At 46.0% G+C, this 144,179-nt stretch overlaps 4 protein-coding genes across 6 annotated transcripts; all 4 read left to right on the top strand.

The window, feature by feature from the left end:
* The first annotated feature begins 54,306 nt into the window (after positions 1 to 54,306).
* Positions 54,307 to 61,589, top strand: LOC142572291 (lysine-specific histone demethylase 1A-like). The gene has a single exon (XM_075681283.1). It carries the CDS (start codon positions 54,782 to 54,784, stop codon positions 57,182 to 57,184), a length of 2,403 nt encoding a protein of 800 aa, XP_075537398.1. The 5' UTR covers positions 54,307 to 54,781; the 3' UTR covers positions 57,185 to 61,589.
* Positions 61,590 to 64,098: 2,509 nt separating this feature from the next.
* Positions 64,099 to 97,838, top strand: LOC142572295 (carbonyl reductase [NADPH] 1-like). 2 transcript variants are annotated; one of them, XM_075681287.1, is made up of 8 exons: positions 64,099 to 64,251; positions 77,135 to 77,216; positions 80,376 to 80,554; positions 81,173 to 81,285; positions 88,779 to 88,904; positions 89,060 to 89,201; positions 94,225 to 94,288; positions 97,515 to 97,838. In XM_075681287.1, the coding sequence occupies exons 1-8, from the start codon at positions 64,159 to 64,161 to the stop codon at positions 97,616 to 97,618; spliced, it is 903 nt and encodes a 300-aa protein (XP_075537402.1). In that variant the 5' UTR covers positions 64,099 to 64,158; the 3' UTR covers positions 97,619 to 97,838. The 2 variants fall into 2 exon arrangements, with proteins under 2 accessions (XP_075537402.1, XP_075537401.1); XM_075681286.1 differs by lacking the exon at positions 64,099 to 64,251 and adding an exon at positions 74,476 to 74,851.
* On the top strand, positions 64,258 to 70,354 carry rod (kinetochore component rough deal; the record flags this gene model as incomplete). The annotated part of the gene is made up of 1 exon (XM_075681285.1): positions 64,258 to 70,354. A coding segment is annotated over one exon (5,973 nt), but the record flags the coding sequence as incomplete, so codon positions are not given.
* An 11,852-nt stretch (positions 97,839 to 109,690) lies between the features above and the next one.
* On the top strand, positions 109,691 to 143,900 carry LOC142572290 (carbonyl reductase [NADPH] 1-like). Of its 2 annotated transcripts, none has more exons than XM_075681281.1 (8): positions 109,691 to 109,842; positions 128,121 to 128,202; positions 131,516 to 131,694; positions 132,306 to 132,418; positions 139,333 to 139,458; positions 139,614 to 139,755; positions 142,113 to 142,176; positions 143,577 to 143,900. In XM_075681281.1, the coding sequence occupies exons 1-8, from the start codon at positions 109,819 to 109,821 to the stop codon at positions 143,678 to 143,680; spliced, it is 834 nt and encodes a 277-aa protein (XP_075537396.1). In that variant the 5' UTR covers positions 109,691 to 109,818; the 3' UTR covers positions 143,681 to 143,900. The 2 variants fall into 2 exon arrangements, with proteins under 2 accessions (XP_075537396.1, XP_075537397.1); XM_075681282.1 differs by lacking the exon at positions 109,691 to 109,842 and adding an exon at positions 124,792 to 124,948.
* Positions 143,901 to 144,179: the final 279 nt, after the last annotated feature.

Below are 144,179 nucleotides of genomic sequence, written 5' to 3'. Positions count from 1 at the left end.
TTGTTTCTTTAGAAGCCATGCTACAGCCACCACATTGTCTGAGGAGCAACCAGTCAACGAAGATGCCGGCGTACGTTGTGAGAGCCTGCTGCTCTCGCGCGGTATTTGCAGCGCACCGCCGCCGAAAGGAACGATGAAGTCCTCTTCTCTCGCTCTCTTTTCTTTTAACAGGTGTCGATAACTAACGCGCCCGGGGTTAGATGACGTTCCTGCTTGCGCATATACTAAAATAATAGACCAGATACATGCTGAAGCCCAGCACTGTGCTGCATTCAGAACGAAGCGGTCGTTCGTCTACTCTTTCCTCTGTGTGCCACGCCTACTGCATCTGTACTATAGGTGTTTACGAGTTTCCTTGCGCATTCAAACTTGTAATTCTGCGTTTATGTGTTCGCGTGCTTTCTGGCTAGAACAACAGTTCCACACTTCCACGCGGATTCCTATAGATTCCTGGAAGTATGGTGTTTGTTTCTTGTTTACCGTCTTCGTGCTAAAAAATCTCTCTCTCTCTCTCTCTCTCTCTCTTCTTTTTCTTTTTTTCTTTCTTTGCTTTTTTTTTACAGGACTAGACGCAAAGCTCGAAAAGCACAGAAAGATCACCGTTCCGTCCGGTTAACTCTAACCATTCAAAAGAAAGAAATACAGTAAGTGAGCCCGCAGGCGTGTCTGCGTCAGCAGGCGTTTGGTGTGTGCGACACCACGTAACCCGAGCACACGAGACTTGGACCCTCCCCCGGGTAGCCGTGCGCGGCTTAGCCGCCCGGGGAAACGGGGATCCTAGGTGGTTCCCTCGGCGGCGGCAACACGCCTCTTTGGCCTCGGCTTCGACTGACCCATCCGGGGGTAATCGGTAGTTGCCTTTTCCTATACTCCTTTCCAATCTTTGTCGTTCTCTCTCACTTGAAATCTGTCCTGTCTCCTTCTCTCTTTTATTTATTTCCGACTTTCCAGGCAGCAAGGGTTAACCTTGTGTCGGTGGCCAACATTGGGTTATATATATTCCATATATATACATATATACAACATATTCGGTTATAGTAGCACCGTACAACTGGCGAGGGCTGATCTTGCTCCGTCTTCAGGTTGGGCTCGGTGGTGTGCGGTTGACGCTGCTGCAGAGCTCATGATCCCCTATATGTTATGGCTTCCCGTACCTCGCTTTCTCTTGATCGCCCTCTGAGGAGAGGGCGCGCCGAAGCTACCTTTCAATTCTGTTTGAAAAACAATGCAAACACCTTCCCTAAGTACCATGTGATTCACAGTGAAGGCAACAAGAGTGTGCGGAAATTCTCCCCTTTCTTGGTGCCGAATTGACTCGTGAACACAATCGGGCCTGGCTACGAAGCCACAAAGATGACCAATGAAGACCTGTATGCGTTCCTTGAACTAAAGGACAAAATCCAATTCTAGGAAATTAATGATTTGAAATGCATTGGCGATGTAGCACCTACTGTGTCGGTACATCGAATCGTGAACACGAGCAGTGGAGTGATCTCAGAAGACGACTTGTGGGACCTTAGTGAGGACGAGCTGCCCGAAGGTGTTCAAGACCAAAATTTCATCAAAGTAGAAAGAATCCTAGTCCGCAGAAATGATGAACAATTCCGAACAAAGCACACTGTGCTAATCTTTGGTGCTAGTCTGCTCCCTAGTACATTACATGCAGGCTACATCGAAGTTCGTGTGAGGCTGTACATCCAAAATCCTCGACGGTGCTTCAAAAGCCAGATATATGGGCACGGATCTCAGACATGCCGAGGAAGGCAGACTTGCGACTCATCTCCGCATTGTATGAACTGTGGTGGAAGCCATCCAACCTACTCCAGGAAATACCCTAAATGGAAGAAAGAAAAAATGAAATCATTGCACTAAAGGTAAAAGAAAACAACATTTCAGGAAGCAAGGAAACACCTTTCATACTTAACACCAGCATTTCCGAGGTGGCGCGACGGAGGGGTAGCGCCACAAATGCCCCTGGAGTCTACCGCGGTCACTAACAGTGTGCCGCTAACCACTCCGCCCAGCCCCACGATGGCAGCAGTTAGTGCTGCTCCATCATTATCGAAGGCGGGCCTGCATGCAGACCTCGGTTATTCCGGAGGTACAAAAGCTAAACCGAACTGCAAGGCCCGAGACGCGAGTCTCAGCACCTAGTTCTTGATGTTCCAGCGCCTCAGAGAAGGCTATGGATATCGATGCAAGAACGCCAGCGTCGTCGACGCCAAAAGATCAGCGCTCTCTGCGGAGCGCGCTAAGAAGGATAAGAAAGGGACCGGTAACCTACACAGTTATCATCCTTGTATGCATAGTTACATATCCTTATTATGTTCTTTTGAACACAGACAACAAAACTCTTCCTCAATATGTCTACACAAATAATTCAGGGGAATGCCAGCGGCCTAATTCACAATCTAGATGATGTCAAAAGGTAACTAAACGAATATCAGCCAAAACTGTTCTGTGTTTAAGAAACACGCTTAAAGTCAACACACAAGAAATTTTTAAAGCAATGCATAGTTTTTCGCAAAGATAGAAATAACGGTAATTCCTCTACAGGCGGCGTGGCATTTACAGCCCAAAAATCACACACACACACACACACACACACACACACACACACACACACACACACACACACACACACACACACACACACACACACACACACACACACACACACACACACACACACACACACACACACACACACACACACACACACACACACACACACATACATATATATATATATATATATATATATATATATATATATATATATATATATATATATATATATATATATAGAAATCGGAAATTTTAATGCTCACAGAACATTCTGGGACGACTCAAGATGTGGCGCGAGAGGTCGAGCAATAGAAAAATTTCTTCTGTCATCTTTTACAGTGCCACAAACAACACGTATTCATGTATAGGTTTATCCATAGGGTCAGCGTCACTCCTTTCATAACTATAGAGAATGGAGGATTATTAATAATCCGTATGGGGGCGATCATTTCCCAACGCTTCAAGAAACAACAAAATGGCACGATGGATCGGCTTACCCCCCAAAAATGGAGGCTTCATAGCGCAAACTGGTCGAAATTTAGAAAGCTGTGTACACTGTGTCTGGAAGATGTGAACCATGTAGGCGAGGAGGAAATGGCCAGCTATATCACTGCTAACTCTGCTATGCTCAAAACTGCATACCCGAGTCATGCACAAACAAGATCAATACAAAACCGTCGTGGAACAAAAAAGTGTGAAATTGCAAAGAAATGCCAGAACGAGGCATGGATCATTTTTTACTCGCTACTCAAGAGCAGAAAATCGAATGTTTTAAACGGTGCAAAGCAAATGGCCGGCGTATCCACCGAATATCCAAATAGAAAGCTGAAGGCGTTACGTATCTTCAATAAACTCCTGCGTGGATGCGAGAAGTATATAATAGGCATACGTAAACGAAGAGGACAACGCCCAATTTTTTTCCCTCTTGTCACTGTCTCTTGTGATACAATAGATGATCACGCGAACAATCTTGGTGAGCACTTTGAGAGTGTATCAAGCTCAGAACATTATGCTGAAGGATCCACCCCCCCCCCCCCCCCCCCACGCCATAATAGGATAGCTGAAAAAATACCTCTGCGTCCAAACAAGTGTTCATCAGATGGATACAACCAACCACTAACATTCCATGAACTCAAGCTTGCCTTATAAGCTCTTGTGGCAGCTCGGCCCCAGGTTCTGACAATGTAACATGAAATAATAAAGAATCTGCCCGATGAGACCCTAAACTGCCTTTTAGGCCTTTACAGTAAGATTTTTACAACTGGCCACATACCTTCAGCTTGGAAAGAGGCAATAATCCCACAAATACTCTAACACGGCAAATACCCTTCCTTTGTTACCCGTTACAGACCTATTGCACTCACTTGCTGTTTACTTAAGGTCCTTGCAAAAATGATTAACCGTCGCCTTATCTATGTTTTGGAGTATAACGGTATATTGGAGCCACGCCAGCCTGGCTTCCGAAGAGCGAGGTCTACAACCGATAACCTTGTCCTCTTCGAGTCATATATACATGACGCATTTGTACACAGCCAATACTGTCTATCTGTATTCTTTGACCTTGAGAAGGCATATGATACCGCATGGCTATACGGCATTCTGCAAGACCTGTCGTCGTATGGAATTTGTGGTGGCGTGCTGAACATTTTGCAAAATTATTTATCTGAAAGGAAGTTCGGCGCATGAATTGCCAGTGTATTATCGGGTACTTTTGTCCAAGAAAACTGTGTACCACAAGGAGGAGTGCTCAAGGTGCACACTTTTCATAAAAATGATCTCTCGTCGTTCTGTTGTACCACCTACGGTATCTTATTCTGTCTATGTGAACGACATCCAAATCAGCTTCAAATCTTGCGACCTCTCTATACGTGAATGCTAGATACAGTTAAGTGTTAATCGGCTCGCCAAATGGGCAGAGGAAAACGGGTTCAGATTCGATCAACGCAGAAAATACTACTTGCCAGTTGTTTTCCAGACGAAGAGGGGTTCATGTCCTGACTCTTGCATCGCGATGAGTGGGAAAAGCCTGGCAATTACGAAAGTACACATTTTTTTTGGTTGCAACCATCGATGCTAAGCTAACATTCATCCATCATATAAACCAGTTAAAACTGAAATGTCTTAAAACCATGAAGCTTTCAAAGATTCTATCTCACCAATTGGGAACAGATCGGTATTTTCTCCTGTATTTGTTTAAAAGCCTTGTGTTGTGACGCATGGTTGTATAGTTTACCAGTCAGCTTGAAAGAAAACACTTAAGCTACTTGATCATGTCTGCCACTTACGTATCCGCCTTGCACTTGGTGCCTTTCATACCAGCCATGTTGCAAGCCTTTATGCAGAATTAGATCAGTGGCCACTGGATCACCAGCGTACATATCTTGGAGTCACATGTGCGATAGCGATAAGAGCTATATCCCTAAAGAACGATCCATGTAAATCAATTATAAATGATCTGTCCACAAATCCTCCGTACTTAAACCGGCCGTCACACGCCTCGCCGTTCCCGTTATGAGTAGAATCGGTTGCGGAAAATTTTGGAATAGTATTCACAGACCTGCAGGTCTCATCCCACCTTGGGAGCAACGTCCAGTCGCTTGTGATTTGTCCTTTAAGGAACATAAGAAAAAGAGTTGTCCAAGTGCCCTGATTCAGCAACATTTCTTGGCCCTTGAAGACAAGTATGCATCTATGGCCTTTTTCACTGATGCTTCAAATTCTGCAACTTCGGTATCATACGCAGCCCATGGCCCAAACTTTCCCAACTCTAAAACCGTGCATAGCCATAGCAGTACCTTTATAGCGGAAGCGTACGGTATCCTGATCACTGTTGAGCACATAGTGGAATACAAAATACAAAAGGCTATAGCATACACTGATTCTCTAAGCGCTATCACGCCCCTGTCCTGTGACAAAGCTAGCAGAAATCATGTTTTCATCAAGCTCCTGAAATAGATTCATGCAGCATATAAGCTGAACCTTGCTCCATTTGTATTCTGGGTGCCAGGCCACTCTGGGATCGCAGGCAATGAAATGGTGGGCGAAAATGCTGGAGAAGGGACTCATCGGGACACCATTGATGTAAGCTGGGTACCTGGTGTGGACATGAAACCTATTGTACGCAAGGCGCTCCGTAATCACTGGCAAACTGAATGGAACAAGGCAGTTCAAAATAAGCTGCATCTGCTTATACCGCAACTAACCAAATCTTTCCCACTGAAGCTTGATAGACTCATCCTGGCACGGCTCAGAATAGGACACACTTTTGGGACGCATGAATACCTCTTGACTGCAACTGATCCACCAACGTGCGCAAACTACGCAAGGAGCCTAACCGTTCTCCATGTCCTCATTGAACGTCCTGAACTTCACCGAGAACGAGTGGCTCACTTTAAGGAACTTTACTCACATCATATACGCCCCCCCTCTCCCATCCCTCGTTGTTCTTATCAGAGGATCCACTTTCTAACTTTAAAGGAGTGCTTAATTGTTTTGCGCAAGTTAATTTCTTGAAGTTGTGTCATTCCATCCCAACCGTTAGGTTCTACCTCACAGGTGAAGTACGATCTGATGCTAAAAGTACCTCTGAGCCCACGCACTTCTCGCGCAAGCAAGAATTGTACAGTGAGGGACTCCGACTATCCACAATAATTTAATATCTATGCATGTAGCCAATCTACTTAAGGGCCTACCTTTATTTTAGTATTTATCTTATACTCGATGCATCAATAAACATAGATCTATTTTACGCGTAGGCCTCTGTACAGCCTCTATTTTAAACCATTGTTTTAAGCTCACAATTCTGCAAAACCAGAACACTGGTCCTGGCGCTCTTTGTATTTACACGCCCCTACACCAATAAAATGCAATCATCATCATCATCATCACCATCACCACCACTACCACCGCCGCCGCCACCACCACTACCACCAGGAAAGTAGGTAAAAAAGAAAGAAACAAAGAATTATTGAGCTGCATATTTACGTCTCACGCCTCCCGACAAAGCAAACAGCGACGATAGCGACTTCACAAGTTCAGCTTCCTGCCTCAGTGGAAACCAGCGGAAAGCGACAGTGCGTGATAACGACGTTACTAAAGCGAGCGCTCTCGTCACATCGTCCGGTGCACGAGAATAGCCCGTGCCCGCATGCGACATATGAACACGCTGCGAAGCTTATCTCATATCCTGACTTTTCCAACCGCTTCGCCTCGTAAACACGCAAACATCCGTTAAAAATTACCTTATCCGCAAACGAAGTGACGATCGCCCCTTTCTTCACATTGGCAGCCCACAGAGCACTCGCTGCTTCCCTTCATCGTGGCTGGTTGTACTTTTCTGTTTAAAGCTGAGGTTCTCAGCTACTATATATATATATATATATATATATATATATATATATATATATATATATATATATATATATATATATATATATATATATAGAGAGAGAGAGAGAGAGAGAGAGAGAGAGAGAGAATGCAGAAAAGTAGGAAAGTGGCCTTCTTTAGGGTAACCTATCCGAAAATCACAAATATACTATACTACTTGAGTAAAGGCGACAAAGAAAGCGAGAATAAAACATCAACAGGCACTATACGCACACAAGAACACAAGTCACAAGCGCACAAGTAGAGTCACTTTACAGGCACCAGCAACAGGAGCACGGTCCAGTATATAGGTGAAGGCGTCACATGCACTCTTCCTATAGGGCCAGTCCACACACATGTCCCTTCAGGTATACATAATTGCAGCGTTCATATTTGCACATAGACTTAGCCGCGTAAAACACAACGCGGCCGCGACATAAAGACGTGCAAAAAAGAAAGTAAAAAGAAAGAGAAGGAAGGCACGTCTTCTTCTTATTAGGGCACGACCAACGGCCCACACTGTCGCAGCTGTACGTAGCAACAACAAAGAAGACGACCGGCGCAGCTTGTGTTGAGGCAATAACAACAACAACAACGAGGAGGAGGGACGGTTTCTTACAAGTGATCTTTTCAGTGGGTATACTCTCGGTACATATACCAGGCGGAGGCCATGAGTAACCCCCTTACAACACTTGAAGCGCGTGTCAAAAGCGGCAAACCCTCGTTTTCCACGGCTGATACACACCGCAACGCGTGTTTCTTTCATACAATTGTGCGCTCGATCGCTTCCGCAACGCCCTCATGTTACCACCTTTCGATCGTCACGCACTGGTGACATCAGATGGCGCATGTGGCCCGAACATTCTCGCCGTTTCTAGTCGAAAAGGGTTCGTTTATATCACAAGGCAAAACGCTTACGCTCCGAGATGTTTGTGGCATGTTCTTGGAACGAACTTGATCGCCAGCGGTGCCACGAACGCGACATGAAGACGTATACACTAACTGAAAGAAGAGAAGCGGTCTCGGCGAAACGTTCGAGTGCGCTACATAGAGGGTACACAGTGCACACCAGGCGCTTCTCGGAAACCATCGGCCTTCTATCGGCAGCAGAATTTGGCCGTTCTGCGGTAACAACTATTTCTCGGAGAACACGCGGCCCAGTTCCTCGTATCGGCGGTGTATAGGTTTGCATCGATCGCCGCAAAATCGATGAAGCCACGTCTTCGCCGAAATCCGCGAGCTGAGCGTCGCCTAAAGCGTTCTTATAAGAACCTCATCGATTCCGTGTTATGTGGGTGACAATGAAGGTCGAGACATGTCGTTTCTATATCACAATGGGCTATCTTGATACAGCCAGTTCGACGGTGGCGCGCGCATACCTTAAAGTCAGTGTATAGGGCAGCTCCAGCGCAACGCGCACATGCAAGGATTAGTCACAGATGCGCTGAAAACACCGCCTTGTTTTGCGCACGTTATTATAATTCTGACACGCGGTGTGCTTTTGTATGCTGCTGCTTCGTAGCCGCACCTTCGAAACAATCGCTCTCTGCCTTGAATATTCTGATTGCTGATGTGTCACTGGGTCGCGTCGTCCTTTGAAAGAAAGAAAAAAGAAACAGGCTTGCTGCGACGCTTTTACGTGCGGGAAGCCTAAGGAAACAAAACTTTCAAACTTGGAGGCACGTTCGTATATAAAGGTCGCGTTTCGTTTATTTTTATAGGCAGAGGTCACAAGCCACGCAAGCTCAACATTTGCATAGCGTATATACTCTCTGAAGGTACAAGCATCGCGTGACGTGTTGATCTAAAATGCAGCAGAGCGACTATAGCAAGGACAACATATTACAGATTCCACAGAGCCAAGATATAGCACGATCTTCGACGCCTTGATCACCTCGAAGATTTACGGCTAATTGGCTTATTTAGATTGATTAACATCTAATCCGTGGAGTGATCACCTTGCAGACTCAAACGCGCATTAAAGGCGTTTGATGCCTGGCATTCTGATGACGAGCATCAAGTCGAGCCGCCATGAAAGTTCCCTGTCATGGCGGCTATATTCCCACGAGGGAGCTGTATGCGGTGCTTTTTTCACAGTGCTTAGATAACTGTTAACAAGAACATCAATGCCTTTGGCTGAAAATTTTGAGGTAACTAGGGCTAACTGCTGAACTTCTTCTAAATATATATAGATGTAACAATATTTATAGATGTGAATGAGGCAGAAGACAGGAGGAAGAGGACAGCCCACGCACAAGCAGCATCGCCAATGCAGTGCGCGAGATAAGCGATCGACCTGAAGTAGCGCTCTTCACTGCAGACTTTTTTAATCTACAGCCCTCGTAACCGTCAGCCCCTTTCACAACACCACTTCCGTCGGCGTTCTGTTTGTTCGTTTTCTTTTTTTTATATATAATACAGATTTACTTCCGGAACAGACTCACGATGCCGTCCAATTATCTATTTTATCGAAACAAAATAACTCGAAATCAAGGCCCTTCCACCCTGCGAAGGATGACCGGCGGAGCTCTAAACATCCTGGTGAGAGAACTTGTAGTAAAGACTTTATTGTATCACTCATTGTCACTTAGTAACGACGGTCACAATGGCTTTGTGGTCGCTATGATATACACTGATCGGCATACTAGCAACTGCAAACATGTTCTTTGATAACGTCAAAAAGATGCACTTGCGCCGCTGGATGGTCGGTTGGGCCGGATCGGCGAGTCATCGCAAGCAGTATGTCTGCAACACGAAACGCGTTAACCAGTCCCTTTTCGGTCCCGACACATCCACAATGACATCACCGACAACGACCACAGGGGTCGTGTCATCGCAACTAACCCGCGCAAAGTGAGTAGCCATGAGCATTATACCGGGCTATGAACCATTGTATGCCATTGCTCACGGGGGTGTGAGCCATTGTTGATGACAGTTTTCGACATGCTGTTCCGTATGTCGTATGCGTGATTCGAAAGAATGTAACGCTGTTCGCTTCACTTTTCCGAGTGCTTGTAGCCGCTGTAGTAAAGTAATTTGTTGTATACATAGTTGTGCTTTGTTTCTTTCTGTCTTTCTTACCTGCCGCGTTAGCTCAGTGGTTACGGCGTTGCGCTGAGCACGAGGTCGCAGGTTCGATCCCGGCCGCTGTGGCTGCATTCTAATGAGGGCGGAATGCAAAAACGCTCGTGCATGTGTGCATTGGGCGCCCGTTAAAGAACTCCAGGTAGTCACAGCGAATATGGCGTTCCCCACTACGACGTGCCGCATAATCAAATCGTGATCTTGGCACCTATAACACCAGAAAAATTAACTTTCTTTCTTTCGTTTTCTTTCTTTCTTCAGTACATCCCATCCTACATATGATACCTTCCTTTTATTTCTCTCTGCCACAGGATTCTACATCTCTGGTGTGCCCCATCCCCTGAAGATGTCATTGCTTCCGTTCCTTCACGCGTGGTTCGAAAATGTCTCTACTTCCTGTGGCATGACACCCGCACGCTCCTCCGGAAACGGTCGACATTCGCGAACCGGATTTCCGGGCAAGTATAAAGCGGCGGTCTGGAAGCGTTCGCGAGTATGCGACAACTTTCCTTCCGCGCTTACGGTGTCATTTCCGTTAATGGAGTTGATCCGCCGTCCCTTCCAGATACAGACACGTCCGAAAAAAGAACAGAAAAAAAAAAAACGAGAGAGAAAAGAATTTAAACATATAATATCACATGAGCCTATGCGGTCGTATAAGGAGGGCGATACACTCTCCGATTTCACGTCCAAAGGTTTCTGGGGGCCTTCACCTTTCGCGTCTTGTCCGAGTGTTCTCGGGAGAAGCAAAAATCCGCGGATTTCACATATTTCTGACATGCTGACGTGTACAGGCGCGCTACGCGTCACTTTGTGACACACTCCTTTCTTCCCTTCACGTGACCATTCTCTCTCCGAAACAATATTAAGGGTGCCGACAGATACAGTACAGCACACTGTGGTACAGAAGTTATATAAACAGAAATAAAGTGCCTCAGAAGGCTGGTCAACCTTTCGACGGGTGGACCTATCTTCTGTCTTCGACAAAGATATGTCCACTTATAGGAACGTCGGCCAGCCTTCCGAGGCACTTTATCCCTGTTTAAATTTATGTAACTTTTATCTCTCAGAAGCCATAAGAGATGTGTGAAAGGTACAGAAGATATCGCCTCGGCCAGCTAGGTTACTTTGGACTGTACCACTGCTGATTTACTATGTACCTTTCATCGCTTCTTACATGCCGTCCTATTCTTGTCTGTTTCAGTCCGGATGCTGGTGTACTGCACAGAAGCAGGCGCACGCTGGAAATTAACTTCGAAGCTCGTTCGGCGGAGATGTAGTACGTTGTGGAACAGGTTAGATGGAACACGTTTTTCGCTATATCGAGATTTTGCTACTCGAGCATGCCGGGCTCCCAAAGCAACGGGTAATATAAAACGAATAGAAAAAAGGAGTAGACAGTACAAAAAAAAAGAAGAAAAGAAAAAAAAAAGCAGTAAGTTACAAAGCACCCTAGTGACAGCGGTGCTTTAAATACGACGCGATTTCACTTAAGAGGATGGCAGGGATATTGCTAGAGTATATATATATATATATATATATATATATATATATATATATATATATATATATATATATATATATACATATATATATATATATATATATATATATATATATATATATATATATATATATATATATATATATGTGTGTGTGTGTGTGTGTGTGTGTGTGTGTGTGTGTGTGTGTGTGTGTGTGTGTGTGTGTGTGTGTGTGTAAAGAAGGAAAAAGCGGAAGAAGGATGCGTTGAAATCTCAAGCAGTAAAAGCGACAAAAAAGAAAAAAAAAAGAAAAAGAAAACGCAACCAAACGGAAGGGGAAGCGCGCACGGCACCGCGACAAAGATAAGGAACGTTTAATTAAAATTGTCCACCGCTCCGTCGGACGCTCCGAGGCGGTTCGTGCCGCTCGTCCAGATTGGAAAGGAGAGAGAGAGCGAGAGAGAGAGGGGGGGGAGAGAGGTGGTACACGTAAAGAAAGAGGACGCTGCCTTATTTGTCGCGCATACGTGCTCGCGCACGCACCGCGACCACATCCCATAAAGCGCACCGCGCCCGCTGTGCGCGCGCTTGTGGGCGTTTGCGTGCGTGCACGGAGAGAGGAAGCAACGAGCTGCGAGCCTGATTAAACACTCGAGGTGCGTGCGCGAGCGATTGACTCCATAGCGTCCTTATCTCTCACGCACCCGCTGGCGGGTGCGTGTTATACATGGCGCATACGCTGTCGCTTTTCCTCACATTGTCGCCTATATTACATACAACACACTGCGGAGAAGGAGAGGGCGGAGGGAATTCGCGACGGGAGCGGTAATGTAATGTCGCTTTATCAGGCGCGTGCCCTCCAACAAAGGGGAGTAAGGCTCGGCGTATTACGAGGACGAAAAAAAAAAAAAAGTGAGACAGAGAGAAAGAGATTGAAAAAGAAAAGAAAGAAAGCCTCTTAGCGCCCTCTCGCGTACTCGTTTAAGTACTTGGAGGCGACGAGTCAACCAACCGTGCAAGCACGGCGTGTTTTGAGTGCATGTACATGAGCGTCGCGCTATACAGAGCGTGATTTAGTGCGCGTTATACGTCTCTCTCTCTCTCTCTCTCTCTCTCTATATATATATATATATATATATATATATATATATATATATATATATATATATATATATATATATATATATATATATATATATATATATATGTCGCGCTTTTGTACGCTGCTTCCGGATCCAATTACAGCCGCGGCGCGAGGGTGTTACCCGTTCAGAGCGCGTCTCGTCGAGACGCGGTGCATGGGGCACGCGCGCTGGGTGCGCACGCGTTATAAAAAAAAGAGGAAGCGGAGAGATGAGCGAGTGCGAAGACGAAGGACAAGCTTTCGTTTTGTCCTTTCTCTCTCTCTCCCTCCTCGCACGTGGGCGCGTGTGCACACGTGTAGCGGGCCCACGCGGTTCCTGGGTGCACCCTATTTGCAACGTGCATGCATGTTCGCCGTGCCTATAGCTTTCAGAGTGTAGAGAGAGAGAGAAGGAGATTCTTGAATATGGGAAGGAAAGGTTGGGGTAAAGTGCAGCGCAGTAACTGTCTCTCAGCAGAGGACACCTCAACCGCGCTGCACAGGGGGTAGGGAATGAAAGTAGAGGGAGAGAAGGAGCACCAGAAAGAGTGTAGAAGGTACCGGCGACCGGGGAGTGACGTGCAGTGAGAGTGCGTGAAAAAGAGCGCTCCTGGCAGTTTACGGTGACAGTTACCTTGACTTCACAGAGGCTCTGGCGCTGCGCTTGGCAGGTCTCCAAAAGTGTGTGGGAGAAGCGAAAGCGCAGGTATATCGCGAAAGTAGGTGTATACTGCATGGTAAACGTGTGTGCATAGGGTCGTCCACTATTACAAACAAGAAAGAAAGAGAAAAAAAAGCCTCAACGATTTCTTTTTTAACCATACATAGCCTCTTCATTTATTGTATTTTACTGTAACAAAGTGTCAGCAAATTTCAGCGGTTTCTCCGGCTCTAAACGCACTTACTTGGACAGCAGTATGTTTTCTCAACGGACTTCATTTAAAGAACAACTTTTTTTTTTTTTTGCGATGCGCACGATGTAGTCTAAGCGCGCCACACTGTGGCATTTTCGTGGCCATCGAAATATGTGTACAGAGGCTGCCTATCAAAGTCTGCGTTGTCGCACAAAATACAAACTGGCAAGCCCTATAACGCTGCAAGCTGGCCCAGCGCGGCCGTGGTTTCCAACTGCATATCTCAGCAAGTGCACGAGATTCAATCCCCAGTAGCAGTGGTGGTCAAACTGTTGTTTTAGTGCGCTAGCGCTAGTGCTTCCAAACCGGCGAAAAGCCGTTGTGTGTCTGCCCGTGCGCTACGCGACCATGAATAGTCAAAAGCATGCAGCGCGGTGGAGAGGAGGCAAGGAGTAGGCACGTCACGCGTTGTAGGAGAGTAACCACCTGCAGCCAATCAGAGCGGGCGCGCCACGACAGTTGCAGCCAATAGGAAAACACGCTCGGTTCTCGTCTCACAGTCGTAAATAGTTTAGCGCCGCGTCTGAACAAGTCGTTCTGCAGTTCTTCAGAGATGGGCCATGGATGAGGCGGGGGGACCATCTGGGTTAGTCGACGCTGTAAGAGCTGGAGTCGGGCATGTCAAAAGGGACAGCTGGCCCATGTCGTCGTACGACTCATCTACGCTAAGGACGTTGGTGAAGGGAGGGACATGTTCTCATCAAGAACGAGGAGTACTGAGTTTATTTACATTATCTACATGAAGAGTGAAGGAAGTTAAGTCTCATCAATCCAGCATGACTGAATTGAAGCACACTGAGGAGCCGAAAAACGTTCGTTGAAACCCGCTCTGTCCTCCCTAGATCCCTAGGTCAGGGAAATCTGCCGCCCCACCTTAGCCCAACTGTACCGTCCGAATTCGTCGAAGGACTCGCGTTGAGGGCGAGGTTCACACAATCATTCCCGCACCTTTGTTCACTGAACACGCAGAAAAGAGGAGAGCTTCGTAGACAGGGATTGTCACGCTTGACTCAAGCTGACGAGTCTTGGTTCCTGGAACCAACAGTTAGATGGAGCGTCTGTCAAACCATCATGGCAGTTACCGGAGTCCGTGAGGAAACGCCGTATAACACCCTTTTCCACGAGTTTCTTACTCCTATAATCCGTGTGACAGCGACAGTGAACCAACAAACAACACTCGGTCCGCCAAACGTGTCTCACGAAGCGATTCGTCGCAGTGGTGCAGGAGAGGATAGAAGGTCACTAACCCCACTGGCCCATCGTAACAACGCGGAGCGCCGGGCTCGACGGAACGCACAACTACGGCTGAAACGACAATGTGTCTTCGACTGATCCGGACATCGTAGCTAAACGAGAAGTTGGAAGCCGACGGGTTGAGGAAATGTCTTGAACGTGCAAATGAAACTCCTGCACAGCGGGAACGCCGTTTCGACGCTGATGCCGAAGCCACCAGAAACGCGCGGGCTAACGTAACTCCCGAACGTTACGTAGACGCCGACGCTCAAGCTATATTTGAGGACTCGACGGGCGAAGGAGACTACCGAAGAGTGTGCCGCGCGCTTTGTCAAATACGTTCATTGAAGAGCGGCACACGCCTACTGGCACATACCCCATAACCCAAGTTGGAATCAAAAAGGTTCATTCGAGTTCATTCAGGTTCAGACCGAGTAGCACATACCCATAATAAGCCAGGACAAATTATGCAAAACAAGGGCTAACTGTGCTAGCGCACAATAGTTGATGCTTAGCCAGAGCTACACCGTTAGACATTTTTTTTTTCTTCTTGGTCGTAGGGTAAAAGTAAAGCTGTAAATGAAAAAGAAGCCTGACCACGTCCGAACAATAAAGATGACGGCAGCATGATGGCATGATAGAGACGACGGCGTAATGGGAAGGATGGGAGTGTTGAACGGATGCAATGGACCATGTAGTTTCCTAGCCTTCAAGTGCTCTTATACGTAAAGCACACAACAGGAATGTCTATGACTGAAAGACAACTCCTCCAGTCGCCGTTCTAAATTGAAGCTGCTATAAGCGCTTGGATATATAAAGCCCTGTTCTCATCGTCACAGCCTCGTTTTCTCCTGTTCTCCATTTTTTTTTCTTGCCCGTATAGCAAACATTCGGTTAGCACCCCCGGTCGAGCTCACTGCTTTTCTTCTGTAAAACTTCTCCCTTTTTTCCTTCCGCGAGAACATACCTGATTGCATTTCTCGCGTGTTTCAATCCATCGCCATCTTTCCGCTTTGTAACGATGCGTCAGGATCTTACTCCTGCATCACGGAGAAATGAAACACCCCATTGGTTGGTTTCCATGTCCACATGAGAGGGGAGAACTTTCACGGGCGCCACTGCATCTACCTAAGCAGGCATACTTGACTATATTCTGCCCTTTGTACACGATCTCTTTTTATTTTTACTTTGAGGCCGAACCTACAGATATCCCATATGCAAGTGTCGATTACGAGGCCCAAACCATGACTCCGTAGACTATATGTGCATGGAGAGTATGTTGATAAACATGTCTACAGAAGTTCTCAATAAATTGCTTAGAGACCGTAGACAAATGTCTGCGGACTTTTCATCGAACCTGACGATAGAAATAATCGAAAGGACGGCGTACGAATATAGATGAGAAAGTTGCGACGCGATTCACGGCCTCCAAGATCGGAAGCCATGCGTGGTTGCACGTCTTTCGTCGTACGCCGCGTGGAGGTCGCAAGTGGCGCATCGTGTGCAAGATTAAAGGGCGCGCTTGCATACGATAGCTTCAGAGACAAAGAAATTGATGCTTCGACGAGAGGAGCCCTTTCAGGCCCTTTCAATAATGGGGCTCTGCTCAAACTGCTGTCACACATTGTCCACAATTTACTCCGTTTCAGCCCTCGGCAATATCACCGCGAGTACATTGTTTTACTCTTTGCCGGTGGCCGCATGTTTTTTTTTTTTTGTTTTTTTGCCGGATTATCGCTGTTATCGAGTTGACACTCGGCCGAAGACAGACCTACTGTATCCAAGATTTCTTTAACGTTGTCGACAACTTTATGGCCAAATTGTAATGTCTAACCAGAGTGAGCGCGCGACGCGTATAGTGTTGTGAAATTCTGGAATGCACGAGAGTACCAGCGATTACTCTGGAATGTATAGGTGAGTACACGTGTGCGTGGCGGACAGACTTAGCCCGTGAGGTAAGATTCAACCACCGTGATCACCGCTATTGACGTAACTTGAGCGTTCCTTTCCTTTCTGATCGCGAGTTCGCGCAATAAAAGAAGTTATATTCCGAACTCACACTTGCGGCAGTGTTTGCTTCCTCGCCGTCGCTATACACAGCGTGACAACATCTCGTTCCTCTTACTCCGTCGCAGAAGTTGCTCTACTGTCCCTGAATGAAACACGCTCAATGGCTTGCCGACGACAGCGCCGTTACTTCGCGATGGTGATTAGCCGAGTATCCCCTTGCACCGCGTAATATATATATATATATATATATATACATATATATATATATATATATATATATATATATAATGTATTCTTCTGCGTCTGGGGCCGTTCGCACACACTCTGGCTGAGATCTAGCCAACTTCTTCCTTTAAATCCGCTTTTTCTGCGCTGTAGCCAAGTAATGCAAGAAAGTCTAGCTCCGCACGTGCAAGTTTAGTACACTGTCGTTGGGCTGTTGGCAAGCAGTTTGCGTGCGCGAACGAAAGAAATGAATAAAGAGAAATGAACGCTTTAAATGCGCCTATTCAGAGAAAAAAGTCATAGTTTCGCCATAAGTGCGTAGCAATTAATGCGATAACAAGATAACAAGATGTAATTGCTATCGCAATGAAAATAAATATAAGACAAGAAACTGCGCAGAACCACAAGACACACAAAGGCAGGCGCAGGGCTTTGTTCTGCGTTATGTCCACTAATTGAAGGGTTAAATCAAATGTGGCACGGATAGTTTTAGTACGCTCTAGCTTGCGCATCGTTTTATGCACATGCTGATGTTCGTATTCGCAGTTTTTCACGACTTACAAGGAACGCCGGTGCGCGCGAATATAATCAGTGTCCGTTTTAGGGCACTTTTTCCTAAGAGAAAGCACAACACAGTACACAACACAGCACAACATAGTATATTTCTTGAAGTGACTTTCCCCTCATGTACGGTTGCTACAATGTAAAGACACCTCTCTAAGCTGCTTACAGCACATGTAAGCCCTGAGGGTAAATAAATAAATAAATAAATAAATAGTTCATTCTAGCTCGTGCGCGCCTGATCCATGCTGCGATTTATTCATGATTATGTAAGCCTAATACACCAATATGCTGGCGCCAGCAGCATCGCTGAGAGAGTTGGCGATGTACGCGTCTTATGACCCAATGCACACACACAAAAAAAAACAACAACAAAAGGGACCAATGCCACAGCAGTGCAATAACATGCATGTGAACGGGAATTTTCACGCCCCGCGCGGCACGATTGAAGTAGAACACCCAGATACCACGAGAAGGTCGCGACAACATAAAAAAAAAGAAAGAAAAGTGATGTGGATAAGGTTGCCACTTGGGAATATTCGCACTTTCCCAAACGCGAGAAGAGCGTACACTTGCTGCGGCTGTGCGCATCAGACGTCGCGGGACGAACAGGCAAAGACGGCTTCGCTGAACACAACACAAATAAAACGTTGAGCCGCCTGCATCCCCCCTCCTTTTGTCTGGTTCTTTTTCTCTCTCTCTCTCTCTTTCCGCCCTTCGCGGTCGGGAATCCCCATGGGCCGCTTTGCCCTTTCCACGGAGAAAGCTCAGACATGAACTTTTTTTTCTCGTTTTTTTTTTCTCATTCTTTCTTTCCTTCGTTCGGGACGGGATCAGTGAGTGTACGTATGAATGCGCGCGCACAGCAATAAAACCGCACAAGCGCGCTGCTCGCCGCCATTTATTCCCTTCTGTGGCGCCCTCTTCCCGTGGGAAAGGAGAGTGCCTCGTTTTCCCGGTCGATGCGCAATGCGTCTTCCGCCTTCTCGAGGGGTTCGCGGCTGGGGGGGGGGGGTGGGGTGTACACGCAGAGCGCGCAAGGTGCGCCGTACGGGCATAGTGGTGCGAGGCAAGACCCCGAAACAAGAATCGACTGCCGTATAAGGAAGAACCCGCTCGATCCCCCCGACCTATACCGCGCGCCCGTCGCTACCATTATTTCTGGTCTTACTCTGTATGGCTGTGTTGTGGAGTGCGCTCCGATTTTCAATGGTGGCACAGCTCAGCGCGTGACCTCGAGCTCCGCACCACAACGAAGCGACGAGTCGTCCCCACGTTCATACGACGTTCTCGCTGCCGGCTGTGAATGGCTGCTTGCTTCAGCTTCCCCATGACAGACTCTCAGAGCTGCACGCACTGCACGCTATTAAGCGGGCTAGGGTGCGAGTTCTCGCTCCCTCGTGCCCTGTTTATACCAGGTTCGCATCGATGGCTTCTTAATTAATTCGGCGCACGGCGCTCGGATCTGCGCTGAGAAGGAACTGGGCGTGGGACAAGGTGGGCCATCCTTCTACAACGACAAGAGAGGCTTCCTGGTAGTTCATTACTGTTTTTCTACAGCGCGATGGCTTAATTCAAATATCCGCTTACGGTTTTGCTTTACGCGGGGACTAGTGCACCAAAACTCACCTACATTACTTTTCCTTCCTCCATGGCACACAGTGTAGAAACATTGCCTCGTGAGGCGTTACTTCGATCGACCATGCGTTCTGGTGGCGCAGATGGTTTGAGGGCCATATCGCCGGCTCAGTGCCTGCTGAGGCGACATCTACAAACATTGTTCTACATTGGGAGCTCTACAAGGACGTTCCTTTAAACGCTACCGCCGCAAACGAAAAAGAAAGAAAAAGAGCAAGCCGGTTACAAGTGCAGGCTACTATACAGGCGAACGTTGGCCATTGCGAAAGTGCAATTCTGCAATGCAGTTTTACTCATATTTTTTTTGGCGTCGCACTTAGGAAAATAACGATAATACTAAAAAAAATTAGCAGTTCCACCACAAAAGGCGAAGCACCGATTGCGATAGCAAATTAGTATGTAGCTGTACAAAGTAAGGATAATAGTTTTACCAGCCGTATAAACTTGTAGTAAACATTCGCTTACTAAATAAATTAACAATGATAGGATGTGTAAGCTTGACTCAACCAGGACGTAGAAAGCAACAGACACACAGAGTCTCTGCTTTCTACGTCCTTGTTCAGTCGTGCTTACACATTCTATTATGGATTCGAACAAACTAGCCCGTGAACGTGTTTAACTAAATTAACCAGCGCGGTGTCACGCACGCACAGGTAAACATCTCTCTCGATGAGCGTGGAAACGCTGTGAAAATTCTGTAGTCAGGAGTCGCGGCAGCAGCAAGCGAATTGACCTGCTACCGGCACTACGCGCACTGTGCAAACATCGCAGATCACTTTGAAGATGAGGCCTTTAGCCTTTGAAGATGAGGCAATTTAGCCACGTCGCACATCGCTTTCAAGACATACAAGCGCCGGCAACGCGCTCGTATGGCGTCCGCCAAAGCGTTTACTACGGCGTCCGCAATTCGCGTGGCGAACGCCGTAGTAGACGCCGTGGTTGCCTCCACTCTGTACGGAGCGGCGGGTGAGAACATCGAGACACCCTAGCCGCCGCCGGAGAAGAACGCCCCTCCTCCCTCGCCTCACCCCCCTGCCTCGCGCGCCATAGGAGAGGGCGCGCATACGGGCCGCGCTTCCTCGCTCGCGCACGCCAGATTGAACCGCGTTCGCCCGCTCACCCTCACAAGATTTCACTCATACGGAACCTCATGGCGACGGCGACGGCAGAAATGCGCCTGGAGTGTCCATACAATTGCCATTGCAATTAAAGAAGTGCAGCTTTGCGTGCTGTCAGAGACAACCGAGTTTCTCCCGGCGTATGCACTGGAAGACGCAAGAAGCGGGCTAGCGTCGGAACAGCCTGGACAATGTTGGCCGCGTGCTGGTTCGCGGACCGGCCGGAAGGCCCCCGGGTGCAGGCCCCTCACGTCGAGCCACAAATGCTGTCGCATGCGCCGCAGTGAGTGTCCCCCCATTGCGATCGCCGTTCAAGCGTCAACGTGGACACACCACGTTCAGCGAGGACCGATCACAGTAAAAGGGAAGAGGAAGGGACGAGCGAAAGTGAACAGCGAGCTGCGTTTCTATCGGGTAAAAGTTGGCCTAGTTCCACCTACATAGTAGATTACTTGTGTCATTCTATCCAAAAACCTGCAATAATACAATTAATAACGGGATTTTACGTGCCAAAACCACGATCTGATTATGAGGCACGCCACCTGGGGTTCTTTTCCGTGCACCTAACTCTACGTACATGGGTGCTAGCTGTCGCATTTCGCCCCCATCGAAATGCGGCCGCCGTGGCCGGGATTAGACCCCGCGACCTCGTGCTTAGCAACCCAACACCATAGCCACTGAGCAACCACGGTGGGTAACAATATACAGAACAGGGAGATAATAATACACCGAGGGTTATATTGTAAACAATGCAACAACAACATATAGATTAATAAAGGGGGGATGTGCAAACATTGCGAAAGTCAGTAGTAACACTTCAAGCTGCGCTTCCCTATGAACAGTTCACGTTCGCATACGTAGCTGCCTACTTACCCGGCTCCTTATTTTCGTGCCCAAATTGTCGTGCCCAAATGTCGACACAAGTGCGTAGTCGCATAGTTCAAGATTCTCTGTTCATTCGGCTCGTTTCTATGCGTGAAATTCGCTCAACGCTTGCACGTCCAATCCTCGCTTACATTCAAACACAGCGTGACCTTTCTCTGTGGATAAGCGATTATCCAGCCCTAAATAGACGCCGTCGAAATACCCGACGTACGTCACAGTGGAATCCGTGCGGAACATACTGAGGTGGCGCTGCTATGTCCATCTTGTGCATAATTTCCGACATACCAAGCCTCGTACCACTCGCACTTATGCGTTATCTCTTGGCACTATACACAAGTTTAATCTACATACTAACCTGTATTAATACGTCGCCTTAAGCGCACCTTTAAATGATCGCGACTTTTCGTACTACGCGACACTTCGTTAACATGCTCAGCTGCACAAGTGTCGACAGACCTCCGCCTGGACAGCTGTCTTTGCGACGGTGCATCGTCGCTTTGCACCCACCTGGCGTAGAGGGGAACGGACGGCGCCGAATGGCGTATGTACGCTCCCCACCTGCCGTGCTGCAACCTTGTAGCAACGCGCGCACGTGCGTAAAACGTACAGCGACCCTGCACCAAGAATGAAATCGGAAAGAAAGGCACGTCGATCGCCCGCCGCGACATTTCGGTCATTATTCCCCCTTGCATTTTTTTTTATTCTTCTCACGGGCGTGAGTAACGTTGAGAGAAGGCTCCATGCGCGTGCACGTATAGCTATATACGCACAGGGCCACCTGAACTCCCACACATTCCAGTGGAAACGCGAGCGAGAAAAGAACTTACACAAATGAAGCCGTGCACTAACACACTTATGCGAATGGCGCTGTGGGGAGCATTCACCGATGAGGGGCACTCTCGTTGCTATGCTGCTGAATATACATTCGACGCTCAGTATACAACAGGGAAGGGCAGGTGCAATAAGAAAACGAAAAAAAAAAAAAGAGCCGCCTGTAAAGCACTCCCCGCTGGGCGAGAGCATCCAGCCCCGACCCTCCCTCTCCCCCGCCCCCCTAACACGCACACACACACAAAATATCGCGAAAGCATCCCACATGCCTCTTTCAGGAGCATTTCACTTCTGCATCTGCCATCCGCCACCATAGCGTTCAATGATTTAGACCGTTCTCTCTATATTTTTGCCTGTTTCGTGGCGATCCGCATTTCTCTGCTTTATTTCTGTATTTCTATTTTAATCCGAAAGAACACCATACGCAAAGCCCCACTCGGCAGATGCATCAAGAGCGGCCCCCATAAAGCCAACTACGGAAAGGAGAAGCAAATTCGGGGACGATAGTAGGCTCCATGGGCTCCCCGAGTTCCGACGTTTCGTGCAGAGGTGAGTGCGTTACTAAGCTGTTTGTTCGATTATTTTGTCGCCTCGCTTATTCTTGCTTTCGCTTTCTTTTTTTTCATCTTACAGCGTTACACCAGTGATGAAGAGGACGAGGAAAAAAAGAAAGAGCACACCGGAGTGTATACGAAGGGCATCCCGTTTGAATCGTCAGGCCAAACTCAACCTGCCAACTAATTCCTCTCCTGCGCTCGCTCCTCTTCGTACCCTCTCCCACCAAACATACGTTTTGCCCTTTTGCTGCTCTTCTTGTTTACAAAGCCCCGAGAAGGCAGTCAACACTTGAAAGGTGCGTCTTTGTCAGTATTCAATCGACTCGGCGCGCAACCGACAGCCGTCTCTCTCTCTCTCGCTCTCTCTCTCTCTCTCTCTAAACACGTCCCCTACATTTAAAAAAAAAAAGGAGAAAGAGGACGGTGCGCTGGAGAGTAATAGAAAAAAAAATGTGAGGGTTCAATCTCTCCTTTTGGTGCACGGCGTGGCAGATGTTCGAGGTTCGATAGCACGGATAGACTGAGTGCAGCTGCCGCTTGTTGCCACGACCTCCCCCCCCCCCCGCTAACCGAAGCAAAGGGGGATTCCCCTTCATCGCGCCTCGGACTCGTGCCCAAAGCAACACATATGGAGTCATGTAAAGCCGATACAAAAACATTACAGAAGTGCAAAAAGCACGGTTGTTGTCGCGCCGACGAAACAAGCACGGGACATTCGTTGCTGGGAGTTCAGACGACGGAGTTACGTGCTGAACACAGCGTCCCAGTTGACAGCCGTTCGATCGAGGTAACTTAACCAATATTGCCCAGCGCAATATGAGCGAGTTATCAAAGAACTTTAGGAGCAGCGGATCCAAAGTTAGCCGCCGGTAAGCTATATCGGTCCTGCGTACCACGGAACCCATGATAATTTTGGTTTCTGCGCATGAGCTGGTGCGGGCGAGGCTATTTTTTCTTTAATACGCTATAATGTCTCTCTAACGTACGCGTCCGCAGTTTTTAAAGCTGTCTATTGAATTCGCTAAAGGCACTATAAAATGTCGACCCGTACAATATGTTCGGAAGTTCTCGCAGCCCACTTTTTTTTTCGCTTCAAATACAATCTCCGTTTTACGTCTGAATATAGTGGAGTACCGTAGTCTGCCTGTGATGTCTAAGGGCCAAGAAGAGGCGCATATGTCACCACTGGCACTCTTTGGCCGCCATTGGCCCTTGCGCCATAAAACCCTATATACAGTCATCACCATCATCATCATCATTCTCCACCGTTTTCATTGAGCTGAATGTGCCGTCGCATAACGGCCACCGCGAAATTAAGCGGTCGCTCGGCCAACAGTGGCCCGGCAGCTGCGGCGGCTGTCGTTCCTTCACCGTCGCACCCCACCGATGACGAAGAGCAGGATTAACGCGGGCCTCAGTTTTTTAGAAAACTTCTGCAGGCGGAAGATGCACAGAACAACTTGGAGCACGGGAAATTGAATAAAAGAATAACTACATGGTAGAGAATAGCCCTGTGGCCTTGATTTCAGCGCAAGTGCTGTCGATATCGCGCGCAACAAGAAAACGGCTCCCCTCGACGAGCTTCGCGCAGACGCATAGTGCGTTTCGCTTAAATCGCAACTCGGAACTTAGAATTTATATGCTTCCAGAGAACAGCTGCCTACGAACGATGGCGCTTTAATTTTGATAAACAGTGAAAGAAGCAACGGGCTTTGCTAGTATACTAAGAAACGTGAAGAGACCATGTACTTGCTCCAGGACAACTGCACAATTTGTGTTGATCGATTGATGCGTGGAGTTCAACGTCTCAAAGCAGCGTTTGAGGCTACAACAGACGCCGCGGTTAAGCGATCCGGATTCATTATACGACCGCCTGCCGTTCTTTACCGCGCTCCGATATCTATACAGGTACGAGGCTGCTCTTTAAACCTCCCCCCCATTTGACTGTGGCGGTCATGGCCGGGAACCGAAGCCGCGAACTCGTGCCCAGCGGCAGAACGTCATATCACCGACCCGCTGGGCCGGGTTGACGTTCAACTGCCTATAGTTCATAAATAATGGCAACTGTGTATCAGCGCAATTGGTGGTCTTCTTTCTTTTAATGCGGTTATAGCATTCTTAGGATATCCCACGTGTACTTTCCGGAATGTTTGTCTGTGTACATGTTAGGTTGTATTTACGTCTGTAACCGCATTTGCGTCAATTTGGGTCTCTGGGTATCTGCGAAATTCCTTTACATTTGTATATGTGTGTGTGTGTGTGTGTGTGTGTGTGTGTGTGTGTGTGTGTGTGTGTGTGTGTGTGTGTGTATGTGTGTGTGTGTGTGCGTGCGTGCGTGCGTACGTACGTGTGTGTGTGTGTGTGTGTGTGTGTGTGTGTGTGTGTGTGTGTGTGTGTGTGTGTGTGTGTGTGTGTGTGTGTGTGTGTGTGTGTGCGCGCGTGCGTACGTGTGTGTGTGTGTGTGTGTGTGTGTGTGTGTGTGTGTGTGTGTGTGTGTGTGTGTGTGTGTGTGTGTGTGTGTGTGTGTGTGTGTGTGTGTGTGTGTGTGTGTGTGTGTGTGTGTGTGTGGTGATAGAGAGAAAGAGAGAGAGAATATCTGCAGACATGTGCTACGCGCTTGCCTCGCTACATGGCTCAGCGTATCCGGAGGGACTAACCTGGGCGGCTTGCACGAGAATTTAATAACGAAAATAATGACGAATTTTAAAACGCGTTCTTAAATTTGTTATTATTTTCGTTATTAAATTTTCGTGCAAGCCGCTCCTGGTTATATTCAAGCAGGCTCTAGGTGACCTTGTGTCACCGCCCCGTTTCAAAGGGCATGCCAATAATAATAATAATAATAATAATAATAATAATAATAATAATAATAATAATAATAATAATGATGATGATGATGATGATGATGATGATGATGATGATGATGATGATGATGATCTTCATCGACGCCCGAGACAGGAGCCCGGTTGCATACACGCCTGGGACATGACGCGTTTCAGCGGTGGCGCAGTACGGCATTTGCTTGTACATTGCTTCAATGCTAATTGCATTAACTTCGACATTCATCGTGAGATGGGTTCTGCCGGAATCTTTTTTTTTTCTTTCTCCCCCTCTCTCTCGCTCTCTGGAGGAGAATGGGACTTTATCGGACGTTGAGAAACGGGCACGAGAAACTAATTGTCAAGTGCTGTCTCTGAACTGTGTGAGTCTCTTGGCACACACAGAAGTAGCTCCGCAAGAGGTCAAAACGGCGATGCATACGACAACCATGACTTACAAGAGAGCGCAGATCAGAATGCCTTAGTAAATAACCAGCGCGTGGACAGTCGTGACCGCGAATGCTGAGTGACAATGACGAACATTCCCACGAACTGTCTCACCTTGTTGATACATAACGGGGTTCGGATAACGCAAGAACCGAGCACCTTTGTGAAATTTCCATCACGAGCTCGAAACAACGCACTTCTATACAGCCTTATAATGGTAGCTCACGGCCCCGAAAGGGCGAGTGCGATAAACACGCACCACTCAGGTAAACAAAGGCAGTTGCAGCGTTTATTTACTTACGCGCCGCTTCAAGTAGTGTGTGCACTCTTGTTTCTTCCTTCGCGATAAACAGGCGGCGGTATATTTGCAGCGCGCGCATTCCGAGCGCTCGAGCACTTTGTTGTTAAGTTCGATACGGCGCTTTAATCGCTTAGAAACGGCATTCTGAAGTACAAGCGCGAGTACACACTAAACATTTTAACGCCCTCAAGGCTGTAAATCAATTCGTCGCCATACGAGCACGACTAGGGTGTTAACACAAATACAAGCATCCTTATTTGATTAGCGCCCTTAAGAAAGGGTGTTTGGCTGAAGTAAAACCAAAATGCCGCCCTTAGCACATCTTACGAGTCGTTTATTAGAATTACTACGTAAACAAAGGACAATAAATTCATAGTTAAACAAGCTACGGAATGAATGCAGGCAGGTGTATACGAACGCAGAAACTTCACGTGCAAGAAGGGCAATTAACCTATCCACTGCGTCACAAAGGACTCATGCTTCAGCTTTTTAAATATTGGTATAAGTTGATATTCGCCTCGATGTCATCGAGGGAAACTTGAAGTTGTTACGGATGTCGCGAAGCCACATCGCAGTACAGCAAGGCTGTACGTGACACTGATTTCAAATGCATAAATGTTTATTAAGGTGGAATATCATACATAGCGATAGCATGGAAACTATCTACAAAGACATCTAGAGACTACGAGTTACAGTGATGTTACAATATTGGTCTTGTTCCAATCTTAACCGAACCTCCGCCGAATCCCTTTCCAACGGCCCTGCACGCGCATACCTAAAATGGCTACCCCTACGTCACCCTCGCCCCATCGTTCGTCCAATCACAGTGCGGTGCGCGCAGTGCGTGCACAACGGGGATTCAGGGTAACACAATCCGGAGTTCCGTTGTCTCGAGGTCATTGCCACAAACCCTTGCTGTGCCTTGGGCCTCTTGTCTCGCCACCTCGCAAGACAAAGACCCCGTAGGAAAAGACTTTCACGCTCGTTGTGGCACATGCCCCGTTTGCGGAATGTTTCCGCAGGGGCGCGGTCAAGAGGCAGAGGGTCGACTTCAAAGCAACGGCCCCTCAAACGACACGCCGAAGCTCCGCGGTATCTCTGTGTATAAATTCTAGAGAAACTCCAACTGGTACCATTCTACAAGAAACATTTGCCAAGGTCACATCTTGCATCGCAGAAAATGTGTTCGTTACGGTTGAAACCCAACATTTTCTACAGCTGCAACGGCAGCTTTCAATGGTAGCGAACACGCTACAGAAGGTGTACGGACAACTTTAGTCTAGGGTGTTCATCTTTATTGTGTTTTGATTTTCTCGCAAACATCCTTACACTCTTAAAAAAAAAAGTTTGCACCTTTTGGGGCTTATTTTCTCCCACATCAACTGCCATGCTCGCGTTTCCTTTTTTTGGAGACCCTACGCTTTTTACTGTGCTGTCGAGAACGATATGTCAGACTGAAAATTAACGCGCATGCCGTTCGTGACCTGGAACTATACTGGGTGCACAGCGTTAAAGAAAGGAAATGCGGGGCAGATAGATGACGATTATCGTAGTGGGACAAGATAAACCACAAAGGGTGCAAACTTTACGAGTGTACTATATAGGGTGCCTTGAGTAAAATTTGCGCTAATGGGTCTTGTGTAAGGTGCGAAACTGAACTACATCATTTTTAACACCCTTAGAAGCGTTAAAAATGTTTAATGTGTGTGTATGCAGCTATAGAGACGAACCCGTAAACAAAAGTACGCGACTCGCGTATAGACCATTTTAAGTGCTTTGTGCAGCGGTCGCTCTTCTAGAATTCCAGGAACTGAAGAGAAGCGACGTGCAGTCAGGATTATGCTCCCACAGAAAGAAACTGTTGCAGAAACCATCGGAGATTACTGTCAGTGTAAGCGAATATCTGATGTGTACCGAAGAAATCAAATGTGTACACACTAGCAAAACTTTCGAAGTATACTGCTAACGTCGATAACGGCGTTTGACGATAGCGGCACGGATCATCGTTTAAGTTGTTTTAGTAGACGGCGTGACAGCGTGACGACGCCGCGATGACTATGGTGTGACGAACGAAGTTAGAGTGAAGACAACGGTGACGATGACGGTGACGACGGCACGACAACGGCTGGGCGTCCGCGCTTGACTTTTCGGTTGTCTTACACTGCGGGAAGCCTGACGCTCCTCCGACTGGCCATTCGCTTTAGAACCGTGCAGATTTCACGCACGTCGTGAGATGGTTTAAGCGAAGCTGCATGTGATAAGTCGGCAAGATGAAACGGCGAATCTCGACAAGGAACGCTGCGGTGCCCAGCAAGGGTGCATCCCATGGCGGCGGAGAAACGCGACACAGCTAGAATGTACTAGACTCTAACAGAGCGCCATCACAACAGTCAAGCCTTCAGACGTCACAAAGCTCTTGCGCACAACTTTCCGTGCTAATGATGGAAAATCGACGGAGGCGAAGCGCGGCGCAAGAGTAAGCCACTCTCCTCCATCACCATGAATACAACAATGCCTGTCTTGTGTAACTTTCGGTTCTCCTTGTATTGTCATTTAAAAGGCGCGTGGTGAAAAGGAAATCATTGCCAATTTGCATTTTCCAAACATTTTCCAAAGAAACATTTTGTCACAGATGGCTAAAGCAGCTTGAGTAAGAACTACGGTTGTGCAAGATGGAATGCAGTGAAGCGGACATAAGATAATCATGCGATGAAAACTTTGAAGTATAGGCTTGCTCAACTCATTCGGGAACAACAGCTGAGCTACTACTTAACAGCATTTTGACACTTAGATTTGATGTGACAAGGGGAGTGCGGCAGGGCTGTCCTTTGTCACCTATATTGTTTGTGCTTGCGATTGACCCGTTGTTAAGGCGGTTTAGCGAGAGCCCGCTCGTAAGAGGTCTTCCTATGCCGGAAACCGGGTGCGTAAAAGTATCAGCGTATGCGGATGACGTCACTTTATTTTTACGGGATGGGGACAGTCTTGTAGAGGTATTTCGTATTTATAATCAATATGCTTCAATGTCAGGGGGCAAAATGAATATGAGGAAATGCGAAACATTAAATTTAGGTCGCGCCGAGATAACACTACCAGGGGACATTAAACAGACCAAGCATATGCAAATACAAGGCATCAAATTTTGTACAAGTGGTGTTTCACCTCACACGTGGCGAGACATTGTCAGCTCCATTAAAGAACAGTCGGAAGCAGTGACTGCGTCGCCACTACCGCTGGCAGAAAGGGCATTCTTTATTAAGAACGTATTGTGCAGTAAACTGTGGTTTGCTGCAAGGGTAGCCCTCCCGCCGTCACCAACAGTACGCGTAGTAAACTCACTTATTTTCTCGTGGTTCTGGTTAAACAAGTCGCAATACGTAGCGCAGCAATTTTTGCGTCTGCCGAAATCCAGCGGAGGATGGAGCTTGCTGTGCATAGTTACATTTGGTAGGCTGTTGTGCACTAAAAGTACATGTTATCTACTTGATGATGATGAGTATCCACCGCTGGTCTACGCGGTACCTAACCGTCTCCCAAGGCAAAGTCTTTCTACAGCCAGAATAATGCTCAATTCTGTTTGCCTGAGTTGAGACTTTGTATTTGTATGTGCCCCGGGTGTGTTTCGTAAATTCGAGGCTGACAATAATGCTTTTGCATGGACGCTGAAATGATGTTTTGTTATTGTTGTTGTTGTTGTTGTGTGGCAAAGCCAGTGTCAAGCAGACACCATTTATTATTTAATTTGCTAATCTATTTTGTTTACATCAAGTATGATGTATTACGTGTGCTATACCTTATATTGTACTCTTAAGTTCATACCACAGTTGTAAGCGTGTCTACGGATGAATAAATTTCCTTGTCAACTCATGTCATTGGATGCTCGAACGAGGGAGGACGCATCGTCACGTATTCTCTAAACGTTCTAATGACGAGTAAGTTGCACGAGACATCGAGCATGTTCTGGACCTCGCGTGAAAATTTGAATGGCGCCGTAGATGTCATGTGCTTCCAACCAGAGAACACCTTGCACATTGGCGTGTTCTACCGGACGTCATTTCCATAGCCATACTGAATCGACTGTAGACTACTTAAAACACGGAGAGACAAGCCCTTCAGGACCGTGCCTTATAGCGCAAGTCTTGTAGATGCTAACATATACCGCATGTTTCAAGTGCCTGTGGATATTATACTCACAAAAGAAAACCTCCCTTGTTCGGAAGACTCGTCCTTGTAGCTGGCATGCATGCGTTATGGCAACAGCGATACTTAGCCAAAGTGCGCGCGAAATCTCAGCGTACAATGTAGCCATTGCTGAAAAAGAATTCGTAATCTGAACAAACCAGTGCAATATGAATTGATGGCCCACAGCGCGAGGACAACTTCCTGTGCCAGTGGTCTTCAAAATTGTGAACAGTTAGTAATGAGAACGTTTGCCTACAACTTTTATTATACTTATATTCCCTTTCTTTCTTTCTTTTTTCCTCACCGCTTTACACAGTGCTGTAAGACGTTCTTCCAAGCGCCCTCATCTGCTGTATAAGTCGTTCGGTTCAGAAAGTTCCACGTCTGTTGCAGTTGGCGACAGTCATGCGATTCTCTTTGTTTACTGGTTATTCGGCTAACTTGTTTTTCAGTGTCACAACGATGTTTGCAAGCTCTGTAAATATGCAATAAATTCTCTTATTGCCTGTTTTCCTTTGTGGACGACGATCCTTAAGCTATTACTTGTGCCCGCAGCATTTGTGTGTTTGTGTGTGCGCGCGTGCGCGTGCGTGCGTGCGTGTGTGTGCGTGCGTGCGTGCGTGCGTGTGTGTGTGTGTGTGTGTGTGTGTGTGTGTGTGTGTGTGTGTGTGCGTGCGTGCGTGCGTGCGTGCGTGCGTGCGCGTGCGTGCGTGCGTGTGTGTGTGTGTGTGTGTGTGTGTGTGTGTGTGTGTGTGTGTGTGTGTGTGTGTGTGTGTGTGTGTGTGTGTGTGTGTGTGTGTGTGTGTGTGTGTGTGTGTGTGTGTGTGTGTGTGTGTGTGTGTGTGTGTGTGTGTGTTATTAGATGTATTAAGAACTTATCCCATCCAGTCACAGTGAACACATTTACGTTCGCAACTTGCTTTTGCTAGTTCTGTTCAGTATATAGCGGCATGAAGCACAAAAAAAAATCCTGAACATTGAGCAGCAGGAAAATTGATCCCTCTGCTCATCAAAAGTAGTTTGATTTTACACTCATGTGCCAAGATTTGCTAAACATGTCTAGTTTACTAAAAAGCGCGAACATGTCTCACGAGATGATTCGACGTGCCGCTTTCCATCAGCAATGGGGAAGGCATCGTTCTCCCTTTCCTGAAATGCCTGCAGGCGATAATAAAGTTGTGCACGCGCTTCGAGGTAACAGTTTAATTGCTAAGAAAAACAAAAACGCGACGCGACTGACCCTACACTAATTAAAGATTTAAGTACTCCGTAATTACGACGACTCACTAGAAAGCACACATATAATCATTCTAACACCTTAACCTTATTTTAATGGAACCCGCAGTACCTCGGAATTGAAATATGTAACCTTGACGAATTTATTGACGATTCATCATAATTGCATGACTGAAGGGGGGCAAAATCCCATGGACTAGAACATTTTTTTTGGACTGACGTCAACCGAGTACATAGTGCGCATTTATTAGTATCGTGTCGTCCTGGCGGTGCACGCATCGTCTTCGTGCCTCACATAATTGGTACGGTCAATCCTTGAAATAAAACTGTTGTCGCGAAAGCGTCAAACGACCCGTTGAACTAAACAGCCGGCGGCGTCTCTAGCGGCGAAACTTCCCGTTGGCTGCGACGCCACGTCACGCACCCCCGTGACGCTGGCTCGCTCCCCATGGTGGCTCGGGCCTCCGCGGAGCAGAGCGAGCGAAAGGGAACGCCTGCTGCCGCGATACCGCGCGAGGGGAGAGGGCATCGCCGCGACGCCACGTCATCTCCGCTCTCGGAGGCCTGTGCCATTCGGTTATCCGCGCGTTCCTTGTACGCGCAAGCTTTTACCTTCGTTCTAACTGCGCCTCGGTACTATAGGCCAAATCAAAACGTGCCAAGCGCCTCAACGTGTTCGCTTGCCGGCGAGGAGCTAGACCAAAAAGCGAAAGGCCGGCCACACGGCGGCGTTCAATTGGACATTAATGCTTTCGCATTTACAACTCATAAGAGGGATTTAGGTGTCCTCGGATTTTTTTTTTTTTCTAAACAGTCTGTTGGGCGCACGCAATGTGTGCAGTTTGTGCGTACGTTCTATGGATGCAGTTCATTGAGAAACGTGCAAGTTGTGTGAAAAAGCTGGTCGATTAAGTCTAAAACACGCGTATTTGTCGTTTATGAAATTTGGCTGTCACACAGTAAGAGTGGCGGATAATTTCTTCTTGGTCGCCAGACCAGTGATTCCGCACGTCAGTCGTACAGCAGCTGCGTTGCGACCGCCTGCAGCGCAAGTACTTTTTTCTTTTTTTTTTTTTGCGCGCGCGCTGCCAGAAAACACGAAGCGCGGTAGTTACTACGGCGGAAGAAGGAGCGCGAGCTGTTGCCTATGTATATCAAGACAAACTAGCTGTTGTGCTAAGTGCATGCGTGTCCGGTGAAAATAACAGTCGGAGCAGTCGTGGCGTCCAAGAAAAGTAACAATGATACTAAGAGATGTAAATAGTGGCATACCCGACGAGGGCCATTCGAGAAATGAGAAAAAAAAAAAGAACGCGTCGGCAAAATGAGCGCCCGTGCTAGTGAGCATGGGCACGACGAAAGGCAGAGCAAAGAGGCATGGTTGGCACACATGCTGGCGTCGCAAATTGACGTGTCGGACAGAAATAACACGCCGAGCTTTACGGAAAGGACGAAAGCAAGCGCTAATGTGTCAGGCAAAGAAGAAAAAAAAGTAGAGGGGTGGGGGAGTGGCTTCAGCGAGAAACAACAGAACTATTACCGCTCCAGCTGACTTACAGGAAGTCAATTGCACCCCTTCTTTATCCGGCTACAGCACGCTCTCGGGTGTCTCTCCTCTTGTGGAGCCTTAGTTTCGAGACATGTTACATGTCGCACGCATACCACTAACATTGACATTCCTCACCAAATATTGGAAATAATTACGCAAGGTAAACGCAGCGAGAGTCTGTTTATAGACCGTTTTTTCGTAGTCGCCGCCTATGAGCAGCGCCATACTGGCTTGGGTGAAAGCGGTCTTTTGCATGGCAGGTATATGCTTGGCGGCAGTTTCTGGCGTTTGTTTTCGCGGTCGTGCGGTCTGTTTAGTATGACGTGCGTCTTCTACGTAGTAAACGGTTCTGTGAGACGTGCTGAAGTGGTTTAAGGCGTCATGGCCGGAATTTCTGCTGGCGTTGACGTGGACAGAACACGCAGCACGATGTGTGCGCGCATATTCATGTCTACAATCAGCCTCGGAGATGAATTGTGTATTTCAGAATGTTCCAGTCACTAATGTGACCTTATTGCAGTATTATCCTCTATTTCTAAGCTGCGGAAACATACGCGACGATCATAACAGCGTGATCGTGGGTACCGTTCTGCTACGATAGGAGCTGTGATGTTATACTTTGGCAAGCGTTCAAACTGTTCGCTGCAGGTTACATTGCGTGACTACTTGGTTCGAAGGGTGAGGTTTCCGCACCTGAATAAAATAGTTTTGGCAAGTGATAGCAGCATACCTTACAGTCTGAATTACGCTTGTCCAGCAAAGGGACTGTTTACGAACTGCGCGAGCGTCCTAAGCAGTGGTAAGTGCTGGATTACATATATCTTTGTTCTGTATACCGCATGGTCCAAGCATACCGCATCAGCGGTTATATATTTATAAACGTTGTGCGGCGTGACTATGCGAGGCCCTATTGCGGCGTTAGCCCGTTTTCTCTTGCTTTTTCGAGAATGAGGATGATAACGGAATTTCTTTTTCGGCTGTGTTTGTTCCGTTCACTACGACGCACTCACACGCATTGCGGAAATTTTGTCCTCAAAAATAGGCATTGCATTCTTTTTATGCGATCCTTCATATATTATGGTTGTATGCAGGCAAAAAAGGCAATGCCGAAGCGCACAGCTTACATATGTACCGTGCTGGTTCACAAACCGCAGTCATCGCTGTGTTGAGCAGCGCCATCGGCCTCATGCAGGAAGGCTAGCGTAGACATATGGTAATTTGAAGCCTACTAGACTTGAAATGCGCGAGAACGATGCCGGTGCATCACAAATATTTGAGTGCGGCTGCCGCTTAGATGTTTTGTGGTTGCCTTAGGCTGGCCGTGCACGAGCATGCGCTCTTATGTTTATGCTTTGCTCCCTACGCCAAGCGATCAGATATTGAGCAGATTTACCATTTCATGCTGCTAATACAGAGACACCGGGTTTCTTTGTTGAATTAAAACCGATATAAGTAAAATAGTTCACAACACATACACACACCGCGACTGATAATGTGCGTACACCGCGGCTTATAAAACGCGTCACATTTCTGCGCTCCCAAAAGATATTTCAGCCTACTGTAGTTACCGATGCACCGAAAGGCTTCCCTGACGACCTTATATGAACGGACACGGTGTAAATTTCACAAAATACCATCTAAAACATCTCAAAATCGTTCCGCAGCACGCGACAGCAATACTTTCAAGCAGCGCCGCGCCGGATCGCCCAAGCCAGAGAGGAGGAAAGGCTCTCCGCGCGCCCTATCCTCCTCGCCCGATGAAACGGTCTATACTCAATGCATACAGTTCCCCCCGTTCGCGAACGCACTGTTTTCAGCACCTACTAACAGAATTTGGTAGGTTTGGACGGGTTTGTGTGGTGGCCGGCGACTTTAACACTCCGCATACTGCATGGGGTTACGTTAAATCGCAGGCTAAAGGGACCCGCTGATGGAATGCCATCTGTAACATGAGATACACACTGCTTACCGACCCAAAGCATCCCACTCGGATGGGCAACAGTGTATCTAGTGACACCTGCCCTGACCTTACCTTCGTGCGCAATACTGGCACAGTCGTTGTGCACGGGCCTTTAGAGGAGCACCTTGGTAGTGACCACTGCATTGTAGCGACCACCTCGTCATTACGGGGTGCGCGCAGGCGCGAGCGAAATGTGCGTATAACGGATTGGGCGAAATTCAGGGAACGTCGCCAGGACCCACCTGAGCGCCAAGGGTACGAACGCTGGCTTGACTCTCTCGCACAAGATCTAGAGGCCACCACGAGCACACTGCGCACCACAACCGAGACACCAGACATAGACCCGCATTTACTTCATCTTTGGAACGCCCGCAGAGGGTTGACACGACGATGGAAACGACAACGCCTCAACCGCAAACTTAGGAAACGTATAGATCATATTACACGGGAATCCGAGGAGTATGCAGAGATCCTTACGAGGAATAACTGGCGAGGATTTTGCGATCGCCTCTCAGGCACATTGAGCACAGCAAAAACGTGGTCGATTCTTCGCTCACTTGCAGATCCCACCACAACAAAGGGAAAAACACTTCAACAGCTGCGCATCCTAATGCACGAGTACAGGGACGATGTCTCGACACTCCTCAGAGAGCTAGAGAAGCATTTCATACCCAGAGGCCCGCCGCCGCAGTACCCTGACTATCCTTATGTAGGCGAGGCGAACGAATTGCTCGATGCAGACATCACATCTGACGAGGTGCGGGTGGTCCTACAAGACCTACGCCGCAACACGGCACCGGGAGCCGACCACATCCGATTCGCCACCCTTCGTAACCTTAGTGACGCGGATATTAACCACCTCACCCATATCTTCAATGATTGCTGGCGCAAGGGCATGCTTCACCAAGCATGGCGACACGCCGACATCACACTGATCCCCAAACCGGGCAAGCCTGTTAAGGTTGAAAACTTACGACCCATCTCCCTAACATCCTGCATTGGTAAGCTCATGGAGCATGTACTCTTGCGGCGTCTGCAGCCCTTCCTCGAAGAAAAATCATTCTTTTCTAACTCTCAATTCGGATATCGGGCTCATCTGTCTGCCAAAGATGTGCTTTTACGATTGCGGGAGGAAGTCATATAGGACCTCCGTCGTCCGCCCAAACGAGAGCACTCATCGCCTTAGACCTAAAAGGGGCATTCGATAATGTTGAACATGACCTCATCCTTCGCAATGTTGCACATTCACACTGTGGAATTCGTATGTACAACTATATCCGCGCATTTCTTCGAGATCGCACAGCCACCGTAGGAATGGGACCGCATCGATCCGGTACGATTCGCCTTGTAGGACGTGGGACACCCCAGGGCTCAGTTCTTTCCCCTACTCTATTCAATATCGCGCTCACAGGGCTCCCCCGGCTACTCGACCAGATCCCTGATGTCGCCCACGCTATTTATGCGGACGACATTACTATCTGGTCGACACGGGGTTCCGACGGAGCCATCCAGGACCGACTGCAGCAAGCAGTCAATACAGTTTCCGAGTACGCGAGAAAATGCGGCTTAAGATGTGCTCCGGAAAAGTCGGAGCTCATAATCATTCGCCCCCGGAGCCGTTCCTCTACTCCCCTTATCACTGTGCACGTGTATGCCACACCGATACCACAGGTTAATCGTGCTCGTATCCTCGGCCTACACGTCCAAGCGGATGGCAGGTCAAACTACACTGTTTCCCTTCTATCCAGACAGATTGAGCAATTTCTGGCCATGATCCGGAGGGTCTCTAACAGGCGCTCGGGCCTTCGAGAAGAGGACCTGCTGCGCTTGGTGGAGGCATGCGTGATCAGCCGTCTTACATACCATCTCCCATTTCAGCGGTTGACCCAAGTGCAACAACTTCGCATAGACGCAATGATTCGCAAAGCGACGAAGCTGGCCCATGGCCTCCCGAACTATACTTCCACACACCGTCTCCTTAACTTAGGGACACATAACACACTAGGCGAGTTGCTAGAGGCACATTGGGTCAGCCATCGCCAGCGCCTCCTACTCACTCCTACTGGCCGCCATCTTCTCACACGGCTAGGATACTCTGTCCCACCCCTTGAGTCTGAAACCCGTCAAACGATCCTGTCATCAGCGATACGCCAAGCACTAAGTATTCATCCATTGCCACGTAATATGCACCCCGAACATGCACCCCCGCAAAGCCCGTGTACGATACATTGGCCGCATGCTTGCAAACATTCCGGAAACACATACTTTATACACGGACACATCACGCACTCAAGAGGGCTATACCTCGGTAGTTTTGGATGGCACCGAATCCCTGAGAGACTCTGCTGCAATGCCCGGTACAAATGCCACTTACGGCGCAATTCTCGGTGTTGCTCTTGCAATTCGATACGCCATCCGTGTTCCTGAGGAAGTGTATATATTGACGGACTCGCAACAGGCATGCCGGGCGTTCCTATCAGGACATGGCATCCCGAGAGTGGCGCACCAAATTCTCAAACAGATCCCGCAAAATACACCAACCACACCTCCCCGCATCCACTTACTCTGGACCCCTGGTCATACCTCGCTGCCGGGTAACGAATGCGCACATACGGTTGCCCGAGAAATTTCCCTCCGGGCGACTCGGCGTGGTGAGGCGACTAGTTCAGAGTGGGGGGATGCCTCGCTCCGTTACAAAGACATACTCCGTCATTATACACGCATTCTTCGCACCCACGCCGCACCACTGCCGTCCTTCTCGCGGGAGGAAGCAGTGGCATTACGCCAGTTACAAACCGCAACTTTTCCAAATCTTGTCTCTCTCAATAAATTCTACCCACACTGTTATGTAGATCGTTGCCATGGCTGTGGCAGCTCGCCCACAATCTTCCACGTCACGATTGAGTGCACTGCAAACCTCTTTCCTCCCTTGCCAACTCTCCTTTACCCCCTACGCAACAAAGAGCTGTGGGACGATGCCCTCCGCGACGGACCTCCCGAGGTCCTCCGAGCTGTGATACAACGGGCTCGAAACATCGCCGGAATCAACTTAGGGACCCTGGACTGAGGGTTCCTCCCACACTGCTCTCGCCATTCAAATATTATTAATAAAGATGTTTTACTCTCACAGCTAAATCTAAAGCTAGCGCGGAAGCTACGCAGACGCGGAAGGCATTACAGCTTTGCTACATTTTCATACTCTACCGCGGGTTTAACAAACAGTTTCTCGTACACGCACCAATAGGTCTCTCCCTCTTTCAAACAGCGTGACGTTACCATGAGTGCCCCTCCCACATGCCTCACCTCCGAAGTGCGCGCTGGTTGGAAAAAAAGAAAAGAAAAAAAGACGTTCAGCTACCGGTTCTTGAATAGAAGCGCATGCTTGTATCTAAACTGCTACGATCGCAATTTTATGCGTACTGTTTTTTTTTTTTTAATGACAGCACCTACGAACTTTGCTGAGAAAGTAATCATCCTCGTTTTACTGGCACAATAACGTAGCGTTACTGCCAAGAGCGTGGCATCGCCAAAAATGCCTCTTCCGAAGATCATGAACAGCCACAAAAATTATACGTCTTTTGTAAAGCGCATATTTTACCACAGACGACGAACATTTATCGGGTACCGAACGACACTTTTCCTAAAGGACTGGTCTTGCTAACAAAAATTGAATTAGGGAAGTTAAACACCATATTTTAATTATTTCGCTTATTACTCATCGCTGTACTAATGCACGAAGCGTATATAACTAACACACAATTCTTGCGATGGCCTTCATCACGCAGACCACCAGGAACCACCACATTGTTCACTCCCTCAAGAAGAAAAGCCAGCGTAGCCAGCTGTCCATCACGTTTTTTACCAGATACCGACGTTCTCCGACACACAGTACTGCTGATCTGCCTTACAAGATGATTTTGGAGGTTCACGAAAAAGTAAAGAAAAGAAAACACGTTCACGTGGCGCACACGTGCATCAAGCATTGCGCGACTACGCCCCACTGAGAGCTGGCGGAGCGGCGTTTTGCCAACCAGAGCCAGCGCACGTGTGCTGGTGAGGTCACGCTATGACGTCGCAGGCGCTGTGTGACCTATTTGGGGAGAGGTCTATGTATGCCTGTGCATGCACAACGTCCGTATACTATTGAGGCCACAAACAGTACGACACAGGGGGCAGCACGTACGTGAACGACCGCTGCAGATCTATGGTGATGATAACGCTTAACGGGCACCAAACCAACTTTTAGGCTTTGGGAGACGCCCTGTAGAGTTTCGCACGCACAAAAAAAAAAAAGAAAAAGTACGAGAAGGAACTCTGGCGCTGCGATAGCCTACAGCTATCATGAGGATGATTGTTAGTACACTTTTACTTGCTTATCTAATCGTCGTGCTCGTGCCTTCAAATGTTCTTGTGACGTTATTTAATACTATTTATTTATTACATATTCATTAAAGATTTCTAAGTCCACATAGTTTTCTAAACAGAGAAATCCAAGTTATCTCCGCGAATATGCGTAATCAGTGAAGATTCTTGCACTTATAACGCCATATTTTGATTAAAATCATTAATCTGCAATATGGCAATGCGCCGCTTAAAACCATAAGGACGAAGTTTACGCAAATTCACGCACAACCCTTCCTTTCGACGCTGGCTAAACCGCCGTCTGAGACTTGCAGCTTCCGCGAACACGGGATAACGCCAGAGTTTCATCTAGTAATTTAACTCTATGCAGACGCCGCAGTGGCAGCTCTGAGTTATCTTAAACCACATGGGGTTCTTGAATGCGCATCCAAAGAACACCAGAATTTGCGCATTCCGCCACAGAAAACCAGAACGAAGCAGAAGAGCACCGCGAAGAATCGTGGGAGGCTTCGCTCGCAGCCTCGGACCTGGAAGATCGGCGCAAACTGGTTAAACGCAGTAGCAGTGATCGCCAACGGCTTTCCGGACCAATGAAGCCGCCCGCCCTGTGCGAAGAAATGCCTTTCACGCCGATTCAAGAAATAAATGTCTACTTTCTCTAACTCTCTCTCTATTACCGTAAAGCAGCCACCAGGCTAGGGAATCGAATCTGACAAGTCATAGAGAGCCACCGCGACGGTTGACGCGGCGAAAAACAGTCGACCACGGAAAACTACATTTACAACACGTGAAAACGCTCAGTAAAGTTTTCACTGCTGACGTGACATAAAATTTATTTTGATTGTGTTAGTTTGAACTATCTTACTGACACGTATCCTACCGGAGTTCCTACCGTATCCAACACCACTACGCAACATTGACTCATTTATCAACCAAAATAACTAATATTTCATTACGTAGTTTATAAGCAGCGTCCACATCAATGCGACGCTGGCTCGCCGCGTTTCCAACGCATTATCATGATGCGATGAGCCAGAGTTTAAGTGACGCGCGTCAAGCCTCGTGCAGCATCGTCCGAAACAACCTTTCGCTTGCAAAATTTTAGCAAGCGCGTCCTGTCTGCGAGAGGAGGAGGAGAGTCTCGCTTTCTTTCTCTCCCTCTCGACGCGATGCGCTAGCCGTTTATGTGAAGGCGCTAGAGGCGACTTCGACTCCTCAAGCTAACAACGGCTGGCCGATTCAAGTTATGCGCCTGTCTGGCTGGCACATAATCACCGTTTGCGTGGATATGGTGCTGAAAAATGATTATGCTATCAGGTGCTGTCGAATTCATTCAAACGTGGCTGCTGATTCACGTGGCTTGTGTGAGGAAGTGTATCGTCGACACGTATTTCTGTTACGCCCTCGCTGCAGTTAGCGTGACATTCAACCTGCGAGGTTATATGATGACGTTGATTTAAACATGAGGGGGTGGGTGGTCTTCTTCGCGAAATTTATTTTAATAAATTGTGCGTGCTAATAATTATTTCGCTATTGTTCCCGTTTGCACACCCTTGTCAATACAAAAAAAGAAAATAATATATTAGGAACCTCGTCGCTATCCAGATGTCCGCACGTGTAATCGCGCGCTCGTCAGAGCTGGCTTCCCTACAGTAAGTGTTCTTCGGTGGCGAAGCCCACTTCTGCGATGCCATTCGCTTTAAGCAAGCGTTTTGTAGTTATTTATCTGAGCTTCTAATCTAAAATGTCACCATGGAAAGCATATATGTCGTCGGAATGAATAACTGGTGAGCAAATGTGCACAAGGCTCGGGTTGATGCCTGGGTTCTCTCAGTGCTAAGGCCGGTAATAACACGATTGGGCTATCGGCTCGACATCGAGCACTTGCGTGCGTTTGAAATGATCTAACAGAGAGCGATGCATCGTGCGGTGTTGTGTGCTCACTACCGATAACTATTTCAGTATCTGGTAACCATTAGCAGTGTGACAGAATGTCCGGGACGTCAATGGCTATGGCGTCGCGCTGGTTAGCTGGAGGTCGCGCGTTCGATCGCAGTCGCGGCGGCCGCATTTCGATGGGAGAGAAGTGCAAAAAAAGAAAAAAAAAAACGCCCGTATACTTAAATTTACGTGCACGTTAAGGAACCCCAGGTGGTCAAAATTATCCGGAGTCCCCCACTACGGAGCGGATCATAGCCAGAGCTTGGCTTTGGAAGGTAAATTCGAAAAAAGATCAAGAACAGAAAACACGCGCGCACACACACACACACACACACACACACACACACACACACACACACACACACACACACACACACACACACACACACACACACACACACACACACACACACACACACACACACACACACACACACACACACACACACACACACACACACACACACACACACACACACACACACACACACACACACACACACACACACACACACACACACACACACATAAGTATACTGTTGGTTTAGGTGACAAGGCAGCTCGACTCCAGCGATATCAGAAGGGCGACATATGACCCAAGAAAAATCGTAAGCAAGCAGGCGGTTGTCGAATTGAGGCGTCAAAGAGTAAGCGAACCTAAGTGCATGGCTCGCGGTCAGCCCAGTGAGAACCACATTGAACGCATTCCTGGCGTTAAATCGCGGCCGTATTTCGACAGGAGGGGCGGGGGGGGGGGGCGAAATGCGAAGAGGTCTGTGTTGGGTGCATTGGGTGCGCGTTAAAGAGCCCCAGGTGGACTAAATTATACCGGAATCGCCCACTAAAGCGTGCCGCACAATTATACATCGTGGTTATGGCACCTAAAACCTCAGAATTTTAATTAATTTCATTCCAGGTGGGGCGCGTCCATCTCACGCTTCGCGACAATAAAGTTCTCATCATGGTCGAAATCCGCACCACCGAGTATCCTCTATAAGCGTTAATCACGCGGAAAACGTTCCGGCCGGAACGACGGCACAGTAATCGTGCAGTGTATAAAAGTGAATGCACCGACGACGGCACGGCGAAACTATGCCGTTAAGACTTTCCTTAGGGTTGTGATTTTAAATAATTCGTCAGCCACAACCGAGAAACGTCACGCTGAATGCTGGCATGACGCAACGCTTTCCACCGCATGCCAGGTACAGAGAGAGAGAGAGAGAGAGAGAGCCACGGACGACGTTTTATTCGAAGCCACACGACCGATCGCCGCAATCGGGATGGCGCAACGCAAACCGGAAATCGCCTCCCGAAGGACTGCGACTGCAGCCGCATGTCAACGCGAATTCCGTCACGCGCAGCAGACTCGAACATGGGGAGCGGCGCAGCGTTCTTCTGGCGCGCCTGCAGTGGTACAGCCGGCTGCTGCGGTCTTGCGTGGCGGACTGCACTACACACAGGGAGACCCGTTCCCCGGACGCGACGACTGGAGAATGTTATGAGGCGGTGCGCGCCCCATCAATCAGGGATTCGCGCAGCAGTCATCTGCGGCCGCCGACACCGAGGCCTGCCGCATGCGAGCAGCGCAGACGCCGCAGCAGGATGCTGTCGGTGGTAGGGCGAGAGAGAGAAAGAGAGAGGGCTCGGTCGGTCGCATTACGCAACGGGGGAATTCCCCTCCCGTCACTCCGTCCGACCCGAGCGACGCAGACACAAAGGTCACTTGTTCGCGCTACCTGGAATGCGGCCCTTTTCTTTACGGCCACCCAGTGTCCTCCTCCTCCTTTCTCTTTCCCAGAGGCATGCGCTCGCAAGCCCCGGTAGCGTGACCCCCGGAAATTCCATGCAACACGACGCGGAGCCGCCGGCGCGAAAGACGTTTCGCGAGTTGTCGCCTGTATTGTCGAAATGTCACGCTGGCGCCATCAGCCACAGTTGCCTCGAATGTCGCGCTGTCATTTGTATAACGGATTGTGCCGCGCTGTGACTGTAAGGCTTATTTTACGCGCTCTCGTCTTTGTTTCATTGTCTTTGTAAGCAATGAATCAATGGGAGTGCGTAATTATTGCTTTGAATTGCTAACTGCGCCCTCGTAGGTACAGGTGCTGCAACAGAAAATGTCGATGCTGTTTAGCCCGACTCATGCTTGGGGAAGGATTCGAATGATGAGATATGCCGCTCTTTCTTGTCTGACCCTATAACTTCAATATAAGCATAGTCTTGGCTTATCTCCGCGCCTGCAGCAGTGTAAGTGTTTGTCGATTCGACGTCTTCACCCACGTTTCCGCGAATCACAGGCGTGCAGAGTGGCGTCCACAAGAAGGTGACTAATCTCTAGACAACGCATACTCAACACGGCGTATTCAACGGCTCACGTTATCGCCATACCAGCTAGGCGGAAAATTGCTAAGCATCTGAAATGGATGCATATAAAAATCTGTGACCAGGAAGGAAGTAATAAGTAATTTGCGCTTATTATTCTTTGCACTTAACCGACGCACACGATGATGATCATCACCATGAAGAATCATACGAACGCTATGACGATCATGATCGGCGAGTCTTCTATGCTTGCAAATTTCCTGTCACACAACCGAATTATCTGCTTTCTTCGGCAACGTTTCCCTTCGTTTGGAAGTCATTTTACTGTAAGCGGCCACCGGTTAATAAGAAATTAGTTGTGCTTTCACGTGCGGCGTGGTCGCTATGTGTAAATCCCACACGCCCACTCTAAAGGATTGGCCAGGAATGTGCTCTGCGCATTACATGACCGACCAATTTCGACTTCGTCCTTTAAATTTCAAACAGAATATCAGTGACACCCATTTTCTCTCTTATCCATACTGCCGTCCGCGCATGACACTGCTTCTAATTACCATATTTGTGGATGTACAGGTTGGAAGATGCTCTGAGGCAAATAAACATCCGCCCCTTGTGATGACGAATAAACTCGCACGCAAACGTGGAGCGGGGGATGTTGCTCCCCCCTTTCCACCTCTCCACCAAACCTATGCGGCGCACACCCGTAGTTGCATCATCTAGCCCTGCAACAACTAGTGGCTGACATCACGCAATTCTGTGCACGCAACTAACACCGACGACGTCTCGTCTTATCGCCGTCCCCCTCTCGCCCAAAGCCGTGCCCGCCACGAAGGGATCGGCCGGGGTGGTGCACCGTGAGAGGAGATTCCTCGAACTGGGCGCCGCGCTTGACTTGAGTCATGTTTACAAGTCGTTCGTCGAACTCAACCGCCACGGGACGGGCCACCGACCGTGATTGTTGGCGCCCTCCCAAAAAAAAAGAAGCAATGGCGTCGCTACTCCTCCCTCCTCCTACACTTATATGACGTCATGCGATGTGAAAGAAAAGCTTCACTTGCACGCGTTCCCTAACGAGCCGACAAAGGGAGCCGTCGTCGTCTCTCGATTGCGACAAATAACCGGAGAGGGGCAGCGAAGTACAGTCTCCTCTTTTCGTTTTATGGCATTCGACAAAGCAACGGCGCTATTCAAGGACCGCGGACAAAAGCAGTTGTAACGTAAGTGAGAGCGGCATGCGACTTCGGCCCTCTAGACCAACGAACTCGGAAGCGATTACAGCCAGTTCTGCGGGAAATATTAGCTGCGTTTATATGCACGAACTCGATGCGAGCGGGTCGAATCAGAAATCGGCTTCATCTAGACCGATCCGACCAGTGGGTTGGAAGTATTTGCATGCGCTTAACGGGCGGGGCGAGTAAACCCACCCCCTGCAGGCAGGCTCAGCCGTCTTGTGTTCACCCAGCACGTCCGACCGTTTCCCTCGACAAGACCCTCTGGCGTTCACGTGAATCCGACGACCTTATTTCAGCCGAACAACTCGACCCGGACCGATTTTATTTGGGTGCCTGCAAACGTGGCTGCTACAGGGAAGGTGAAAGTCAAGTTCACTTTGTTATTTCAGCACTTAGGTGCCTTCGGCTTCAAACATTTATGGAGTACAGGATGTGCGGAAAAAAGAATAATAATTTACGTGAATCGCCCAAAGCCTGAAAGCTGAAGTAGCAAGCAGTCTACAGCATAGTGAGGGAGAAGGACATTCGTCAATGGATGGTGGAGATGTTTGCCTGGCCATACGCCTATAGTAGCATGCTACTCCTGACGACAAAAGCTATACATATGAAATGACGACCCAGTACACATGCACGCAACACTCGGAAGCCCATACACTTACAACGTACACCAGAGAACAAAGTACATGGTCGAGGCCAGTGTTCCTGAGGAAGGCTAAGGGCGCCTTCGTTGCGTGCAAATAGCTACCAGAGCAGCTTCAAAGTCCAAGTACATGGTGCAACTTTAAGGAGCTCAAACTAAGAAGCTTAACTAAGGAATTAAACTAAGGAGCCTGCAGTAGTATGTTTACGACGAACACGGAGTTACAATGGTTTAGAGGTTGCGAGCCCGAACCATAAATGCACCCATTTCGCGGCCCCCGCGCTTTGTATTAGGCACCGATATTACAGATTACAAAACATACTAGATAAGCGGTGGGTATGGCGGGCATGGCGACTGCTTGCGTCAAGCAGTCGACCGCCGGTGAAACTAAGTCCATGCCTTGACCAAGGCATCGTAAATCGCTGCAGCGCTAGTCGAGTCTAGGGCTCATGTATGGCCGACAAGACATTAACAGCCATGCTAACGTCATTAGATTGAGACGACAGTGACGACCGTAGCGTTACACCCAGCTTCGAGCGCTGTAGTTCCTTTGGGGAAACAGGCCCTTAGTAGCTATAGAGCCTTCCTTGGCGATATTTACGAACGTGGAGTCCCTCTAAAAAGCCCACATGAGGCATAATTTTGCAAAAACATTTCGCTCAGGCTGATCGTCTATTCAGAGAGCAAGTCTGGAGACAAAATTTATGGAGTGTTATTTCGCAAGTGATGTGGTGCGTACGAAGAACGAATCTTAGTACTCCCCCCTCAATTGGTCGTCTCAGCTCTACAAGTGAACACACACACACACGAGTACATAATTTTGTAAAGAACGGGCGCACAGAGTTATATCTATTTACTTGCCTAAGTCCCCTCCCTCCACGTACAGGCTTTCCCATAAATCCATCCCCCTTTTGAAAGATTCATCGGCCGCCTAATTCCCACCAACCGCAAGCATAAACGTCGAACAACCTTTCTTCTTTTCTTTCTTTTTTCTCATTCTTTTCACTGATCAGCGCAAGTGGAGTATCGCCAGCGAGCAGGGTCATCGTCCCTTCTTCAACGCGACCCTCCCTCACACGGCGCGGATTGCAGCGTAAACGAGATACCAGAAGAAAAAAAAAAGAAAAAGAAGAGTGCAGCGCTAAAACGCTGGATAAGATATACGAGAGAGAGAGAGAGTGGACCAGTGCTCAGGGGCGACACTTTCACTGTATGTATAGCCCGCACTCCCGTCCCCCTACGCGTGCGCCGCGGTCGTAAACAGTGTTTGCACGCCGACCCTGCAAAAAGCTGGCCCAAACGAGCTGACCGCCGCGGCAGTGCCGTGACCGGGTACTCATCTCCACGCTCGGGCGCCCTGCGACGCCGTACACATTCCGCGCTCTCCTCCCGACGGCGAGAGCGCGCTTGTTTTTTCGCCCGAAAACGGGGATTGCCACGGCGTTTATCACGGGACGACCGCGACCGAAGTCAAGTGCTCTGACGTTCAGTCGCCGCGAGCTGCTGTTTTGCAGAGTGTGTGCGCAGGTGCGCGCAAGAAGAGGGCTGGGCCATTCCAACATTCGGGCTGCCAGTTTCCGGGGGGAGGGAGGGGGGGGGGGGGGTTGTCCCGACATTGGAGAGGAGTGACGGCCAGGAGCATCTCGCCCCCGCTGTCGCGGTCTCGATGACTCATCACCCCGCGTAAGGTGTCAATAGGCGTGGCGGTGTTTCTGTGGGCTGTAAACGATAACGACTACTCCCTCTAGCGCGAGTGAAGAGGCGATTACGAGTCGCTTGCACGCTCATCTGACACCGCCGCTCGATGTTCCGACAAACAACGGTGGCAACAACACGGGAGGGGGACGTACTTTTACTGCATCCCACTCCTTTTACTTTCGTACACACGTTTCGTGTGGCGTGGTGCTGAAAAAAAAAAGAAAAGTAAAATAAAGAACGATGTGGACGAAAACAGCCATCTGCCTTGCAAGAAAGACGTCTTGGACAATTAATACTTGGAATAAGTAACACCGAGGGAAAGAAAGAAACATAAATCTTTTTTATCCGCGATTGTTTTTGAAGCAGGAACACAGGCGCGCCCGGTGGAAAAGGCGGTGGTGTCTGCAATCGATCTGACCATGCAGCAACGCTGTCTCCGTCACAAGTGACGCAAGTTCTGATGCGCGCTTCTTATTCGGTACTTCTTGCGCACGGTGCTTCTCCTGGCTTCCCAGAGAGCAATTCTAGCGATCGTAAATTCAAGGAAGAGTTGTAATACTGAAACTACTTATAATGCTTCGAAGAGTCGGCCACAGGAGCACAGGTGCGTCACGCCCTTGCCAAGGAGGCCCACAGTTCCATCAAAACGTGAGAAAAAGATAATGGGAAAATGAGGAAGTAGGAGGAAATGGAGTAGGTTGATGTTGTGATGGACCGTAACGGGCATCACGCGTTACGGCTCCGAAAATATGCAATCACTTCCCGAGAAAACGCGCTCAGGTAGGATGGATCAGTTGATAACAGGCAGGGCTCAACCTAGGCGCAACGCACAAGGCATGTCTGATATGAGAAGCAGTGGGATCGCGTTGTCTTCCTTTGTATAGGCCCTCCGCGCGACGCCAGCTGAACGGAAAGAGGAATTCATTAGCAGCGGACAATGGGCGAGCGCCGTTTTCTTCTTAAGACGCGGAGTGACCCACGTTACTGATTGGCTAACACGAGTCCTATCTGCACTTTCCAGCGCCTATAGGTGGCGCGGAGAACGTTTCAATATGACGGAGATAGAGATGGTCCATGTAGGCGATACGAAAGCATGCGCATCTGCAGAAGCAGGCGGCTTACGGGCGTCTGTTATCTCTAAGGGCGATCCTTGACATTGCTAAGGAAACGCAGAGATGTGTTATAGAGGGAGAGGCTACGTTTAACGTTGGCCATATAATATGGTGTGAAATACGAGAGACGACAAGCACCGGTGTCCAGGTCAAGTCACTCTGCCTGCAGGCAAGTGCAGTAAGATGCCCGCCGCATACTATAAAAGTTCAAGTCTGCACTGTAACTGGCACCGTAAAGGTCCCTATTTCTCCTTACGCTTCGTAATCTATACGCGGTGTACAAGAACTGACACCAAGCAGTTAATCGGTAGCGCTCGGATGTAAACAAAGCGCAGTACCCCCCATGCCGCTGCATAAAATAAACGTTTTGTGCATTCAGGACGAGATCAATGGCTCCACGCACCGGCGTAGTTGCGGAATGCTTGTTAATGATGCCAGATAACACGTAAACATTTCAGTAGTGCCGATTTACAATATATGAGCGAGACGACGAGGCGTGCCAGCGCGCCCCGTTTCCAGCCCGATTAGCGTTTTTGCGTGTTGTAGGGAAGCTTGCATGCGCAGTGTTCATTAGTGACCGCCTTAGGTACGTAGTCCTGGCCCTTGTTTCCTGCAACATTGTTATAGAAGAGATGCTTTAAGACCAAACAAAAATACAAAATCAGAAACGCGTGCGCTCGACCTCTGATCGGTACACACCTTTCACTACGGCAAAAAAAAAAGAAAAATAACAGCGAGCGCCTTGTGCAAAGACCGCCTGTTTCATTCTCACACAAAACGACTAAGAACAGTTGCGGAATAGGTTCTCTAGTTTGCAATGCTCGCGACGCAGCGTCAGGCACAGTCGCAGAGTATTTGCCGAAACAGCGCGAGTGCAGGCAGAAAACTTAATAAACGGTGACACTTTCGTACTTGAATTTACTTTGGGAATCTGTAGAGGGCGTTCTTCGGCCAACCCTGGGTACTCTTGCTTCGTGGGACCGCAGCGGGATCTTTTGCGAAGGCACGGCGTTTCTCTTTAGCCGCTTTCATAAGGGCTCGCCACAAAAATAAAATGAAATCATTGAGCAACAGTCAGTTACACTCGCCAAGGTGGCCCCAAAAGAAGTCGTCTTTGTTGAAATACTCGCTACATACGACCATTTCTTCGCTCATTTGCTTCCCGATGCGGAGCTTGATCGCCCACAACTTCCTCTTATTTTTTTTTTCGAAAAGTGGTGCAGGCTTACTTTTCCCCAAATTGCACGATTTGTGCATTGTGGCACAATTTCCATGCGGTTGCTCATCGATCGTCGACAGTTCTTTCTTTTTTTTTTTTTCATATCGAAGAGTACCAAAACGCCAACGCAGCTGCGGAGACGGCGTGAGTTGGAAATCCATCATCCCCTCCCGGGTTCCGGAAAAATCCGCATGGCGGCATTAGCGCATCTGGAAAGCGCGAATAGCCTTCGCTGCACCAAATACGTTGTTCGCGAGGCGGAGTATAATTAGAGGCAAGCTTATTCAATGCGGACCACGTGTCTATGCCGTTTGAATCTGTTTAGGTCCTGTAATCTGGCGGTACCGCAACAACGTGGACAACAGTGTAAATATATAAGCATATATATACGTGCAGCATAAAGTGGATACCGGGTGCGACGTGTTTCATGAAAATGTTGAACGATTTAGTTCCCGAATGAGCTGTCGTGGGCCGCGCAATGCGCATAACGGAAACGGCGGCCAAACGAATACTCCGGACTCTCCCTGATTACCACGTATTCCGCTTTTCGCGTCGTCTGAATATGCAGAGACTCCGACAATATAATTGTCAATAATAACAGGAAGTCGCGTAGGCAACTATAGGTGGTAGTGCGCGCGAAGCACTTCCGCAAAAGATCGAAGTATACCTTCGCGTCGTGTACAATGTCCGACGCGAAGAATGTGACGCAACCTATATCGGCTAAGCTGGAAACTTCAAGAAGTGCCTCAAGCAGAATCATCACCAAATGCAACACTGCGCGTTTGCAACGCATTATCAGAGCATCCAGAGAAGACAGGCCAGTGCATAGATTGGGACTCGGCGTCCATTGTCGCTACTGAGAAAGACGATTACTGTTATAATATTTGCATATAGAGAGGGCGGAACGGGCAATATAAGCAGGACACGTGATAATCTGCCCGACATCTACGCACGCGCACTCCGCCAGCATAGTCATGCAAGAGTCATTAATTGTCTTTCATTGCCTGTTATAAACAAGGAAACCGCAGGGACCTATATAAATATCAAGTTTCAGTATCTTTTGCAGGAGACAACGCAACGACAAAACATAAGAGTCGTATCGCCTATAGGTATTGTTCTCCGTGCGCATATATATCCTCCTAGCATGGTGTCCAGGAACTCGACTGAAATTAAGATATCCTGCCGTGCATACAAAAAATATAACCCGGAGTGGGCCACAGGCAGAAATAGAGGAGACTCAAAAATCCCGCGCTTGGGCCACTCCGTACGCACCTACACCTTTAATTTTTGTCGAAAATGTTATGGTTGCTTCAACACCAAAATCGTTACCGTGTGAAAGTTGATTGCTTCACCTTTTAACTTTGTCTTTGTGTGGCAAAGCCCAATTTCAAGGCGGTGAAAATGGGCGGAGTCTGTCAAATGTTTTCATTCTGTTTTTGAATTTCTTTATATTCCACGTGAAAAGAGTACTATAATTCCGAGTTCTCGCCATATAGAGGCCATAAACCAAGATATCTCCAATCGTTCTTTTTTTTCTTTTTTTAGGACACAAGAGAAAGAACAGAGAGAAACCGCTCAGATTATGAAAAGCGGCGCAAATTACCTGCGCCTCTTCGGCCGCTATACAAGCGGTCTTTCTAGATGTTGTTTGAAGAAGTCGTAACTTGAAATCTATGCGGCCTTTCTATCACCCTTGGGCCCTGTAACGTAAAACTATTCCAATCTGTTTTTATTGCAACCTCCTGACGTCATATTTACGTAAGCAGCGACGCAAGCATAGGGAGGTAACCCGCCGCGTTGTTTGAAAAGCCCAATCAAACGCACCCCTCATTTAAAGGAGGTCACTTTTCTTTTGCTTTCAAAGCGAATAGTATTGCCTACATCGAACAGTTTCTCTTATCTAATTGGTTGACACGAGGCGAGAAGCACGCTCAAGTTGATAGGGTTTCGATGGGGCCGAGCCAGCGCGCTGAAAATATATTACCGGATGAAGAGGGTGGTGGCGGCGTCTGCGATTGGTCCGCTTTCCCTTACTTAGCTTGTGGTGGCTAGTCGAAAATCGCGGCGGCATGCAACGGAAGCTTAAGAATGATGCTAAAACGGATCTTGAGCAAAGAAGAGTTTGCAGAACGAGGTCGTAAACGTGCCGAAAGTGCTCGAAAACGTTACACGGCAAAAAGTTTTATTACACGCAAATAAACCAATGCTCTCCGGCAGGTGCGAGTAGTCAGTGCCTGAGCGATCGGCGACAGCAATCTTTTATTCCTTTCAGAAAGGGGCAGCCCGCGGCTATTCAGAAGAAAATTGAGTTTTGTTCGGAATATTAATGTATCTTTAACGTTTACACGTCACTATGACGTATTTTTGCGGTTTTGTGACGTCGCGTGACAGGCAGGTGAAGTGGGTGCAGCCCGAAAACTCTTGACCAATAGCCGAGGGCTAATGGCGAAAAGGCGTCGAATCAGAAATAACTATGTTTCTTTCGTTCGGTCAAATCATGCATAATCAGTGTGTGCACGTCATAACAAATGTTGAGCTATCGCTGTTTTCGTGACGTCGCGTGACAGACAGGTGAAGTGGGGGTGGTCCAAGAATGTTTTCGACCAATCGCAGAGGGCTGACTGCAACATTGGAATAGGAAAGTTTGGAATAGTTTTACGTTATAGCGCCTCTGGATAAGCTACCTCCGCGCGCCCTAACTGGCATTCAGGAGCCTTGACAGTTAAATTGGCCTCTCGTAGACGACACAGCACGGTTCGCAGATGTTGCATACAGTCCGCCCACGATGAAGAAGAGATTGCTATGTCATCGAGATACGGAATTGCAAAGTCCTCCATTCCCCATAGCACCTGGTCCATAAGGCTAGAGAAACAATAGGGAGCATTCTTCAATCCAAAGCTCAGGACTTTCGGCCGAAAGGTTCCCATCGGGGAAATAAACGCCGCAAGCCCGCTTGCCCTCTCGGTCAACGGAACCTGCCAATACCCTCTGAATAAATCAAGCGTAGAGGTGAAATTAGCATTGCCCACTCTCTTAGGCCTTTTCTCGATATGTGGTGTTGGGTAGGTCTGGTCCTTCGTGATTAAGTTGAGCCTGCGGTAGTCGATACACGGTCGCGGCTCCTTTCCTGAGAACTCAACCAAGATAAGAGGCGAGGTATAATCACTCTCCAGGCTAGAGCTAGGATTACACCTAGCTCTAACATCTTGTTGATTTCATCAGCCATGACTTGACGTTGATGAGGTGAAACGCGATAAGCTTTCGAACGAACTGGGTCCGATGAGGTTAACTCGATATCGTGAGTGGTCGCAGTCGTCCTGCCTGGTGTATCCGAAAATGTCTTTAAATTCAAACACGAGTTCCCTCAGCTCGGCCCTTTGATTGGGATTCAACTCCGCCTGCTGTACTAGCTTGTCAATGGTCTCGTGAATGGTCCCGTGAAACCTTGGTCCAAGTTAACAGCCAAAATGCTAGGCTGCTATGCATGTATATAGTACTTGGTTAGCTCAAGCAGACTAGGTGGCTATTTGTCGTCGCCCCGTATCGAAGATGCCAATAGAAATATAATCATCATCAACCGGAACCCTACGGCGAAAGCAATAACAGCTGTTTTGTGCAAAACAGCTGCTAAACAGTTCCTGCGCTGTCGCGCAGAGAGAGACAGCCACAGCGCCAATGGTAGAGCACACCCCACGAACAGGAAACGCCCGCTAGACCCACCGAAGATTCGGCGACACGGTTACACGTGCTAGGAGTGTTTACTTCAGGCGAATAGCTTTCTCGTTAAAAGAACACAGGTGGTCGAACTTTCCGGAGTCCTCCACTACGGCGTGCCTCATAATCAGAAAGCGGTTTTGGCACGTAAAACTTTTTTTTTCAAGATGTCTTCGGCTCGATCCTTCACCCGTTTTTATGGTTGATGGTTGGTCGCCGGAGGTTGGACGATTGGACCGCTATGGTTGAACATTCACCGCCGGTAAAATGGCCACAGAACACCTATATGAAATGGCGCCGTTGCAGTGAACGCCAAACGATATCTAAACGTTCTCGCTGCAACAAATACACGCATTCGGCTACTCACTCGCTTATGTTCATTGCAGATATTTTTTGTGTATGTTGTTCCTCTGCCCAAATGGAACATAAAGTATACACAGCCACCTTAGAGCACCGGCCAAGTATTGAACGGGCTCGTCGTTACCCTTCCTCCTCCCTTGCATCTAATGTTCCGGGAAAAAGCAGAACTGCCGCGAACGCTGTGTCCCTCACAGTGTGGGTAGCAGGTGGAATTATTCACAGAAAATGACAGTTTTCTACATTTACTTCTAGGAAACTGCAGAAAACATTCACCGAGCCCGATCGCCCAGATCATTTCTCTTACCTCCTGAGTAGGTATCGCCATCTGTCGGCAAATTTCAAAAGTAACACTATTTTGTGGTCTCCGAGACTTGCGCCGCGTTCACGTTTAGTTTCCAAATCGTCTAAATCCAAGCCCCATTGGGCGACATAGATTAAAATGCTGATCTTAAAGGCTATGCATTTATTGCTTTGATGCGGCAGAAAACGTTTTCCGAGACTGAAACACGTCTTAGACGCTGTGTTTTGAAAAATCACCTATACGCCAGTCACAGCGCACAAGGTAAATGCATGCTTGCCAGTCAGAATATTATATTTTACATAGGCGGTAAAAAAATATGCACTCCTTGAATAAACGTTTAAAAACGAGGGCAGACTCGCTGTCAAGCGGCGAAGTTTTGCCCGTTTAGGTCGAAAGCGCGCAAAGGTGTGCAACATTGAACCAACCGAAACATCAGTTGCGAGCCCGGATGAATGTATCGAAGACCGTCGACTTCTCGACAAAACGAGAGAAAAAAACAAACAAACGGCCTCACTTATAATGTGTTGCCATAGAATCGGCCCCGCCTCGAACTTAGAAATAACACCAGCAACAGCTGCTGCCCAGAAATGCAGGAGTGCGCGCGATGCCGACGTCGACGCCGACAAAACATTGCCCGTTCCTCCGAGTACTGCACCTACTACGGTAATCGCTCTCACCATATTCTTTGGCCACCTTTGAATGAACTACCGCGCTACCAGGCGTCTGGCTAGGACATCCACTGCCAAAATTCATTATAACTGACAGGAATAGCCAGAGTTTTTTCAGAATGAGTTCCTCGGACGACAGGAAACGGCTCAGCCCCCAGGAAGTGTTCTCTGCCGATCAGGCAGCGGCAGCTGGAAGTGAGCTCAGAGACGACGACCCTACAGGTAGACGCACGACACGGAGGCGACGGGCACGTCTCGATCCGAAGGAAATGGGCGACAGGCAAGCCGCCGGCGGAACAGCTGGGCCTCCTGGCGACGACGGCGCCAGCTACGCGTCGGACGACGAGAGCGGCAACAGCCAGCATGCCAAGCAGGCACGCTTGGGCAGCGCAGGTGACCGTCGTGGCGAGCGTTCAGCGGCGGCGACTATTTCCGAGGGCGGCGGCGGCGATGGGCAAGACGTGGACAGCGAGATGGAGGACCCGACTGGGCTGGAAGGGGCCGCCTTCCAGAGCCGGCTCCCTTTCGACAAGATGACGGCTCAGGAAGCGGCCTGCTTCCCAGACGTGGCGCAGGGCCCGCAGCAAACGCAGAAGGTATTCCTGCACATCCGCAACCGGCTGCTGCAGCTGTGGCTGCAGAACCCCAAGATGCAGCTGATATTCGAGAACGCACTTCCGCAAATCGAACCACCGTACAACAGCGACGTGCCTTTCGTGATGCGTGTACACGCCTACCTGGAGCGCCAAGGGCTCGTCAACTTCGGCGTCTACGAACGCATCCGTGGTCCGCCAGCCAAGAAGCACGGAAAGGTCATTGTCGTAGGAGCCGGCATCTCGGGCCTGGCTGCGGCGCAACAGCTCCAGCAGTTTGGCATGGAAGTGATCGTGCTTGAGGCTCGAGACCGAGTCGGCGGTCGTGTGGCTACTTTCCGCAAGGGCAACTACATTGCCGACCTGGGTGCCATGGTAGTCACGGGATTGGGCGGCAATCCCGTGGCCGTGCTGAGCCGGCAGATCAAGATGGAGCTGCATCGGATCCGTCAGAAGTGCCCGCTCTACGAGTCCAATGGCACCACTGTGCCTAAAGACAAAGATGAGATGGTAGAGCGCGAGTTTAACCGGCTTCTTGAGGCAACATCTTACCTGTCGCACCAGCTTGATTTCAACTATATACAAGGCAAGCCAGTGTCCCTTGGCCAGGCGTTGGAATGGGTCATAAAACTTCAAGAGAAACATGTAAAAGAAAAGCAGATTGAGCACTGGAAGCTTATATTGGAGATGCAAGAGAAGCTTAAGACAAACCAACAGCGCATGCTGCAGCTGCGAGACCACATTGAGGCCTTGCACCAGCAGCACAAGGAGCTTGCCTCTTCCAAGGCACAGCGTGACGTCACGCAGGAGTTTGTGCTGCGAAGCAAACAGCACGAACTAACATGTACCTGCCGGGAATGGGACCAACTTGTTGAGCAGCAAAAAGAGATAGAGGATAAGTTGCAAGAGCTGGAGGCATCTCCGCCAAGTGACGTCTACCTCTCGTCTCGCGATCGACAGGTGCTTGACTGGCATTTTGCCAATCTAGAGTTCGCCAATGCCACTCCTTTGAACAACCTGTCACTGAAGCACTGGGATCAAGACGATGATTTTGAATTTACTGGTGCACATCTGACTGTACGTAATGGTTACTCATGTGTTCCTGTTGCACTTGCAGAAGGGCTCGAAATTCGGCTGAACACTGCTGTCAAACAGATCCGCCATGGGAGCACGGGAGTCGAAGTGCTAGCTGCTAACACCCGGAGCAGTGGTGGTCTCATCAGTTTCAAAGCAGACGCTGTCCTTAGCACACTCCCACTTGGTGTCATGAAGCAAGCAGTGCAGGGCAACCCTAATGTACCAAACACCGTGCAGTTCATTCCACCTCTTCCAGAGTGGAAAGTTAGTTCCATTCAACGGCTAGGTTTTGGCAATCTCAATAAGGTGGTGCTTTGCTTTGACCGTATCTTCTGGGATCCCAATGCTAACCTTTTTGGACATGTTGGCAGCACAACAGCTAGCAGAGGTGAACTCTTCCTTTTCTGGAACCTTTACCGAGCACCTGTGCTTTTGGCACTAGTAGCTGGTGAGGCAGCAGCCATCATGGAGAATGTTAGTGATGATGTCATTGTGGGGCGCTGCCTGGCTGTGCTGAAGGGTATTTTTGGCAGCGTGCCGCAACCTAAGGAAACCGTTGTGACCCGCTGGAGAGCTGACCCATGGTCAAGAGGTTCTTATTCCTATGTGGCCACAGGGTCCTCTGGAAGTGATTATGACATCTTGGCAACTCCTGTGACGCCGCCCTCTGTGGTTCCAGGTTCATCACAGCCACAGTCACTGCCCCGGTTGTTCTTTGCTGGTGAACACACAATTCGCAATTATCCAGCAACCGTGCACGGTGCATTACTCAGTGGGCTGAGAGAGGCCGGTCGTATTGCAGATCAGTTCCTAGGCTGTCCATATGCTCCTCCGAGGCAGCCTCAGTCATAGGCATTCTCTAGCATCAGTTACGCCATCATAACTTCTTCAAATGTGTTTGTGAATGGTAGTAATCATGGCTTCCCAGTGCATTCCCGGTGTAGATCTGTGTGATGTGCTTCCTGATCTATTTGAACAGATTCTCATGAAGTTCTATTGCATATTCAGGTTCGGTACCTCGGAGCCAATAAAAAGTGTGAAAAGTCAATTTAGAGGTAGGTGGCATGAGCTATGTTCATAATATAAACAATACAATATATTTTAAGTGGGCTTATGCAATAACAGTGACACTTTACCTCTCTATTTTGTTTTAGGTTGTTAGTGTTCTTGATTATTAAGTTTTGGGTTGGCATCATATGTTATGGCATGTTTTCAGCAACGCACCTTAGCAGGTCATGATGTATGAACATCTTGAGCCGCCCTGATTTTTTTTTTTTTTTACATGTATGTCCAGAAAAGAGGCTCTATTAAAATGTGGATGTAAAAGTTGGAGAGGGTGACATTAGTGATGAACTGCTGTACAAGCAAGATACTGTGTGCTGGAGTATTGTTGGATAAATCCCGATGCTTTTCGCACCACAACTCTGGCCCTCTCTTGCTGTGACCCTCTCTAGCTTGAAGATGTGTTACATAGTAGCAGCTGTGTACCAGTCACAACAAGTATACTACAGCCGTAAGAAAAAATTTGAAATTATGCCGTAATAGCAAAGTTACAGCCATTTGCTGAATGACTACGCGGCTGCCGTGGTTTCTCACTCACCTCCACTACCCTCCCCACTGGTGCTCTCTCCTCACCACACTCTCATCAACTCCACGCAAAGCAGCGAAAGCTACTGGTTGGGTCATGTAAACAGACCAGAACAAAGGCTCCTCCACTGTCTGCCCCTAATCGCCCTCTGTGTGACACCAAGTGAATGGAAGTTCCATAGAAGGTTGAGTGGAGCACAATGGGCAAAATTCTTTCCATTCTCGGAAGACAGCTGGCTCTTGTCATGATGGCACTATCGTCCCTCGCTGACCGACCAACAAACAGCTTTTACATGGCGATATCGTGCACAACACCCTGCTGGTGTTGCAATGTACGAAGAAGGGACAAGGAGAACCCAGAGAGGAGCACGGGACTGTTTTTGAACACATAGCTTCCCCATGGTGCATAGAGCTGCTATATTCAAGAAAGATTAGCATCGCAGTACACTGTGCACCATATGTGTGTTTATTTAAAAAATGTCATAGGTGGTTTAGAGGCCCTTTAATGATGTCGCTACAGAGCTGTCAATTTGGGTCATAATGCAGGAAGGATGTCACTCGGGCCAAAGATGGTGACCAAAAAGGAAGAGAAATAGAATAGAATCATTACAGTATTCAGTCCTGATAATATTATCGGTAGGTTTGGACATCATTAAGAGGCCCTTTAAGCTTTCTAACCAATAATGTTTTGGTTTTAGTCATTACGTGATATTGGTGGAAATTCATTTCATGGAACTGTCCTGCTCTCATTTACAGACTTTACTGTATGTTCAACTGGTTGTGCTGAATGGCTGGATTAGGTGTTATTTATCTGTATTCAGTGATTAGTAATAATTGCGGAAATTTCCACTATGTTTTAAGCTTTTTGATGGTTCTGTGACACGGCACTCAACATTTTATTTGCAGCCATATTGCACGTCTATATCAACTGTTTCGCGTGTTTAAAGAGTTATGTTAACTACATTGTGTCATCACTATTCATATCTTGCAACATGTGCACTCTCATTTTGAGACCTTTTTTTTCATTTTCAAGAAATTTGGATGAATTGGGGCTGCTTGATTTTGGTAGTGCATGCCACCTAGGTATAGTATGTCTGCATCTCGCGCTCCCAAGCTTGTGTGACCTGCTTATATTTACTGTCAAAACCATTTTATTATATTTAAGGTCGTTTGCCTAGCACATTCTGCGACACTAGAGGTATGTTGGCCACGCAATGTCCAATACTGTATGAATTGCCATACCTCTTTCTGTTTAAAAGCCAGAAAATTGCTGCATCACCATTGTATGGATTCATGTGGTTCAAACAGATTTATACTTTAACCTTAAAGATGGCAGCTGCCTTAACACACGAAACAAAAGTTTACTGTCATTGTCATGAGCATCAAGCAACAAATGTGGCATCCATTGCCGTTTGTGGGCTGTCAAGTTTCATGATGTGATTCATTGTTGAAACAGTCCATAAGTGAACCCTCATTGTTGGTCATTTATGTAAAAGGAGAAGCCAGTGCACTGCTTGCCAATAAGACTTGTTACATATTGGTTGACAAAGGGAGCAGGACAGGAGTAAGCAGTCAAAGTTCAAAGCATCTAGACCATTCTGTGGCATACCATTTTGAATGCAACAGGAGAATGATGACTAACTAAATTGGCCCTGCTGGAATCTACAATATCTTACTACACTACTCACTTGGTCATCACTCTGCTGTTAGCCGTCCTTGTACACTCCTGTACCAATTTGCTTGAAAGCCAGAGAAAAAAAATATTCTTCAGCTACACCACAACAGCAATTACCCCTTACTATGGAAAGTGTGGGGAAACCACATGTGCGATTGCCATTGCATATTCCTAAATTATTACAAACACTCAAAGCATAAATATGTCTTGTAGAACAGGCATCTAGGATGCAGGGCAAAGCTGCACTGTATGTACCTGATGTGAAACACTTCATCATGCCATTCAATAATTGAATGCTTGTGCACATTCAATGTCTGCTGAAAATTACAAACTGCAGCCTTTTCTTTAATATTATATAAATAAGTTCTTATACCATAGGTATAATGCACCTTGATTTTTAAACAAGGTGTTCTTGGTATTTTGTGCATGTTGTATGCTTACTTCATTCTGTCACTCTCTTGTGGTGTAAGGAGTGACCATAATTTTATTTCATCAGCATTTAAGTTCCTACAAGCAGAAGAACCTAATTTTAAAAATATTGACTATACTAGAATAACCTTGATCCAAGCACATGCATTACTAGAGTTTGTGGTACCCACAACAGGGCTCACCAAATCACGTTCCCCTTGGCTACCTCTGAAGCAACTCGACACAAAGCTATGAAAAGTTGCTTACACAGCTAAAAATAATACGTCGCCATCACAATATGCAACATTGTGGGCGGCCTGCTCCTTGCGACACCATTGTATCCCTCTTCAAGGTTGGCTCTTGTAGCATGTGCAGCACTATTTTAAACTTGTGCACTAGCAGGTAAACATACTCGGCTGTAATGTTGTGCTTCAGCTGAGTGTTTGTTTTGTTTGCGCTTCCATGCACATTCCAGTATCTGTACAAGATGGCTGGTTGTCTTGTTTCCAGATATAGTGTATTTTCCACATATATACATGCTGAATATGTGTAGACTGATTGACCTAAGAGCTGTGTGTTCAGATTCTGGGCACTTTGATGCTAGTCCTTCTGGCACACAATGTGACCTTGCTGAGCAGGGTTTTCTGAGTACTTATAAAGAATAATGCAGGTCACTATTCTTTAAGTGACACAGCTGTGTTGAAGCTGGTAGGCAGGAATTTAGTTCTTTTCAGAGAAAAAGCCTGTTATACTTTGTCTCTTATAGGCACCAGTGTAATAAGTCTGCTACCTTTTAAATGTATTGTGCGTTCACAATCCTTGTGCATTGTAATGTTAGACAAGTGTACCTAGATGCAGCTGTCTGGAAGATTGTTGGCAGCACTTTAGTGTTTCCCCAAGAAGAGTTCTGTTATGTTTCATCTCTTATAGGTACTACAGCAATAAGACTGCTCCCCTTTAAACATTCATTGTGTTCATTTTCCTCGTGCATTCTAATGTCGGAAGAGTGTGCTTAAACTACAAGTGTCGGGACTTGCAAACTGGGTTTTTTTATGCACCTGTGATCCTGTTATGTGAGTGGCCATAAACGTTACTTACCGAGATTCTCTTTCTGCACAGTTAAAGAGGCTGAAAAGGAATATTAAGCTAAAGCTGGATTACACTTCTAGGGTGCAAATACCGTGTGGAACTTTTATAAGCCAAAAAGGATGCAGAAAGGAAAGAGAGATGACCAAAGTCATTTTGAAATTTCTATTCCAGCTACTTGTGACATTGTAGATTTTTGCAGCACCTGCTAGATGGTAGACTATAATTCATTCAGAAGTAAGCAGAAGTAACGTGGCAAAATTTATAGGCTTGCACAGAAAGGGCTTGACAGGACAACATTGAAGATGCTGTACATAGTTCAGGCATGAATTTCAAGAGCTGAAAGTTTGGATCCATCCTACTGTACTGAAAAAACACAAATGGGGGTTTTAGAGGGGTAATCTGCAGCCTTGAAGCTGTTTTACTGTTTCCATTTAATGTCCCTTGGAAAACGTTTCCCGAACTGTTTTGTGCAGAATAAATGAAGTGTTCAATGTGTGATTGGTTCCTCAGACTGCTTTTGGGAACCACAGTGATGAAAGTACGCAAAAGTACTGATTGAAACAGTTGCCTCATTTTTGCACCACGCCATTCGTTTTACTGGTGCAACATGCATAGGAATGGCGGCGGCAAAAAGTTAGAATTTAACCCCTGCTATAACATCACATGCAACACTGTACACAGATTTTTTTCAGTGGAGTTTGAGTGCCATCTCCGAGGACTGTTACAAGTGCAATGACTGTCAAAGGAGAGACTGCCCAACACCAAGACACGCGACGGAGAATTGTAGCCATGGGGGGCATCATGGTTTGTTGACAGTGCACAAGTGAATGAATTCAGGTGCAACTTCCATGACTCGGTTCACGAAATCAATGCTGTTGCTTTGGAGCTAGGCCATTGCCTCGCACTGCACCTCTTATTGAAAACAGTCCACAAAAACACAGTCCGTAAGAAGCCCAGACATCAAAAGATTCCTAAAACAAGTGTGATAATGTTTTCCCTTGAGGACTGTGTCCCATGAAGTGCGGAAGCAAGAGGCTCGCGCACAGCAAGAATTTATGATAATGACCTCCAGGACTGTGCAACTCGACTAGACATTGCGACTGTGCAGCCTGGTCACGTGTACGGTGCTCGTTCCGCATTGTGATTGGACAACCAATGGGGAGAGAGTCACGACTGAGGACTGGGGAGACCTTTGGAGGGTAGATTAAGATCAGATAAGATATTTACTTATGATTAGAATTTCTGCTCATATTCTTCGGGAATGGAGCCCAACTGCGGTGGCCCATGGCCTATGGTGTTCAGCAGCTGAGCAATTTCATTTGCTTTCAAGAGCATTCACTTTCTCGCTGAAATAAGGCCGGCTGTCCGTAGTCGTATGGAAAATAAAGGGTTGAATGCTTAAGAAAGCTGCATACAGTAACCTGCACAAGCAGTTTCCTTGTAGGATTTCTTGCTGTAAATGAGAAACTGCGATCATCTGCAACTATGGAACTCGTAAGAGCAATGTGAAAATGCCAAGTGGACCTAGCAGCATAAAATATGACACCTTGTCACCATCACATGTTTATAGACCGCCCCGACGCTGTTTTTACATAATGTGTTTCGTTTCATTCACAGAAGTGACCTGAAGGTTTGTGGCAAAAGTAAGTTGTGTGGCATTGCTATATTCTTGGACAATTTTTCCTTCGTCTTCCAGACTTTGTACCAATCTTCCTTGCAGAATCTTTGGTGGGTGTTTTGGCCCTTCGTAAATCAAATTTGTAACTATTCTCTGTCTTTGTACTCCTGAGCAAACAGGCCTATATCTAAGTGAAACGGCAGTTGATGAAGGCATTGTGTTCTTGGAAAAATAAGAACGAGAATGCGAGGGAAATATTTGAAGCCTACCTTGTTAAGAAAAACTGAGCAAAATGTATCAGTGACACGTCGCTCTGCCGTTGAGAAAATGCTTTGTTGGAAAAAATGGCATGAAACCAGAAAACCATTACCTGGTTTTCTTTCTGTTTTCGAATGCGTTCCTGTGGTTCTGCGCATGCCTAATAAATCAGTTAGTAGTGACAGCTGTCTTACCTCCTTCGCCTATGTGCGCTAATTTTCACACCTCTTCTAATAAAGGTTTTGCGCTTACCGCTGCTCTCATCAATAAAAACGAATCTCGAAGGTCATGCTTTTCTGCATCGCGGACAACAACATTGGCATAGCCGCCATAGTACATACCACTATAAACGGTGGTTTATAGCACCTATTGCACCTATTCACGGTGCACTGCGCCTAGACCCATAGGTGTTCTGTACTAGACCCTCGATTCCCCGAGGTGCAGCAGTGCACCCTGCACCCCCGTGCTCGAATGAACGGGGTGCAATGCAAGGTGCCGCCGCGGTGCACTGCACCCACGATGACTGCACCCTTGAACCTTGCAGCAAGTGGGTGCAGCCCGGCACCCCCTGCACTTTTTCGTTGAGGTGCCGTGCACCTTTTTCTGAATCAAACAAGAGGCGTTGATCGAACAAACCTACTGCGAGGGGTCCCGAGTGCCGACGGAGGCAAATTCAAAATTTTATCTTGACAAACCGAAAAAAACAGTTCCAGTCGTTATACTGAACGGTCTGGGCCATAAAAAGCGTAATTTCTGCTAAGTTTGAGCAGTAACAGATTAAGCGATATATGCACGTCAGTGTGCCACGCAACGCCAGCAAATAATAAAAACAAATCTCGAAGGCCGTACTTTGTCTTACTGCAGATGCCGAAAGCGACCAAGAAACGTCATAGCCGGTGTGTATCAATGGACATCGCTCACTGCCAGCGCTCACCGCTAATGGCGCAGACGTAAGTAACTTGACGTTTTCTTTAAAATATACAGAATACGAGAATATGATCTTTCTGCAGAATTTTAGCAGGAATAAAGCAGCAATAAGGGTCAAAAAAATTTTTTTTTGCTATTTGCAGGAAAATGTTTCTGTGTTGTACCATTATCATCAGTATCATTTCGCTGTCGCGCCAAATTGTTGAAAAGACGAACGCAACGAGCGTTGCTTTGAGCAGGTACGATGAAATATGAAATTGTAAAATGATGTGGTCTAACGTGTGCGCTAATTTTGACGGTGAAACCACACTGTTTGGTCAACGCAATGAAGAGAAAGCTGGATCTCAACTATACGAAGTGCGTACACAGTTTACAATTTGTGCGGACACTCCTGGCGTGGCAGTGAACCCAACTGTGAAGGGCGTTGTTACGCAGAAACATCTTGCGGTTGCGATAGACGATGTTGTCAAAGTATTCAAGCATGGTAGCTTCCTCTTCTCTACGCGTTTCAATGCTGCCGTCGATGCCGTTGCTTTGTGCAGCGACGTACTGGATGGACTTCTCATTGTTGCGGAAAGAAGTGCCAACCTTCACATATTCACCGTCGAGTCTGCCCAGTCCATCGTCAAGGTACCTGTTCCTAGCACAGAAAATGATGATACCACTGCGCTCTTCCGTTCCGTGGACGTGAAGAAGAACAGTGACAGCTACACCGTGTGCGTGCTAACGGGACACCATGTCATAACAGCCACAATCAGCGACGCCGTGATCGCGCAGCTCGCATCGGCGGACCAGCCACACTTGTCGCCGCTCCAAATCCGCATAGTCGACGTTAATCAACACGCGAGTCGAAATGACTTTATGCTTTCTTTGGTATCAATGGCTAGCGCCTGTGTGTTGGGTGACGATTTGCTGGTCACTGGTGGACAAGGAGCTGTTTGCTGCATTCCCATGGACTCCAACAGTTCGGCTTATGGCATCCTTAATAACATTGCTGGCGAACGGGTTCGTAAAATGGTTGTAGTAGACAGCCTCTGCACTCTGCTTACTCTCACTGAAGGCAGCCGTCTCGTCACCATCTGCTTGAAGACTTTCCTTATCAAGGACATTTGGTCGGAAAAAACCGTTACGGACTTTGTTTTCTGCGAAGAAGCCGCCGCAAAAACCGAGCGTGGACCTGAACAAGAATGCAGAATAGCGGTGCTCACAGCTATTTCTGAAACTTCAACCAGAAGACTGGAGATCTACAGGTTCCCTGACTTTTCCATGCAATATGCATTGGAAGTTAACGAGACCTGCCACATGATGGCATTTTGCGACTCTTTAGAAAATTTCTGGATAGTTGAAGGCTTTACTGATAATGAAGAAGCTTTAACTGGACTCAGAGTTCGGACAATCAGTGAGGCACTCCCAGAAAATCATTTGATGAAATTGATCAACAAAAACAAGTTTTCAGAGGCTGAAGAATTTGCAAAGCTGTTCAACCTCTCTGTTGAAGAAGTTCACTGGCACCACCTTCTGTACATTCTCAAGAGCCTTAGTACTAGGCTGACAGATGCATCGATGGATGAAGAGGATGAACTTAAGCTGGTCCATGAAGTTTTTAACTTGGTGAAGGTGCTTCCAGATGTCCTACAGGTAGCTAGGTGCTGCATTGAGACACCTTTTGCCTCACCTGCTGTTGCATCTAAGCTGTTCCTTTTCTTGCAAGGACATGTATCGTCTGCAGAAGGTTGTGACATTGAAGAACGTGATAGCGTATCTGCTCAGATTATGTTGCTACTGAACAGAGCTACCACATTCAGATTTTTGTGTGACAGTGACTTTAAAAGTGACTGGTTTGCATTTTCACAAGCTGACCTCATCCAGGAGATTTGTGTCCTTTTCAGAGATGATCACATGCCTGCAGGATTTTTCATTTGGGAGCGTCATCAGGATGAGTTCTTGCGAGGCTTGAGCTGTGATGTTGTAGAGCATCTTTTAGATGCCATTCCAATAACCGTGGAGCTCTCATCCCTTTTACAGTGGCTTAAAGGCAGCTTTCTGCCTCTAATAGTTGATTCGTTGCCTGAGAGCCTTGAATACATTTGCCAATGGATTGTAGATAGAGTTCTGCAGATGGAATTCCGCAATAAGTCACTCTGGCCTTCTGGAGCCCTGAGACTTGTGAAGGTCGTCTTGGATCATTTCCAATTGACCTGTACAATTGCAGACTGTTTTCCATTGAAAACTTGGCTGATCGTGTATGGTGTGCCGAAAAGAATAAGGGACAAGACAAGTGCACTGTGCAAGCTGTACCATCTCTCCTTGGATCTCCAGAACCTTGAAGTTCTGTGGAGCAAATACAAGTGCTGTCTCACCCTGCAAGAGCTGCAAAACACTGACAAGCAGGAAGTGGCATTTGCAATCCTCGATGAAGCCATTACAAAGCAGGAAGTTGCATCACTCGTGCAAGGATTTCTAATACAATTTGTTGAAACCAATGGGTTGGACATTTCAAATGTGCTGCAGTCCTATGTTGACAAAGTGCTTTGCTACAAAGGTGTCAGTTTGATGCATGATGAGCTTCTGGAAGACAAGATGGTTGCCTTAGCAGCACTTATTGATCACCCTCATTGTTGGCTTGTGGCTGTGAAGAAGATCCTCAGCCATGCACATGTGCCGTGGAGTGAAAGCATTCAAGGGCTTGCAGATCATGGTTCCTCGCTGAGAGGCTCAGCTGCCAGAGAGATTGACTACGAGAGGGATCGAATGCAGGCTAAAATGATTCTGTTGAGCTATGATGTCAACTTGTTTCGGTCAATGGGACTCAGCACTACTAGTACGCTGGTAAAATGCATTTTGCTTTCTGAAAAGCAAGAAGCATTGCAGGATGCTCTCACTGTTGCCAAGAACTTAGGCGACATGTCAGAACTTGATGTCTTTTTGCTTTACCTGCAAATGGCTTATGTGAAAGCCGACATTAATAGATTTGCTGAGGTTTTGCAGAGTGTCCCACAGGAGCTATTCCTTAAAGTTGCTCCCAGACTGTCGTCATTTGCAGAGCTCCTCCTGAAACGTCACAATACATACTCGGAGGCGAAAGTTGCTGATCTGATGGAATGCTGGCAATACTTACTGAGCGTCTTGCAGCAGACTTCAAGTGCTAGTGACATTGGTTATGGTACACTGCACCGTCAGGTGTGCCAGGGAATGGTGCTGAGAAGGGACTTTGGCATCACTGTTTCTGCGGCTGAGCTCTGTTGTGAAAGTGACAAGCATGAAGTCTTAAAGCAAGGCTTCCAGAAAGTCTTGCTGAGTGAACCCGCACAAGATCAAGATGCATGTAAGATTATCTCTAGAAAGGCACTTTACCTTGCTGGAGTCTTGAAGCTTGATTTGCAGTCTGCCATAGAAGTAATGCTCACTTTGGTGCTTGAGCTTAAACGAGATGACATGGTGGACTCATTGTGCACTTGCCTGCTGGAGCTTCACTACATCCGAGAGTCTGTTCTTGTTATCTTGCCCCTGATATTTTGTCAGTGTGAAGATGTGTTGCACATAGCTACTAACGTACACAAGATCGCTTCTCGTATAGGACTGGCATCCACAGTTAACAATGTCAAGAAGTGTACAAATGTTGCTCTTTGGGCCGACATTTTAATGCAAGCATCAGTTCTACTCGGCAGTGTTGACCATTCTTCGACTGTTTCTGCATGTGTATGCTCGACCAAGGAACAGAATTTTCTGCACAGTAGGCATGGGTATGCACTAGACAAGAAGCAAATGCTGATGCACCTAGCTGCTCTTGGAAAATCTGTGTGGAACTTTCTAGACAAGAAGCACCCAGGACTTCTTGAAGAAGTGAAGCTCCACTTGCAAGCAACCTGCCAGTACCTTAGCCAGAGATCTCAAGATGAGCTTTGCCTGTCTGTGGTTGCAACAGTTTTCCAGATGTTTCTTGACATCCCACAGCAACACTCAGTGCACAAAGCACTTCAAGAAGTGACTGAGCACCAGATCAGCAAAAATACAATTTCAATCATGACCCGGGCTTCAGCTAGAAAGCATGCCGACATGCCTTTCTTGAAGGGCTTGCTGTGCAACCTGCAACCTCGAAAGGCACTTGCAATGTTGAAAAAGCTTCTTGGTCAGTGCAACAGCAACTTCAGATTGCTCAAAACTGTTGCTACTGTCGGCTTTGAACTATGCAGTGACTCAGCCCAGAAAGCTGCATTTCGAGCTGTCGTGAAAGGTGCCTACTGGTGCCAGAAGTTGGGTAAAGCTGACATTTCTTTTGCAGATGCGATGACAAACCAAAACCCTGCTATCTTACAGTCTGTTCTTGAGCAAATGGAGAAGTCTTCGTTGATTGATGTTGATGACCTCATTAGTTACTGCAGTTCCTTTAACATAAACATAGAGGTGTCCCTTTCTCGAAGACTTGAGTTCCTTCTGTGTACTCAAGCAGAAGACCCCTGTATTAAGAGGCGGAGCCTGCCACAAATACTAGCAGAGGCTTCTCGTGTGCTTGAGAAAATGCCGAAGGTGTCGGTGCAAAAGGTACTCATGAAGAGTCTAACCAAGGTAAACCCATACCGTTACGAAGTTTTGCGATTTGGCTATGACTACATAAGAGCCATTGAAGAAGGACCAGACAGCAGTGTTCAGAGGGAAATTGATATACTGCACTTCCTTGAGTCGTATGAAAGGTACAGCCCTCCTTCAGAACACGAAATGGACGTGTGGTGTGAAGAATATCCGGTGGCTGAGATTTCGTCTCTGATGCAGTCAAGACTACCATTTCGCCATTTGCTTAAGCCATCATTGTGGCATTTCATTACCAATGAGTTGCACCCTGAAACTGCAGATGCATGGCTGAATGTTGCAGACACACTTAGGCTGAACGAAGATGACATCCGGTTCATTGCCGTAGATAATGCCATTCGGATGTGGAGTGCACAACAGCATAATGGGAACATACTAGATTCAGCATTTATTTCAAGTGTCAAGAGACTGATAGTGCAGATGAACAAGAAGGAAAAGGCTGTTGCATGCCTGATGAATCTTCTAGACAACTTGCCAAAAGGCCCAACAGCCACGAGTGTAGCTAAGGTGTGTGCTACATTGCCCGATGCATTTTTTGCATCTGGCGAGGCAAAATCTAAAGTGAGTGATGCAAAGATGAAATTTAGAAGGAAGTACATAAAGCACCGAAATGAACAACTACTCAAGCAGCACAATTTTAACTCTTCTTCGTACTTGGCACTCTGTGGCAAAACAGCAGACCTTGTAGCTGCATTGCTGGAGGATACAAGGTGGCACCTTGTTTTTTCTGATACCTCAGAACTTTACAGCTGCATAAGCCAGATTGCTGCAACTGATGGTGTTGTCTCGGTAGACTTTTCTGGTCTCCTTGAGAAATCTATAAAGCGTTGGCTAGGGTTCCAAGCCCCTGAATACACTGGCGATGAAAGTACCTTGGAACCTTATTTAGAGGCAAGTCATGTGGGCAGTGCAAGGAGATCTGCAGGTTTCATCACCATTGTTCATCTGATGCAGCATATTCCAGAGCAGATGAAGGAAGTGCTTTCTTGCATTGCATCAGTGAGTGACGGCTTCATTGGGCTGAGACCACGTGTCGTCGCCATGATGTGCATGCTAGCTGGTTTGGGAATCTCACATCCCACTCTTCTCGATCTGCCGCCGAAGAGCTGTGTATCCAGCCTGGAGGAATTGAGAGCTTTGGCTTACAAAGCCAGATTACAACAGCTTGGTGTACCACTCCCGTCTTTAGATCTTGATGCAGATGGTGCCTCTGAAATTGTCAATGCAGTCCTTCATTTACACAACCACAACGCTGTGGCACTAGAGTTGGTGGGCAACCTCTGCATCGAGTATCATGTGCAGGCTGCACCAACTTGGGAAGCATTTCTGTCAGCTGCCACTAGTGCTGGCGCAACTGATGTCCTTTGCCGTGTTTTGCCCACACTGGGTGGCCACCCGCTATTATGGTCCAAACCAGCATTCATTTGTGCATGGCAGTATGCCCTTCAGAGTGCACCAGCCTCACTGTTTAGTGCATCAAGTGGACTTCTGCACTTGTTTCTTCGCTGCCCATCTGTCCAAAGTCTTCCACCCTTGCTTCACGAAGATGATGTTTACTGTGATCAAGAGGGAATCATGTTCTACTTTGTGTACATGTTGGTGAGAGAGTCAGGAAGTGTTCAGTACAGTGCAAGAAAATTGTTAAAGCAGTTTTCTTCAAAGTTACTGAAGTTGCTAAAAGCTTGTAAAGATCAGGTGAACATTCTAAAACTTCCAAACACAAATAGAGTTTTTCAGGAGATGCTTTAGTTGCTTTTTTGTAACAAAGGTATGATAACTGTGGTGGAACTGTGCCTCAACAGAACTGTGACTGTGATGGAAGTTTTGTTATTATTAACAACATGGTATTAAAAACATAAACAGTGTTGCCATACCTACTCATTCTTCAGTAAGTAATTTTCTTAGTGGTCTACTGATTCCAGGATAAAATGAAATATCTACTGATTTCTGTGGTTTAAAGTAACATCTTGGTAATCTTCGGTGTAGTAACTAAGGGTCGCCAGGACGTGTCTTCGGCAGCTGCTCTGCTAAGGTTGGAGGTGGGAGCATCATTTTGCTTTTGTGCAAGGAGAGGAATGGTCTGCCGTACTTGGAGTGCGAGGAGACGCGGCAACTTACCGCAGTTTTGATCTCAACGGAAATTGTAGAGCGCCCATTTAGTCTCATTTAGTTCAGCTAAGGAAATTGGAGTAAAGCCATCCCAAGGATCTAATGTAGAATGAATAGCCGGAAGCCTGGCCGTAAATCGATTTTCTAGGCCTTTGGCAATCTCTTCTAGGGAGGCGCTCAGTTCCTGCGGAGTCAAAACAATTGAATCTAATGTTAAGGGTGTTGGTAGTACCTTCCTAGCACGAAGGAATGCAAATAAAGCATGCTTATTTTTTGAATTAGATAGATAATTGTAATGTCTAATATCGTATTCTTCTTTGGCTCAATTAACAGTACGGTTAAATACACCAGCATGAAACTGATAATTTTTCCAATTTGTCGGGTACTGATTATGCAGAAGCATTTTCCAAGCGGCCTTTCTTTTTCTATAGTCCCGCGTACACTCATTATTCCACCAACGACAAGCGGTGCCTTTAGCCAAAGGGATGACGAATTCAGCTTGCTTCCGGGAATCCTCTAGAATTGAGAAAATGGTTGAAGCAATTTCCTTATCATTGGCGTTGGCAAGTTTCGAAACGGCAGAACGCAAGAAAGTCTTAAATTTCGTATGGTCTATAAATGTGCATGCCTGGTATTCTAAAGATGTTATTTGACAATTGATTTCAAATGACACAGGAAAATGATCACTGTTGGTTGCCGAGTCAACTGCCACCCACGACAAAACCTTGATGCCAGGGCTACAAAATGTCAAATCTAACACTGAACGGAAGGGTCCTCTAGCAAACGTTACTTGTCCTGTGTTCTGACATGAAAGGTGACTATCAATAGTCCACTCCCAAAGTCGCTTACCACACAAATCTGTTTTTAGCCCCCAGGACACGTGATGCGAATTAAGATCCCCTACAAACAAAATTTCTTTTCTACAGGCAGCCACAGCCCTATCAAGTTGACGTGTACTTTGCACACCGCTGGGGAAATAAGCATTTATAATTACATTTGTTGTTGTTGACCCGAGTTGTCTTGGCGCATAATCACAGTGGGATATTGGCCGTGTTTGGTGCAACCGATGTGAAGTCATTTGCGCTGTGTTACCCTTCCTTTCTATAGCTGCATGTTTCTGCATTAAATAACCAATAAACTTGTTTGTTTTCTCCCACAGAATGGCCACTTCCTACTAAATCTTTTTTGTTGATCTACAGCATCTACGGATTGCTAATTTAATACGAATGTCAAGCGGTGGTGCACTTTCGATCACGATCATGTCTGATCGGGACCATATTACTCAGTCACGATTGGCTCCTTTGCATAAGTTGTGGGAGCTCACTGCGATCGAAAGTGGTCCTGTGACACCAGTATAACACACTTATTACATGCCGTCACGCCTACACTCTAGACATAATATATAATAAAAACGGGAAAAAAAGGGGGGGGGGGCAGGATGTTAAGGGCTGCATTAAGATGCAAGTGCGAGCAGCCTATAAATACGCTAAAGTCACGCATATGCTGGCAAACTCTTCTTCAAAGACATCAAAGTGGAGTATGATGATGATGATAATGATCTAAAGAAAGGAAAGACGCTTGATTTTGCAACCCGTGAGGGAGCACGGAGTATAGAGCAAGACGCTTGGAAAGCCGACAAGAAGGTTTTCTGCGCATAAGAAAACGTAGACACGCTATCCTATGCCACTATTGTAATCTAAATTTGTTTTTTATAGGTTTTCAGGCGCAAATACTTAAAATACAGAAATAATATGTGCTTTTCTGAACTCTTTCTCGTCGCCACAAGGTGGCGTCATGTCGCAGAAACAGCTAGGGTGCCTCGATGCCAGCGCTGGCGCTGGCATCGAGGCACCCTAGAAACAGCGATAGTGATAGAACACGCACCTATAAAGGGAGATATATAAGAAGGAAGAAGAAGCATGTGCTTGCAGCGGTAAAGCTAGGGAAACGATGGAGCATTAGTGAGTGAAGATATCTGCCCAGCGGTCGATTTAGGCACCAATGGGCTCCTTGAAACCCTTGAGTTCAGCGAGAGCAGGGGGGAAGTAAACATGTCCGCAATAGAGATTACACTCTAAGAACAGTTTACACCCTTTGGCTTGCCCCTTCTGCCACACAACAATAATCGTCATCTGCCTTGATGCGTTTCCTTTCTTTAACGCTGCGAGCCCGGAACTTTCCAGGAACGAACGGCACGCACGTTATCAGAAGGGGCACTCCAAAGGGTGTAAGCTGTTCTGAACTGTTCTAAGCAAAAGATTCGCGCTTGCTTCCGGAAGAATCGTGCCTTACCAACCACATGGATAGAGGTGGCCTACTTTACCCATCTCAGGCACTAAAAGACTTGGTTGCTGCGGTGGAAGATGCCTTCACGCATTGTTTCAGCTTTAACAAGTTGAAGGCTGACAGCATCATGGGCCTTATTTCCTGCCTGTCAATAAATAAGCTGGATATGGTTGGCTGTGCGCAGCATAGCGTAGAAATCACCAACCAAATGATACGGTTTTTTTTCATCACTAGGTTGCACGTCCTTGTCGCAGGAGAGAACGCATCGAAGCAAGGGAAACGAGAAAAAATGAAGTACCTCAAGTTGAGGCGCACAACATAACTGCATAACTGCAAAGTTTGTATCAGCAAGACCAACATATGTTTTATACAAACGCTTTATATGAAGCGTTTGTATATGTGAAGCAGGAATTGTTCACGTACATCACATTGTATGCCCAGAAATATCTGAATATCTGAACAGAATTTCCCACCCGACAAATTATTGTTTGCACTGCACCTTGTTCACCATTTCTGGGTATATACCTCCATCATATATTGGATTTGCGCTCCATTTCGTGTCATATTGTTTGTTTGAGAGCTAACAACTATGTATATAGAGTCGTGTGTATTACTTTATTAACAATAAATATTATTTTTTTTTTAAGGCATTTTTGACATTATCTGAGCGGTACTAAATACCGCTCAGATAATGGTTTCTAATATTGGAAACCAAATTTCCCTTAGCGCTCTCATTATGCTGAGTTTTGACCATTGGTGCCTACAGTTCTACCTTTCATTGCAAAATTAAACTTTAAAATAATCATGGTTCACTCGAGCGGCCCGTTTCAACTGATGAGGCGCGCACCAACCCTGCAGTAGACGATTAGGACAAGCGCCTGTAGCTCAAGACACTAATAAAGTCACGCCAGACAGAACTGCATATGGCACCCCCTAATAGTCCCTCAAAATGTAAAAGCGGCACTGGCAAACTGCAAACAATCGCCTACTGCGGAAGCTTTCTCTGTTTGGTGCAATTACGAGTTTCAAAAGTGTTGCACTGAGCGCGAAGCTAAAGCGCGGCGATAAAATGACCAAAATTTAGCACATAGTACGTTAGGCCAGCTGCGGTGATAAAGTCGCCTAGCCTTTAAATGATTTTCCGATGCAGGTATTGCGCCCCAAGAAGCCGCGGAGCGAGAAAGCACTTCACAGCGGACCCAAATAACCGCAGCGGACCTTGGCCAGCGTACGGGAGGCATCGTGAAGCCGATAGCAGCGCCGCCGCATCGTCCTGAAAAAATGCTGCCTCTCCGTCGCTCCGATGCCGACGCCTTCCCCTCTAGCCACCATATCGGGGTCACGGAGGAAGGAGACAGTTTCCTTCCTCCATGTCGGGTGCAATCACGGAGGTTAAATTATATAACCTCCTTGGGGCTAATGAAGCCATATACGTTGCCTGAAGGCATCAATGTTGCCGGATTCGAGACCCTCGTTATGTAATAAACCTGAAGAAAAGGGGTTAACCGAGAGGCCCGACTTTTATTAGCCATATCATGAGAAGCCAACAAACACTGACACCAAGAACAACATAGGGGAAATTACTTGTGCTTAATAAATGAAATAATGAAACAATCAATTAATGGACATTAAAGTGGACGAAAATACAACTTGCCGCAGGTGGGAACCGAACCCACAACCTTCGCATTTCGCTGGTTTAACTTAATTTAATTTTCATTGTTTTATCGTTTCCTTATTTCATTTATTAAGCACAAGTAATTTCCCTTGGTGTCAGTGTTTGTTGGCTTCTCATGATATGACCGTAGAGAAAGAAATTCAACTTTCTCTATGCTCTGACGTGGACCCACCGCACGTTGCTTCGCGCGAGGTCACCTCGAAATACGTGCTGCCGCGAGGTTTTGTGACTTCGCCTTCTGACGTCGTTTTGCGAAGCGGGATTTCAAAACGTCGCACCATGTCATCTCGAGTCGCAGTGGTAAGATTACCCATTACCCTTTCTCAGAAGCAACCAGTTGCTGTATGGGCCGTTCTTACAGAAAATACACGAAAAAAGCGTCGCGAGCGCCGGTCGGTGTTTTAACTCTAGCTCAAGTGGGTGCCGCTGCTCGGTTAGTAGCGGCACCCGCACTACAGTGCACTGTACCCGCACGGACCTGGTAGGTAAAGCGGGGCGTGGCGTTTCTCGCGGCGCTCGACGTTTCTGCGTAGGCGCGAGTAAGAGCGCGTGCGACATAGAACATCTGGGGGCCGCCTAGGCGCTACGGTGGAGTTTCTTTGTCGAGTTTGTTTACGCTCGGACGCTGGCTGCCGGCGCGGTGAAACAGGTGAAGCAGCGGGCACTGACGCCCCAGGTGCGTCGGATAGACTTTCTCAAGCGTGCGGCGCTGGTGCTGAGTCAGCCATGCCGGATTAAAACTTCGTCGTGCCTTACGGCACTGTATATTAAAAAAAAAAAAGAACGTAATTGATTTTCTCGGGGGGGGGGGGGGGGGGCGAGCGATCTCTCCCGGACTACTCTGGAAGATTTTTGAGTGGTCCCGTTTGAGTAAAATAAACGCACAGCGCCTCAGCAACCACGGTTGAGCGCGATTGCTTATGTCACGCCGTGAGGATTATTGGCTTTGTCTCGTCCACGTTAGGTTAGGTTAGCTTAGGTTTATGTTAGGTTTAGATTAGCTTAGGTTACGTTAGGTTAACGTAAAAGGCGTTAGGGTGACCAGCGTACTCTCACAACGGTTACGTCGCGAGCATTGACTTTGTCTCGGCCTCGTTAGGTTAAGTTACCGTTAGGTTAGGTTAGCGTAAAACGCGTTAAGGGAGCGCGGCGTATTCTCGTCGCCGGCGCCCTTTCAGTCACTCGCGTTCAACCGCGATTGCTAAGGCGCTCTGCCTTATAGATTTAATTTCAATATATGCGCCACCTGCTTCACTGCGCCGGAAGCCTGTAGTCCTTCCAGAATATCGTCCCATGCCCTACATAAATCTTCTTGTCCGACCACGTCTGATGTGCTCATCTAACATCTACAAAAGCATCACTTTCTCATATAATAAAGAAAATTCTCTCAAAACAGCTTTTTTCTGAAACGGCAAACAATATTAACATATACAACATACAAAACTGTCACTTCAAATGAGAAAAAATGTCAGCAATGCCCACGCCATTGTTTGTGACTATTGCCAGTTTTGAAGGATTCTGCTATTACTATGTGCAAGAGAGAGCGAGAGATATTCTGAGAGAAGAGCTGGGAGGTTGGCCTGAATCAATGTTGTGACTTGCTACTCGGCATTGGGGGAAGTGGAATGGTTGTAGAAAGAAAGAATCGACAATGCATTGATTATGAGGATGAAGATGGTGGTGAAAATCTTGCATGCTCCAACACTTCAAGGTCGCTTGTGCAGTCCGCTCTCATACAAAAATTTTTTGGGAGCCTTCAAACTATCAGGCCGATGATGAGGATCAGGTGAAGGTCCCAGTAGAACCTTTTCAATCAATGGTGCAACGACAAATTTTGACAAGATGTCTGTCGGCAATTTTCTATGTACATCAAATCGCAGACAGATGCACAAGAGGTGTTCTGTCGTCTGAATACTGCATTCCTGAAAATTTAGGCATTCCGCCCGGCCAATCAGATGCAGGCAGCAAGAGCATCTATCAGAAATAGGGGAGCAGGTGCCTGGTTAGTAGAAAAACTCAGACGGCCATTACAGGTGATATACACAACGTCCACAGATAATGCAACCTTGGCAGACTGCGTGTGGAGGGTAGTAGTGTAGCATTGCAGTACTCGTTCATAATACAAAAAAAATAATTATGAAAATATAGGAAAGCCTTATCGATGTAGCCCACCACCAGGCACTCATATTTATGTTATTTGTCAAGCTTGCTGCCATGTAAACATCCACAAAGAAAAAGGCCCTATATTTTCCTGGCCAACCAACTGTACTGGCGTGAAGAAATGAAACACGTGTCAGACTCACAGTGTTATCATCTCTTCTGACAGTCATTCATGATCATCATGACTTGATAAGCAGCAATCGTGCTGTAAGAACAGTGTGTAGCGTCGCAGCCACATATTTTTTTGTGTGTTGACATTCATATTTCAGTGTCATTCATCTATGATTGTGCAACATTTCCAATGTCTCTTATGTTTATATTTGGGAAGGAATACTTCTCAGCTAAAAATGTCTTTCACACAACTGTCTCTGTTATGGATGTGTCGTAAGAGGAATTGGTAACTGCACTTTTGTATATTTGTAGGTTACAGGTGGTAACAAGGGCATTGGGTTCAGCATAGTGAAGTTCCTGTGTCAACGGTTTGATGGAGATGTTTTTCTGACTGGTGAGTGGCTCGCTGCGTACACGTGGATTTCAGGTTTAGGCTCTCATTTATCTATAATGAAAAAGAGTTTGTGTGATATGGCCATCTTTTTATTTTTCAATAAATATCATCATATTACTTTCTTTCAATTTTAACTTTTCGAGTACAAGAAGATATCTTATTGTCAGAGTTTTTTTCTCCAAATATTGCATCAAACTGCAAAGAGCAAATTTATAGAATTCGGAGATCCACTGTTCTGCAGGAGAGGTGCTATGAAACTTGAGACAATTCAGCTAGTATATCTGATGAGCTGGAAATAAATACAAGGTTAACAGCGATGGTCAAAAGACAGTGTAGTTACTTTTAGCTGTTTGCTAAAACTCCTGTAGGCAACTTGCCTCTAAAGATAGCACTGTACATTGATAAACTGCTTGTGTTTTTCTTCTGTCGGATCAGTTATGCATAAAGCATACTGTGACTTGAGACATGTTTTCGTAATCTAGATTTTTTTGACTAAAGATGCGCCATTGCGAAAGTAAGAAAAATGATAGTGTGTATTCTGTTTGCTATTTCCTAAGTGTTCTTTGTTCTTGTGTTTCTTGTTTTTTTTTTCTCTTGCTTTCTGTTTTATGTGGTGCCCAATGCATAAAAAGATTGTTTTGTACACTTAATAACATCCTAATTCTTGTCTTGTTTTACAGTTGGAGATTCTTTTGCTGTAGCTTACTTAACATTTCAGGAGCTGTAGGTGTGATAACTCACCTGTAATCTGTTTAAACAAGCAAATGTTTCCAGAGCTGAAGTTGACAATACTGCATGCTTGCATTTAACATCCTATGTATTGGCTATATTTTTCTGTTTTTCTGGTATATATGTGCATATGTACATATATGGCACATGCATGCCCGGTAAAGTAAAGTGACACATTTCTCAGGTACTCCAATTCAAAAAGGAGTCTCTTTTGTAGTGGTTGCTTATTGCAGTGTATTATCTATAATAGGCATTTCTTTAAGTGTTAAGACCTATAGCTAAAATTAACATGTGGACAGTGGCATACTTCAGAGTTATGAAGTATATATAGCAATTATTTCTTAGCATAAAACGAGAGGGGAGTCAGATATCTTAATGTGTAATATAAGAGATCTCGATAGGTGTTGTGGTGGTTCAATGGCTATGGCGTCCTACTGCTGAGCATGAGGTCGCAAGTTTGATTGCCCAACTGCAGCCACATTCTGATGGTTGTGGAATTATAAAATGCCTGTGTAATTGATTTAGATGCATGTTAAATAAGCCCAGGCATCTTAATTTAACTCTGAGCCCCCACAATCGTTTTTCATGGCTCGAGCATTGCTTTGGAATGTTAAATCCTCAACTTGATTTCATTTGATTTTGAATTACCTCAGTGGCCCTTACTGCAGTGTTTTAACAGTTATTGATCGCTTATCGAGGAAGAGAAAACCTCTCTTTATTAAAAAAATCTTGTAACGGGAGATGGTGGCATCCGCTTGATTCTAGCATCAGGAGTTAGAGGGGATGCGATAGGGAAATGGGGTGTGTGAAGGAGAGGTTTGCACTTTAAGTGTAGTCAACCACAAAAGCTTACAGACCACAGAATATTGAGGAAAATGTTCACTTTCCGAGCAGCCTGTAGCAGTAATCAGTAAACAGTAAAACCGAACATCACCGAGTTGTTCACATATAGTGGTAGAGACTGTAAATGTGAATACTAGGCTACATTGTGAGGCTGTGCAGATACTGAGCTTTTTCTCACCCCTCGTGTTGCATAAAATTTTGTGGTTGACTGTACTCCTCCAGCCCTTCACTAAATATGATCTTGACAAGACTCGGAAGGATTATCCTGTAATTTTAAGGGTATTTGATTAGATGGATCCATTCCACGTAGCCTGTCAGGCATATTGCCATGGTAGTGGAAGTATTGCCAATACATATTCCTTGCGTGACTTCTGAACTGCGATTTTTTAGCAATGCCTTTTCCGATGCCATTCCTTCTTGCGCTTTGTCAGGGGCCAGAGCGACGCTCCGTCCATGTTATCAATACAGGGGTTTGTGCAAGTTTGGACCACTTAGAAATGCAGCGTGTTGTGTATTGCTATGCTTTGTTTCATACTTCACAAGCAATGTTGCAGACGCTGTGCAAGTAGCACGCTTATAGAAGTCTCACTCTGTGCTTTTTGTAGTCCAGTTTTGTATCTGCGACACTTTCTGTGAAGCAGCTGCATCATATATTACAGCTACAACTTGTGGACATATGGCTATGTCCACAAGTTCTATGCATATGTTTGTGCTTCCAATGTGTGATGTACCATGTTTTAGTCACAAGGGCAAGTGGTGCACTTTGGCCGCTTGTCGTAGAGATGCATCGCTCCACTTATTCCATGGTAAATAGGTCCAGATCCGTAACACCTTGCATTAATAATGTCATATTTTATGACAAAGAGGTGCGAGGCTTACTGTTACATCGAATTACTAAATGCATACTGTGTTATGTCTCTTATCTGATGCACTACTTTAAAATGAATATCCTTTTTTGGGAAGCAGACACTTTTTTCCATGTCTAGCCGAATACAAGTGCACTTGCTGATTCGTCTTTGTCGCTGACATAATTCTCTCTGACTGGAGGAATAACCATCGCCGGAGAAACTCTATAGGTGTCGCTGGCCTCATCATTTTTGCCAATGGGAATCCCTGCTCAAAGAGAAAAGAAGGAATTCCCATTTGTGTGATTTGGTCTCGTAGATTGATAAGAGGCTGTGAGAAGGCGTTGCTCACTTGCATGGGCCACTCGAATTGGTGCGCTTGCATTGGATTGTTCGTTGCTTTCTTGTGGCCAGACTAAGCATTCCTTCTCGCATCTGTCCTACAACGTTGTCAGTGCTCACCAAGCACACGCTAAAGAGGGTGGTTTTTTTTCTTTCTGCAGTAGCGACAAAAACACAAGCAGTGCAGTTCAAGTTTGTGTGGTTTGATAACATCTAAACCACAACCAAAGGAAAGCTTCTTGATCAAAACAAAGATAAATCTTTGGTTGACCTGATAGACATATATGCCCTTACTCGTGTATGAAATAGGATATAGGATTAGTTAACGGTGAATTTTATGTCTCTGATACATTTCCATTTTATTTGTGCAAGAGAGCCGTATTGCATTTCTTCTGTGCAGCCAGGGACGAGACGCGTGGGAAGGCAGCGGTGGCTGAGCTCAACAAGCAGCTGCTGCACCCAAAGTTCCACCAGCTTGACATTGATGACCTTGACAGTATTAAAAGACTTCGCGACTTCCTCAAGAGAACTTATGGTGGCCTGGATGTACTTGTGAACAATGCTGGCATTGCCTTCAAGGCGAGTCCCTCTTTATATATATACATATGTGTGTGTCTGTATTGGAGACTAAAATTTATGGTGGCCTTTCAGTAATTCAAACTTCCATAAGCTACCTGCCGCAGTATCCCAATGGCTATGGTGCTGAACCGCTGAACTCGAGATCTAAGGTTCGACCCCAGCCATGGTAGCCAAATATAAGCGGGGCGAAATGCAAGAGTGCTTATGTTCTTAAATTTAGGCGCATGTTAAAGAACCCTTGGTGGTTCACCACCATTGTGTGCCTCATAACCAGACCGTAGTTTCGGCACGTGAAACCACAAAAAAGATACATATATATATAATATTGCGAACTAGGAAGCTTTAACTGCATTTGAATAAATTATGGTCTGAAACAGAATTAGGGGATATCATACAAGTGGATAGACCTACATACTGGTGTACAAGCAGCAGACCACCACCAGCTTCTGTGGCATAGAGGCAGAGAGAAGAGAGAGTTAAGGCATAAAGTTCAACAGCATTAACTGCATAACAGGTTTATTTGAATCTGCTTTTTGAACATTCTAAGGCAATCTGGAGTTGCTACTCCAGAATTGGTCATCTTGTCACAGCCGTTGGATGGTAATTTCTTAAATGCAGGTCAGCTCTACAGCCCCATTTGCAGAGCAAGCAGAAGTCACTGTGAAGACAAACTTTTTTGGCACACTCAATGTGTGCAAGGAGCTGTTCCCCTTGCTGCGCCCACATGCCAGGTCTGTATCGCTCATTCCACAGTAAAAATTTTTGAACACAATCTATGTTGTTTGATTGAACACAGTCTATCTAGCCAGGACACTGAACTTTCCGAGTGCATTTCTTTTATGCCATCATAAAGGCTGGAAGCATAACATTGACACTTCCCTTGGAGCTTGAAGCATAACAAAATTTTCTGTACCAGCAAAGCAATTTCCCATGATTTCATAAATGAGCTACTTGCAGGGATAAATAGTTGCTCTGTGACGGTGATCATAGAGATCTTGCTTTTAAACATAAACCTCCCATTGCTCTGCTACTGCTCTTAACACTTTGTCCTTTTTGTCATCTGTTCGGCTGTAGCCTGAACAGATGTTGATAGAGCTGCAAGTGTCACTGTGCTGTGCGATGACAGCATTCGGTGACAGTGACCGATTGTGATTGTGTGTCTATGCTCCTTCCTGTCCTTATCTCTACTTTGTTACCACTTTACCTCCCCCTCCCCTCTCTCCCCAGCGTAGGGTAGCCAACCGGATCTTTTTCTCTGGTTAACCTCCCTGCCTTTCCCCTTTCCTCTCTCTCTCTCTCTCTCTGTGACCATGAAAAATTTTAAGAGCATGGTTTCACCCAGAGTCTTATGATACCTGGATAAAACTGAGAATCTTACTGGGCACTGATACGAATACACATCATGACTGCAATCATTGCCAGCTCCTTCTAGCTAAACCTGCTGGGTCCTTTGTCATTTTTTGTTGCTGCAATATCCTTGGTGCTGTCCTCTTTGTTGTGCATGGGGCTGAAGCCCTGCAGTACTTCTTAACCACTACACATAGGACTCGAAATTTAAAAACACTGTCTTGGAGAGGCCTTACACTTGGTGTTTTAAGATGTTGCGTAGCTACTGCTGTGGATATTCCATGGCATACTTTTGTGCTCGCATACAAAGTATCCTTGATCTAATGGCTGTTGAGCTGCAATCTACACTGTTACACTGGAATGTCAGTAGCTTCAGGCATTAAGCAGAGGAGATGAGAGAGCACATTGTTCCTGTACATGCTCTATGCATGCTGCTCATGAAAAATAAACTAAAACACTTGTTTCTGGTAGGTCATCGTATAGAATGTTAGGCATTGATCATTAGTTTATTTCCTCAGAGTCAAACCAAATATCTAAAAGCAGCAACCGATGGAGGTTGTTACGTTGCAACACCACCAAGGGTGTTAATTGAATGTATGCCACGTGTCAAACCACCGCACCTCCTATCCAGACGTCAGACGTCAATGCAGTGGCGACAATGACTAAAGGTGCTCACCCCACCATTACCTGGAAACCAGAGAAAAGGATGAACGGTAGGGAACCACGACAACGAATGGATAGGCGCAGTTAATTAGACGAGTCAAATCGCCACCCATCCCTCGGCACATATCCAGCCATCAAGACAGCATGTAAACCGGTTGTTTCAGGGTTCCACGAAAAGACCTCAGCCGCCCTTTCCCTGGCAGACTGAGCAAAAGAGGGGGTGGGCAACGACGAACGAACCACGCGTCGCCTGATGATTTCTTTCTTGTACAAATTCTAAACAAGGTTCTTCAAGGCGGAGTTAGTGCAAATTATGGATAGCATGGGCGTGTTATCGCAGCGGAGTCAACGATGGTGATTTGCTGCTAGAAAATCTTCAGATTCCCTAGTCGACTCGCATAAGGAAGCCGATGGGATAAAAAGCAGATACTTTTTGAGATTGCGGACAGAGGGTCCTGATGTAAACTGAGACGTTTAACTTGCTCCTGCATGGTGTGGGCTTCTGCACTGGAGCCATGTAACTAAGCTAAATAAACCTTTTTTCCTTCATTTTCTACAACTTGTTGTCGTAGTCGATGGGCTTGATGGATTCTATGCCCTGAACACCGCCCTAGCCGCAACAAGGTGTGGTAGCTGTACGTCAGAATGCCGAAGATCCTCCGCCACTGAAGATGCTGAAAATACCTTCTCAACGATGTAGCAATGACACACTGCTATCCTGATGCAGCCTGGAACCTAAGAATGCATCAACAAAAGACCTGACGACGTGATGTACCAACTGCAGGACAGTGCGATGCAGCCATGATGCAACACTGTGACCAAACCGTAATGCAAGACAAAGAACCACCTACCTCGACATACTTCTCGACGGCCACTCAGTCGCAGCTTTAGTGGACTCAGGAGCCGGCTACTGCGTCATGATTGAACAGTACGCTGCCTAGTTGAAGAAAGTCAAGACTTTATGCGAAGGCCCTCAAATCTGAACAGCTAAAGGACACCTGATAAAACCTGCTGGAATCTGCATGCCAAGAATTACCAAGAATTGCCAAGAATTAATGCAGACTCCCATCCGAGTCTGCATTTTTGCGTCGATTATCGTCGCCTCAGCAAGGTCACCAAGAAGGACGTATACCCCCTCCCTCGAATAGACAACGCACTGCACCAACTCTGCGATGCAAAATATTTCTCGTCTATTGACCTTAAGTGTGGCTACTGGCAAATCAGAGTTGACAAAAGGGACAGAGAAAAAACCGCCTTTATTACGTTTGACAGCCTCTTCCAATTCAAGGTCATACTGTTTGTCCTTTGCTTAGCACCCGCAACATTCCAGCTTGTGATGGATATGGTCCTGGCAAGTTTAAAGTGGCACACATGTCCTGTCTACTTGAACGACTTCATTGTCTTTGCCATTAACTTTGACAATCGCCTTAGGCAGCTAGGAACTGTTCTTGAGGCAATGAAGTCATCCAGGCTTCGCGTATGAAGAGCCCGTGTTCCTTGGCCATGTCATTAGCAAGTTCAGAGTCCGTCCAGACCCACAGAAAACAGCTGCGGTAGCAAAATCCCCGCAGCCTGTTGACAAGAAAGCAGTGGGAAGATTCCTTGGCCTCTGTGCCTTCTATGGGTGCTTTGTTGAGGACTTTTCTCGCATCGCCGAGCCATTGACCCATCTTATGAAATTGGACGTCGAGTTGAAGGGGCAAGTGCTACAAGCCGAAGTGTTTCAAGAGCTTAAACAATGCCTGCAGTCACCACCAGTACTAGCCCACTTCAACGAAAACGCCGATACCGAAACTATACCGTTTCAAGCAGCGTAGGCCTCAGTGCCATGCTAGTCCAAAGACAAGACAGGCTTGAAAGAGTCATGGCTTACGCTGGCTGTTCACTATCGATAGCAGAAGCCAGTTATTCCATGACGGAAAAAGAATGCCTTGCCCACATTTCGGCTACTGCAGAGTTTCATCCTTACCTGTATGGTCGGCCCTTCAACGTCGTGAGAGACCATTATGCATTGTGCTGGCTGGCAAATTTAAAGGACCCTTCAGGGCGCCTAGCATGGTGGAGCCTTAGATTGCAAGAATTTGACGTCACCGTGGTCTACAAGTCTGACGGAAACATTCTGATGCCGATTGCCTGTCTTGCAGCCCATCGACCCGCCATCGCAAGAAGACCGAGACGAGGACACCTTCCTGGGGACAATAAGCAGCAATGACTTTGCCGAACTGCAGCCAGCATACCTGTATCTATTGGAAGCCTTTTTGAGTACTTTGAAGGCAAGACCAATCTTCTCCCGAATGGGTGTTTAGGTGTGGATTGTCTTCATTTTCTCTACAGAACCACACCTTCATAAAGAACTTCTCCCCAGTCCGTGCAAACTACCTTCTCGTAGTGCCTGTAGCATTCTGGCCAGTAGCCCTGCGTGCAATGCACGATGATCAGACAGCCGGACATCTCGTGTCTTCTCGTACGCTCATAAGAGTACAGCAGAACCTCGTTGATATGTTTCCATTACGTAAGTTTTCCCAGCGCCAACATTCGCAATTAAAAACACAAAAATGACCCAATAAAGTTATGCTTATGTTATTTACCTGTCCATACGTTCCCGGAAAACACAATTTTTCGGCACCAACGTTCTGCACCTCGCCAAATTGTGATCGTATGATTCATTTTCCAGCCTCTAAATCCCATATAAACAATAAAGTGCATGACGCGTACAAGCTTGAGAACAGTATATAGGTGCCCGCCGCTGAAGCATCGCTGCAATATTCGCCTGCCCGTATCACAGGAAAACGCCGGCGCGCACTCAATTTCTTGTGTCGGTACTAGCAAATCTTCTCCGGCGTTGTCGCATGCCGTATTCACAGCTGTCGCCACCAAACCTATTGCAATAAGCATCTTCGCCTATCTATGTTACAGTGCATGGTGTGCAATGCCATTGGTAGCGTACTTCACACCCTTAGTAGGCGATAATCCAAATGTGCCGCCGTTCCCTACTGCAGGCGGCGCGATGCGGGCATCACTTTTCGCTTCGGTGGCATCCAATGTTGCCTACCAGCTCGATCTCATTTTGGTTTCTTGTAGCCCTCTTAAAACACCACGCAATAGGGAAACAGCAAAATGCATCTTGTGCCACCAGAGCGCCACCAGCTCGACGTGCTTCGGTGTCTTGTGCCACAACGATCTGAGCGACGCTTCGCATTACGTAGATGTCAACAATAGTTGAGTCCATCATACGTCTCTTTAGTTACTTCGGATCATATACTTTCCTGGTTCGTAAATTTTTTCTCATTATTGTTTGTCCAAATCGTATGAATGGGGTTGTACTGTACAAGAGAAGTACTAATGGCTGTGCCTCACCGACAACATTGCCCATTAGTCAAGACATGCCGAGAGTGCCAGCGATGCAACAGACTTCCGACAAGGCCAGCAGGATTACTACTAGCCGACCGAGCCTCCTTGATGATCGTTTCAGCAGGCTGTATTTCTTTTTCTGCATGTAAACTGCAGCTGCTAAAAGCAGTTATGAGCATAAATACTTCTTTAAAGTTCAATAAAACTCAGTTGACAGCCTGCACTTCACTTGTCGTATGTTCCTTGTTTCTCACTAACTTCGTGTGTCACCACGCCTTCCAGAGCACAACAGAATGATGATGAATATATCGATTACTGCCTTATAACTGTTGTATACCCCCATCAAAAGTGGCGGGTTACATGTGCAAAAGAGAGAGAGAGAGAGAATAAATAAATATAGAAGAAAGAACACAGAAGATGAAAAATCAGATGTTATGCACATCCAGCTTGGATCATATGAAAGCAATATTATCTTAATTGGGTTTGAAAATGACAGAGTCACACTGACGGATTGCTCATGCAAGCTTCACACCAGCTGCAACCATGAAAGAGGCTTCCCATATCTCTCTTGTCACTATATTCTTGCTTCTGAGCAGAACTTCCGTGCTGTCAGCAGACAGTGGACAACCACATTTTGTGCGACGTGCATCTATGTTGCCCGATGCATTAACTAGGCTTGTATATCTGTGCTCCCTGAGCCTCTCATTTAAGTGCCGACTTGTTTGTCCAACATAAGCGTGACAGCACTCTTCTTTTTTTTTTCTTTGTGCATGTAAACCGCAGCTGCTGATAGCATTTACAGCTATATATTCGTCTTTCTGTCTGAATAAATCTCGGTTGACAGTTTGTGTTTAACTTCTCACGTGTTGGTTGTTTTTCACTAACGTTGTGTGCCACTGTGCCTGCAACAGTGCAACAGAACAATGAAGCTACACCAACTAAGCCCTTTTCAAGCTCTGCTTGTTTTCATAACAGATATAACAAAGTTATTTTGGCTCCCCCTTCAAACTTTGTTAGAGCAAAATTTTATTGTATTCGAACTGTACTGTATACAGGGTGTTTCAGCGAACACTTGCCTGTGGCAGATGGTTCAATTCTAATTTATGAGCCGGTCTACTCGAAGCGGCGGACACTACTTGCACAAAAAATTGAAATGCAAAATTGACTGATTGACAAGAACTCACTAATTAACTTTTTAAGTAATCATCTTATGACCCATATTGTAATTTACAAATTCTAGCAGTGGATTTCACAAGGTGGAACCACTTAGAATGAATTCTCAGGACGACACCAGTTTCTAGATATAAATTCCCGAACTTTGCGGAGAAATGCACTGGCGTTCCAGTTAGTTGTGTGCTTCAGTGCATGAAACAGCGTTTTGTTTACAAATTAACTGGAACATCTATGAATTTCTCTGTAAAGTTTGAGAATTTATTGTATTTACTCGCATAATGATCGCACTCGCGAAATGATCGCACCCCTGAATTTTGTTGTCAAAATTCAATTTTTTCTTTCCCGTGTATGATCACACCCCGAACTTGCCGCAGCGATATATTGTGTGCCAAGTCTAGCTAATGATGATCGCGCTTACCATCTGTCGAATGCTGTTGAATGCTACGCGAACGACTCTTCAAGACATACCAAGCGGTCTGCACGCACCAAACATTCTTAAGCAGATGCCGCATTTTATTCCTTTCATCACTTTCCACACTTCCATGAAAAAAAAATAGCTACAACCAAACTTGCCTTACCTCTTTATTTGTAGGCTTTATAATGATTGTGGTCAACAACAATAACAACGAAGGCGCCTTTTGATTCTTCTTGTCTGCACTCGTGGGCATGCAACAAATCGCGAGCGGCAACGATCGTAGCCACATTTACACTGATACATTAGAAGTGTACCCTATTTATGCCGGCACTTGTAACACAGCTAAGATATTCGCCCACCCTTAGCGGAAACATGCCGTATTAGGATAGTAGTGAAGACAAATGCAGCAGTTTCCGCAGCATGCCCGCCATGTGTTTCTATGGCACTGGCAGCTAAGCACGGCCATCTCTGTTTCTGTGCCCTCAAAGTGGACATGGCTATGTTGTTGCCGCAGACTGGCTGATATTAACGATATCATTCATTACTGATATGGAAGAAACTATTTCAATGCGCGTAATATACTCACGAAAAAAAAAATTGCATTTGGCCTGTTCGGCTTGCTCTGCCGGCCGTCATGTTGGTTTGGTATCCTGCACTGTTACAGTGGCAGCCACCTGTTTGTTGACCTGTTGTCCTCCCGCAGCAAATGCGGAATGAAAAAAAAAAAAATTCTTTTCGCTGGAAATTTAACCTGCACATTGATCGCACCCCTGAATTACCGGCAATTTTTTTTTTTTTACAGGAAAGTGCGATCATTATGCGAGTAGATAAGGTATATCTTGACACTGGTGTCATCTTGAAGATTCGTTGGATCCGCCTTGCGAACTCCACAGCTATAATTTGCAATATGGGCCATAATGTAATTAGTTAAAACTTAATAAGTAAATCCTTATTAATTAGGCGATTTTGCATCTAAATTTTTTGTGCAAGTATTGTCCACCGCTTTGAGTAGACCAGCTCATGAACTAGATCTGTGGTATCTGCCACAGGCAACCTTAAAAGATTTTTGAAAGTGTTCGCTGAAACAATCTGTATTTGAGTGTAATGTGCAGTTGCTCTACAGCCAGTTTCTAAACGTGCTGAAGGCCCTAAGCTCTCTGTTCGAACCTCAGCCATGCCAACTTTACAAGGGATAGTCAATGTGAAAGCACCCAGACATGATCATTCTGGCTTTTACCTATTTGATGTTAACACTTATGGTAACTATGTCTGCAGGGTGGTGAACTTGAGCAGCGTGTGTGGCATGCTTAAGAGGATTCCTGGAGATGAGGTGAAGAGGAGACTCAAGAACCCTGACATTACTCTGGAGGAACTGTGCGGCCTCATGAAGGAGTTTGTGCAGTGAGTTCTTGTTTCACTAGGTTATAGCAAGGCGTGCAGTTTACCCTTGTAGCTTTGTTAATGACATGGCCTTTGCTTGTAGCTTGTTTCACAAGGTGACTTATTTGTACACAAAGAAGCTGATCAGTGATTTACTCATTTACTGTATTTAACAGGGCTGCAAAAGAGGGCAAGAATGATGAGAAGGGTTGGGGGCACTCTGCCTACAATGCGTCCAAGGTTGGCATCACTGTGCTGAGCTTCATCCAGCAGCGTGAATTCAATGCAGACCCTCGTGAAGATCTTGTCGTAAATGCTGTGAGTAGAGACACCAGTTTCTTTGCTTATGCTCCCTGACACAAATGGACTTGTGAGATAGCAGTGAGCAATTCTTGTAGCATATTCCTTTGCAGATTTTTAGTGTTTTTACACACACATGAGTTCATTGTTACACTAACACTCTTCATATTAAGCAGCTTGTTTTCATGCACAAGGCTTTTCAAAGAGTTCAAGTGATCAGTGTATAGCTGGTAAAGTCTGGCTGTCTGGCTGACGTAGCCTGCTCCACTACATAAGCTCTTGTATTTTGTGCCTGTACTATGCCCCTGTGAATGAAATTGATTATACTTTTGCTCCAATTTTACGTTTTATTGCCGACGGTTGATGCTTCGAAATATTAAATAACTATTAAAAAATATTCATATTTACAAATAGGACACTATTCGATTCGTTATCGAAAGTTTCGAATATTCACATAGCTCTACTAAAGATGTTTAATGCAGCTATGTTTCTTGAAATATAACATTTTAGGATACCGTGACACACTGTCTGCTATTTGCTGCAGCTAACAGGGTGCAGGTTGTAAGTACCGTATTTACTCGCATAATGATCGCACTCGCGTAATGATAGCACCCCTAAATTTTGTTGTCAAAATTCGATTTTTTTATTTCCCGTGTAATGATCGCACCCCGAACTTGCCGCAGCGATATGTCGTGTGCCAAGTCTAGCTAATAATGATCGCTCTTACCATCTGTTGAATGCTATGCGAACGACTCTTCAAGACAAACCAAGTGGTCTGCACGCACCAAACATTCTTAAGCAGATGCCCCATTTCATTCCTTTCATCACTTTCCGCACTTCCATGACAAAAAAAAGCTACAACCAAACTTGCCTTTATTATGTGTTGGCTTTATAATGGTTGTGGTCAACAAAAACAACAAAAAAGGCACCTTTCGATTCTTCTCGTCTGCACTCGTGGGCACGCAACAAATTGCGAGCGGCAACGATAGCAGCCATGTTTACACTGATACGTTAGAAGTGTACCCTGTTCATACGCCGACGTTTGAAACACAGCTAAGATATTCGCCAACCCTTAGGGGAAATGTGCCGTATTAGGATAGTAGTGAAGACAAATGCCGCAGTTTACACAGCAAGCTCGCCATCTGTTCCTATGTCACTGGCAGCTAAGCGCGCCCATCTGTTTCTGTCCCCTCATAATGGACATGTCTATGTTATTGCCGCAAACTTGCCGATATTATTCATTACTGATACAGAAGAAACTGTTTGAATGCACGTAATGTACTCAAAAGAAAAAAAAAATCGCGTTCGGCGCGTTCGGCTTGCTCCGCTGGCCGCCATTTTTAATTATTTATTTATTTATTTATTTATTTATTTATTTGTGCCGCACTACATACAGCGGCAGCCGCCTATTTGTTGACCTGTTGTCATCCCGTAACAAATGCCAGATGAAATTTTTCTTTCTTTTTCGGTGAAATTTAACCCGCGTAATGATCACACCCCTGAATTTGAGCCAATTTTTTTTTTACAGAAAAGTGTGATCACTATGCGAGTAAATAGGGTAATAACCCACTCACATGCCTGCCCACTCACATGCACACGCATATATATGCATGGCTTGGTGGGGAAGAGGTAATATTGCTACAGTTGAATCTCGTTATAATGAACTGACATCGACCATGAAAATACCTTCATTATATCCTATTGGTATTCGTTACAATCACACATACAGATATCAGTGAAAGAAAATTGCGATCACGTTTATGTAAAAGAAATGCAAGCAGGATGCCTCCATAAGGACGTCAAGAGGTCCCTTATAGATTTTGATGAACCGTCAGCACCACAAGGCACAGGCACAAAAGTAAATACCATATTTTTCTGTGTATAACCCGTGTCCTCGTACAACCCACATCACCAATTACAACACCTGGTAAGGAAAGAAAAAGCATTTATTTCCAGAACAAGGTAGCCACCTGGTCTATACACTGGCTAACCTCTACTTTTTTTCCTCTAGTCTTCCTCTTCTCTTTATCTGCCTTGGTTTATGCACGCCTGGCCTTTGACACTTTGTGGCAGTACAGAGAGAGAGAATCAACTTTTGTGCTGAGCCCTTAGTGACGGTTGGTGCGCGCTGGCACCAGATAGGGTGGTAGCTTCTTCTCAGGTCCCATATGCGTCCAGCAGTTCCTGGCCCCTAGCTGCCAGCGCGAGCTGGGTCGGTAGGTCGGGGCTGGACAACAAGGTCTCCCATCGCTCGGGGGGGTTGGGGCTGGGGAGGGTGGGGAGTAGGGATGGTGGAGGGTTCTTGAGCTTAGTGCACTCTGCAAGGATGTGTGCTAGAGTGCCTTTTGACCGTCTGCAAAAAGGGCATGAAGTGTCATGCTCTGTTGGGAACATCTTGTGCAAGAGCACGAGATGCGCTAGCGACCCCGCTTGCGTGCGTCGCACGATCGTTTGCTGCGTTCGGTTGAGTTGCGGATGCGGACGGGGAAGCCTACATCTGCCGCTTCTGTACATTTGCGTGATTTCTTTGTAGCTTGTCACGGGGTGCAGTAGCTCTGGCTCGTCCTCGGCCCGGATTGACAGTTCTCGAGCATAGTGGTTGGCGAGTGCGTTGCCTTCCACTTGCGAGTGAGCCGGGACCCTCACAAGCTCAACGGCCCGTCCCGGTGATTTGCATTTGGTGAGGATCGCTAGTGCCGCGGGAGAGATGTTCCCCTTGCGGCAGCTTGCGTAGGCGGTCTGGGAGTCTGTGACCACAGTCCTCACTCCCGGTTGTGCGAGTGCGAGGGCCACGGCCACTTCTTCTGCTTCGGCTGTATTCGTCGTCCGTATCGACGCGCCTGTGACCAGTTTATCAATGGTGGTGACGACCGCCGTTGCTCTGGTTCCATGCTTGGGAAGCGAGGCGTCCGCGTAGAGGACCTCGGGGTCCCCTTCCAGCTGTCGAGCCAGTGCCTTGGCCCGCGCAGAGCGTCTCTCGTTGTTCCTCCCTGGCTGCATGTTCCGGGGGAGGGGCTTGGTTTTAATAATGTCTCTCCACGTTGTGGGGAGCAGCTCCGTTGTCGGTAGCTGTTCAATTTGCCACCCTATCTTGCGTAGGACGGCCCGACCGTGCTCTGTCCGGCTCAGCCTTACTCTCTGGTGGGATAGGTGTGCTTCCACCAGCTCTTCCACCGTGTTGTGGGCACCCATTTCCAGCAGCTTCTGCGTTGACGAGTAGACTGGGATGCCCATGGCGAGTTTGACTGCTTTCCTTATCGTCGTGTTCAGCGTCTCTCGGTTCACCTTCGCAAGCTGGAGGTACGGGGCGGAGTACGTTACGCGTGACACGATGAATGCCTGCACCAGGCGCAGTGCGTCTTCTTCTTTGATTCCTCTGTTCCGGTTGGTGACTCTCTGGATCATGCTCAGGACTTGCTCGGATGTGGTCTTGATTTTGTTGACGGCTGCGTGTGCCTTGCCGTCGCTGCGCAACAGCAGGCCCAGTATCCGGATCTGCTGCGTTGGTTTGATCTCTGTGCCATCGATGGTGATGATTATGTTCGGCGGCGGCTCTTTCTCTGGTCTTCCGGGCTCTACCATGTGCAGCTCCGATTTCTGTGGAGCGCAGCTCAGGCCGCAGGTCCTGGCATACTCGTGGACGGTCGTTGCCGCTCTCTACAGGGCTTCCTCCGCCCAGGCATCGGACCCCGTGCGGTTCGTCCACACCGTTATATCGTCGGCATAGAATGCGTGGTCCACGCCCTCGATTTGATTGAGTAGTTCGGGCAGGGGCAGGAGTGCTAGGTTGAAAAGCAGAGGCGACAGGACAGACCCCTGTGGGGTACCCCTGTCTCCGAGCTCCACAGGCTCTGACCGTTCATTTCCTATCCGGATAGTTGCTGTTCTATTGGTTAGGAAATCTTTAATAGAGCCGTAGGTCTTGTGGCCATACCCCATCTTGCGCAGGTTCTCGAGCACGCTGCCATGGGACACGTTGTCGAAGGCCCCGTTGAGGTCCAAAGCGAGTATACCCCGTGGCGCGTGCCTCGTTTCTCTTTTAATCACTAGTTCGTGTAATTGGATCAGGACGTCTTGGGTGCTCAGGTGCTGGCGGAATCCATACATGGTCGCCGGCATCTGATTTGTCTCGTCCAGGTGTGCTTGAAGTCTTCTGAGAACCATGCGTTCCATGACCTTGCCCACACAGGACGTGAGCGAGATGGGGCGCATGTTCTCGATGGTCAGAGGTTTGCCGGGTTTAGGTATGAACCGTACCTCGGCCTCTTTCCATTCTGCGGGCAACTTTGAGCTTTCCCAGGTTCTGTTGATGTGACCCAGGAGCGCGCGTGCCGCCGCATCACTCATGTTATTGAGCAGCTTGTATGTAATGGCGTCCGTTCCGGGTGCGCTCGTCTTATTACTCTCGTCTATGGCTGTTAATAACTCCGTGATGGTGAACGGTTCATCCAATGCCGGATTTTCCGGTCCCCCGTACTCCTCCGGTATCGGAAATCGCCCTCTCTCCGTCTTGAGGTAGATCGCCTTGAGGTCTTCAATGAGCCTTTGGCCGTTGCCATCGTAAGCGTTCAGAACTTTGGTGTGGTTGCGGTTGGTTGCGGTCTTGCTGCTCAACGGGTCGATCAGGTGTCTGAGCAGGCCCCAGGTCTTGTGCGCCGACAGCTTTCCCTGCAGCCCGTCGCACGTACTCATCCAGTTCTCTCGGCACAGCTTGGTTGCGTATTCAGCGATGCGTACAATGCGCAATCGTTTAACACAGGGGTGTGCAGGCTCTGGCACCTGCACAGATGGTCCCACGTGTGTACACATGACGTGGTAGCAGATTGCACGCACTGCTAGGCTAAACTCTTCTATTCTGTGCACATGGCTACAATTACATTAGGCATGGTTAGTTTGTATTACTCCTCACTTGCATTAAGAAATGTTCAGTTATCAAAAGTTCTTCTTTTGCAATGTATTCCTTTTCACATGATGTTGTGCAAGTACAATAATTCTCGTTCTTACTGTATTGCGCTCTCATACTTAAATCCTGTTATTAAAGGTACACCCAGGCTATGTTGACACAGACATGACAAGCCACAAGGGGCCTTTGACTCCTGACCAAGGTAAGTATTTATCGTACACTGTTGCTTGCTCTTAAATTATTTATTTCCATATTTCTCATGGGATACTGTCTGGAGTAGTGCGTGAAGGGTGATGATACATTGATATTGTTAAGTTTTGAGCATATGAAAAAAGAAAAAGAAAACCGACATTGTACAAAGGCTAATGCAAATGCAAAAGCAGCTATTACTTGTTACAGCTTGTTGTCCAAAAAAAGTTATGTAGTAGTTGAAATGTGATATCACACACTATGTATACTTGGTTCTGGCAATCACTACATATCGTTATAAGTGGTTAATGCTGTGTTTTTAACTGCAACATGATCACTCACGTTAGTAATACTGAAAGGGAGATCATTCTAGTAACTGATTCCTTGTTTCTTTCCTAATAACAAGCCACAGGTGCGGCAACTAGTGAGATGCAAATACACTCGCAGAGTAATAATTCGGACATGCTTGATTATTCGGACAGCTTCATGGCACCGCCACTGGCCCCATAGACCTAATGTCTAAAGGATGACAGGCATTTTGAGCACCTTGCAGCGTGTTGTGCAATAATTTGGACTACCACTGTGAAACCATGTGCTATTTTGGCCGCTGTGCCGAGCAGGAATAACGATATTGCTACGGAACATAGTTTACAATGATGAAGAGGTGAGCAGTGAGAAGAAGACGATGACGATTGGAGGCTAGTGCGGGCTGTTGCCTCTTGGCGAAGTGCGGCGTATTCCCTTGTAAATATACTTGTATATAGCTTTTCGTCGTCATCTTCTCACTGCTCGCCTCTTCATCATTGTAAACACTGTTCCGTAGCAAACCCCAGTCACCTCAGTTCCATCGACTTCGTTCGCTTGCCACCTTCAGCACTGACTTACGTTGACTTAGTGTCATCCCCACCAGTGCCCGACGGTTACTACATCGCGGCTCCTATGCAAGACGTCCTACTTACACACGGGATCACAGTACTTCATACAGTTTTGTCTATTACGGCGGATTGTGTCTGCCTGCCAGTGGTCAATTTTGGCCTGACTACACAAGTGCTGCCACGCGGGATGTCTCTGGCCCAGCTTTGCTCATTCGAGGATCACTCAGTAGCATCTATTACAGTATACGAAAATTCAGCTGATCCTCCTCTACCATCGCAGTCGGCAACTTGTACCATTGCCGACTTACAGAAAATGATTGCGCCCGACAAGCCGACGGAACACGCTCGTGAGCTCTACCGTGTTTTGTTTTCCTACCACGATATTTTTTACTTTAAAGATCGTCCTTTGGCCCAAACTACAGCTGTTAAACATTGCATTAATACCGGCGATGCCCCTCCTATTCATCGCCGCCCATATCGAGTGTCACCGGCTGAGCGTCACATTATTCACGCAGAAGTTCGCAAAATGCTTGCCAAGAACATTATTGAACCGTCATGTAGTCCATGGGCGTCACCTGTTGTACTGGTAAAAAAGAAGGATGGCTCATGGCGCTTTTGGGTGGATTATCGGCACCTTAACAGGGTTACTAAAAAGGACGTGTATCCCCTACCTCGGATTGATGATGCCCTTGACTGTCTCCGCGGTGCTCGCTATTTCTCCTCTATTGACCTTCGCGCCGGCTACTGGCAGATTGCCGTGGACGATCTCGACCACGAGAAGACTGCTTTTGTAACACCCGACGGTCTTGATCAAATCAAAGCGACGCCGTTCGGTCTATGTAACGCTCCTGCCACTTTGGAACGCATGATGGACTCCCTTCTTCACGGTTTCAAATGGTTCACGTGCCTGTGCTACTTGGACGACGTTATAGTATTCTCCTCAACGTTCGCTACGCACCTCGAGCGCCTCTTAGCAGTCCTGGATGTTTTTTGTCGAGCCGGTCTGCAACTCAACGCATCGAAGTGCCAATTCGGCTGTCACCAGATTACTGTCTTTGGGCATCTCGTTGACGCGAATGGAGTGCAACCGGGCCCAGGCAAGATCCATGCTGTTACGCACTTCCCTGTTCCGAAGTGTGTCAAGGATGTGCACAGCTTCATCGGCCTTTGTTGGTACTTCCGCTGCTTCATGAAAAATTTCGCGGCCATAGCACGACCACTAACCAAGCTTTTGAAGAAAGACGCCCCTTTCTAGTGGTGCGATAACGAGGCCTCTGCATTCTCGCATCTAATCAACCTTCTCACAACGCCTCCCGTTCTGGCACATTTCGATCCTTCTGCGCCTACCGAAGTCCGTACTGATGCCAGCGGTCACGGAATTGGTGCAGTACTGGCACAACGCCAGCGCGGCAACGACCATGTTATCGCTTACGCCAGCGACGACGACGATTCGAGGCTAGCGCAGGCTGTTGCCTCTTGGCCAAGTGCAGTGTATTGCCTTGTAAATATGCTTGTATATAGCTTTTCGTCTGCGTCTTCCTACGTAACAATATTTTGGTTTTAATGTGTCACTGGCATGGTTCTTGGCCATGTCGCAGGCACCTCCTCAAAACTAGCAAAGCCTAGGCGATCTATTAGTCCCTCACCACATCCCTACCGCAGGACAAGCCAAACAAAGCCACCAAGTTGTAACGGCTGCAGTTTCGATTTGTGCGACTTGTTGCACAAGTTCTGTTCTGCGTCTCCGGCATTTGTTAACTTACGTTAAATAGTGATGCAGTCCTGGGCGACGTCTTCAAGCACTTTCAACTGGCGACAACTCCACCCTCAATGTCTATGCCTACGAAGTTGGTGAGGGAAGTGCTGGAAAATGACTGTGGTTATCACATTGTGGTTGACTTTTCTTATGTTGCCAGGGAATGACTATTCGGTGCACGCATTAACTGTACTTTCGTCCATCTCGAGCAATAGCGTGACAATGGTTGAGGTACAGGCCTTGATTTTGTAGCGATGCCTTCCATTCGATTCTTTGCCGCTTTAATCATCTGCTGTTCACAGCCGGCTGATCCAGTAAAAATATTTATTTATTTGAACTCGGGAAAGGTAGCAGCACCTCTAGGTTGATGTTAGGTGGTGCTTTGTTCCGAAAGGGTGCATTCTTTCAAATGCATGCTCACAGACGTGTGTTTGGAACCATTGGAGTCCTATTTTCACCTGTGCATGCGTGGCTGTGATGCTCAAAAAGTTAGAGACACACTTAAATGCTTCTCTTAATATATATTCGCAGTCAAGAGCTTCCTTACACTTTGCATACACTGTAACAGCCAATGTTTGACTTGTATCTCTTGTTGCGCATCATTTTAGGTGCTGATGCTCCAACATATTTGGCTCTTCTGCCCCCAAATATCAAATCGCCCAAAGGAGAGTTTGTTTGGAATGACCGCACGGTGACCCCATGGGACAAGTAACAGCAGAAGTCATCAATGTTGGGACCAGTGGCATTGCACTTTCGCATTAAGGAACTCGCTAGCCTGTTTTGTATTTGCAGGCCTGACACTGAGCCTCTGAACAAAAATAAAAGCGAAAATCTACCTGCTCAAACTATCACAATATAAATACAGGAGTTGCAACATCTTATGATGCTACAAGTTGTCCATATTATGAAAATAAAGATTATTTCGCTCTCTACAGGGTAGTTTTTGGTGCCTTACTCAGTCTTTTGGAGCATAGTAGCCTTGTGGAGGCTTGAGTCGGGAGAAACGTTGCTGACCATGTTTGTTTGCCACGAATGATGACACTGCAAAACGTAACACATTTGTCACAAGTTCTTATACGGTGCAAGAAAACATGCATATCGGCACACACCGGTATTACGCATTTTTATCGTCAGTTGGAAACTGAGGGCTGTAGAAGTCTTTTTTGTCACGAATTCAATATCTGGCCACAGTTGCTGAGCTTCTGATGGAGACGAATGCCAGGACTCTTGTTTACTTTATGTGCTACATGTTAGAGAACACCAAGGACCACAGTTTGTAACAATCTATTTTTTTTTCCTTCTTCTTCCTTCTTTCTTTTTGCACTATGTTCTTGTCTTTGTCTTGAACATTGCTATACTGCTGTTATTGCCACAATCAGTTGCTTGATGTGGGGTTTGATGAGGAAATTGAATGAAATAGGTCATTACACGGTACGGCTCCAGGTATTCAAAATCAGTTTGTAGGTTTCCGCTGTGGCATCCCTCATATGCTGTGCACATTTGGTGAATAAAATCTTATCAATCTATTGGATCTTTATTTTTTTCTTTTGGTTCTTGAATTACACATGCTTTCAGGCATAATTACTGTGTTGCTTGCCCATTTTTCTTCCAGGAATTAAGCAATATGCAATGATATAAGCAATGATATAAAGGACTTGTATTTAAGTATTGAGGGAGTATGAAAGGTTTATGTTATGAGTGTCATGATTTCTATGGTTGGACAGAATTGGCATTTTCACCGTGGTGTGGAAAATGTTAATTTAGGTGCAACCCCACCCATATACTATATATATATATAACCTTTAATAACACTTGCATTTAAGAAACTTCCTGTGACGTCGGAAGAATTGTTCGCTGAAGTGACGGCCTTACACGAGTCTTTACAAGACATCATAGTACGAGACAGTTCAATTTCACAGCCCGAGTACCCTCATACCACCAAGAGACTAGCATTTCTCGGATGAGCCATTCGACAAGGGGATTCAGTTAAATGCATGCGGGAGATGTACAGTTAAATCTCGATTAACGAAGTCTGTAAAATCAGCAATTTGCTTCATTATATTGAAATTTTGTTGTATTGAAATTCAACCTTTTATACAAATAAGTACAGTCGCCGATCAAGGGGCCGCAAAATTTTATGAATTATCAGGCAATGGAAAAAAGCAAATTTGAATGAGAAAGCAATTAATTTTGAGAAATTTAGGAGTCGGCGACGAATGGTACGGTTTTATGCCATATACATTGGCGACATCATCACATCAGCGGTTCGAATTAAGCGAAGCCAGCCATGCTCTTGCATGCCCTTTGCCCCCGCGGTTGATAACGAGGCTCGCACTGGGACGATGCTATCAGGAAAAGCGCCAGCAGCGGGGAGTGAATGCTTCGTCTGCCTCTCGCTCTAATGGGTCACCGAAACTCGAGATTAACGCCACCTCCAATACTAAACGCCCGGGAAGACAGCTTACCTGGGGCCATGCCGTCTTGGCACGCTCACTCTTGTCACATGTAGCAGTTTACCTCTAAAGCAGGGTGCGTGGTTGCATGTGCGCTCAGCCACGCTTACATTTATACGCAGCCACGGCCTAGACGCGTGCCAAAGATTGAGCCATGTGCCAACTCCCACTCTGCCCCCTTGCGCGCGCTTGATCGCGTTATCACGAGCTCGCTCCCAACCCCCCTTTTCCCCTTGCTTGCGCGTGAAGAAGGTGGCACTCGTGAAGCCACCATTTTTAATTTTTCTTATCTCACCCTTGCACACTTTCACTCGCACCTAAAGCACACAGTGCGCAGGGCACAATGGGATCTCATCGCACTTCGACTTTATATGGAATGTGATGCGACTCCACTTCGGCAGTCGCTCTTGTCGTGTGGCGTGCGATTTGAGGTGCGTTCACAAAAATTTCCATTTATTATCTCGGCATTCCCTTGCGGCGGCAGTGAAATTTCGTTGTATTGAAATCGCATGCAAACACACTTCATTATATTGAGGGTATATATGGTGGTCTATGGACAAGAGGTTTAAAAAGTACTTCGTTATATCGAGAATTTCGGTATATTGAAGTTCATTATATCAAAGTTTAACTGTTTATGTTTTTTACATATTAAGTTTCACAAATACACATCAGTGAAAAAAACCATGCAACGCCTTGTGCGCTGTCTCCCCACGTGCCTAGTGTTATGTTTCCACTTGTGCTTATACGGTGGAAGATATGGTTCCTTTTCAGCTTCAGGTGGGTACTGGCAAAGTGCCAATGTGCGACATGCCCACTGTTAGCTTTATCGTTGGTGGTCATGCTGCGTTTGTAGCCGGTGCACATTGCAACGTCCGTAGCCGCTGTAGAGGCGAGCTCAACAGGTTTTCTATTTCTGGTTTTGTTGCAATAGCAATTATATTGACACTCAAGGTAAATTTTTGCTGTTGTTGCCGTGATGTTCCATACAAAGTCGAAAAGCCATAAGGATGAGCGACCCATACATTGCGGGTGCGAAAGAAAGCACCTAACAGTGAGCCAAAAAGGACGGCAGCTTGATGGCCGCTATCTTGCCATGCACTCAATATTCAGGTTAGTCGAAGCTCGCGTGACCAAATGCATGCTTGGCAAGGAGTGTGCACATCTTCTACTCTAACCTTGCTGTAGCTGTGAACGACTGTGCGCGACTAACACTTGCACAGCCCACGTGCCATACCTAATTGTTGGGGATCATTGGTGGGTGCAATGATAAAGCGTAAGCAGGCATGGCTGCTAACTTCTCTTGCTGTCTTCCTGCGCCCCTATCGTTGCTGATTGCATAGTCTTAAGAGACGGGGGTTATTGGAGATCACTGACAAATCCTGTAGCGGACATAAATGTAGTCAGATGATGAGGATGAATCGGATTTTCGGAGTCGCGGTGAATCACGTCCCTGTATGAACCATTGGCCCCCGCTGCTAGCGTTCTTTATAATGCCACCGTTGCGAGAGTGAGTGTTTGTGGTCATCCAGTGAAATATTTACAGGTTTGCATGGTTCGTACATTACACTCAGCTTATTTTAATCAGTACGTGAAGGTTTACTACAACTTATGTGGCTGATATAACTAACGTATAGACTCATGTAAGAGATGCACCTTTTTGTCTCTATTTTGACGAGCCTTACATAGGACCGGACCAATTGATCTAATTTCTCCAGCTACAAGTATGAAATCCACCGTAAACCGCCTTGATTGCCTCCTCTCACTATAATAATAATAACTTCTTTATTTCCATCAGTGATGGAGGAGACTGTGGGTAAAAGTCGCTTTAGAGGCAAGCGACTTGACTAGAGCCCGCAGCCTCCTTTACAAGGCAAACAGCGATTCAACAGGAGACACATATATACATAGCAATTGACTATATGTGAAATATGGACAAAAAGTAAACGCAAGAACACAACTTATCTGAAAAACGTTCTTCAATTATTTAAGAAAGATTGAGTGACAAAATGTTCACGTAAAGCTCGTACACCAGTTATATAAATATCAAGACCTGATTTCAGAAACAAATTTAAAAGTGTTGGTAGTGTGTATGATATCTTTTGTGTAGAATAATTGGCACGCGGAGTGACCACCTTCCACTGTTCCGTACACCTTGTGATGTAAGAATGTGTGTTCCTGGTGAGATTAGATAACTCATGAAGAAACGTTAAGTTCTCTTTTACCTCCCGTTTGAAAGCTTGACCTAACTTGTAATTATAAAGGTTAAAAACGGGTATTATATTTGCTACCTGAAATAAGTCTGATGTGTGGGCATTGTAAGGCAGGTTAAATAGTACTCGCAAAAATTTTTTCTGAAGTATATGTATCTTTTCTAGATTCGTATGTGATGTGGTACCCCACACGAGCAGACAATAATAAAGTGTAGAAAAAAATAGGGTGTTATAAATAAGAACCTTGATTCTGTAAGGTAAAAGAGGTCTGAGCCGCACCATCATGCCAACTACACAAGATAATTTGCCCAATACCAATTCTATGTGCATGTCCCAAAGCATACTTTGTGTGAAAATAACGCCAAGTATTTTAAAACTATCTACAATTTCTAGGTTTACACCGTCATAAGCAAGGTTGATGGAACTGTTTATTTGCTTAGATTTGGGCCTAAAGATTATTGCTTTTGTTTTGTTTATATTGATTTGTAGACAGTTTTGTTTTGACCATACATGAAGAATTTTCAGAGCAGTGTTAGCTTTATTCTCAAGGCTACTAGAGTCAGGTGACGAAAAAAATATACTGGCGTCGTCTGCGTACATTACGTATTTCGCATCTTTATAGATATTTACTAAGTCATTTATATATGTGATAAACAGGAATGGGCCAAGAATACTACCCTGAGGAACGCCTCTGGTGATATGCTTCAAATTTGAGCGGCTATTGTTTATTTCAACATATTGATAGCGATTGTCAAGATAAGATTTTATAAGGCTTCCACAGTACCCTCGAATACCATAGGTTTCAAGCTTACCAAGTAGAACCGAGTGAAGGATGCAATCAAATGCTTTAGTAAAATCAATATAAATACCAAGGACAATGTTTTTAATTTCAAATTGCGATAAAATAAATTCTTTTTGATGAAGTAGTGCTAATTCTGTAGACCGTTGTTTTCTAAATCCAAACTGGGCTGGAGAAATTAGACTGTGCTTGTCAAAAAACTTCCAAACCTGCATTAGTATTAGTTTTTCTAGACTCTTCGAAAAAACAGGTTATATAGAAATGGGTCTATAATTTTTAGTATCATTAACGTCACCTTTCTTGAACAATACAGACACTCTGGCTATTTGCATCCGTTTAGGAAAGATAGCGCTTGACAAAGACAAATTAAAAATATAGGTAATGTACGGGGAAATGATATCAAGTACATACTTGATAGGGCGAACCTGCATGCCTTCTGCGTCGCAACTCGAGCTATTTTTTAGTGAAAGGAAAACTGATGTCACCTCATGCTCAGTAAAGCTACTACTATCTAGTAGCTATGAGCAAAAGTACGCTGCACACGAAAATTCACTTTTGAGCGCAATCGGAATCAGTGCACCAAACACGATTGCTGCTTGGTTAGATTTTTAAAAATATTGGCAATCAAGTTGGGGGTGCGACCGTTACACAGATTTATACGGTAATAATCTTCCTTTCTGTAATTATCTTATACTTCTCTATCAATAATACTGCTTCGCCTTTCTGGCGGAACTGCAGCCCCCTTTTCTTTTAATGTGAGTCCCAGTATGAGCGCTGCTCTACATGACTGCTATTGACTCTGGTTTCGAGTGAATCCGGCTTGGCCTCATTTCGGTTAGTGTGAATTATGTATATTTGTGGCCTATGCATGCAAGTGGCGATGTTTCCATCCCTAATAAATGTTGTGAATTATTAAGTTTTTTTTTTTCATGAGGCATTAGCATTGCCTATTGGAAAGAGAAGCAATACTGACACACGTATCATACACGTGCATTTCACACGCAGTTAAAAGACCCTGCCGAAGGGGTCTCTGAAGCCTGCAGTTTTTCTTTTTTTCAGGGTCAAAAGAGCACGCAAAGCTACTCGTATTTGAAGCGAAGTGAACATATAGCAACATATTCATTCTCTAGGCATGGGCTATCCATACCTCTAGAAATAATTTTTAATTGGCTACCTTCTTCTCTTTCAAAAATATAATAAACTTTGTCCAATGTTTACATTTAAATATATTGTGTATGTGCATGGTGTTTATAGTCGAAATTTAAAACAATGTTTAAGTGAAAAAATACAAATGAGGCAGCCGCCACTGGTGCTTCTAATGCGCTTGTCCTCATATTTCCAGGATTTGCAGAAATAAAGCAGAAGTATGAATTAGGAGCCATGCATTTCAGCACCGACAATGATGCAGTAAGCTTTTGGCCACAATAAAATTTTGATGAAAACCAAGAGGCAACTGAAAAGAAACCTAAAATTATGCAGGTAACACAACTCTGGTAATTACACTTTAGACAGGTAGGGGAGGGGGCTAAGGGGAGGGGCTCGGGCATGGGCAGTGGGGAGGGGGGGATGCTCTGCCCCTGCTGGATAGCTCAGGCCCCGGAGCCCCCCCGTAGTCGACGCCTATAGCCCTTGTGATTGTTTGCACTACTGCATGTTCGATCCTTTTTCCCAAGAGTACGCATGAGACCCCACAACACATTTCGGTTACTGACTGAATTATATATATCCGTGACCTCTGCATCATCCCTAATAAACACTGTGAATTATTAAAAGAGCCTTCTTTCACGAGTTCTTAGCATCGCCTACTGGAAAGAGAAGCAATACTGAGACACATATCATTCACTTGCATTTCACACGTGGTTGGTAAAAGACTCTGCCAAAGGGGTCTCTGAAGCCTGCAGGCTCTCTTTCTTTTTTTTTTTTCAGGGTTCAGTTTCATTCATAAAAGCACTGAAAATGACCAATTTTGTTCCGTTTGCCATTCCACAACCTTTTATAAGGGCCAGGCAATCTTGGTCCTGTTTGAAAGAGCATCTTTCCTGCTTGCTTACCTGTCAAAAACGATCCTTCATTGCTGCTTCAGAAGAAAGCTACATGGTCTTATAGCTCATAATGATATTTTTGCACTATTCTTTTTTGCTAGCTGCAAATTTTGGGAGTAGCATTGTATCTCTACTACTCATTAAATTCTTTTTTTTTTTTTGCCTGAATTCTATAGAGCCTTAGAGTGAAGAACCACAATGGTATAGTGTTTTAGGATATGACAAGATTTTTAAATATTGTAGAAGTCACCAAGAAACAATCATGCCTGCAATGTTGCAACTTTAGAATTTCATAATATTGTCTAAAATGGATACAAACATTAAAATGCCAGATTTTGTAACTTTTTATAGGAGTGACTTAGAAAAAAGCTACTTGTGTATTTGTAATCAGTACACAAGACTGAATATTTGCTGAAATTTTCAGGTGGCTAGAGTAAATAACAAAAATGCCTTTCCTGTAACCCATGTCTAAATTCCCTTAACCCTTTCAATGTCACTGATGTATTGGTATGTTTCTGCATTTCTGCCCTGCCATTTTCCTTCTGATGTTCATTTTAACAGATAGGATAGTGAGGACCACACCAAGAAAGCATTTTCAGTCATTATCTGTGTCGTTTTTTCATTCCTGCACAACCAAAAATAAACCGTTGTGTTCACTTTATAATATCTGTGAAGAAGACCTGATACTGAGATTGCGTTACCTCTGAAAACTTGACACTGAAAGGGTTAAATGCACTTGAACAAGAAATTTTTCGGTTGTCCTAACCGCAGAAAGAAACCTCAAAGTAATTCTCAGGAGACCCTCACCTTTAAAAAGTGAATAGCAACTAAAATAAATATAATGCAGATGTGATTGTCAGCAGAATGTGCTGAAATGTCTTAAAAAGAGTGTTAGAAATATTTAATTGAGGCCCATGCAGCTATCAAATTTGCACTTTTCATCGAAATCTGAAAGAAGTGCAATGAGCAAAACAAGAACAAGGTGAAAGCAGCAGGAGCCAACGTTTCAACAAGTGGACTTGTCTTCCTCGAGGCCATGTCTTCGACACTTACACCTTTAAGTATGCTTACCTCAGTCATATTGTTATATAACACGGTTTCAAGTTTCTATATCTAGCAAGTCTATATCTATCTATCTATATATATATATATATATATATATATATATATATATATATATATATATATATATATATATATATATATATATATATATATATATATATATATATTGCTCCTGATATGTTCACTAGAAAATGAGGGAAGGTGACCACCAATAATATTGAAAAGCATTTGTTAGTGAAGGTGAACAATACATGAGCTGCAAAGAATGCACTCAACGAGCCAGGCCTGCTTGTTCTATTTACTGTATTTATACATTGTTAAAAAGGTTTGGAGGAAAGTAATCGAATACATTTCAATAATTCCTCAATTACCTCTGTTGGGCAATAATTGGTCACTATAATCAAGTATATATTTTAAAAAGTAATTGCAATTTTAATCTGCAACTTTTTTTCCATAACATGTACTAGTCTGTTCCAGAAACCTAGCTTCACATGTGATTATTGTATGAAACTGAGTGGTTAAATCTGATCAATATTTCATAGGTGTAGTTCAAGTGCTGTCTCATGTTAACTCTAATTTTGTGATCTCTTCTATAGAAACATGAAAGGGCCTTTTGCAAACAACTGGTGAGGTCCGCTGGCAATGATGCACTTCTGACGGCAAGCTTCTTTATTTCTTTATGTTCATAAACATACTTGCAAGGAGTCCCTGCATGTGGAAAGCTCTTCCAGATGATTGGCACGACTGTCGTGTCCCAGGGAATACATCCTTGAAATGAGCTCTCATTCCATTATTTTCTATCGCAACATTTGGTTGCCAGTGTATATAGGCTAAGGGTAGTGTTTCTATCAGACTGCCGTGCACTTGTTTCAGCCGACCCAGCAGGATCCTGGCATCCCTCCAACAGTGGGCATGTTTAGATGCGTAGAAAGGGGCCACCATGCACACAGGTGTGTCAGTGTGGCAGATTCTAGGAAAGGATATCTGGTACTGGGACTAGTCCTTCAATTTCTTTTTTTAATTTTGGTATGTTTTTGTTTTGATTACAGCAAACATCTGCCTTTGCCTCACCTGGTACTGATTCTGTCCGCTTTCTGCCTGTATTTCAATGTATTTCGACTTGTGTGAAGCTCTCATCTTAATATGCCAAAAAAAAGAATGCATTAAAGCTACAGTTGACTATAGAAAGGCATCTAGTTCACTTTATACAGCCCTCATCGTACCTCACAACATTGCATGACACAATTCTAAATCAGCAAGCACGTGAAAAGAGTTAAAGGCCGACTGCAATGAAATTTTACTTTGGCTAAATTAGTTATAGATTAGTAGTATATACAGCTGAAGCAACCATGGCAAAACTGCAGGGTTGGTGATTGTCTAAATTGACCAATTAATATAAGTGCTATATAAGTAGCCTTTAAATAGCCCCTTGGCAGTCAACTTACGCTCTTGGTGGTTAGCAGATATGGTGTAACTTTCTGCACATAGCCTCCAAAATGTTTCGGCATGCCACGGGCAGCTGTGGGCGGCGCCTAATCTGGGAAGCCATACCGAGAGCTGTGTATTCTAGGTCATGTGTTACTTCCAAGAAGCACTAATGGGGGCATGTTTTTCAGTCTCAGTATCAAAAGCATCTACATTTTCAAGCTTTTCTCGATGCATTCATTTATATTTCAAACAAAGTCTTGCATGCAAGCTGCTCTATGTTTTCACTATCTGAATCTATGCATTTTACACAATTCAAAATTTTATTGCATTCGGTCTTTGAATGATACTGGCAGTAGTTAACTGCATGTATACAGGGACAAAAGTGGCGAACACCTTCCTGAATGACAAAGAATTGCAACTCAAGACCTAAAATAATTGAAAATTACTGAACTGATACATATTGTGATTTGTTGTGCAACTAGTGTCATATTCAAGTTCTCTTTACTGTGTTCTGCCATCAATTTCTTAAAGGATGTGTTTCCAATAAAACAGATTGCATGATTTAACACTTGTGCAATGAACATATTCGAGGAAATCACGCTTCTGATTTGACAAATGCCAGTTTTTGCAAGAACTATGCATTGTATTTTTAGGGTTATGGTCAGATAGTTTTGAGGCCTGACAGGTTCCTTTAAGGGTTCCTGAATAGTGGGGGAGGGGGGGTATACTGTAAGTGTCCACCTAGTATACATGTACATATTTTCTGCTGCTGACGTGCTGTTTGGCTGGGGGCACCTGTCGCATTCTGACATGTGCCCCAGCTCTGCCAATCAGAACTTGGACATATCCACTAGGTGGACACTTACGTAATACCTCCGCTTACAAGATGACCTCATCATTAACACTTGCTTTTCCATGGTTGATGAAGAGTGTACTACACGGTTAACCTTTATTTTGGTATTGACACTAGTTATGTTCAACGTATTTTGTTTGACTTCTATATGCTTTCTACATTTTTGCACATTATTCCATGCTATGTGTGTGTCCAATCTATAAGGTCCAGCTAGGTTCCTGGCCCTAAGGGTAAATAAATAAATCTTGTCATTCTCCTATATCTTGGTGGGCATACAGGACCAGCCAACACATACACACACGCACACACAAGAAAAGTCACTGGCCTTATAGCACTTTTGGTGAAAAGCATTTACCATTATGAGGTTTAAATGCGGCATTTTATATTTTGAACTAATATTCATCAATTTAACACTGCTCTCATTAGTTTAGGAGCAGTCAGCAATTTTTTTTCCTTTCAGGTATCTGATGAAGAAAACAACAAAATGTTGTGGATCAATCTACGGTGTGACATTCTGTTGTGCAGTATTTCAACACATTTGGGCATAATTACCTATAGTATAAGACTGTTCTGGTTCATGGCCTTGTAAATTTTCAATACCTTAAGGCAGGTAAACATTGGAATTGTTAACTACTGCAAGTTTCTGTCATAGAGCTCTATTCAAAAAGCAGTATGGGCAATATCTACGTATGTCAGAAAGCATGCACCGTATCTTCAATAGGCCAAGAAACTTGCAACAGCTTCATCAATCATGCCATCAAATTGTGTGGTCATGCTTATGTTTTGTTTATAATCTTTTCTATAATGGCGTTGCAACAACATACAAATTCTTTATCTTTACTTTTTTCACAAAACAAATTCTGTTTCAGGTCTTTTACATCGATTGCTCAAGCAGTCATTCAGTAAATCACAATACTGATGGCTGAACAGGACACTCGATGCTCAATTTAGTAGCTGCAAATGCCTGCAACATGTCAGTTTCGCTGCTAGATAAATGGCGAAAGTCACATGTTACCAGCTGAACGGCTGTGGTAATACAGACAGCACAATTTGATGCCATCAAGTGGCATGTCCATAGCAAAAACTGCATAATTGTTATATCCGGTATTCGTTATAATTAAATACAGAATGATATCAGCGCAGACGAATTCGTGATCGGTGCCATGCAAAAATAGAATACAAGTTTGAACATTGTAAGACAAGTACTCGCATATATGTGAGTGCCTTGGAATTGTGACCTTACCCATCACAATATAATGTATTCAAAACAATGAGGTTTATTTGATTCAGCCAAGTTTCTCTGCACCTTGTGCACCTATTAACGGTGCATCGCACCTAAACCCCCGATTTCCCGAGGTCCAGCGGTGCACTTTGCGCCCCCGTGCTCGATTCAGTGGGGTGCAGTGCACCCTTAAACCTTGCCGTCAGTGGGTGCAGCCCGGCACACTATAATTGGCACCACCTGCAGCTTTTAGTTTGTGGTAACAGGCACCTTTTCTGAATTGAACAAACCTTTATATTTAAAGCAGGACACAGAAACGGCACGCCTTAGTGGTGTTAAGTGCCAGTTCAGCCCTGCTCAACATAGGACAAACACAGCGCGCTGCCCGATCGCATCGAGGGTAGTGACACGTACTAACGTAACCATCAAACTACGGAGCCAAATCAATGGCGAACTCGGCAGATCGCACCAGCGCGCACCGAGGCGGCCTGGGGCTAAATTCGATGAAACGGCGCATTGGAGCGTCCCGGTGCGCACCGGACACTCCGTCAGCCCATGGTCAGCCATGCGACATGCGCGCCATAGAATAAAGAGTGCGCGCTATCTCCGGGAGATCGCGAATAGCGATTGCCCCCTAGCGGTGTAGGCAGCGAAGGCGTACGGGGGAAAATACACACAGGTAACGCAGGCACAACTACGCAACGACGCAACCATGGCAACCACTCCGGTATCCACGATTGGCGGCGGGCGCAGCAGTCGGCGGCGTTGAGGTGTGGCGCGAAGTTGGAGATTTGGAGCTGCGATCCCTTCGACGCGAAGCAGAACTTGAGTCGTCGTACAATGTCATCGCCTCGTGTCGCTGTGGTAAGATATGAGCAGTGTAATCCGTTCTGAGATATCGGCATTAATTACTTTTCTCTTCAGCACAATGCATACGTACGCGTATACGATCCACACTTACGGAAGTGACTCGCAAACGGTGGTTGGCCTTGAGACGCAGGTCAGCCTTGAGTTGTTTCCTGCGCGGCTTCATTGATGCATGTGCTCGCCTCCGGCATCCGTAATCGTGTACGCAATCCCGGGCCCGTTATTTGCGAAAAACGCATCCTAAGTTAATTGTAGCTCTAGCATATATCATGTTCTGTTACGTGCGCTTTTACACGCATCTACATGTACACTGCAGCCGTTAATGTTTTACGCTACTGTGCGTGCTTCACGTGTACACACACAAGTGGTGACAGTCGCCACTTGTGTGTGTACACGTGAAGCACGCACAGTAGCGTAAAACATTAAAGGCTTTGCCTTTAGGTGCTGCTTTTCGGCAATGGGCTTCACATTGCCGCGAAGCCATAGCCGGAGGCTAAATTCGACATCTTTCGTTTTGGTTCCTATAAACAGACTCTATCAAACACAGAGTGTTTCAGCGAATGCTTTCAACATTTTTTATTTATAAATTGCCTGAGGCAGACAGCACAATTAAATTCCGGTCCATGAGCTGGTCTACTCAAAGGGGCGGACGTACATTACTTACACACACACACAAAAAAGAAAAGCGTAATCGCCAAGTTAACAAACATTTACTAATTTGTTTAGTAAATGTTTAATATTTAATATTTTTTGTTAATTAGTCGATTATGGATTTCAATTTCTTGTGCAAGTAATGTCCGCCTCTTCGAGTAGACCAGCTCATGGACACAAAGGCAATTAAAAAAATATTGTTTGAGAGTGTTCACTGAAACACCCGGTAATATATACTGGGTGTTTTTGCACGTTAAACCCCATAATTTTCTTTAGCGGGGGGGTGGGAGTTGGGGGGGGCGGGGGGGGGTGGACACTGTGTGCGGCGTGGACCAGCCATCATTGTACACATGCGCGCGCATGTGGTATCGGCGCCCGCGATCGGGCCGGCAGACTAGATCCGTCAGTCCCGTCGAGGGATTAGCCGGGTGCGCGTTTTATCGCGTTTTGCTGGACTCAACAAAAGCTTATTCACTCACTCACTCACAACTGGGTACGTGCCAGCTATACCATGCTACAGATGTGGTGATGTGGCTAGCCGCCATAACAGTGTACTGCCAGGTGCCTTTAATTAAGATGCCTTAAAGGATGCTTCACGCTTTGTTTTGTGCCTTAATTATGTCCATTGCACGTGCGGTGACTGTGTCCAGCGTTCGTGCCTGCATATTTTACGGTCGCTCCTATGGAGCCCTACCTAGCTGTACCACGTTGATGGCATCATTTGTTCCAAATTAAGCGTTCTGTTCGCCGCAATACTTCGGGTCGATGAAATCGATCAGTGTCCCCTACATGATGAACGCAAAGAACAAGAATGAAGCATTGAAACGACGTTGGTGGTCGACACTTACGTACGGAGTAAGTACACGCTCCAGCCATATCGTGTTCCTTTTTCTGTGGAACACTTAAAAATAAAAAGAAAAATAATGAAGGAAGGAAGAAGAAAGAAAGTGTCATACAGACCTCTGCTGTTGCTGCAGACATCAGCAGCAAGAAATATCTAAAAGTTGATTTTGCTTATTCACTATTTAATTAATTTTGTCTCACAGTAACTGAATTTAGGGCACATATGTTATAATTGTGAAAGTCGAGCCGATGGGTATAGGGAAGCCATGTCTGCATAGCGGAAATACATACAGCCAGGACTAGCATTACTTTAATTTTCCGTCCCGAAAGTCTGCTAAAAATGCCTCGGCGTCCCATTAAGGTCGTCTTGAACTGTTTGGGGCACGCTTCTGGGAAACTTTCGCGATTACTTGTGCCCTAAATTGAGTATTTAAAATGTTAATTACGATATTCTACAAAGTTATAGCGAAATACCGTTGAACATTTTTCCTGTTGCTTATGTCCCCCTATGAGACCACATGTTGCTGTCTCCGTCAATCGAACGAGAAACACCAACCATCCGCACTGGCCGGGTGAAGTAGCCGTAAAGAAAGCTGCGGCTTTTTTAATGAAAACTGGGGCACTTTTGCCTGGCGGCCCACCTATGGACATACCACTACAGATGCGTTGAATAGCGTCCATTAGAGCTGTCGTGTACAGTGAATGGCGATCGAGTAGCAATCATCAACACAGAATAGGCAGCGATTGTTGCCAGCAAAACAAAAAAAGTCATCAATAACGTTTAATTACTATACTGTCATGCCCCGAGGAAACCGGGCGAAACGATTGAATTAAGGCGAAGTGCAGAGACGGCCCGGCCCATTGAGGCAAGGGAGTGTGTGCCACAGATATATTTATTTATTTATTTATTTATTTATTTATTTATTTATTTATTTTCACATACTGGTCAATCCCTCTTGGCATTATAACAGGAAGGGCAAGTAAATATGGTAGTATTTGCGAACAAAGAATATAAATAGATTATATAATCATAAGTGTGTTATTGCAAAGGTTTTGGTTTCACTAAACAAAAGAATTAAGTAGTTCATCACAAATGCAATATTTGGGTACAATATACTATAACAAGGAAGAATCTGAGAAAACAAGAAACCAAACAAGAAAAATTATTATATATATATATATATATATATATATATATATATATATATATATATATATATATATATATATATATATATATATATACACGCATCGGGGGGAGATAACATGGATTCGCTACCGAAACCGCACGTAAAACAAATGCGCTGACAAGGGCATTGACAGAAAACGGATATGACGCCCGGTTAACGTGCAGACTCGTGCACATATCGACCAAAACCAATCGGAGTACCTTATTGATTTCACTGTCTCGCTCGCCGGAAGGTTAAGTAAAAGCGCCTTCGTGTAGCGCCGGACTCGCAGGCAGCATTGTTCCATGTGGGTAAAGGTATCGCTGCTGAAGGTGTATAAACCGAAGCGCGCATCGCACATAAGAGCGGTCCTGCGGAATGCGCCCCCCCCCCCCCACCACCGCCCAATCATTGCTTCATGTGCAATTCTGATGCCGTCGATGGTGACGCCGGCCGTCAGTTCCGAGCAGACAATGACGTCGTCGTGATATACTTGCTGCAGAGTCTGGACCCTCTCGCGTGCTCTTGGTCGTAGATATACGTGGTGATCAATTTTAAGTTTTACGGAACTTAAAAAAAAAAATAGACCGTTGCAGATATCGTAATTTTAGTCCTTGAGCTGAACATTACTTGCACGAGAATTCGAAACACATATTCAACTAATTAACGAAAATTCGCTAATTAACTTCTCAATTAATTACTTCATGGCACATATTGCAGTTTACGAATTGTAGCCGACGAGCTTACAAGGCGTATCCACTTGGAATGAATTTCCAGAATGATACCAGTTTGGAGATATGCGCCATCAAATCCGCCGTAATAATGCACTGTTGTTCCACTTAATTTTTTACAGTACGTTCTTTTATATACTGAACCACAAAAGTAAATGGAACGCCCAAGTATCTCGTCCCACAATTTGGGAAATATCATCTCGAAACTAGTGCCATCCTGTAAATTCATTTCGAGTGCACGGATACGTCCTGCAAGCTCAACGGCTACTATTGGTAAATTACAATATGAGCTGTAATATAATTAATTAAGAAGTTAATTATAGAATATTTCGTTAATTAGCTGAATGTGTGTTTCGATTTATCGTGCAAGTAATATCTGCCTCTCCGAATAATTCAGCTCAAGAACTAGAATTATGCAATCTACAACAGGCTATTTTTGAAAAATTCCGTACAACTTAAAATTGAACAACCTGTATACATGGTGTCGACCGGTGCTCCCTTATATATGCACGTCGCAGCTCAGTGGCGGCTGCAGAGAGTGGCACCGTTATATTTTGCGCGTTGGTTGTAAAACAGCAAATCAGCCGTCGGGGACCCCTAAACTTGTTCGTTGTAAAGGCAAGTTTGTTATAGTCGTCGTGGAAGCGTTCGCAATACACATTATACAGATCAATCGGTATTCGGCCGGGCATATAAGCAATCCTAAGTTTGCAAACACTTTGTGTTTGAACACTCAAATGAAAACTGTGTAGACAGGCACAATCGCGCCTGTCAATATTACGCGGCTTGCGGAACTGTAATGGGTCATAGGTGCGGACAGAACCATGCTTCTGCTGCTGCCAGTCTGTCCAGATGGCACGCGATGAGCTCCACGCGAAGGAGACGCAATAGCTGATCCATCGCATCTATAATAGAGGAAAATATAGGGAGTCGCGCTTACGAGTTGTAAGCAGAATCAGCAGCGCAGTCAGCGTGTATAGTACATTGGCAACTGTGCCGTAGACACGTTATCGGAAGTCCAGGAATACACCTATTGTGACATGGCATACAACTGCATTGTGCTTGACGCAGTTAGCAAAGGATGTTATCAATGGTGTTGCGGCCTCCTGAACCCTTATGCATATGTGGGGTGTCGGAGATGAGATGAGAAAGGCGGTAATGTCAACTGGGTGAGCATCTTATGTCTGTAGTTGAAAACTTTGATCGCCTTTGTCATACGCTTGGGTACTCGTCATGAAGTCCTACTCCTGCAAGTCTCATTGCTCACGTACGCTCTTCTATTTACGTGTTTTGTCCTCCTAGCTCATATCGACAAGTTTATGGCCTGATTCATCCGCGATTAATTTCGTCCCATTCATTTTGGGCGAATCCAAGTAGCAGAAGAGGTGCCGAGAGTGGGAAGAAGAGGTGCCGTTGGGTTCCAACCTTTGGTAAATGCAATAGATGCTTTATGGAAGATGGCAAAGTGCTGACTGTAAAAGGGAACAAGATGAGGACATACGTAATCGTTTACGTGATTAACATGGTAGACGCCTTTGCATGTTCCTCGCCGATCGAAACGTTTGCATTAGATGTACTATAATGCTCAGAGTACAACATGCATGGCGCTACAGCCTGAGGCTAATGTGGGCACTTACAAGTGAAGGAGCCGCCCAATGCTTTTCGCAAGATACCGCAATGTATGAAATACGGCCCGTTTGACATACCCTAGACGTCGCCGGGACAGCTGGTTTTATCTAAATTCAAATGCAATCCAGGCCACGTCGGTTACCAGGAGTATTCCGACGAATTTTTAAGAATCAAGATCGCGCAGACTTGGCAATTAAAATTACATCCCGAATAAAAAAAAATCATAATCTGGTTATCTTTTTATCAGATTTACAGCTCTCGGGTAATCAAAACTGACAGCGGGATTTTTTACACATTTATTAACACATTTTTGTAATATACGGAAGGTCTGGTCTGTAGTTGCGAACAATAAAACAGAAGCCGTAGCTAACGGCAGCCTATAGACCCCTTTGGTTCAAAGTCGTCGTCATTATCGCACGTTGAGCGGTCAGCGCGGTGCGAAGTGCCCTCAGTACAGGGAATTTGTTGCCGCATTCGCCGAGGTAATCATCAAAGTCCAGGTCGAACACGGCCAAGCCGTTGGCCAGCTCCGTAGTGAAGCCGGTGCTTTGAGGCCCCAGCGAGGACATCCATCCCCGGTCGCCATCCCAGGCCACGAAGCATTCGCTCACGTTGTCGTGCCAGTGGTGCCAGCGCTGCCTGCAAATCTCGCGGTACGGCACGGTGCGAAGGAACGTGGCCGGCGACCCGACGTTATGGCGGCTACGGTTCTTCAGTTGAAATTTGAGGCCGCCGAAGGAGACGCCGATGAGGTAACGTGGCACCGGGGTCCGCTCGTCCATCGAGGCGGCGCGGCCGAACGCGTAGTCGACGGCGTCGTCCGCCACAGAGGACAGCAACGTTCTCGAGAGCTGGTAGATGAACTCGAGAGAGGAACCCTCGCGGACGCTGCGCCGAGGGTGCGGACAGGTGGCGAACGCCGGCCGTGGCTGTCTACCGCCGTAGCCCTGCGACGGTGGCGAGATGACCAGCATGTCCTTGGTGTTGGCGTAGATTTCGGTGCGGTAGTAGCGCACTTGCTGCTGCAGGTCTCGCGGCAGCACCACTGCCACGGACACGCCCCGCACGGCCATGAGGAGGTCGTGGACGCGGAACGCGTGCTTCAGCGGCTCCACGTCCTCAATGTAGACAGCCAGCCCTCCGGCACCCATACTCTGCAGCTCTTCGGAGAGTTCGGTAGCAAAGCGTGCGGTATTTCCCAGGGCTGCGTCCAAGTGATGGGCCAGCACGCGGTGGCCGCCCAAGGCCACGAACAGGTGACTTGGTGGTAAAAACTCGTGTCCCACGACCTCCAGGAACAACTTCAGTTCCTTGCTGACCACCACCCGACCCTTAACGTTCACGTCGACGCAGCAGAAGGCGACGTCCGTGCACAGCTGCACGGGAAAGTCGTACACCGAGAAGCCCCGAGAGCGGATGGCACTCCGGTCGTCGTAGAAGCAGAACAGCAACCGCGACGAGGAGCGCGACTTATGTTCTGCCGTTTTTGCCTCGTCGTCCACGTTAAGGTCAAACATATCAGCTTCTCCGACCAGGTGCATTCCGCTGCTGCCCTGGCTGCTCCCCGGCGCCTTTGTTTGTAGTTCCGTGGTCTTAAATGAAGCTGGAAACACCTCTCTGGAAGCCGCCGTTCTTGTGGGCCCTGCCATCGAGAACTGGCTTGCCGAAGATTCCTGCGATGGAAACGAACTCGAAGTTTGTCCTGACGAGCTCTTTTGGTGTAGTTCTATATCACGCGAACCTTCCGCCCATGTTTCGCCGCCGTCCTTTGCGGACCCATTGAAGCCATTCGCCCCGTAGTAGTCTTCATTACTGGTGATAGTCGGTGCTTTCTTATCAGCTACGTGGGTGGCGTTGTGCTCCTGAGTAGCAGGAGCAAAACCGTCAGGCGTTGTGCGAACTCTCCTCTTGGTACGAGCTTTCCTCTCGGGAAACGTGGGCGCGCTACTTGCCTTTCTTGCTGCCTCAACTTTCTTCCCGTGCTTCTGCACGACGCCCTGAATCTCGTCAGCCGACAGCGAAGCAGAGTGCTTAGGATGGCCGTGCAGTTTGTCCGGCACCGACTGCGGAGGCGCGGCGTCTCTTCGAAGCGGAGCCACGGGAAGCACGCTTCTGTTGGCCGCAGGGCTTGCGGTCTCCTCCGTCATGTCCGCCCCCGACTCGCGCACGACGAGCGTCAGCACTGTAGCGGTGCCGCACACTCCCAAGAGAGACAGCACAGAGAAGAGAGCGATGGCCGTGCCCTTGCTGATGCGTATGGTCAGGGCGCTTCGCCTAGCGTAAGTTTTGTGCCGGAACGCGGACGACTTTTCGCTCATCCTGGAACTGGCGTACAGAGCAAGGAGCAGCAGAGCGGCAGGAGCGCGTCCGAGCTGACGGGCGGTTTAGGAAAAGAATAATAATTAAAAAAAAAACACCGTCGCGAGAACACCGCGCTCCATGTTTCATGCTGCACGTGCGGCGCCGCACTTCTTCGTCAACCGTTGAGGTACACACGCCGGTGCCGTCCGTTAAAGAAATGAAGAGATCAAGCTGACTGAATATTTATTATTGCGATAGCAATTATATGGACACCTCAGGCGCATTTCCGCCGCCGTCGCCGCCGTTGTGTTCCGTATTTAGTCCAAGTGCGATAACACCGTGTCTTCGTGTCGTATGCTGTGGGTGTTAGTGAAAGCGTGTGACGATGAGGCGAGGATGACGACTATAGATCTCTCGCGCGCAAGGGAGGAAAGCAGGGATGAAGCGCGCCATCTTACATGGCGCGCAAGGCACCGCGGGGGGTGTTCCACTCCGGCGGCTGCTGCGTATGCATGGCGCGGCCGCGCGTGCCCTATCTTGAAAGTGATTTGCGACGAGTATATAGTATAAGCACAGAACACCTATACAAACTTAGAGAAGGGAAACTGTACCTTCCACAGTGCTACGGAAATAAGCGTAGCGGTGGCGTCGTGAACTAAAGTATGGGACCACAGGTGGCGCTGTACAACAGGAACAGAGAGCTTGGTGGCGCAAGCCACCGCCCCGTTCCAAAGGGGACGCTCATAACATCCATCCATCCCATCCAGAGACCCGTATTAGAACAGAGACCCGGCAACAGTTGGAAACTAGGCAACGTGGTGTGGGTAGGCTCGCTCTGGGAGCACATGGCAAGACACCAAATCTTGGAGTGCAGGGGAATCTGGGATGGTCTTCTTTCGAGGGCAGAGAAGCTAGTAGCAAGATAGCATTTGAGGAGCGATTGAGAAAAATGGGGGAAATTCGGTGGGCTAGGAAGGTTTTCAGTTACTTATACACGAGGAATGTTGACACGAGGTGGAGGAAGCGAACTAGAAAATTGACAAGCAAATACTTGGGCAGTAGCGGGGGAACAAGTAAGGAATCATCTGTCAAGAAAAAGGTTAAGGAGGCAGAGAGGGGTATGTGGAGTACAGAGATGCAAACCAAACCGGCATTGGAGACATACAGGACGTTTAAGCAAGAAATAGCCAAAGAAAATATTTACGATAACTCTAAGGGAAGCTCATTGTTGTTCGAAGCCAGGACAGGTGTACTGAGGACTAAAACGTACCGAGCCAGATACCAGGAGATAGATTTGGTGTGCGAGGCGTGTAGAGAGGAGGAGGAAACGGCGGAACACCTGATACTTGCTTGTAAACAACTTCACCCTGCAGTTGAATCTAACGGGGAACTATTCAAAGCCTTGGGTTTTAAAGACAGTGAAAGTAGAATAGACTTTGAACAGGTAGAAATAACTAAACGGAGGCTATCTGATTGGTGGACAATATCAACGCAAAAGTAAAGGAGTAAATACATAGGTATGCATGCATATAGAACCATTAAAGGCTAGGTGGCGCGCGCCGCCGCCGCCCGATTCAAAGGGTTGAGCCACAATCATCCATCCATCCATCCATCCGGAAACGGGGTTTTGCACACGTTCTACCAGGTGTTCTGTGGCTTTACTGGGTTTCTGGCTGCTGCGCCTCGATCGTGCTCCCGCCAGTTTAGTTGCTGTGTGCCAAACGTAGCGCCTACATATATATGTAGGCGCTACGTTTGCCACACAGCAACCAAACTGGCGGGAGCACGATCGAGGCGCAGCAGAATACATGTAGCGCAGAGTCATATCGAGTTAAGGCACACTCTGAACTGACTTTTAAGGGCATCCCGAGCGGTTTTTCGTTTATTACGCCGCCGTTACCCCGAGTTGTGCCGCCGCGCTACAGCTGTTGCATTTCGTGTAGGGCTACTGACAGAATGCGGTTTCCAGGTGGCACGATGGCCTCGACTGGAATAAACGCACACGACACCAAAGATTGAGTAAGCCTGAAAATATTTTATTTGCATTTTACAAGTACAACAAAAAGCACACGTCTACGCATCCACACAAACGCGGTTACATAGTCAAGAACATAGCCAAGAAATGGCTCATTAATAAGGGTAGCACAAACGCACAAGAAAGAAGACCTAAGCTACAAAACGTACGGTCGGCTGCTAAGTATAATAATTTCCCTGTCACCGCGTGTCACTTTTATACAGCATCTTTACAGCACTACCAGGCCGGGTAGTTTGGCGGAAAGAACGCAACAGCTTACGGCCGTCAGCTGCCTCTTCCTTACGGGTGTCATAATTATCCTAATCTCCGCATCAACGTCGTGCAAGTCCGCATACAGGCATCTGTATCTGAACCATATGTGCCAGCTTAATACATGTGTCGTGAAATTATGATAACCACTGCGTCTTATCAAACGTATTGGTTTTGCAAATGCGCATTACAGCTGACGGAACGACATACTGTAAGTGAAGCACAAGAGAACAAGGACAAAAGGAGGATACAACACTTGAAGAAATAAAGAATTAGTAGGCGTACAGCAAACAAGCGATGGCGGAGAACACACAATGATGCACCGGGTGTTCTGTGACATCGGTTTGCGTACTTACGGTGTTATGGAGATCAACGGCATAAAAACGTACCTTCAAGCGTACTCCCTCAACCTCCGCCGCATCATTATGATAATCAACGCCTAAACAAAATGAGGCACTATGTTTTGCCAAGAGTAGACCTCTTTACAGCAAGTCTATGTAATGACTCGCAGACGAAACCAGCATGCTTTCGAAAATGTTTTACCGCCGTAGTATTCGAACGCCAACGGCCAGGAAACACATCGATACCAATAGGCTGTCGGCGGTTAATCAAGTACAAAAACCTTGACGCTATGATTAAAAAGCAGCTTCAACAATCAAATTTAAAAAAAATCAACTGCCTATTTGCCTCAGGTAACAAAACATCCTTAGACACCTCGATTGTTTATGTCAATGGTTTGTGTAAAGTAAAAAATTCAGCATGTTCAGCGCCCCTAGCAGAAAAAGCACTAATTAAAGTATTCGACCAAATTACAGTAGCTCCACTTACGCGCTTACGCTGAAACACGCCTCGATTGATTTTTCGCCCTCTGTGGCCATTTGTTGAACTTGAGAGTGTGCGGGGCCTGGTATAAGTGCGCCGAGGGCTGATAGCTTCGTGTGCGCTCGGTTCTCGCCGGTCAGTTCGCGTTGAAGCGAGAGGCAACACGAAGGGTCGCTCGCTGCTGCCTCCGCTCTTCCTCCCGCCAGCGTTTTAACAGCGAGTTTATGTTTGCCATTGTGCGCGTGACTCCATGTTTGTTAATTTAGTTAGCGAATATTGGCATGCTTATACGGCCGGTAAAACTGCTATCCTAACTTTGTATAGCTGTCTAATAATTCGCTATTGCAACCGATGCTTCGCCTTTCGAGCGAAACTGCGACGATATTTTTTTAAAAATTTAGTTGCATCACTTATTGTTATCCAACAATGAGTTGACGCCACTGCGAGCCCACTCCACTTTAGTATTGAGAGTAGCAGACCCCGTGAGGATATTTAGATGCCTTTTGTTGTATGTATGTTTGTTGTATACAACAAAAGACATCTTTTGTTGTATGCGAGATTCCAGCGAGACAGATTTCTATAAACTGGGTAGCTATACCGGTTGTTCAAAATTAAGCTTTATGGCTTTCTTAAAATTAGGCACTGGGAGGCACACGAAGGCCACTTGTGCAAATAAGTTATGTGGCCAGAGGGACACAAAGTGAGATGATAATTATCGCTGTCAGCAGCCCAATTAACTAAAATTGAATAATTAACTTTCTGTTGAAAGCAGTAAGTGGGTTTGTTTGTATTGAAAAGCTAGAGGCAGTCGATCGTGTTTATACACAGTATCAGTTGGAAGAATTATTCTATAGCGTGTCTGTGCTCCGATATGTTCGACTGCGAATTTTAATTGTCGTTCGCATGGTTACGCATGCAAGAGGGTGAGGATCGGCACAAAGCTCCTCCCTAATGTGGCGCGGCTGTTGTTTGCGGCGTTTAGTCTGACAGCAGGGCAGAGGCATAGACAAAGTGATAACTCCCCTCTGGGCTGGGGAAATAAAGATATGACAGCGCCGTGCAGTATGACAGCGCCGTGCAGCCTAGCAGCAGCGAACAGCCCGAGAGAGAGAGAGAGAGAGAGAGAGAAAACTATTTGGTCCATTAAGGGTTTAGCGTTCGGTCTTCGTCTTCATCGCTGCAGACGCTCGACCTTCTTAGCAGGGTTGGGCCCCTAGTCCAGGGCTCCACTGAGCCGCGCTGCTTCGCTTGCGTGCTGCACCATTGCCCTTTGGGCGGCGATCTCGCAGCTGGTGAGCCAGCTCTCCCAGTGCTTCGCACCCGGGGTTTTGTGTTGGTGGAATGTGTAGTTTCATTTACACTCCCAGGTTATATGGTAAAGCGTGGGGGTTGCCTCGCACCACGGGCTAGTGCTCCTAAATTGTGTAGGGATACATCTTGCTTAGTATATGTAAGTTAGAGAACGTTCCCGTTTGCAGCCTCCGCCAACTAGCTGCTTCTTGCTCGAGCTCTCTTGCTAAACACAGCACGGGTCGTCGTCGTCGTCTCCGAGCTGCTATCGGAAACACGAGGCGCGTCTGCTTCCTTACACTATGTTATTTATTTATTTATTTGTTGTTGGCAGTTCCTGATGTCAATTATTGTAAAGCACCTCTGTATCATTTGCATGGATTCAATTGTGGGTACTGCTGAAGCGAAGTCCAGATCACATATGTGACCGGCCTGATCTTTGAGATAGCAAAGTGCGGCAGTTACGGGAACTGAAAACAACTGAACCGCTGACCTGACGTTCATTTTTTAGATGTTTGTTGGATACAGGTGTTTTCTGGTCAGGAACCTTACTGGCCTCTCTGTCGAGTTTTTCTGCATTTTATACAGACTTTTCACATACCTTGATGTGATCTGCTTTTCTTGGCCGAAGTTCGTCGCCAGAAACTGTGACGTCACATTCTTGATAATGTGACTTTGGACGAAGGAAAGAAAAATCTCCTCAGAAGGATCGGCAGCGTGCGTACACGCCTGTATGCTCGCCTTGCCTCAGCACAGAATATCCATTGCTGCGCCACATTCACCTTGTGGTTGTCGGTCACCAGCCATACGATGTCGAACCCATACAATTCTGTGAATTGCATCTAAAGCGGACAAAATTGGTATGTTACACACGAATATAAAAAAAAAATTAATAATAGGGAAATACAACTTTTGCAAAACGCTTGTAACCAACGCAATAAATTCACGTAAGATGTAAAATGACATATCAAATTTGCCCGCTTTGAATGGCCTAATGAATGCCTTTACAGAACCGCGATATCAGTTCTTGATGCGGAGCTATGAATTTGTAAACTTCGTGCTTCTATTTTTTTTTTCAAACGGTCAAATATTTGAAAATCGTTTTAAGAAAATTCAAGTCCTAAATCGAAATTCCGCTTCCAACAGTCACTAGAATTGAGCTTTCTCTCTCAAATGCAATAAATTTCGTTAAAATTGGCCTAGGGGTTATCTCAGAAAAACGTTTTTGCGTTTTACATGTATTTGAATAGGCCGCGTCGGAGTTGGGCCCGAGCTAAAGCTTCCTCTTAACACGTATATCTGCCTGACTGCCACCGCTCGCTGCTTGCAAGTTGCAACTGCTTGGTTCTTTTCGCACTTCAGCACTAGTTTTATTTGTTCTGTGTGTTTCGTAAAGCGTGATGCGCTATTGCTGCGTCCCACGCTGCACGATCAAGCGAACGACTAAAGGAGCCCAGAGGATGGCTGTCCGAGAGATTAAGAACTAGAGCAGTCGGTGCAGTGCTGCGGTCGTCTTGCTCAGTGACATGTTTCGCGTCGTCATGTTGAACTGTCTCTTAAGCCCGCTGTCGTTAGCCTGCGTAATTGGTCATATTATGCGAGCAGAACGCAGGATTCGAAGCCTGCTTGAAGGCGAGGAAGTCCTAAACGCTGGTCATCTTGTGTGCTGCGGCATAAAAGCGTGCACGTCGACCTCCGTGACTGTTGAGGGCCTTTGCATACAAACTTCGCTGCTTCGAAGCAAATCACACGAGCTGTGGTTTCAGTTTTACCGCGACGGTGTTATTAAGGAAGTGACCGTGCTTTCTATTTGCTATTCTATTAATTTGACCTCTTTGAACGGGTACCATGAACCTTTATACGGTGTGGTGCTCTCTGCAAGTTGTTACTTAGACCGCTTGAATAAGCCGCCGTGTCGGAAAAAAAACCTTCCTGGCTGGTGTCGCGCGACCGAAGTCCTTTACATCGACGGCGTGAAAGGCAGCCCTAAAGCAGCGTTTTGTGTGCGAAAATTTCTTTTCTAGTTATCCCTGCCTGTGTTCACAAAGCTAGATGTTGAACACGAGAAGTAAACAAAACAAAAAAAAAAAAACATATCTGAACGCTTTTGCGAGCTAATACGATAACCGTTCAACCTTGTGATTTAGTTATTGCGCTTTATGTGTGCTGTGCAAGCTGCAGTCTTGCAGTAGTTTTACAGCCTGCGTGAGTCCTACCGCGTCTTGCCTATGGACAGATCAAGCGATACATAGCCGATATTTACCGGTCCGCGGCACTATAGGCTCGCTTCATTCTTCCAGCTATCTTTATAAAATAATATACACGCAGATCAGCTGAGGGTTCGCGACGCGAACACTGCACAGTACAACGGCACAGTAGTTTAACGTTTGTTGGACTAGGATTTGTTAGCTTACGAGTGCAGTCATGCGCGCCTGTGCACACGTTGCAGCCGCGCATCGAAGTGGCAGACGAGGTACGAATTCCAGGTCCCTCTACGCCTGCGTCACTTTGCTTCTATGTACAAATGAGAAACTCATCTCTCTGTTCGGAAAATGGTGGAATGTCAAGCCGGCGTTGCAGAGCACGAATGCATGAACGAGAACAAGAAATTTTGAAGCAGGTACAAGGCTTCACGGAGAATGTTTGCCCTCCAACGTAGCCGCAAAGGCATGAGTGGAAAGAATGCAAGCATCAATCATCCTACAACACATTTGAGTTAAGATTGCGCATTATTTCTTTCCCTGCACGTAATATAGAGCTATGCCTGCGTCTTTATGGAGGTGCGTCTGTTCGCGATTTCAATTAAGTGCTCGGAATCGTCACTCATCTGTCGTATTCCAAAAAACAGTACTCCGGCATGAAGTGCGCACTGCAAACCTTCATCGCTTCTGTGACAGCTTTGCCAATCCGCAGTTTAATAATCAATTTCTTCCTCATGGATGCAGCCGGTGGGAATGAGTGAAGGCTCACATCACCTACCGCATAACTACCGCTCGGCACCCATTGCTGCACGCAACAAATACGGTTACTTCTATGTTTGCTCATTCTGAGCATCTTAAGTGGCCTTCAGGATCCCACGGGAGCTTTGAACGCGTTAAAACATCAACCAAAAGTGAAGGAAAAGCGCACACAACACCAATGCGCTACTCGAACGGGCGGCAGCCAGCGGCGAGTATGATCTTTCGATTGTTTCCGGCCGCCGCCGCACGACGGCGCCACCATACGTGAAAGTTGCGAATATCCTCGCGTTTCACCGCACGTTGCTTCGCGCGAGGTAATCTCGAAATACGTGCTGCCGCTAGCTTTTGCGACTTCGCCCCTCTGCCGTCGCTTTGCAAAGCGCGATTTCAAAACGTCGCACCATGTCATCTCGTGTCGCAGTGGTAAGATTACCCTTTCTCAGAAACAACCAGTTGCTGTGTAGGTCGTTATTACGGCTGTGATGAAAATAGACGAAAAAAGCCTCGCGAGCGCCGGTCACTGTTTGCGCGTGTACCGCAGTCCCACTGAACCAGCTCGAGCAGAGTACCACACTGCCAAGGAGCAGTCTTTTATCATTGCGGGCTTCTGTATTCGCACTTGTCCAAACGTTTTGCGTGACTCTACACGTCATCGGTGTTGTACTATCTCTATTAATGCTTGTTACCAATACGTTACGTTATTTTGCCGCTCTTCACAGGAGTGTGCTGTGCCTGCGTACGTGAGCTGCGTGAGCGGTGCACTAATAAGCAGGGATGCTACATGTTAGCGTTGCTGCTCGGTTATTAGAGAGGCAATACTGGCAAAACTCAGTAGTAGCGCGGCCAGGCGCGGCAGCCACACGGACCCGGTAGCTAGTAGCACGGCCGGACTCGACTCTCTCCTCCGCGCTCGAAGGAGCGAGCGAGTCGAGTCCGGCCGGTACAGCGGGGCGTGGGTCCGCTCTTTATCATTCTCTCTCTAATCTTTTTCTCCCCACTCCCCTTACCCTGTGCAGTACTGTTGAGGTGTCCTCCCTTGAGAGACAGTTACGGCACTGCACTTCTCTCTTCCTTTCATCCTAAAATCACTACACACAGCGGGGCGTGGCGTTTCTCGCAGCGCTCGACGTTCCTGCGCAGGCGCGCGTGCGAGAGAGAGTGGCCGTCTAGGTGCCACGTGGTGTCACGGCGAACTTTCTTTGCACGTGTGGGTCGAGTTTACGTTCGTATGCTGGCTGCCGGCGCGGTGAAATAAGGTGAAACAACGGGCACTGACGCCCCATTTGGTGATCGCTGTGCGTGAAGGTGCGTCGGATAGACCAGTGGATGGACTCACACGCGTGCGGCGCTGGTACTGAGTCAGCCATGCCGTGTATAAGATTGTCGTGCCTTACGGCGCTCCACCCCCCCCCCCCCCAAAGAAAAAAGAAAAAAAAAAAGCATCATTCATTTCTTCGGCGGGAGCGATAGGGGCCGTAGTATTCTCCTGAACTACCCGTAGCATTTTTGAGTGGTCCCGTTTGCGTGAAATAAACGCACAGCGCCTCGATCGGCAACTACGTACGGTTGAACGCGATTGCCTTATGTCACGCCGTAGGGATTATTGGCTTTTCGTCTCGTCCACGTTAGGTTAGGTTAGCGTAAAAGGCGTTAGGGTGGCGCGACGTATTCTCACAGCTGTTAAGCCGTGCTGGTTATTGTCTGCGTCTCGGACACGTTATGTTACGTTAGGTTAACGTTAGTTTACTTTGGGTTTTGTTACGCTAGGTTAGCATAAAAGCCGTTACGGTGGCGCCTTGTATTCTCTCAACGGTTACGTTGTGTGAATTATATCTGTCGCGGCCTCGTTAGGTTAAGCTAACGTTAGGTTAGGTTAGCGTAAAACGCGTTATGGGAGCACGGCGTATTCTCGTCGCCGGCGCCCCTCAGCCACTCGCGTTCAACCGCGGCTGCTATGGCGCTCTGCCTTCTAGATTTTCACCTGCTTCACCGGGCCGGCGTCCGAGCGTAAATGAACTCGAGCCCATTCCACAATTCCGGCACGCCTAGGGACAAACGCCTAAAACACGCGCTAACTTCTCCTCCATAGTGCCTAGGCAGAGTCATATATTCAAGGAGCAAAAGCCCCCACATTTTCTCTCTCGCACCCGCGCTTACCCGCGCATGCGCGCGAACGTCCGGTGCCTTCGCAAGTGCCACGCCCCGCTGTACTTACTAGAAATTGTAAAATCGGGACCCGGTACCATGAACCAATCAGCAACGCACAACAGTGAAATAGCCCTTCCAGAATATCTTACCATGCCCTACATAAATCTTCTTGTCCAACGACGTCTCATACGCTCATCTAACATCTACAAAAACATCACTTTCTCATATAGTAAAGAAAATTCTCTCAAAACAACTTCTGTTCTGAAACGGCACACAATATTAAAATAACATATATAGCACACGAAACTGTCACTTCAAATGAGAAAAAATGTCAGCAATGCCCACACACGCCATTGTTTGTGACTATTACCAGTTTTGAAGGACTCTGCTATGTGCGAGAGAGAGCGAGGGGTATTCCGAGATAAAAGCTGGGAGGTTGGCCTGAATCAATGTTCTGACCTGCTACTCGCACTGGAGGAAGGGGAATGGTTGTAGAAAGAAAGAATCGACAATGCATTGATTATGAGGATGAAGATGGTGGTGATAATCTTGCATGCTCCAAGACTTCAAGGTTGCTTGTGCAGTCCGCTCTCAGACAAAAATTTTTTGAGAGCCTTCAGACTATTAGGCTGATGGCAAAGATCAGGCACCTTTTCAGTCAATGGTTTAACGACAAATTTTGACAAGATGTCTGCCAGTGATTTTCTCTGCACATCAAATTGCAGGCAGATGCACAAGAGGTGTTCTGCTGACACAAGGGGTGTTCTGTAGTCTCCTGAAAATTTAGGCCTTCCGCCCAGCCGATGAGATGCTGGTAGCGAGAGCATCTATCAGAAATAGGGGAGCAGGTGTTTGGCTAGTCGAAAAACTTAGAGTGCCATTACAGGTGATATACAACACGTCCACAGATAATGCAACCTTGGCAGACTGTCGAGTGTAGTAGCGTAGCACTGCAATACTCATTCATATAAAATAATAATAATAATAATTATGAAAATGTAGGAAAGCCTTAATTAATGATCTTGCTCACCACCAGGCACTCACACTTATGTCATTTGTCAGGCTTGCTGCCATGTAAACATCCACAAAGAAAAAGGTCCTATATTTTGCTGGCCAACCAACTGTACTGCCGTGAACGAATGAAACGCATGTCTGACTCACAGTATTATAATTTCTTTTGATAGCCATTCATGATCATCATGACTTGATAAGCAGCAATCGTGCTGTAAGAACAGTGTGTAGCATCGCAGCCACAATATCTCAATTTTTTTTGTGCTGACATTCGTATTGCAGTGTCAGTCGTCTGTGATTGTGCAAAATTTCCAATGTCTCTTATGTTTATATTTGGGAAGGAATACTTCTCAGGTAAAAATGTCTTCCACACAATTGTCTTTGTTATGGATGTGTCTTAAGTGGAATTGGTAACTGCACTTTTGTATATTTCTAGGTTACAGGTGGTAACAAGGGCATTGGATTCAGCATAGTGAAGTTCCTGTGTCAACAGTTTGATGGAGATGTTTTTCTGACTGGTGAGTGGTTCTCTGTGTATGCGTGGATTTCAAGTTTAGGCTCTCATTTATTTATAATGAAAAAGAGTTTGTGTGATATGGCCATCTTTTAATTTTTAAATAAAACTCATAGTATAACTTTCTTTGAATTTTACCTTTTTGAGTACAAGAATTGCCAGAGTCTCTTTCTCCAAATATTGCATCAAACTGCAAAGAGCAGATTTATAGAATTTGGAGTTCCACTGTTCTGCTTGAGAGGTACTATGAAACTTGAGACAATTCAGCTAGTATATCTGATGAGCTGGAAATACATACAAGATTAACAGCGATGGTCAAAAGACAGTGTAGTCACTTTTAGCTGTTTGCTAAAACTCCTGTATGCAACTTGCCTCTAAAGATAGCACTGTACATTGATAAACTGCTTGTGTTTTTCTTCTGTCAGATCAGTTATGCATAAAGCATACTGTGACTTGAGACATGTTTTTGTAATCCAGATTTTTTTGACTAAAGATGCATCATTGCGAAAGTAAGGACAATGATAGTCTGTATTCTGTTTGCTATTTCCTAAGTGTTTTTTGTTCTTGTGTTTCTTGTTTTTTTTTCTTTTGCTTTTTGTTTTATGTGGTGCTCAGTGAATGAAAAGATTGTTTTGTACACTTAATAACATCCTAATTCTTGTCTTGTTTTACAGTTGGAGATTCTTTTGCTGTAGCTTACTTAACATTTCAGGAGCTGTAGGTGTGATAACTCACCTGTAATCTGTTTAAACAAGCAAATGTTTCCAGAGCTGAAGTTGACAATACTGCATGCTTGCATTTAACATCCTATGTATTGGCTATATTTTTCTGTTTTTCTGGTATATATGTGCATATGTACATATATGGCACATGCATGCCCGGTAAAGTAAAGTGACACATTTCTCAGGTACTCCAATTCAAAAAGGAGTCTCTTTTGTAGTGGTTGCTTATTGCAGTGTATTATCTATAATAGGCATTTCTTTAAGTGTTAAGACCTATAGCTAAAATTAACATGTGGACAGTGGCATACTTCAGAGTTATGAAGTATATATAGCAATTATTTCTTAGCATAAAACCAGAGGGGAGACAGATATCTTAATGTGTAATATAAGAGATCTCGATAGGTGTTGTGGTGGTTCAATGGCTATGGCGTCCTGCTGCTGAGCATGAGGTCGCAAGTTTGATTGCCCAACTGCAGCCACATTCTGATGGTTGTGGAATTATAAAATGCCTGTGTAATTGATTTAGATGCATGTTAAATAAGCCCAGGCATCTTAATTTAACTCTGAGCCCCCACAATCGTTTTTCATGGCTCGAGCATTGCTTTGGAATGTTAAATCCTCAACTTGATTTCATTTGATTTTGAATTACCTCAGTGGCCCTTACTGCAGTGTTTTAACAGTTATTGATCACTTATCGAGGAATAGAAAACCTGTCTTTATTAAAAAAATCTTGTAACGGGAGATGGTGGCATCCGCTTGATTCTAGCATCAGGAGTTAGAGGGGATGCGATAGGGAAATGGGGGTGTGAAGGAGAGGCTTGCACTTTAAATGTACAGTCAACCACAAAAGTTTACAGACCTCAGGATCTCTGGGAAAACATTCAATTTCCGAGCAGCCTGTAGCGGTAATCAGTAAAACTGAACATCACAGTGTTGTTCACATATAGTTGTAGAGACTGTAGATGCGAATACTAGGCTGCATTGTGAGGTTGGTGCAGGTATTAACCTTTTTCTCAGGTCTCGTGTTGCATAAAATTTTGTGGTTGACTGTACCCACCGCCCCTCACTAAATATGATGTTGACAAGATTCAGAAGGATTATCCTAAAATTTTAAGGGTATTTGATCAGATGGATCCATTCCACGTAGCCTGTCAGGCATAGTGCTATGGTAGTGGAAGTGTTGCCAATACATGTTCCTTGCGCGACTTCTGAACCCCGATTTTTTAGCAATTCCTTTTCCGATGCCATTCCTTTTTGTGCTTTGTCAGTGGTCAGAGCGACGCTCCATCTGTGTTATCAGTGGGATCAGCCACCCATGAGCTGTGGACGATAGGAACTTCGTAGAATCGAGTGGAAGGCATTGCTGCAAAATTGTGGCCCTGGTTTTCACACTGCCATAACAGATGCTCTGCAGTTGCTGGTGTATCCTTATGGTTTGCAGACACTGACATACTTGTCTTTGAGTATGTTGCAGGGGCTCATGCAAGTTTGGACAACTTAGAAATGCAGCGTGTTGTGTACTGCTATACTTTGTTTCATACTTAGCAGGTGATGCTGCAGACGCTGCACAAGTAGCACGGTTATAGAAATCTCACTCTGTGATTTTTGTGATGCAGTTTTGTATCTGCGACACTTCCTGTAAAGTAGCTGCATCATATATTACAGCTACAACTTGCGGACATGTGGCTATGTCCACAAGTTCTATGCATACCTTTGTGCTTCCAATATGTGATGTACCATGTTTTAATCACAAGTGCAAGTGGTGCACTTTGGCCGCTTGTCGCAGAGGTGCATCACTCCACTTATTCGATGGTAAATAGGTCCAGATCCGCAACACCTTGCATTAATAACATCATATTTTATTACAAAGAGGTGCGAGGCTTACTGTTACATCGAATTACTAAATGCGTACTATGTTATGTCTCTTATCTGACGCACTACTTTAATATGAATATCCTTTTTTGGGAGGCAGACACTTTTTTCCATGTCTAGCCGAATACAAGTGCACTTGCTGATTTGTCTTTGTCGCTGACATAATTCTCTCTGACTGGAGGAATAACCATCGCCGGAGAAACTCTATAGGTGTCGCTGGCCTCATCATTTTTGCCAATGGGAGTCCCTGCTCAAAGAGAAAAGAAGGAATTCCCATTTGTGTGTGAATTCATAAGAGGCTGTGAGAAGGCGTTGCTCACTTGCATGGGCCACTCGAATTGATGCGCCTGCATTGGTTTGTTCGTTGCTTTCTTGTGGCCAAACTAAGCATTCCTTCTCCCCTCTGCCCTACAACATTGTCAGTGCTCACCAAGCACACGGTAACGAGGGAGAGTTTTTTTTTTTATTTTTTGCAGTAGCGACAAAAACACAAGCAGTGCAGTTCAAGTTTGTGTGCTTTCATAACACCTATACCACAACCAAAAAAAAAGAACTTCTACATTTAAAAAAATATAATAAAAATCTTTGGTTGACCTGTTTGGCATGTATGCCTTTATTCATGTATGAAATAGGATAGAGGATTTGGTAAAGGTGATTTTTTTGTCTCTGATACATTTCCATTTTCTGTGTGCAAGAGAGCCATATTGCATTTCTTATGTTCAGCCAGGGACGAGACACGTGGGAAGGCAGCGGTGGCAGAGCTCAACAAACATCTGCTGCACCCAAAGTTCCACCAGCTTGACGTTGATGATCTTGAGAGTATTCAAAGACTTCGCGACTTCCTCAAGAGCACTTACGGGGGCCTGGATGTACTTGTGAACAATGCTGGCATTGCCTTCAAGGCGAGTCCTTTATTTTTTCTATATATATTAGAGACTAAAATTTATGGTGGACTCTCAGTAATTCAAACTTCTATAAGCTACCTGTTGCGGTAGCCCAGTGGCTTTGGTGTTGAACTGCTGGACTCGAGATCTCAGGTTCGACCACAGCCACGGTAGGCACAATGCAAGGGGGGCAAAATGCAAGAGTGCTTGTGTTCTTAAATTTCGGTGCACGTTAAAGAACCCCTGGTAGTCGAAATTGATCTGGATTCCACCACTATTTTGTGCCTCATAATCTGATCGTAGTTTTGGCATGTGAAACCACAGAATATCTCTATATTGCAAACTAGGAAGCTTTATGTGAATTTGAATAAATTATGGTCTGAAACAGAATTATGGGATATCATACAAGTGCATAGACCTACATAACAGTGTACAAGCAACAGGCCACCACCAGGTTCTGTAGCATAGAAGCAAAGAGAAGAGAGAGTTAAGGCCTAAAGTTCGATGGCATTAACTGCATAATAGGTTTATTTGAATCTGCTTTTCGAACATTCTAAGGCAATCTGGAGTTGCTACTCCAGAATTGGTCATCTTGTCAGAGCCGTTGGATGGTAATTTCTTAAATGCAGGTCAGCTCTACAGCCCCATTTGCAGAGCAAGCAGAAGTCACTGTGAAGACAAATTTTTTTGGCACACTCAATGTCTGCAAGGAGCTGTTCCCCTTGCTGCGCCCACATGCCAGGTCTGTATTGCTCATTCCACAGTAAAAATTTTTGAACACAATCTATGTTGTTTGACTGAACACAGTCTATGCAGCCTGGACACTGAACCTTCCGAGTACATTTCTTTTATGCCATCATAAAGGCTGGAAGCATTGCACTGGGCACTTCCCCTGGAGCTTGAAGCACAACAAAATTATCTGTACCAGCAAAGCAATTTCCTATGATCACATGAATGAGCTACTTGCAGGGATAAATAGTTGCTCTATGAAGGTGATCATAGAGATTTTGCCTTTAAACATAAACCCCCCATTGCTCTGCTACTACTGCTCTTAACACTTTTTGTCCTATCTGTGACCATGAAAAATTTTAAGAGCATGGTTTCACCTAGAATCTTATGATACCTGGATAAAACTGAGAATCCTACTGGGCACTGATATGAACACACATCATGACTGCAATCACTGCCAGCTACTTCTAGCTAAAGCTGCTGAGTCCTTTGTCATTTTTTGTTGCTGCAATGTCCTTGGTGCTGTCCTCTGTGTTGTGCATGGGGCTGAAGCCCTGCAGTACCTCTTGAGCATTACACGTAGGACATGATATTTAAAAACACTGTCTTGGAGAGGCCTTACACTTGGTGTTTTAGAGATGTTGCGTAGCTACTGCTGTAGATATTCCACGGCATACTTTTGTGTTGGCATACAAAGTATCGTTGATCTAATGGCTGTTGAGCTGCAATCTACACTATTACACTGGTATGTCAGTAGCTTCAGGCATTAAGCAGAGGAGAGAGAGGGAGCACATTGTTCCCGTACGCGCTCTATGCATGCACCTCATGAAAAATAAACTAAAGAATTTGTTTCCGGTAGGTCATGGTACAGAATGTCAGGCATTGATCATTAGTTTATTTCCTTAAAAAAAAAAAAAACTAAATATCTAAAAGCAACAATTGATGGAGGTGCGGTCGCTGTGCATCAAAATGCCAAAGATCCTTCGCTGCTGCCAAAGGTGCTGAAAAGACCTTCTCAATGATATAGCAATGACACATCACCATCCTGACGAAGCCTGGAAGCTAAGAGTACATCGACAAAAGAAGACCTGAGGACATGACGTACCAATTGCAGGACAGTACGACACAGCCGTGATGCGACATTGCGACCAAACCGTAACGCAAGACAAGCAACCACCGACCTCGACATACTTCTCGATGGCCACTCAGTCGAGTCACTGCTTTTGTGGACTCAGGAGCAGACCACTTTGTCATGAGTGAACAGTTCGCTGCCTAGTTGAAGAAAGTCAAGGCTTCATGTGAAGGCCCTCAAATCCGGACACCCTGCTGTTAACAGCGCAAAATGTAGACGAGAGACGAGACAGCAGGATGGAAAACCAACAAGCCCAAGCTGCTATTCTAGCGAAATCTGGACAGCTGGAGGACAACTGATAAAACCTACTCGAATCTGCATGCCAAGAATTACAATTCCTAACCAGACCTACCCTGCCACCTACATTATCCTCCAACAGTCTTCACGAAATGTAATTCTCAGTATGGACTTGCTGAACCAAGACGGCGCCACCATTGACCTGAAGTGAAAGCCGATAATGCTATCCAAAGATCAAGTGATACAGCCAAAGAGCTCTCAGAGTTACCATGCCTTTAGTGTGCTCGAAGATCAAGTAGCATCTTGCCTCACTCCAGCATTGTCATTTCCGTCTGCACCAAAGCAACCGCACATATAGAAGGAATCTTCGAGGGCAACATACGTCTGATGCTTGACAGTGAAATTTACCTTGCAAGAGGGATAGCTCGATTGCATGGAGGAAAAGCGAAAGTGATGCTGACAAACGTTAGCCAGGAGTTCAAACACATCAACAAGGGTACGGTGATTGCATACATAGAAGAAATTGTGGAACCCAACTATACGTTAGTTCTCGGTTTCCGCCACGTCTACTTCGATGACCCTAGTTCTTGAACTAGCTTTTGACATAACTTCAAGTCTTCCCAGGCATCAACAGATAAGCTTCGAAGTTTTTTACACCTGTGCAAAGACTGCTTTGCGGTGTCATCAAAGATTCAACAAATGCCCATTGCTAAGCATCACTTAATAACTGAAGACTGTGCTTGACCACACCGCCAGAGCCCCTACTGAGTTCCTTCACAAGAACGAGAAGCTATAAAGTAACAAATCAACAAAATGCTTTGCGATGAAATCATCGAACCATCGAAAAGTTTGTGGGCGTCTCTTGTTGTCTTGATAAAGAAGGATAGGAGTCTGCTTTTTTGCGTCGATTATCGTCACCTCAGCAAGGTCACCAAGAAGTATGTATACCCCTTCCCTCGACTAGACAACGCACTGCACCAACTCTGTGATGCAAAATATTTCTCATCTATTGACCTTAAGAGTGGCTACTGGCAAATCAGAGTCGACAAAAGGGACAGAGAAAAAACCGCCTTTATTACATTTGACAGCCTCTTCCAATTCAAGATCATACTGTTTGCACTTTGCTTGGCACCTGCAACATTCCAACTTGTGATGGATACGGTCCTGGCAAGTTTAATGTGGCAGACATGTGCTGTCTACTTGAATGACTTCGTTGTATTTGCCATTAACTTTGACAATCACCTCAGGCAGCTAGGAACTCTTCCTGAGGCAATCAAGTCATCCAAGCTCACCCTGAAGCCGGAAAAATTCCACTTCGCATACGAAGAGCCCATGTTCCTGTGCCACGTCATTAGCAAGTTCAGAGTCCATCCAGACCCACAGAAAACAGTTGCGATAGCAAAATCCCCACAGCCCGTTGACAAGAAAGCAGTGGGAAGATTCCTTGGCCTCTGTGCCTTCTATGGATGCTTTGTTGAGGACTTTTCTCGCATCGCTGAGCCATTGACCCATCTTATGAAATCGGATGGCAAGTTCAAGGGGCAAGTGCTACAAGCTCTTTCAAGACCTTAAACAATGCCTGCAGTCATGACCAGTACTAGCCCACTTCAACGAAAGCGCCAATACAGAAACTATACCGTTTCAAGCAGCTTAGGCCTCAGTGCCATGCTAGTCCAAAGACAAGACAGGCTTGAAAGAGTCATGGCTTATGCTAGCTGCTCACTATTGATAGCAGAAGCCAGTTATTCTATGACGGAAAAAGAATGCCTTGCCCACATTTCGGCTACTGCAGAGTTTCATCCTTACCTATATGGTAGGCCCATCAAAGTCGTGAGCGACCGTTATGCATTGTGCTGGCTGGCAAATTTAAAAGGTGTTCCAGGGCGCCTAGCATGGTAGAGCCTTAGATCGCAAGAATTTGACATCACCGTGGTCTACAAGTCCAGATGGAAATACTCTGATGCCAATTACCTGTCTTGTGCCCCCATCAAGCCGCTACCGCAAGACGACCAAGGTGAGGACACTTTCCTGGAGACAGTAAGCGCCGATGACTTGGCCGAACAGCAGCAAGCAGACCCGTAACTATGAGAAGCCTTGTTGAGTACTTTGAAGGCAAGACCGATTTTGTGCTGAATGGGTGTTTAGGTATAGATTGTCTTCATTTTCGCTACAGAATCACGTCCTCATAAAGAACTTCTCCCCAGTCTGTGCAGACTACCTTCTCGTTGTGCCCGTAGCACTTTGGCCAGTAGTATCCCTGCATGCACTGAATGATGATCAGACAGCCGGGCACCTCGGATTTTCTCGTACGCTTGTAAGAGTACAACAAAACATTGTTTATATGTTCCCATTACGCGCCAACATTCGCAATTGAGAACAGAAAAAATTACCCAATAGATACGTTTATTTTTTAACAATTCATACGTTCCCAGAAAACGCAATTTTTCGGCACCAATGTTCAGCAAGTTGCCAAACTTTGATCGTATGATACATTTTCCAGCCTCTAGATGCCATATAAAGAATAAAGTGCGTGACACATGCGTGATCGAGAACAGTATATACCGTATTTACTCGTATAATGATCGCACCTGTAAATTTTGTTGTCAAAATTCGATTTTTTTATTCTTTCCCGTGTAATGATTGCACCCTGAACTTGTTGCAGCGATATGTCGTGTGCCAAATCTAGCTAATGATGATCGCACTTACCATCTGTCGAATGCTGTCGAATGCTACGCGAATGAACAACTCTTCAAGACATACCAAGCGGTCTGCACGCACCAAACATTCTTAAGCAGATGCCCCATTTTATTCTTTTCATCACTTTCCACACTTCCATGAAAAAATAAAGCTACAACCCAACTTGCCTTGGCTTTATTATTTGTAGGTTTCATAATGGTTTTAGTCAACAACAACAACAACATAAAGGCCGCCTTTCGATTCTTCTTGTCTACACTTGTGGGCACACAACAAATCGCAAGCGGCAACGTTAGTGGCCATGTTTACACTGATACGTTAGAAGTGTATCCTATTTGTATGCCGATGCTTGTAACGCAGCTAAGATATTCGCCCACCCTTAGTGGAAACGTGCCGTATTAGGATAGCAGTGAAGACAAATGCCACAGTTTTCGCATCATGCCCGCCATGTGTTTCTATGTCACTGGAAGCTAAGCACGGCCATCTCTGTTTCTGTCCCCTTAAAGTGGACATGGCTACGTTATTGTCGCAAACTTTCCAATATTAACAATATTATTCATTACTGATACAGAAGAAACTGTTTCAATGTGCATAATGTACTCATGAGAAAAAGAATAATTGCGTTCGGTGCGCTCGGCTTGCTCCGCTGGACGCCATTATTGTTTTGGTGTCCCGAACTGACTGCGGCAGCTGCCTGCTTGTTGACTCGTTGTCATCCCGCAACAAATCCCGCGGCAGGCAGCTACCGTATTTACTCGCATATAATGATCATACTTTTGCGTGAAAATAATTTACGCAAATTCAGGGGTGCGATCACTACGCTGGTTAAATTTCCCACGAAAAGAAACATTTTCTTTTTTCATCCTGCATTTGCTCCGCTGGACGCCATTTTTGTTTTTGTGTCCCGAACTGACAGCGGCAGCTGCCTGCTTGTTGACTCGTTGTCATCCCACAACAAATGCAGGATGAAAGAAGAAAATGTTTCTTTTCATGGGAAATATAACCAGCGTAGTGATCGCACCCCTGAATTTGCGTCAATTATTTTGACGAAAAAGTATGATCATTATATGCGAGTAAATACGGTAGCTGCCTGCCGCGGCAGCTTCACTGCAATACTCACCTACCCGTATCATGTGAAAATGCCAACGCGCACTCAGTTTCTCATTTCGGTACCAGAAAATCTCCTGTGTCGTCACACACTGCATTCGCAGCTATAGCCACTTAACCTTTTGCAGTAAGCATCTTCACCTATCTGTTTTACAGTGCAGGGTGTGTAGTGCCATTGGTAGCATACTTGACACCTTTAGTAGGCAATAATCCAAATTTGCTGCCGTTCCCTGCTGCAGACGGCGCGATGTGTGCATCACATTTCACTTCAGTGGCATCTGACGTCGCCCACCAGCTCGATTTCGTTTTGGTTTCTCGTTGCCCTCTTAAAACACCAAGCAATAGGAAAACAACAAAATACGTGTTGCGCCACCAGAGCACCACCAGCTCGATGTGCTTTGGTGTCTTATGCTGCAACGATCTGCGTGACGCTTCACATTATGTAGATTTCAACAATAGTCGAGTCCGTCATATTTTTTTAGTTACTTCAGATCGTATATTTTCCCAGTTGGTACATGTTTTTCTCATGGTTTTTGCCCAAAATGCATGAATGAGGTTCTACTGTACAAGGGAAGTACTATTGGCCGTGCCTCACTGACAACATTGCCCGTTAGTCAAGACATGCAGAGACCGCCAGCGGCGCAAGACACCACCGACAAGGCCAGCAGGATTACTACTAGCCGATCGAGCCTCCTTCCCGACCGTTTCAGCAGACTGATTTTTTTTCTGCATTTAAACTGCAGTTGCTGAAAGCAGTTATGAGTATAAATAGTTCTTTCATGTTCCATAAAACCCAGATGACAGTTTGAATTTCACTTGTCGTATGTTCCTTGTTTTTCACTAACTTCATGTGTCACCGTACCTTCCAGAGCACAACAGAATGATCATGAATATATCCATTACTTATAGCTTTTGTATACACCCCGTCAAAACTGGCGGTTTACATGTGAAAAAGAAAAAAAGAAAGAAAGAAAGAAAAGGAACACAGAAGATGAAAAATCGGATGTGACACACATCCCACTTGACTCATGTGTAAGCAATATTATGTTAATTGGCTTTGAATTTGACAGAGTGACAGTGACAGCTCGCTCATGTAGACTTCTCATGAGCTGCAATCATAAAAGAGACTTCCCGTATCTCTCTTGTCACTTTATTCTTGCTTTTGAGCAGAACTTCTGTCTTGTCAGAAGACATCTTGTGCAATGTGCATCTAAGTTGCCCGATGCATTAACTAGGCTTACATATCTACACCTCTTGAGCATCTCATTTAAGCGCTGACTTGTTTGTCCAACGTAAGCGTGACAGCACTCTCTTTTTTTCTGTGTGTGCGTGTAAACCACAGCTGCTGATAGCATTTACAGCTATAAATTCATCTTTCTATCTCAATAAATCTCAGTTGACAGTTTATGCTTGACTTGTCACGTGTTCGTTGTTTTTAACTGACTTTGTGTGCCACTGTGCCTGCGACAGTGTGACATAACGATGAAGCTACACCAACTAAGTCCTTTTTCAGCTCTGCTTGTTTTCAAACTTTGTTATATCAAAATTTTACTGTATTCGAACATGTGATTATGTTGAGTGTAATAGTATGCAGTTGCTCTACAGCCAGTTTCTAAACATGCCGAAGGCCCTAAACTCTCTGTTCGAACCTCAGCCATGCCAATTTTACAAGGGATGGTCAATGTGAAAACACAGAGATATGCTCATTTCAGCTTTTACCTGTTTGGTGTTAACACTTATGGTAAATATATCTGCAGGGTGGTGAACTTGAGCAGCATGTGTGGTATGCTTAAAAGGATTCCTGGAGAAGAGGTGAGGAAGAGACTCAAGAACCCTGACATTACTCTGGAGGAACTGTGCGGCCTCATGAAGGAGTTTGTGCAGTGAGTTCTTGTTTCACTAGGTTATAGCAAGGCATGCAGTTTTACCTCTTAGCTTCGTTCATGACATGGCCTTTGCTTGTAGCTTGTTTCACAATGTTACTTTTTTATACATAAAGAAGCTGATCAGTGATTTACTCATTTACTCCATCTAACAGGGCTGCAAAAGAGGGCAAGAATGATGAGAAGGGTTGGGGGAACTCTGCCTACAATGCGTCCAAGGTTGGCATCACTGTGCTGAGCTTCATCCAGCAGCGTGAATTCAATGCAGACCCTCGTGAAGATCTTGTCGTAAATGCTGTGAGTAGAGACACGAGGTTCTTTGCTTGTGATCCCTGACACAAATGGGCTTATGAGATCGCAGTGAGCAATTCTTGTAGCATGTTCCTTTGCAGATTTTTAGTGTTTTTACACACACGAGTTCATTGTTACACTAACACTCTTCATATTAAGCAGCTTGTTTTCATGCACAAGGCTTTTCAAAGAGTTCAAATGATCAGTGTATAACTGGTAAAGTCTGGCTGTCTGGCTGACGTAGCCTGCTCCACTACATAAGCTCTTGTGTTTTGTGCCTGTACTATGCCCTTGCGAATGAAATTGATTATACTTTTGCTCCAATTTTACGTTTTATTGCCGAAGGTCGATGTATTAAAAAATATTCATATTTACAAATATGACACATGATTCGTTATTGAAAGTTTCGAATATTCACATAGCTCTACTAAAGACGTTTAATGCATCTATGTTTCTTGAAATATAACATTTTAGGATAGCATGACACACTATCTGCTATTTGCTGCAGCTAATAGGGTGCAGGTTGTAAGTACCGTATTTACTCGCCTAATGATTGCACTCGCGTAATGATCGCACCCCTAAATTTTGTCGTCAAAATTCGATTTTTAAAAAAATTTCCCGTGTAATGATCGCACCCCGAACTTGCCGCAGCGATATGTTGTGTGCCAAGTCTAGCTAATAATGATTGCGCTTACCATCTGTCAAATGCTGCGCGAACGACTCTTGAAGACAAACCAAGCGGCCTTCACGCACCAAACATTCTTAAGCAGATGCCCCATTTCATTCTTTTCATCACTTTCCGCACTTCCATGACAAAAAAAGCTACAACTAAACTTGCCTTTATTATGTGTAGGCTTTATAATGGTTGTGGTCAACAAAAACAACAAAAAAGGCGCCTTTCGATTCTTCTCGTCTACACTCATGGGCACGCAACAAATTGCGAGCGGCAACGATAGCAGCCACATTTACATTGATACGTTAGAAGTGCACCCTATTCATACGCTGACGTTTGTAAAACAGCTAAGATATTGGCCCACATAGAGTTTCTCACTTCACCCACCCTTAGCGGAAACGTGCCATATTAGGATAGCAGTGAAGACAAATGCCGTAGTTTCCACAACATACTCACCATCTGTTCCTATGTCACTGGCAGCTAAGCGCGCCCATCTGTTTCTGTGCCCTCATAGTGGACATGGCTAGGTTATTGCCGCAAACTTGCCAGTGCTATTAATTACTGATATGGAAGAAACTGTTTGAATGCACGTAATGTACTCACAAGAAAAAAAAATTCGCGTTCGGCGCGTTTGGCGCGTTCAGCTTGCTCCGCTGGCCGCCATTTGTGTGTGTGTGTGTGTGTGTGTGTGTGTGCCGCACTACATACAGTGGCAGCCGCCTTTTTGTTGACCTGTTGTCATCTCGTAGCAAATGCCAGATGAAATTTTTTTCTTTTTCCGGGAAATTTAACCCACATAATGATCGCACACCTGAATTTGAGTCAATTTTTTTTTACAAAAAAGTACGATCATTATGCGAGTAAATAGGGTAATAACCCACTCACATGCCTGCCCACTCACATGCACACGCATACGCATGGCTTGGTAGGGAAGAGGTAATATTGCTGCAGTTGAATCTCATTATAGCGAAGTCGCATCGACCATGAGAATACCTTCGTTATATCCAATATTCATTAAAATCATACATGCAGATCTCAGAGACAAAAAATTGCGATCACGTTTATCTAAAAGAAATGAAGCACCTCCGTGAAGACACCAAAAGTTCCCTTGCAGATTTTGATGAACCGTCGGCATCCTGCCGTGCCAATAAAAGGTGCAGGAGCAAAAGTAAATACCATATTTTTCTGTGTATAACCCGTGTCCTCGTACAACCCACATCCCCAATTACAACACCCGGCAAGGAAAGTAAAAGCATTTATTTCCACAACAGGGTAGCCACCTGATCTATACACTGGCTAACCAGCTCTTCTTTTCGCCTCGTCTTCCTCTTCTCTTTATCTGCCTTGGTTTATACACGCCTGGCCTTTGACACTTTGTGGCAGTACAATGCGCAATCGTTTAACACAGGGGTGTGCAGGCTCTGGCACCTGCATAGATGGTCCTAGGTGTGTACACATGATGTGGTAGCAGATTGCACACACTGCTAGGCTAAACTGTTCTATTTTGTGCACATGGCTACGATTACATTAGGTATGGTTAGTTTGTGTTAGTCCTCACATGCATTAAAAAGTGTTCAGTTATCAAAAGTTCCCCTCTTGTGATGTATTCATTTTCGCATGATGTTGTACAAGTGCAGTAATTTTCTTTCTTACTGTATTGAGCTCTTGCACTTAACTCTTGTTATTAAAGGTACACCCAGGCTATGTTGACACAGACATGTCAAGCCATAAGGGGCCTCTGACTCCTGACCAAGGCGAGTATTTATTGTACTCCATTGCTTGTTGTTAATTTTTTTATTTCCATATTTCTCACGGGATCCTGTCTGGAGTAGTCCGTGAAGGGTGATGATACATTGATATTGTTAAGTTTTTGAGCATATGAAAAAATAAAAGAAATCTACATTATAGAATGACTAATGGAAATGCGAAAGCACCTATTATTTGTTACAGCTTGTCCAAAAAAAAGTTATGTAGTAGTTGAAATGTAATATGACACATTATGTATACTTGGTTATGGCAATGACTACATATCGCACATACGCATTCAAATTGCTGGAAGTGGTTAGTACTGCTTTTTTAACTGCAACATGATCACTGATGTTAGTAATACCAACAGGGAATTCATTCTAGTAACTGATTCCTTGTTTCTTTTCTAATAACAAGCCAGAGGTGCAGCCACCTGTCAGATGCAAATAGACTCACTGACCAATCATTCAGACATGCTTCATTATTCGGGCAGCTTCACGGCACCGCCGCTGGCCTCATAGGCATAATGTCTCAAGGATGACAGGCACTTTGAACACCTGACAGCACGTTGTACAATAATTCGGACTTCCACTTTGCAACCGTGTGCTGATTTGGACACCTTGCCAAGCATGAATAGCAATATTTTGGTTTTAATGCATCACTGGCATGGTCCTTGGCCATGTCGCCGGCACCTCCTCAAGACTAGTAAAGCCTATGCGATCTATCAGCCCCTCACCACACCCACACCACCGGAAAAGCCAAGCAAAGCCACCAAGTCATAACGGCTGCAGTTTCGATTTGTGCAACTTGTTGTGCGAGTTCTGTTCTGCATCACCAGCGTTTGTTAACTTATAAATAGTGACACAATCCTGGGCGACGTCTTCAAGGATTTTCAAGTGGCGACAACTCCACCCTCAATGTCTGTGCCTACAAAGTTGGCGAGGGAAATGCTGGAAAATGAGCATGGTTATCGATTTGCGGTTGACTTTTGTTATGTTGCCAGGGGATGACTATGCAATGCATGCATTGACTGCACTTTCATTTATCTCGAGCGATGGTTTCCATTCAATTCTGTGCCACTGTAATCATCCACTGTTCATGGCCTGCTGATTGATTAAAAATATTTATTTATTTGAAAGCAGGGCAGGCAGCAGCACCTCTGGGTTGATATAAGGTGGTGCTTTGTTCTGAAAGGGTGCATTCTTTCAAATGCATGCTCACAGATGTGTGTGCTTGGGACCATTAGTCTTATTTTCACCTGTGCATGTGTGGCTGTGACTCTCAAAAAGTTGGAGACACACTTAAATGCTTTTCTTATTATATATTCGCAGTCAAGAGCTTCTTTACATTTTGCATACACTGTAACAGCCAATGTTTGACTTGTATCTCTTGTCGCGCATCATTTTAGGTGCTGATGCTCCAACATATTTGGCTCTTCTGCCCCCAAATATCAAATCGCCCAAAGGAGAGTTTGTTTGGAATGACCGCTCGGTGACCCCATGGGACAAGTAACAGCAGAAGTCATCAATGTTGGGACCAGTGGCATTGCACTTTCGCATTAAGGAACTCGCTATCCTGTTTTGTATTTGCAGGCCTGACACTGAGCCTCTGAACAAAAAGAAAAAAGGATAATCTACCTGCTCACAGTATCGCAATATGAATACTGGAGTTTCAGCAGCGTATGATGCTATAAGTTGTCATGTTATGAAAATAAAGATTACTTTGCTCTCTACAGGGTAGTTTTTGTTGCCGTACTCAATCTTTTGTAGCGTAGTAGCCTTGCGGAGGCCTGAGTGGGGAGAAACATTGCTGACAATTTTTGTTTGTAAAGAATGATGACACTGCAAAACGAAACACATTTATCACACGTGCTCATTTGGTGCAAGAAAACTTGCATAGTGGCATACACCAGTATTATAAATTTTCATCTTCAGTTGGAAACTAAGAGGGCTGTAGAGGCCTTTTTTGTCACGAGTTCGATATCTGGCCGCAGTTGCTGAGCTTTTGTTGG

This window comes from Dermacentor variabilis, chromosome 2 (assembly GCF_050947875.1).
Source record: "Dermacentor variabilis isolate Ectoservices chromosome 2, ASM5094787v1, whole genome shotgun sequence".
NCBI classification, from domain to species: Eukaryota; Metazoa; Arthropoda; class Arachnida; order Ixodida; family Ixodidae; genus Dermacentor; species Dermacentor variabilis.
The sequence above is the reverse complement of the archived record's forward strand: the minus strand, read 5'-3'. Positions and strand labels throughout refer to the sequence as shown.

Coding starts and splice junctions, on each gene's coding strand:
- LOC142572291 (XM_075681283.1), top strand. CDS start 54,782: ATGAGTTCCTCGGACGACAGGAAACGGCTCAGCCCCCAGGAAGTGTTC.
- LOC142572295 (XM_075681286.1), top strand. CDS start 74,672: ATGACCGTAGAGAAAGAAATTCAACTTTCTCTATGCTCTGACGTGGAC. Junction 77,217..80,375: donor TGGAGATGTTTTTCTGACTG/GTGAGTGGCTCG, acceptor TCTTCTGTGCAG/CCAGGGACGAGACGCGTGGG. Junction 94,289..97,514: donor GCCTTTGACTCCTGACCAAG/GTAAGTATTTAT, acceptor GCATCATTTTAG/GTGCTGATGCTCCAACATAT.
- LOC142572290 (XM_075681281.1), top strand. CDS start 109,819: ATGTCATCGCCTCGTGTCGCTGTG. Junction 128,203..131,515: donor TGGAGATGTTTTTCTGACTG/GTGAGTGGTTCT, acceptor TCTTATGTTCAG/CCAGGGACGAGACACGTGGG. Junction 139,459..139,613: donor CTCATGAAGGAGTTTGTGCA/GTGAGTTCTTGT, acceptor TCCATCTAACAG/GGCTGCAAAAGAGGGCAAGA.